We start from the raw sequence: 144,179 nt of genomic DNA, 5'->3' as shown, positions 1-144,179 counted from the left end.
TTGGACGACATTCCAGACTTACTATTAACAACGACTCTGTTTTTAGTTCATATTCTGTGACAGAAAATTCACAATATTAGCTTATATAATGTTAAATAAAAAATATTCAATGGTTCTTGTTAAAGCATGGTAAGGAAAGGTTTATTCAGGACCATAGCAATAGGTATAGGGACCACTGGAATGGGGTCTTGCGGTAGGGGAGAGAGATTGGGCTCAACTCTGAATATAGCATGGGTAAGTGAGAATTTATAGCCAAGGTGCAGGGAGGGGGTCAGTGAATGGAAAATTACTACAAGGAAGCATCAGAGGTAAGGGGGATTCTGGCTAAACCGACCTAACAGGACTTTTGCTGAAGACAGGCCAGGGAGATCAGACATCACCTAAGGGACAATGGAGGATGAGGAGTTGGATCAGTTATCAGGGTGATCAGAAATTGAAGGTGAGGGGTTCTTGCTAAGCTGGCTTAGAAGGGTTTTTTGCTAAAACTGGATTTTACAAGGAAGTACAGATGGGCCTAGGTAAAGGTTCAGAAGCCTGACTAAAATCTGACCAAGCAAAGAATTTTTGTCGGTAACCATCAAAATATGCCAGTGAGGTGTTATTATTGTTATTGTTGTTGTGATCTCCAATTTACAAATACTGCTACAGAAGTTCAGAGAGGCTACATGATTCACCCAACTTAGGCTAAAAGAAAGTACTAAATTTTTTCCTTAATGATGAAGTGTAAATCTGGGAAGTAGGTACAATGCAGGGTTATTTCACTGAAGGAACAGGGAGAGAGCTGAGAGAGCATTATTTTGAATTTTTCCACTGTTTAAGGGAAATAGGACAAAAGTGTCAGCCATCTTCCCAGGAAATGATTATCAGAAATGAAACAAAACCAGCAAAAATTCCTGGACTGGTCATTTGCCATATGAGCAAACATAGATAAGAAGGAAAAGCCCATCCTCGGATTGCTGATTATCACAAAATATTTTTAAAGAGTTGAAAATAGCAAAATTAATGCCTTTTCCAAAATAGATTGAGATGGTCAGAGATGGTTTGTTTACTAAAGGTGCAGAGCCACTAATTATCTCCAGTGGTTTTTAGCAGTTGCAGATATTTAGTTTGTGTCACCTAGATGTGGCTATTTGTCAATACACTCACAGAGAAATAAGACTTCTATATTGCTGTCCATGGTCACTACTTACAAAAGGCAATCAGTTGACATTCAAAGAGTGTTTTATGTATTCCATCTCATTTAATGGAAATGGCATTGTTTCCTTTGTGTTTCTTATTCAAAATTGCAAACATCAGCTTTGGATATGCATCTGCAGTACACAAGATAATTTGCACCAGATAATGTGGATGTTTGATTTTATTTAGTCAAATTGGATCTAGTAATTAGTACTGTTGTAAAATCCTGCTACGTATGGAAAACAATCTATGAGGAGGGGTTAAAATATGAAGCTGTTGCTTTACCCTTGGATCTCTTGCTAATATTTTGTTTGAAGAGTGATTTTTACTAATTTTGCAAAATTCCTTGTATGTTTGGTTTAATATAATAAGCACATTTTAAGTTGAAATTAAAAAATATTACAAAATCAAAATTGATCACATGTGGCTATCTCCTTACCTCTACATTTTAGATGAATTATGATGAGCTTATTTGTAGACTAGGATGCCACAGAACTCCTAGTTCGTACCCAAATAAGTCCATGAGATAAATGTGATCAAATGGAATGATCCAACTTGAATCATGCACTTATGCCCCAACTTATTTGGAAAATTGGTAAACGTGTTCATTATTGTATAGCATGTTCAAAGCTGAGAACTCTTAAGATGACCTAGTTACGGACGAGGAATTTGAAGCCTACAGAAATGATTTACCCATGATAACAGCTAGTTTGGGACAGAACTAGAACTAAAACCACCAATTATTTTCTGAATTCAGAATGTTTTCTACTATGTTGTATCTCTTTAACTTCATCTGAAGATATGGGAAGCAGAAAATTTTCTCTTTTCTTTGTACTACTTATACTTTTAAGAAATACGCTCATAAAAATATTTTCTGAAAAATATGATTTAGGAGATTACTTTCCTACAATTAAGTATACAAACTCATTGCTTGTGCTGAGGAAAATAATGTGTGATGACAATTTATTACTCAAATTTGATTATAAACATTATTTATTCAATTATAATACAATTCTGTGGTCTAGGGGACACTTTTAAATGTCTAATTCAATTTTGTTAATTCAACTTAAAATTCAGGTACTCAATTTATGATTTAGAAAGATTCACTGAGAGAAAAATACTTAGTGTTTTTTTAAATCTGTGGAACAAAACAATGATCATCAACAAAAAGCCTACATTATTTATAGAACAAAATATCCCTTTTTGGAAGGGAATGAGAACTATCATAGCAAGAGAAAAAAACTTCTGTTTTCTGATATTGAATGATAATATTAAATAATAACATTTGTTTTGTTTAATCTTGTGTCATTTTGTATATACATCACAGTATTACTATGCACTGTCTGTCAAATATAATATGCCACAGGATGCCATTCCCATTTGGATACTTCTTATATAAGTATAGACAAATTATAGTTGTATAAATATGGATGATTGCTGTAGAAAATAGGTAGCTTCGAATTTGTCTTTTGGTGTTTCATAGCATTCTAAGTATCCACATATAAGGCCTTTCTCTTATTAAAAGCTGTCTTGCTTAGCTGTACCAAAACTTTTCCTTGAAATACACTTTTCTATCTTCCCTGCTCTCTCTTTCACTTTCCTTTCTCTTTTGTCTTCACCAGTATATGTCAGTGTTTATGTGTTTCCCTCGTCAGCCCTATTCAACTCCCTTTACTTCCTTCCTTTGACATTTCCTGATTGAAGATCCTAGATGCTGCAGTGATTAAGAGCTTCTGAATTCACAGGATGGCTAAGATAGATAGGCTTATTACAGATTAGCAGTGAAGCCAGCTACACATTCTTAGTGTCTCTGAAGTAGAAATGGCTTCATAGTTTGGTAACCCAGTCTTCCCTTGAAACAGATGCCCTTAATTTTTCTTCACTAAGTGCAGTGTGGTTTTATTGATATGGCTTAAATTTCTTTGACTCAGGTTTCTGACAGGGAAATCCCGGGGGTTTCTGGATTCAAACAGGAAAGGGGAATAGGGAGATACAAATGATTGAGATCTTTAAAGAAGAATTGGCAGATACACAGAAGAGAACTTTCCTATCAACCAAAAAGAGTTTCTGAATTAGTTGATAGACTAGTAAATAGAGGCAAAAGAAATTTCAGGTAAGACATGTATCTTTGGTGGTAGGCTGAATAACATTACCACTTACTTCAGATCTCTTGGCCTTGTATATAAAGGAACCCCAAGCTAAAGGTTGATTGACTTGATCATTAAGAATAGGAAAGAGCTTAAATATCTTTCAGTAAACATCTTAATCTGTATCTTTAGCCAGAAAAGGAAGGCTGTAGCACTTTACCAACCCACCACTGAATAGTCTCAGATGGGGCTCTTCTTTCTTCAAGAAAGGTAGCTTTTGTACCTTTATTTCAACCTTCACATACAGATGAAATTTATTAACACAGAAAATATCCCAGAAAGGTTTGTGGGTAGCTTTACAAAGCATTCATTTCCTTGCTCCTTGTAAACAAAGGCCATATTAACAGAAGCCCTTTCTTTTAGACGTGTGTTCCTCAGAAAATTCTGCCCTGATTTATTAAAGTAAATTCATAGATAATCTTTGAGGGATAAAGATTGGCATTTAAAATACTCATAAACACTGTACTGCATTGTTACCTTAAGACTGAACCAATAATGGACTTGTGGAAAATAATGAAGTGCTATTAGATTTGTCACAAGTTAAGATTCGGATGCCAACGTACAGTGAACATAGAAGCTAAGATGTCCTTGTTCCTTTTTTAATATGTACTATTGATGTACTGTTTATTGACCCTGCTCTGTGTATCATTTTCTAAGCAATTATATTACTAATCATGTTGTGTTTTATATAGCAGAACCGACCTATTTGTAAACATTTTCAGGAAAATAAAGACAACTTCCATGATAGTTAAATCTATATAAGCATAATTAAAGTGCATTTAAATCTAATTTGTCCTTAAATTGCCATAAATTGTATACATCTTTCCACTGTATTGTTATTGACTGGAAATGTAACTCATAAATGGCATTCACACCCTTAAATTGCCATAATCAAATCTGCTCTTTAACTACTCATGATAGTTTGTAAATTTTTGGCCAGATGCAGAGGCTCACACTTGTAATCCTAGCACTTTGGGAGACCGAGAGGGGCGGATCACCTGAGGTCAGGAGTTCGAGACCAGCCTGGCCAACGTGGTGAAACCCTGTCTCTACTAAAAATACAAAATTCGCCTGGTGTGGTGGCACATGCCTGTAATCCCAGCTATTCGGGAGGCTGAGGCAGGAGAATCACTTGAACCCAGGAAGCAGAGGTTGCAGTGAGCCAAGACCATACCACTGCACTCCAGCCTGGGCAAGAAGAGCGAAACTCAATCTAAAAAACAAACAAACAAAAAAGAAACATACTTTTTGCTCTCCTTCAAATAAAGAGCTCTTCTGTGCCACCTTTTCTTCTCTCTTCATATTCTCTCCCCGGTAGAGATTATACTTTTCACACAGCATTATGAATTTTCACATGCCTACGTCTCCAAGTACATTATGGCATCTAGTTTGTTCTCATATCCTGTTTTGATTAGTTATTGCTACATAAAAAGTATTTCAAAACTTAATGGTTTACAATAACCTAAAACAATAACAACATAGTAGCTGAAGTAAGTATAGTATATTTTATGAATTTGTGGGTCAGAAACTTTCCAGGAGCTTAGCCGGGTAGTTCAACTCTGACCTACATGGCACAAGTCTGGATAACTGGTGTCGGAGGATCTACTTACAAGGTGGCTTCTTTATACAAATATCTAGTGTCTTGGTGCTTCTTGGCTTCTCTTTCTTCAAAATGTGTCTAATTTTTAGGACTTTTCCATGTAGTTTGGGCTTCTCATAGCATGACAGTAATCATATTTCTTATATGGAAGCTGGTTTTCCCAGAGCAAGGGTTCCCAGCGGCCCATACAGAAGTTGCAAGACTTTCTATAACCCAGCCTCAGAACTCTTAGAACATTATTTTCCCCCACTTTCAATTGTTAAAGCAAGTTAAAAAGCCAGTCTCTATGTAAGAGAAGGGGAGGAACAACAGAAGGGGAGGAATGAAGGCACGGTATACACATATATGGAGGAAAGAAATTAATTATGGCCAACTTGGAGACTAGCTGCCACACGTCTCCAAGCTGTTGAGGGTGAGATTTTGTGTCTCATTCATCTTTGTTTCTTCAGTGCTTTGCAGAGTGGATGGCATATAACTGGGCTTAGTAAATGAATAAGTTCTCACTTCTAAACAGAAGATACAATATCCCTCCTAAATAGAGCTACTGAATTTACAATTGCCTATCTGGCATGTCTTTGCTGGTATTTCAAATTCTACATGTCCAAAATGAAGCTCATAAAAATAGTCTTTCTCTAGACTTCCTTAACCTCACCAACCTCCCAGTCATGGTGGCTCAACAGCTAAGAATCCTTGAGTTCACCATCTTTAAAGCTTTCTACTTTCATCAGCTTCTTTTGTTGATTAGACTTTTCTCTCATCTATGTGCTCCTTTCCATTCCCATGGCTACTACAGTAGTTGAGGCCCTTGCAACTTTTCTTTTTAACTATTATGAAAACCCTCTAATTATTTTCTTTGTCCCCCATCCCTGACTCATCTAATTTATCTTATGAATACTACCCATTAAATTTTTCTAGTAAACAGCTCTGATCACATCACCCCTCAACTCCATGTTATTGTGAGTGAAATGCTATTTGGTAGTTGGTCACTCATGCCCATGATTTTTTTTCTCCTCACTCTTGTTAGATAACAAGTGACCCTTTGTTTTGAGAGCTCTCAGCTAAGTTGGGATTCCAGTACCAGAGTGGCTAGCAACCCTGCCCTAACGAAATGTAAAGGGAAGCTGGACGTGTGCCGCTTATAGAGTGCCTCTGACGGGATACTTCTTTTACTTGGCAGATAGCCTAATGCCTAGTTGTCCAACCTATGACCAGGAGGTCCCTTATACGGAAAACTTGTTTATACTAGCAGATACCCCTGTGGCTCTTGTTTGACCTGTGTCCTGTTTGTGCCTGTCTATCGCTCTGATGCTGGGAGCCTGATCTTGTATTCCCGTCAGAGTCCTGGGGAAAACCAGACCTATGGCAGCCCCTGGTTCTTCTGATGGAAGGTGCAAATTCAGTGTACCACTACAATAGGAAATAAGTTCAAAGGCTTTTACAAACAGATTCTCAGCAGGGAAGGCGTAATGAGTTGGGTGGGCAGTTCTCTGTCCCTGGGTCACACAAGGCAGGAATGAAGAGTCAGGCAGAGAGAGGGAGACAGCACATGGCCAAACAGTAGTATATATAAGGAAATAGGGTGTGGGTCACTTTAAGTTTATAGGCAAATGCCTGAATGATCTGTTTTAAAGGAAGCAGTGGTGGGAAAGCTGGGAGTCTAGTCTGCTAGGCGGGGGAGATGCCTCTAAGTTCTTATCTCTGGCCACCAGCTTGAGCCATTTGTATGTGATGTAGAACTGGAAACTGTCAAGGGTGACTAAGCCGTGCTTCTGGTATAATATGATAGTTAAACCTGTATTCAAAGTCGATGCCGAGGTAACATAAAATTATAAGAACTCACTAAACCCTTCAGCTAGTAATTAGTGAAGGTCACTAACTTGCTTATCTCTGACAACTAATGCTCATTATTATATTCATATCATAATATATAACCCTTATTATATAGGAAGGGCATAAACTAAATGGATATATCTTTATTGGTGATCATTTCTAGTATCTGGTAGCATGTTGTATATAGGTAGACTGGATTTAAATTCCAGCCCTATCATATGCTATTTATCACTTTTCACCTCTGAGTCTCAGTTTCCTCATCTAAAAAATGCCAATCTTAGAATATTCGTATGGAGACTAAATTAAATAATGCATATAAACCACTTAGTGGAGCTACAGAATAAGTACATTTCTAATAAATGTTAGTTCTCACTCAGACTAGTTGAAAATGTATTTGGGGGCCTGCTCCACAAATTATTGGCTGAGCCCTTAGGGAAGCTATTTATGTCCTATGTTTTAGGCTTCATCTGTAAAATGTGAGGACTGAATAAGAAAATAGATATAAAGACATTAGAGTAGTGCCTTATACATAGCAAACATTCCACAAATGTTATTGACATCAGTGTTTCAGGAGTTAAGATTGGACTGTGCACATTTTGTCTGCCTTCTGTTTTATATATGCAATCTTTGTAATTTACCATAAAGATCAAAATCCTATACACTTGCATCAGTGTTTTATAAAGATGTTATCACAGTGAGAAATGACTACAGATAATGAAAAATGCCACCTCTACAAGCATATGTTTTTACCTTTCAGCATACAGAGCAAATAGAATGTTTTATTTGCTTTTCTCTTTGGTACATAGATCTGAAGTCTTCTAAGCTCTTATTTAAGGTTGACTTCTACTTAGTCTTATCTTTGTGAGAATAGTCAATTAAGAATGACTGGGCCAAGCATGATGGCTCATGCCTGTAATCCCAGCACTTTGGGAGGCCGAGGCTGGAGGATCAATTGAGGTCAGGAGTTCAAGACCAGCCTGGCCAACATGGCGAAACCCCATCTCTACTAAAAGTACAAAAATTAGCTGGGCGTGGTGGCATACAATTGTAATCCCAGCTACTTGGGAGTCTGAGGCCTGAGAATTGCTTGAAATCGAGAGGCCCTTGAACCCTGGAGGTAGAGGTTGCAGTGATCGTGCCGTTGTACTCCAGCCTGGTTGACAAAGTGAGACTCCATCTCAAAAAAAAAAAAAGAAGGAGAAGAGGTAGAGAAAAAGTCAGCAAATGTTTAAGCCTTTACTTAATCCTAGGAAAATTCTCTGAACTTTTTGAGTTCATTGGTGTCACTTTAAAAATTAGCAACATTTGTTAGGCTGCTTTGCTAAATCTCAGAGAAAAACATTTTGCTTTCGTCTGCTTTGTTTGGAGGTTTTCATGATGATAGCAAGGTTTCATTGTGGCAGTTGTTACCACCCTTGCTATTATCCGTTTCCATGCCTCTGGGTGATTCGCAGAACAATGCTCACTGGGGCCCAGAAAATATACCTTGTAGCATACCATGCCACATTACCATGCTGCATTACCATGGAAATGATACAGAATTCCTTTTTGATTTTTTAAGAAGATGTACTGATATATTTTTGTATTTCATTATGAAAATATCAAAATAAATTTCCATCAAAAGTAATCAGAGTTATATTTTTCTTTCTGATTCCCCCTTTTCACCTGCAAGGTCTTATACTTCTGGCCCATGCCACTCTCTTCATTTACCTCCATACTTCTTTATTAGAGCCTCTCAGGCCATCCTCTGTACCTTCAGTGACCTGTGTCCCTTCGTCCTTAGGGCCTTTGTAAATGCTACTAACTCCACTGGCAATATTTTTTCCCTCTTTATCTAGCTAATATCTTCTCTTCCTTTTTGTTTCAACTTGAAAGTCACTTTCTTAGAGAGGCCTTCCTTGAGCCCTCAGAATGGAGAAAAATTCTCAGTTATTTACTTACCCAGATAGCTTTATTTTCCCTTATAAACCAAAATAGTAACTATTTTGCTCTTTGTGTGAATCATGGTCTGATGTCTTTCTCCCCAACTAAAGTCTCAATTTCAAGAAAGCAGAGACTCTCAACCGGCATAGTCATGACTTTATCCCGGGCAGCTACCACAGGGCTTGCCACTTGTGTAGGTTTTCAATAAGCATTTGTTAAATGAATGAATGAGGCATTGGAAAAACTGCAATTTACTCCACTGCCCTTAGGTTTATACTCAGGGTATCTGCTGTTTCCAAAAGTACAAATATAATTTGCATTAAGGGTACTGCCTTAATGTGAGATTTTCTGTCATCCTCTGTGCTTATGTGGTAAAGTCTTAATTTCACATTCATGTGATGTGGGCAAATGTAAGTAAGTAGAAGGGATAAATAATATATTTAATTTATAACAGAGCCAATTTTATGAAAGTGTTTAAAACATTTAAGACCTTTTGTTCCCATTCAGCTTAAGCCTAGTTCTCATCTAATGTAATTTATTTTCTTGGTATATTAATTAAATTTGCAGCAACAAGAAATAGGAGGACACCTGATATTAAAAAACAAAAAAACACAGAATGCATTTGCCTCATTAGCATGTGTTTTTCCAAATGGCTATGCAATGCTTATTAACACACTGAAAACTCTAACTGACCTGAGGTATTAGCGGGTAGTACGAAAAAAACTAACAAGTGGTAAGTACAAGAAATAAAAGCACAGAATTTGGAATCAGATCTGAGTTCAAACAAAGATCCCTCGCTCGCTTATTTGACTTGGGGAAAGTTACTTAACTTCTCTAAACCTTAGTTTCTACATTTATAAAATGGGTTTATTTTATTTTATTTTTTTTTGAGACGGAGTCTCTCTCTGCCACCTAGGCTGGAGTGCAGTGGTGTGATTTCGGCTCACTGCCACCTCTGCCTCCTGGGTTCAAGCGATTCTCCTGCCTCAGCCTCCCGAGTAGCTGGGATTACAGGCATGGGCCACCATGGCTGGCTAATTTTTATATTTTTAGTAAAGACGGGGTTTCACCATGTTTACCAGGCTGGTCTTGAACTCCTGCCCTCAGATGACCCACCACCTTAGCCTCCCAAAGTGCTGAGATTACAGGCTTGAGACACCACACCCAGCCTTAAAATGGGTTTATTAATATTTGCCTTGCCTGTTATGTGTGAAAAGTAAGAGAGATTATATGAAAAATAATCTGTCATTTTATATGATCGCCTGTAGCTGTTATTATTACAAATGAGAAGCAAGTGGAAAAGAAAAAAAAATAGGACAGATATTAAACAAAAGAAAAAGATGAAAGAAAGTGGTGTATTAGGAACAGGGCTGGCTGGATGAGTTGAGTAAGCACTTACTGAAGTAGGAGGAGGCACAACAAATTAAACTATAACAAGTTAAAACATGATAAATCAAGTTTAGCCTAAAGCTGCCTCCTAACATATTTTAAGTTTGGCCTAAAGGTTTCTCTGTCCATTGTGAACTATAACCTAAATGGAGTGGTAAAGTCTGCAGCCTATTCTTGTCCCAATCACTGAAGTTTTGGCTAATCAGAAGTGGCCAAATGTTCAAACTGTGTTCAAATAAGGCAAACACTGAGCTGTAACCAATCTGGCTGTTTCTGTACCTCACTTCCATTTTCTGTGCCTCACTTTCCTTTTTCTATCCATAAATCATCTTCCACCTCGTGCCTCTGCTGGAGTCTCTGAGCCTACTCTGGCTCAAGAGGCTGCCCAATTCATGAATCTTTCTTTGATCAATTAAACACTGTTGAATTTAATTCGGTTAAAATTTGTTTTTAACAATTATAACAGATTAAACGAGAGTAAGTTCATAAAAGCCAGTGTTATGGACTTACTTGTCCCCCCTCCAACTTCATATGCCGAAGCCCTAACCCCCAGTACCTAAAAATATGACTGTATTTGGAGAAAGGACTTTTAAAGAGGTTATAAAGTTAATGAAGGGTTGTTAGGCTGACTCTAATTCAATCTGATTGATTCCTTAGAGGAAGAAGAATTTATGACACAAAAAATATAGAGGGACAACCATGTGAGGATACAGAGAGAAGGTGGCTATCTGCAAGCCAAGGAGAGAGACCTCACAATGAATCCAACCCTGCTGACACCCTGATCTTGGACTTCCAGCCTCCAGAATTGTGAGGAAGTAAATTTCTGCTGTTTAAGCTACCTGGTTGTGATATTTATTATGGCAGCCCTAGCAAACTAATACAACTACAGAGGCAGCTTGATTTGTAAAAGGAACCCATGAGAGATAACATAGGTAAAAATATCTACTATAGTGCTTAGTTAATAGGAAGTGGTCCATACATACAAATTGAATCTTTTGACAAACAGTTCTAAAGGAAAGCTTTAGAGGTTGAGCATCAGGAGACCTGACTCTTATTTTCTGTTGTGTTGCTAACTAGCCTTAGGACCTTCATTACCCTGGGCTATAGCCATTTCAGCTATAGAAAGAAGAGTTTAGAGTAAATGAATTTTACTTTTCCATAGAGTTGAAGAATTTAATTATCGGAAAAGCCTGATGTTCTAAATGTGTTACCAGGAGAGATGGAACTTGAATTCTGATCTACAGATTCCCAGAACAGTGTTTTTCTTTTTTGCTGTAAATTTTCTGCAAACACTGAATGCAATTTTTGAGTCAGTGTCTTACCCTGTCACCCAGGCTGGAGTGCAGTGGTATGGTCATAGCTCACTGTAACCTTGAACAACTGGGCTCAAGCAATGAAATGTGTTTTTAAAACTTAGGAATCAGAGGAAGATATTCCTGCCCTTTTTTTACATTAAAAATGTTCAGTAGCAGAAATTTTCCATTGTGTTTGCCATAGAAGTTCTCTAATTTTAATAAATACGGTGTTGAAATATTTGTTGACTGTGCTGCATTAAAAATTGCTTTAAAGAAGGCTAATTTAAAAGAAATCAACATGTAAAAGAACAAGCCACAAGCAAGTCCACTTTCTGGTTAAGAAATTTATCTTCTGTAATCTCATGGCCAAAAGAAAGAAAAAAGGAAGTCACTGATTTGGCCTACTTCTAGTCCGGTCAGAAGCTGCTGTTTATATTTTGATTTAATGTTCTCTTGGTGATAAGGCCTAAAGGTCTAACCCATGTGCTGCTGCAAGATAAATTGGTAGCCATGTGAGTTTATGCAAGGAAAGGTAATATTTACTTTGATTCTTCAATTTCTTCATATAAAATAGCTTAGGTCTATATAGTAATGGAAAAGATTTTACTGAATACAATTTATGTAGAAATAGTAGTTAACCTCTGCTTTTGAAGCTAACAAAAGGTAAATACTACACATACAACACTGAAATTTACCAACTTGATTGTAAACTGGAAATATGGAATAATCTTGCATGCTTGATAACTTTTACTCTGTATTGTGTGAGCCTGATTAAATCTGACCTGGGTGTCTTCAGAATGGTGCAAGCCATTGTACATCTTGGATTATATTGCTTTTTTTTTTCTTTTATTGTTGTTATTATTATTATTATTATTATTATACTTTAGGTTTTATGGTACATGTGCCCAATGTGCAGGTAAGTTACATATGTATACATGTGCCGTGCTGGTGCGCTGCACCCACCAACTCGTCATCTAGCATTAGGTATATCTCCCAATGCTATCCCTCCCCCCTCCCCCCACCCCACAACAGTCCCCGAAGTGTGATGTTCCCCTTCCTGTGTCCATGTGTTCTCATTGTTCAATTCCCACCTATGAGTGAGAATATGCGGTGTTTGGTTTTTTGTTCTTGCGATAGTTTACTGAGAATGATGATTTCCAATTTCATCCATGTCCCTACAAAGGACATGAACTCATCCTTTTTTATGGCTGCATAGTATTCCATGGTGTATATGTGCCACATTTTCTTAATCCAGTCTATCATTGTTGGACATTTGGGTTGGTTCCAAGTCTTTGCTATTGTGAATAATGCGGCAATAAACATACGTGTACATGTGTCTTTATAGTAGCATGATTTATAGTCCTTTGGGTATATACCCAGTAATGGGATGGCTGGGTCAAATGGAATTTCTAGTTCTAGATCCCTGAGGAATCGCCACACTGACTTCCACAAGGGTTGAACTAGTTTACAGTCCCACCAACAGTGTAAAAGTGTTCCTATTTCTCCACATCCTCTCCAGCACCTGTTGTTTCCTGACTTTTTAATGATGGCCATTCTAACTGGTGTGAGATGGTATCTCATTGTGGTTTTGATTTGCATTTCTCTGATGGCCAGTGATGGTGAACATTTTTTCATGTGTCTTTTGGCTGCATAAATGTCTTCTTTTGAGAAGTGTCTGTTCATGTCCTTTGCCCACTTTTTGATGGGGTTGTTTGTTTTTTTCTTGTAAATTTGTTGGAGTTCATTGTAGATTCTGGATATTAGCCCTTTGTCAGATGAGTAGGTTGCGAAAATTTTCTCCCATTTTGTAGGTTGCCTGTTCACTCTGATGGTAGTTTCTTTTGCTGTGCAGAAGCTCTTTAGTTTAATTAGATCCCATTTGTCAATTTTGGCTTTTGTTGCCATTGCTTTTGGTGTTTTAGACATGAAGTCCTTGCCCATGCCTATGTCCTGAATGGTATTGCCTAGGTTTTCTTCTAGGGTTTTTATGGTTTTAGGTCTAACATTTAAGTCTTTAATCCATCTTGAATTGATTTTTGTATAAGGTGTAAGGAAGGGATCCAGTTTCAGCTTTCTACATATGGCTAGCCAGTTTTCCCAGCACCATTTATGAAATAGGGAATCCTTTCCCCATTTCTTGTTTTTCTCAGGTTTGTCAAAGATCAGATGGTTGTAGATATGTGGCATTATTTCTGACAGCTCTGTTCTGTTCCATTGATCTATATCTCTGTTTTGGTACCAGTACCATGCTGTTTTGGTTACTGTAGCCTTGTAGTATAGTTTGAAGTCAGGTAGCGTGATACCTCCAGCTTTGTTCTTTTGGCTTAGGATTGACTTGGCGATGCGGGCTCTTTTTTGGTTCCATATGAACTTTAAAGTAGTTTTTTCCAATTCTGTGAAGAAAGTCATTGGTAGCTTGATGGGGATGGCATTGAATCTGTAAATTACCTTGGGAAGGATGGCCATTTTCATGATATTGATTCTTCCTACCCATGAGCATGGAATGTTCTTCCATTTGTTTGTATCCTCTTTTATTTCCTTGAGCAGTGGTTTGTAGTTCTCCTTGAAGAGGTCTTTCACATCCCTTGTAAGTTGGATTCCTAGGTATTTTATTCTTTTTGAAGCAATTGTGAATGGGAGTTCACTCATGATTTGGCTCTCTGTTTCTCTGTTATTGATGTATAAGAATGCTTGTGATTTTTGTACATTAATCTCACTCAAAACCGCTCAACTACGTGGAAACTGAACAACCTGCTCCTGAATGACTACTGGGTACATAACGAAATGAAGGCAGAAATAAAGATGTTCTTTGAAACCAACGAGAACCAAGACACAACATACCAGAATCTCTGGGATGCATTCAAAGCAGTGTGTAGAGGGAAATTTATAGCACTAAATGCCCACAAGAGAAAGCAGGAAAGATCCAAAATTGACACCCTAACATCACAATTAAAAGAACTAGAAAAGCAAGAGCAAACACATTCAAAAGCTAGCAGAAGGCAAGAAATAACTAAAATCAGAGCAGAACTGAAGGAAATAGAGACACAAAAAACCCTTCAAAAAATCAATGAATCCAGGAGCTGGTTTTTTGAAAGGATCAACAAAATTGATAGACCGCTAGCAAGATTAATAAAGAAAAAAAGAGAGAAGAATCAAATAGATGCAATAAAAAATGATAAAGGGGATATCACCACCGATCCCACAGAAATACAAACTACCATCAGAGAATATTACAAACACCTCTACGCAAATAAACTAGAAAATCTAGAAGAAATGGATAAATTCCTCAACACATACACCCTCTCAAGACTAAACCAAGAAGAAGTTGAATCTCTGAATAGACCAATAACAGGAGCTGAAATTGTGGCAATAATCAATAGCTTACCAACCAAAAGAAGTCCAGGACCAGATGGGTTCACAGCCGAATTCTACCAGAGGTACAAGGAGGAGTTGGTACCATTCCTTCTGAAACTATTCCAATCAATAGAAAAAGAGGGAATCCTCCCTAACTCATTTTATGAGGCCAGCATCATCCTGATACCAAAGCCTGGCAGAGACACAACAAAAAAAGAGAATTTTAGACCAATATCCTTGATGAACATTGATGCAAAAATCCTCAATAAAATACTGGCAAACAGAATCCAGCAGCACATCAAAAAGCTTATCCACCATGATCAAGTGGGCTTCATCCCTGGGATGCAAGGCTGGTTCAATATACGCAAATCAATAAATGTAATCCAGCATATAAACAGAACCAAAGACAAAAACCACATGATTATCTCAATAGATGCAGAAAAGGCCTTTGACAAAATTCAACAACCCTTCATGCTAAAAACTCTCAATAAATTAGGAATTGATGGGACGTATCTCAAAATAATAAGAGCTATTTATGACAAACCCACAGCCAATATCATACTGAATGGGCAAAAACTGGAAGCATTCCCTTTGAAAACTGGCACAAGACAGGGATGCCCTCTCTCGCCACTTCTATTCAACATAGTATTGGAAGTTCTGGCCAGGGCAATTAGGCAGGAGAAGGAAATCAAGGGTATTCAATTAGGAAAAGAGGAAGTCAGATTGTCCCTGTTTGCAGATGACATGATAGTATATCTAGAAAACCCCATTGTCTCAGCCCAAAATCTCCTTCAGCTGATAAGCAACTTCAGCAAAGTCTCAAGATTATATTGCTTTTTCAACTTACGATAATAATTGCTAATGGTTACCTAGAACTGGTTATCATCTAGACACTACTCTAAATCATTTACTTGTATTAATTCACTAAATCTTCTCAACAAATCATTTAATCTTTGTGACAAACTTATGAAAAAGAGGTCATTATCATTCCTATTTTGCAGATGAGAAAACTGAAGTTTATAGAGGTATGTGACTAGCTCAAAGTCACAAAGCTTCCAGTGGCAGCATTGAGATTTAAATCCAGACAGTATGACTCTAGAATCCATGCCTCTAATTAGTTTGTGAACTGCCTCCTAAAGGAAACACCCTTAAGTTACCAGTATCCCACATGCAGTAGCTCAGCCTTTGATCTACCTCTTTGATTTTACTTCCTCCAGGCTTGATAATTCTCAGACAAGGAATATATTCAGATTTATCTTTCAATAATCATGTGTGAGATAGGAAAGAGCACTTTTTACTTACTAATAACTTGAAAATAGTCCTTCAAAACCGATATTTGGACATAGAAATATAAATTGCCAGTACTTCCAATTAGCCTCAGCTCCAGCTGGTCTCCTATAATGCACAAATTAGGATCTCAGCTCAGATTTTGTGTCAGAAAAGCATAAGATTTTAGATGATGTCCATTTTAACTGAGAGTGTGGCTATCTTGTTGCGTTTGGTTTTCCTGTTGGAAATAACCTTAACACACATCTTTGAACATTTCAAAGGTGGGGAAGTCACATGTATCAAAACGTAGATTGTTGGTTTCATTAGATATAAGTCCTTTACTTTCCAAAATCAACGTTTATTAAATGGCTTAATTTCTTTTCCCAAAAAGATTTATATCAGCAGAGTATTATGAAAACTTGCATTAAATATTTTAATAACGCATGTATGCTTTTATTAATTTTATTACATACCTGTCAGGATTTTCTTGCTTTAAATCATGTTTCAAAAATTAAAAAAATACACTGAATCTACAAAATATTTGAATATTTCAAGGAAGCTGTATGATTTTTTTAGATACACACATACACAAATATATAATCATAAAAACATTAAATAATATTTTACCCAAATTTCAGCATAAGGTATTTTGGTCAATTACTTTGTGCTTGCTGAGCCCTATCAGGGCAAACATCTGGATTTCTGGGGAAAATGAATGAATAGCACATTATTCAATATTATTTTCTTGATAGCCTCTATCGGCTGTGCCAGTGGCATATTCTTCTAACTGTTAGGTTTCTGGTTAAAAGCAGCATGCCCAGTTAATCTCTCAATCTCATCTTATTCCAATATTCTTGGGATCCCCAGTCAGTTCTATGCTGATAACAGGCCAGCTGTATATATTAATGTTAATCCAGAGGTCCCAGGGCAACTTCAGTCCTGGACCTAAACTTGACCAAGGCAGAAAATGTAGCAAGAGGCTTAGTTTGAGGCTTAAAATCTTGTTGCCCTAAATTCAATATCTGCTGTGATCTGGGTCGCAATGTAGCTTCCAATCCCCTGGATTTCCAACACTCAGTATCACCAATTACCAGTCTCTCAATTGGTCCACTCTACAGTCATGTGCTGCATAATGATGTTTTGGTCAACAACGGGCTGCATTTAGGACTGTGGTCTTATAAGCCTATAATGAAGCTTCCCTGAATAGGTGAACCATTTTTTATCTTTTATACCATATTTTTACTGTACCCTTTCTATGTTTAGATATGTTTAGTACTTACCATTGTGTTATAGTTGTCTATTGTTTTTGGTACAGTCACATGCTGTACAGGTTTGTAGCCTAGGAGAAATAGGCTATGCCACACAGCCTAGGTGAGTAGTAGGCTGTACCTTCTAGGTTTGTATAAGTACACTCTATAATGTTCACACAATCAGGAAATTGCCTAACAATGCATTTCTCAGAACATATTCCCATCGTTAAGTGACACATGACTGAATATAGTTGAGATTCAATCTCAGTTTTCCTGCCTAGCAGTCAAGTTGTCTGGTAGATTTAAGCTGATTCTAAATCATAATCCATCTGTTGCCTCCCAACATGGCTTATCAATTTGGAGAAGAGGCCTTGAGATGGTATACTGCAGCAGCTGAAACAGAGACTTTTACATGTCAAGGAGACCTACACCAATGAAATGTAAATTAAAACAACACTGCAATCTAGTACATACCCACCAGAATAACTAAAATAAAAACATAGAAATTATCAGGTGTTGGAAAGGACATGGGGTAGCCATAAGTCACATATACTGCTGGTGGAAGCACAAATTGTTGGAAGCATTTTTGCCATTATACATGAACATACATAAACATATACACAGTGATGACCAGCCATTCCACCCTTAGGCATATCACCAATGCAGATCCATACCCGTGTTTGCTGAAAGATTTATAATAGAATATTCAAGGCAGATTTATTTGTAACAGACAAACTGGAAAGTATCTTAATGCCCACTGAATGTAGACTAGATCAATAGATTGTAGTATAGCCATATAATGCAGTACTCTAGAGCAATAAGAATAAATTATTTAGACTATAATCAACAATATGGCTAAATCTCAGAAGGCAGACAATAAAGGATAGATACTATGTCATTTTATTTAAATTGAGTTCAAGGACAAGCGAAACTAACCTCCATTTTAGAATCAATATAGTTTAGGGGAGGAAGTGACTGAACAGAGCATAGGGAGGGTTTGGGTTACTGACAATGTTGTGTTTCTTGATTCAGTTTGTGAAAAAGTGTCAGTCTGTACAATTTTTATGTTTTCACTTTTTATAAGTGCATTATATTTCAATAAATAGGAATAAAGAATTAAAAAGAACAATTTGTAATGACTGAAATTTAAATCCCAGCTCTACCTCTTGCTAATACTATCACTCTGGTCAAATTTCATAACTCTTCTAAAAGCCACAACATTCTTACTTGTTTGATGATGTGCGTGGCAGTGGTAGTGATGATAAGAAGAAATGTTTACGTGACACTTATTGTGCCAGAACAATCTAATCATTTTCTATCAATTTCATTCTCACAATAATCTTATTAGGTGGATAATACATAATATTATCTTCATGTAACAGATTAGGAAAGCTAGGCACAGAAATGTTAAATAACTGGCCCAATGTTATCTAGGTCCAGAATTGACACCTAAAAAAAAGTATACTTAAAAAGGTTTAGAAAACTGTAACCTAATAAATGTACATTAGAGCTTCTTCATTTTCATGAATGATAAAACATTACATGTAGCTCTCCTTCCGATGCCCATTTCCCATAGGCACACTCTAACTGTATCCCACAGATAACCAGTTCAACATTCTTTTGTCCACAAGCTTGGAGTTCTCCATCTTTCTGGCATTGAATTGTTCTTAAATGAGCTTTCAAACTTTGAGGAAGCATAATAAAGAGGTTATGTGTTTCCTTCTTAAGCCAGTTACTTTCCACAATTACATACAGACATTTCTTATCTATTATTGGATAATCCTGCATATTTATAAGAAGAGGACTTTTAAAATCTCTATTTTCAGTGACAAGAAAAGGGCTTAACATATTAGGTGCTTAATAAATAAATGTTTGTTGAATTAAACATTCAAATTAAAGACCCTTCACTCCTTGGAGACATAACTTCTCATAGTTATTTTATATTTATTTTCTTGATTAAAGACCTTTTCTAATGCTATTGAAGCCTCTCTATAATGGTAGTTACTGGGAGGCAATGGGATAGGCTCTTTGGAGCAGGAAGAGTTTTTTGAGCTCCTCTAAATCATACTATTCTGGTAACAAATTACTTGGTCTATAAGCATGGCACTAACTCGGCTAGTCGCCAAAACTTTTCAATTCAGTCTATTGGAATATCTCTTTATGGAGACTCATCTCAAATTTTATCATGGAAACCAATAGAAAAGATTTAATAAGCTTTTACATTAATTAGTTTTACAGCCACATTTTTGGAAACAAATCTGTTTCATAAAGAGAAAAAGCCTTACTTATAATGATAGCTTGCCCTATGCAATGTTGATAACATAGTTTCTCTTTTGTTTGATGAACTTTCCCATTAGCTACTTGCCAGTTGGATGTCGACATCAGCAATTTAGAATCATAGCTCCAAATCTGGTCTCATTCCTACTAATGTGATATCCTTGGCTGCATCATGTTACACTGCAATCCATTGCACTCCTTGCCAGCAAGGATAACCACAGAGCCATTCCAATCTTTGCTATTGCTAAATTTCCTCTCTAAGTTTTGGTAGGCTAGTTGGGAGCCATCTGTAAGTGTGTTTCCCTGGCTACCATCAAGTTTTCCATCTGCCAGTATTTAACACTACCTGTGTCTGAACTCATAAGCAAAATAGCCCTCTTGAATCTATGACTATATTTATAGGAGCAAAAGATTAAATGATTCACATTTTAATTAAACCAAGGAAGAAAATAAATGGTGGAAATAGAAGAATCCCACTGTATGCAATAAGTAAGGTTGCTGTTAAAAATTATTTGGTGCGTCATCTGAGATTTAGCAGCACCTCAATAATAACTTGAGGTGTGAGGGAAAGTATCTTGAGAAATTACAGTGATGGGACAACAAAAGCAAAGCAGCTACCATAGTTTAACACTTGAAACTTAGCTGAAGTGATTGAGGACATTTGTCATCTCTAAGGATCAGTTACTGTGTGTGTTCTTTGTTTTTGTTTTTTACATAAGGTTGTAGTTCTTCCTGGGGAAGAGATAAGAAACCATGGATGTTGCAACTGGGTGGCAGTGGCAGCTAAGGCTTTTGGAAACTTAACAACCACTATGATCTGGATTAGTGCTTTTCAAACTGCAGTTGAAGACTATTAGTGGGTTATATAATCAATTTAGTACATCACAATTACCATATTTAAAGAGTAAAATAGGATAGAATAGAAAACATCAGTATGCATCACATATACTTAGGGAAAATATTAATTTATGAAACTTAGTTTTACGTGTGCGCACACACACACACGTTCTAGATCACAATGTGAAACATATTTCTTCCTGTATGTTGAGGTTAAAAAAAAAAGTTTGAAGTCCTCTGATTTAGGGATAGATTAAAGGCCATTGTCTACCCTTTCTAATTTTGTCGGAATAAATGGTGATGCAGTTTCTCCTAATTTGAAAGGGGCTGAAAACCACTGGTATTAACATGTTAAGATGAATTATGAATTTTCTTTTCAAGGTACTGAAAATATCAAAATGCTCTCATATTGAGTGCTCTAAATTTATTATCTTTTAATTAATTCATACGTAAGAGTTATATATCTGAGTATATTGATAAGTTTCAAATCATCTTTCTAGAAAAGCTGTTTATCTTGGAAACAAATAAACAACAAGAATCTAGTTAAATTTGAATCTCTAGGAGTACTTTAGGACATCTGGTACTTTCCAACTTTAGGAGCATACCTGAAGCAGAAATAGATCCCACCTTCCTCCCCCAACACACACATACACACACACACACACACACACAGACAAACTAGGTGGTTGTGGTTACTCTGAAGTTTCCAGTCCAAACCCACAGTTCCAGTAGAGTGTGTGACCCTCCTAAGGATCCTGTGGTATTTCTTTATTCCTTTGAGGCCTCTTCAACATGATGTTGGTGCAGATACACATAGCATACTTCAAGCTACTTTGGTCTTCAGTTACTTTCATTTTAATGAGAAAATTTAGTAGACTATTTGATGATTTATTCATTTTCAATATCCATGCCTCGAAATCATTCAGGTTTGTCTCATCTGCACCATGTGTGCTAGAGTCCATTTATCTATGAGCTGTCTTTTCTAACCCTCCATTCAAGTATGTATATTTCCTGGCTTCCAGATACAGACAACTCCTAAACCAACCACTGCTTTTGCCTGAATTAAGAAAAATGCTTTGGATTTTTCTACATGATGTCAGACTAGAATCAGGAGTAAAATTTTCATTTTTTTTCACAGCCAGGCTTGCTATTTTATAGATATAGTCAGATTTTTTAATATGGTTATACTAATGTGGCAACTGATCTGTCTGGCTTTGACAAAGTAAAATGGTGTTTTGAATGGCAAACCATTTGTTTGCTAGCCTTGCGTATCCAGAGGATCGGAGGGAGTATTATTCTGTCAATATGCACGAAATAAATGGTCTATGGAAATAACAATTCATTCATTTTATAATGCCTCAGTGATCAATGATGATCACTACTTGATTGATCCAGTTGTGATGATCAGAATTAATCAGGAAAATGGCTGAAATTAATGGATTGACAATGATATAATATGTTTGTTGCTACCTAGAGTTTGTCATAATCATTCAAACAACACCCTGTTTATTGTTTGTTTTGCTTCATTGTTATTTTTGGCCAATTTTGCTGTTAAAATGGGCACTTATTTGATAAACAACAAACCCATCAGTGTGGTGAATATAATAATGTAAGTGTCTCTGATTGTATTTATAATGACAATCAATTTTTCCCTCTAATTACATTAATTATAGCATTACATACCTTTGTAATTTGCACAGGATTGTACTCAATTAAGTTCATGTTGTATTTCAATAAAGCAGTTTTGCCACTGCCATAAATCTTTGCAACACTAAGTTGTAGAGATAGTGGCAACCGAAGATTGATCAAAAGTGTTGGAATTCAGTGGTAAATCATGTCTTGTTATTGATTACTAAAAGAGTCATTAATTTATGGAAGCTGGTTGGAGATTTTGGCAAGTTTAAAACTTATTTCAAAATCATTCTTAATCCTAGCCACAACTTTTCTTGGAAAGAGAGAGAAAGAGAGAGTGAGGATAAGAGGGAGGGAAAGAGCAAGGGAGATGGGGAAGGAGACAGTGAAAAAATAAATTAGAATTTTAAAATTTCGAAAATGATTTTATGTTGCATTTTGTTAAACAGAGTACGGTGAAGAGTATGTATTAATATGTGGTTATTTCAAGGTCAGCAGCAACCTGACTATTACCAGGCGACAGTCAGGTTGAGTAATTGGTTTCTGACAGTAATCTTTAGTCTCTCAAATCTAGCTGACAGAAAACACCTAGCTATTCAGTCTAAAAGCAGATGGTTTGCCATAAGAATTCAAGCAGCAAGTGAAAAACAGCCCAGAGAAAGCTCTTTTCTTGCTTTCAAGATGGAAATTTCTAAAGGTGTAGTCCCATTTTCTGACATTAATTAAAATCATAGAAAAAGGAATCTATAACTAGTTTGTAAAAGGCAGAAAGCCTTCATGCCTAGGAATCTTGTAATTTTTCATTTAATTTATGATACAGTATTTGATTTTTGTCATGTATACCATGTAATGGAGATTTTATTTGTCTCTAGGTTTCAAGTGTATGTTTGGTTTATCTTATCTTCATTTAGAGCTTTGAAGTACCTGTGACTAATTACGTAAGTTGACAGATTTGATATAAATAACCCCATATTCTGCTTTTTTCCTTCTCCCTTTTAAACTCTGAAAGTGTTTGGAACAGTACAGGTTATGTAATGACAGGGAGCTTCTGAGCTTTTACCCCTGGGTGGAAGATTTGAACACCAGCAATGCAGCATGGCTGATAAAGAAAGAAACCTAGTATTAGTGTTGCTAGATTTTTATTTCTATGGTAACCATGATGTCACTGGTACCGGCAATGCTGAAACCTGTCATTTGAAATAACATGAGCTGATCTGGTAGGACAGAAATGTAAAAAGAAAAAAGTCTGATTAATAAAATGTAATCACCAGATGCAATGATATAGATAATGTTTGGGAATGTAAAAGGCTGAATCTTGGTTGAGACTGAAAGAAAAATGCAGCATAAAGTTTATTTTTTTAAATGAAAGCATTTTAATATATAATGTGTAATAGACATTTAAAAATATAGTAGAAAAGGAGCTATCCATTTGCTATAGCCTTTATGACTTGTAGCTGGAAAAGAAAATAGACAGGGGAAAAATCATGCTTTGGGGATTAACATTTAATTCCTGTTAAGAAACACAGAGAATAATTGATATGTATATAATCTAATAGTTACATTGCTGAAAAGCATATTAATCTTTTATTATATTGCAGGTGGTTGTTTGCTATTTATACCCCTTTTCCTAAATTTAACCACCTCTTTCGCCATTCTCTTTCCAGTGCCACAGGAAGCTTTCTTTTTGTGATTACTATCTTTGGCAAAGAATAAGCGACCATTTGCTTGCTGAGCTCTAATCTATCCTCTCAGAGAGTAAACTTCTTACCCATGTAGGCTCAGAAAAAAAGAAAAGGTGTACCATGCTTATATTCTAGGAGAGAAGAAAGCTATTGGAAGCATGCATAACAACAAGAAAACTCCCAGAGCATTTACAGAAGGGTTTGTTGGATGACTAGGAGTGGGGCTTGAACTCTTCAAAGTTACGTTTATTATTCCTGAACCAAGGAGCTTTCTACAGTCAAGACAAGGGGTTGGAGTGAAAAATCAGAAGTCTGCTGTGCCTGCCCTTCCCACTGCGGTCTCTGCCCTGCCTTACCCTTGTGGCCAAGAAGCTTGTTTCTTCAGTGTAAAAGGACAAGGATGTCACAACTAAGGGATAGTTACCACCCTGCCTGACATCACCCTAGCTAGCCCTATATTGGCAGAGGTGCAGAGTGAGTTGTTCTAGGTAGGTCGAAGGTTTGAGACTCTGTTTTGTGGGTTGTTTTTGTGAAGCCACTCTGCTGCAGTGCTGGCTTGGTTTTCAAACTAACAAAACTCATTGTTTTGGGTTTAATGTTTTAAGTACTTCACAGAGGACAATTCTTTCTCATTAGATAGATATAACTTGCCTAGCTTGATCATATGCCTTCCAGCGCTATTACTTTTCTACTGTTATCTGACTACAACTATCAACTATATAGACACTAGAGTGATAAAAATGCATCCAGTTGACATATAAGCTTAAATCCAGCTGACAATGAGCTCTGGAAATCTCTGCCTTATAAGCACTCCTATGCTTGATAACATATTGAGAAAAAATACAAAATAAGAATAACTCTTTGTACTGCACTGACAACACAAAGTCATTTGGCTTTCAATGGGCAAAATGCAACATTTCCCTAAAGAAAATATTCCCAGGATTGATGTAGTATGACTTAAAATTACCTCCTGCTTATTATTTTCATATTCATGTATTCTAACAGTAGAGATATAAAGAAACTATTTTACACATAAATAGATTGCTAATTATACAACAAGATACCCTAGATTAGCAGTATTGATTATAGCTAACATCCATTTATCACTATGAAAGTGTACTTTTCAAATACCAGGTGCCTGAGATTATACGCTCAGCAAAGTACAGATAAAATGACATGGACATGGCTGGGCGCGGTGGCTCACGCCTGTAATACCAGCACTTTGGGAGGCCCGGGCGGGCGGATCACGAGGTCAGGAGATTGAGACCATCCTGGCTAACATGGTGAAACCCCACCTCTACTAGAAAAATACAAAAAAATTAGCCGGGCGTGGTGGTGGGCGCCTGCAGTCCCAGCTACTAGGGAGGCTGAGGCAGGAGAATGGCATGAACCCGGGAAGCGGAGCTTGCGGTGAGCCCAGATCACACCACTACATTCCAGCCTGGGCCAGAGAGCCAGACTCCGCTTCAAAAAAAAAAAAAAAAAAAAAAAGACATGGACATAATCCATGCTCACTCTGAGAAAGAATATAAAGAATTTCTGGCATGATTTCCATAAAATATCTAGAAGAATATTAAAAAATATTTCTTTCGTGATGTCCTCTAATGATATTAACACTAGACTAAATACTTTATATAATACAATATAAATTAGAGATTAAGAGGATGTCCTTTAGAGACTGACAGCCTGGGTTCCAATCCCATCTCCACCAAGTACCAAGGGCAGTTTGACCTTGGCAATGTTCTGAACCTTTGTGGCTAAGTTCCCTCATCTGTAAAATGAGGACACTAGCAATACCTCTATCAGAACACTGTTATTGGGGTTAAATAAAATAATGAATGTAAACTCCACTAGGGATGTGCCTGCTTAATACTTTGTTCTCCATAAAGGATAGCTACTTTTATTAACTCTCACTGTTTCATTGGGTCAAAACTGCATAAGGTCAAAAACCTGATGGGAGGAGGGAGAGGCAAAAAAGAAAGCAGTAGTTCATATTCAAAAAATATTATACTGCTATGCGTGTATTTAGTATATTAGTAGGATTTTAGATAAGTTTCTGGTCTTTGCCCGCTATGTCTTTTCCACTGCCTGTAGTTTCCTGAATTATTAATATTACTTTATTTACTACCCCCAATTATAAAATGTCTATTTATTCCCATGGATGGCCATTTGTTTCCCATTGTATAGGTGAAAATTGTCCATTCTATACTGTTCCCATTGCCCAGGGATAGAAGTAATGAAAGCTCTTTTTTTAGTATTTCATCCTTTGACCCGTGATCTGCTCCAAGCAACTCTCCTCATGCCTGACAAACACTTCTACAATGTAGCTGTACTATTATTGCCAGTTCTTTAGTGATTCTCCAAGAGTAATATTTGCTATTGGTTTGTGTTGTGTCATTGCCATTTTTTGCTAACTATGGCTTTCAATTAATCATGTTTCTAACCATCTTTATCATTAGATAATTAACTATTTGATGGAGTAGATCTTTTTCTGTATCCCAAACTCTCTGCAGAGTGTCAATAAATATTTTGGGAAGAAAAGTAAAGGAGTCCTATAGATGTGATCACCAAATATGATATTAACTTGTCTTAGGAAAGAAAATAAAATCTCAGGGGAATCCTATGTATTGTCACATAGGACAATTAAGTCCAAATTTCACTCCATCACTTATTAGTTGAGTGATGTGGTATAAAGTAGTTAGTGCCTCTGAATTTCAGTTGTCCAAATCTATTAAAGGAGTTACTGATCATATCTGTCTTTTAGAGTTGTTATAGGCATCAAGTGAGATATGATTAAGTCCCCATGTTGTTTACATGATGTTCCACTTGTTTTTTGCTATTTAACAAACAATTCTCAAATTTAGTGGCTTAACCTCAGCAACAACATTATTTTTCTCATGAATCTGCAATTTGGACGGACTTAGAACAACTCATTTCTGCTCTGCTTGGTGTCAGCTAAGGGAAGTTTAAACGCTGAATGAAGGCTAGAATCATATGATGTCTCATTCACATGTCTGGCAGTCAATGTTGGCTGTAGGTTGAAACCTTAGATGGGGCTGTCAGCTGGAACATATATATATATAAGGCAGTGTGTACATTCCAAGGACATGCAGTAAAACAGAGAGAGACAGAGAGAGAGAGATAAAGAAAGAGAGAGAGAGAGAGAGCAAAGTAGAAGCTGTATTTGCCTCTTATAACATCAGAAATCTCATAGCATCATTGCTACCATATACTATTTGACAAAAGCGAATCAGTAAGGCTCATGCATATTCAAGGAAAGAAAGATCAATTTCCACATTTTGGTGAGCGGAGTATCATAGTATATGTAGAGCACCACATATATTACCACCACTACTACTAGGTGGCATTTTTTGAGTGTTTAGTACATTCCAATTTAGTAGGTACTATATTGCATTGTATCATTTAATCCCCAACAAATATCTGTCCCAATTTAGACAGAAAAATTCCTAGAATAAAATCATTGAGGAGAAAAAAGCCAATGCATGCAAAATGAACTTAAGATGCTGTGGTATCTATTGTCCATCACTTTTTCCTCTTGATCAAACCTTTGTTTCTTGAAAGAGGAAAGTTTAAAGCTATTTAAACTGAAAGATTAAATTCATTGTTTGTAGGCCTGTATAACTTTCCGTCATTTTTTTTGACTGCTAAGCATGAAACACTTTGTATTGTTTATCAAGTGAAGGCTAAAATGGGCAGTAATCCACGAGAACAACACATGTTTTTACTTCACAGAGGCAGAGGCATTGTACCCATTTTAAAATGCAGAAAATGATGCTTGGAGATAGTAAATATCTTGCTCAAGGTTACATGTGGGAGGAGCTGGGAGTAAATTCAAAGTCATATTGTTAACAGCTATAATATGTACTCTTTCCCTTTGTGCCATTACACTTTTGTGATGATATGAATGCATTTTATGTGTCTGTGTTTGTGGTGAAACAGAGCATGACTGTTAAGTGATTAATCAGTGAGCAAAATTAATTTGGCTTTATTGTTGTGATAGAGTAGAATAAATTTGATACCTTTAAATAGGTGCTGCATTAAAATTATAAGAACCTGCCCATAGTTCTGTCTGAAGTGACTGCCTAACTCTGGTCAATGGAAAATAGCTTGAAACTCAGAATCAGTACCCTTTTAATAATCAGCTCTCAATAATGTATAAGATATTAGTGTCAGAGTAGATACTCTACAACTAATTGTCTAACTCTGTCACCAGTCAGGAACTTTTGGGAGCATGTGGTTCAAAGAAATAGAGAAAATTGAAGTTAGGGGCCCAGCTTCCTTGTCACTCATTTGATGGGTTTTCTGCTTCTGCACCTACGGCAAGTGAAATCTTTCACTAGATGATGGCCAGAGACATTAGATGCTGTTACTGTTATGGTTTATTTCTATGACGAGTGCTGAGGAATGCCTTGTGATTACAGTAATCATTGCCAGCACAATTCAACTTTTGAACTCTGCCCAGCCTTGTTTATAGAACAGTTGCACACTTTTTGTTGGTTTTGGAAAATCCCAACACTTTGCCCTTGCCTGAATTGTCTTGATTGATAGTGTGATGTCATTCATTTAACTCAATGAGTACACAGCCCTCTGCTTTTCTTGGCTCTGTCAGCGTAGCCTCATGGGGCGTGGTAATTATATGTGGGAGGGAAACAGCTGTATATCATTGTCCTTGAGTGTGGAATGAATTTAGAAAGAGAAAGAGGCCCACAAAGGAGATAAATGGACAATGTCTGCTATATATAGTGTCAAATGAAATGGGTAAAATGAGATTGATAGTATTATTAGTTAGCCATGCCTTTTGGGACATTCAAATTTAAAAATGCAAAAAATGCAAAAAAGATGGTTGTACATATAGAATGCATCTACTTTCATATTCTTGCTTTACTCAAATTCAACTATATTGTTGCTGAAAGGAATGTTACCTTTTTAAAAATTCATACATTAAAATAAGTAAAACATTTAAGGTACAGATTTCAATCTTCCTCATTTTGGTTTTCTTTTTATGTGTGTGAAGTTCAAGTAGAAGCAAATTGTAAAACTCTTTCGTACATGAGCTGAACATTTTTGGCCCATCAAGTCAACTAGTGTAGATAATTTCTATAAGAGCGTGGTTTGTCTTAACGGAATGTTTGTCCCAATTTGGGTAGAATAGAATCATTGAAGAGAAGAAAGTCTATGCACGCAAAATGAATTTCAGGTGCTGTGGTATCTGTCTATCCATCAGTTTTTCCTTGTGATCAAACCTTTGTTTTTTGAAAGAGGGAAGTGTAAGGCTATTTAAACTAAAAGGTTAAATCCATTGCTTGTAGGCCTATATAACTTTCTGTTCTTTTTTGTTTTGCGTGCTAAGCATGAAACACTTTGTTTGTGTTCTGTTGGCCAAGTGAGGGCTAAAATGGGCAGTTATCCATGAGAACGGCACATGTTTATACTCCTCCACAGAGGCAGATATTTAATGAGCGTATGAACATTTGGTGAACACATAATTATCTTATAAACATTTGTTTTGTGATGTTTCCAACAAAAATAATACTTTTAAAGAAAGCAAGAGAATTACATTTTGTACTTTATCACTTTAATTATATTATTTCATGCCAAGATTAAAGAGGCAAAAGTTGATGTTCTTCCTATCTGCCATGGCATAACTACTTATTTCAAAATGAATTCTTTTTTGATAGATCTTTCAAGAAGCTGTGTTCAATTTTTTACTGTATCCATATAACACCAGGTATCTAAGCACTTAGGTTTCAGATGTCAGGGCCGGAGAATCCAGATTACAGGTTTAATATCATGAAAAATTTTATATGTTATTAAATAGCAAGCAGATATTAAATGTTGTCAAGGTTTATGAGTATAATAAATGAAAAAATGGGCCACAGATGAGATGTTTACTAGTATATACTCTCAATACAAAATCAGCCAAGGTGTGTATGATCATTAAATGTTTCATTTCACAAAATGGCTATACTTGAAAACCTTTCTTATTATGATTGTTTCAGAACTGTCTGAAGAATTAATGACATCAAGATTGTACTTATCTCAGATCTGGATAAGATTTCTATACAAATATTTTATTAATGCCTATAGCTATCTGTACTGTATGTAGAAAAGAAAATCTGCTTTCATATGCCAGGTGAGTGAATTTGGATATAGGGCTGGAGGAGAGGGTGGATATATGGAATATTCTAAATTACATGTTTACTGTCCAAATCTATGCTTTCCATTGGGCGTCTGTACCTGCCTCCCCAAAAGTTTTAACGTAATTATTGTATAAAATTTGACTAAAACAGTCTACTCATAGTATTTCCAAGCCCAGAAAAATGGTAACAATTAGCATGGTTACCTGAATGACTGATCTTTAAATATATGCTTCTCCCTAATTTTTGAAAATAGAAGAACAATGCATTTAGCCCACAAATATTTTTTGTGTCTAACATGTACCACTGTTATGCAGCTAATCACATTGATTTGTAATTATTGTTTACCAATATTTTCCCCTGGCTACACTGTGTTCTCTGGAAGGAAAGAGATTATGTTTTAATCATCTCTATACTCTCATGACTCAGCAAAAGGAACGACAGATAATTTCCCAATAAATGAATAGTGAATATGTGAGTGGTTATATGAATAAATGCGTAAGTGTAGGAATGGAAAAAAGTCTAGTCAACCGTATAGCAGTGGATATAGGGAAGTAGAAGAAGAAAAGATTATTTCCAACTTGGAGAATAGAGTGGTAGGAATGCCAGGAAAGATACTGGGGCTGAGATGACACTTGAATTGGGTCTTAAAGTGTGGATAAGAGACTTAGATTTTGCTGCCAGTCCTTGGTTACTTTATACAACAGGTTCAATGAAATGCTGAGGGTGAACAGCAGATTGCAAGAGACTGAAGATTGGGATAGATATGAAGAAACAGACACAAAATTTCTCCTTTCAAATAATTTTATGATGAGTATCAGGTGTCTGGAGCCATCGGGTCCTGGGTTTCAACCCTGGTTTTGCTCCTTACAAGCTGTGTGAATATAAGCAACCTATTAATCTCTCTGTGCTCCAATCTATGTAATAAGGCTAATGAAAGTAACTCTAACTATTATGGTATTGAATGAGAAACTCTGTGTAGGCAAGTATCACAGCATTTGGTGTAAGTTCTGAAATCAACATGAAACAAAGGAGAGAGGACAGTAGCAGGAGGGAATAGCAAAGTAGAGTAAGGGAATTACTCTTTTGCCAAGAATTCTGACATCTCAAATGAGTGACAACAATTTTCTCATAGTAAAATCTTATGTAATATTCAATGACATTTCCTCAATCAAGAGCTTTAACAACCAAGCAAATGATTTGATTTGACAGTGAAGTCCTCTCCTATTCTTCTGTGCTGCTTTTTCCCAGTACTTTTATACTGCTGAGCAATCCTTCCTATGAATCTTTTCACTTCCGGAGTTATGAATATCTGCTCAACCTGCTTCTAAAATAAACTTTTGTCAAACTTAGGATCATGCTATGAGAATTAAAAGGTGAAAGAATTATACTACTATCACTTTTTTGAGTAGTATTTTTGAATTTTAGAATGTGCCTTCCAGAAGCACAATGACTGAAGTCATTTGCCTATTGATAATTTATATTCTGCCTACTTCTCCAGGAAATTTGTCATGGTACAATATGCCAAGACAGTGAGTCTAATTACTGGTGAGAATTTTAGGTTTAAATTTACTCATTAATTTTTTCTTGAAGCTCTTTGGATAGATTCTCCAGGAAACTGATGCAGGCCTGCGGGAGAGCTATTGTTGGAAAGCAGATATCTCAATGCCACTTAAAGCATATCCCACTCGGTTTTCCCATTAGATTGGCTTTAGCCCGCAAATGAAAGATCTATGTTCTGTGTGGAAAATTTGCTGTTTTTAGTTGGGTGCAGTGGCTCACACCTGCAATCCCAGCACTTTGAGAAGCCAAAGGGGGCGGATCATTTGAGGTCAGGAGTTCAAGACCAGCCTGGCCAACATGGTGAAACCCTGTCTCTACTGAAAATACAAAAAGTAGTTGGGGTGGTGGGACACTCCTGTAATCCCAGCTACCAGGGAGGCTGAGGCACAAGAATCGCTTGAACCCAGGAGATGGAGGTTGCAGTGAGCCAAGATCACGCCACTGCTCTCCAGCCTGGGCGACAGAGTGAGACTCCATCTCAAAAAAAAAAAAAAGAAAATAGAATACATGCTGCTTCCAAGTTTTGTTTGTATCAACATTATTGAGATGATTTATGTACAATAAAATTCATTTATTTAAAATGTGCAATTTGGTGGATTCACATATGTTTACATCTGTAAAGCCACCATGACAATCAAGATAGGAGACATTTCTAACACCCCCAAAGTTTCCTCATGCCATTTTGCATTGCGCTCCTCCTTCTGCCGCTGGCCCTAGGTGCCAGATCTGCTTTCTGTCATTATAGATTAGTTTGCATCTTCTAGAGTTTTATATTAATGGAATCATGCAGTACATATTCTTTTGTGTCTGGCTTCTGTCAATCAGCCTAGTTATTTTGAAATTTATGCATATTTTTGCATATTCCAATAATTCATTATTTTTACTGATGAGTAAGTACTAACATTGTTTATCTATTCACTTATTGATGGGTATTTGAGTTCTTTCCAGTTTTAAGCATTATGAGTAGAGCTGCTCTAAACACTCATGTACAAACGTTTTTGTGGACATATGTTTTTATTTCTCTTGGACAAATATCAAGTAATGGAATGACCAGATTATATAGTAGATCTGTGTTCAATTTTTTGAGTAATTGCCAAATATAAAATATACAAGGAGCTCACAAAACTCAATAACAAAAAAAACAAACAAACAAATAACCCAATTAAAAAATGGGCAAAGGACCTGAATGAATATTTTTCCAAAGAGGACATAAAAAAGGCCAACAGATATATGAAAAGGTGCTCAGCATCACAAATCTGTAGGGAAATGCAAATCAAAACCACAGCTACACACCACCTCATACCTGTCACAATGGCTGTTATCAAAAAGGAGATAAGAAGTGCTGGTGAGGGTATGGAGAAAAGAAGATTACATTTTTGGCAGGAATGTAAATTGGTGAAGTCATTATGGAGAACAGTGTGACATTTCCTCAAAAAATTTAGAATAGAACAACCCTATGGTCCACTAATCCGTCTTTTGGGCATATATCCAAAAAAAAAATGAAATCAGTTTCTTGAAGAGATATCTGCACCCCTACATTCATTGAAGCATTATTCACAATAGCCAAGATATAGAAATAACCTAAGTGTCTGTTAATGGATGTACAGATGAAGAAAATGTGCTGGTAGTGGTGGTGTGTGTGTATGTGTATGCATACATTTTACATATAATGTATATATAATGAAATATTATTCAGCCTCAAAAATGAAGGAAATTCTGCCATTTGTCACAACATGGATGAATCCGGAGGGCATTATGCTAAGTGAAATAAATCAGACACAGAAAGACACATATTGTATAATCTCACTTATATGTGGAATCTATAAAAGTTGAATTCCTCAAAGTAGAGAGTATAGCAATGGTTGCCAGCTTCTGGGGTGGGAGAAGTGGGGAGATGTTGGTCAACGTGTACAAACTTTCAGTTATAAGATGAATAAGGTCTGGGGATCTATCATATAGGATGGTGACTATAGTTAATATATTCTATTATTTACTTAAAATTCAATAAGAGGGCAGATTCTAAATGCCCTCATACACACACACATACACACATACACACACACACACACATACACACAGAGTAACTGTAGGTGGTAATGTGTTAATTTCATCATGGTAATCATTACACAATTTATATGTATATCAAAGCATCACATTGTACACCTTGCATATATACATTTTTTAATTTGTCAAATAAACTTAATTTGTTAATAAGAAAACATCAGTTGAAAAAAATCTTACTTCAGCTCTTAGGCTTAACTGAAAGCTGGTTTGAGTCTGCCCTACACTACACATGCATGGTTCAGAGTCAGTCAAAGACAGGAAGATGTTATACACAGAATTGGAACTCCTTTTCCTTTTCCTTTCTCCCTCCCAGGATTCACTATTCACTTTCCTGCAGTTGAGGTTGCCCCAAACTCTGTTATCCATTTGCTTAGGGCAGAAAAATGGCAGGTTTTCTATTGGAGGTTTAGTTGACCCAATCTACGTTACTATGTTATTTTGCCTTCACGCCAACACTGTCAAGAAACACAGAACAGTTACTTCAAACTTGTTTCTTTTCCACCTCTTACCATGCATTCAAAAACTCCATCCACATCTCATGTTGATTCTTACTTGATCAGTCAAAATATCTAGTCTTTACTCTTATGCTCAGGTCAAACATAATATCTTGCCCTATCCTTTACTTACACATTTTAAAATTTCATTGTTACACATAAATTGTGGTTATATTAGTTTTCTATTGCTTTGATAACAAACTACTATAAACCTGGCAACTTAAACAACACAAATTTATTATCTATAGTTTTGTAAATTTGACACAGGTCTCACAGGGTTAAAATCAAGGTGTCAACAAGGCCACATTCCTTTGTGGGAAACCCAGGGGAGAATCCGTTTCCTTATTTAGGTTGTTTGCAGACTCTAGCTGTAGAACTGAGGACTCTCTTTTTTTGCTGGTTGTCTGCTGAAGGGCGTTTCCAACTTCTAAAGGTTACCTGTGTACTGTATGGCTTGTGGACCCTTTTTGCATCTTCAAAGCCAGGAAAGATGAGACAACTCTCTCACGTGGTGAGAATAGGCTCTTTTTATTCTTTCATTGCTTATCTATGACTGAGCCTTTTACCTTCCAATTCCACTTTTATGAACCCATTTGATTACATAAAGCCTACCCAGATACTACAGGATAATCTCTCTGTATCAAAGTCCCCAACTTTAATCACATCTACAAAGTCGTTTTTGCCATGTATAGTGACATATTCACAGGTTTTAAAGATTAGGGCCCGGAAATTTTATAGGGCTCACCATTCTGCCTACTACAGTGGTCTTTAACATTTTATTGTATTTTGAAATATTTAAGATGTACCAAAAACTACAAAAAAATATTTCATAAGCAACCATGTTCTCATGGAAGAATTCCCTGTGCACTCCTGCCCCTTTACGTCCCCCTCCTATTTGCTCCATATGTAACTATTACCATGAATGCAGAGTTCAGATTCCCAAGTATTTCTTTGCCTGCCTAAGCAGTATATAACGTTTGAGTATTGGGCTTTACTTTTCTTCCAGTTAAAATTTCACTTAGTGCATTCGGTTCCTATTTTGGCCTAATCAGATTTATCATTCTTCCAATATTTGTATTTGTTTTGTCTCTGATAGACATGTAAAAAGCGTCCTTAATACAAGTCAACAAAAATGTTGGCACGGGCAGGACTTGAGTCAGAAGTGAAGAATACCATCAGGGTTTCCCTTTTACATTGACAATGATTCATTATTAGGCAGTAACTGGGTACCGTGATTCAACCAATGAGCAATAAATCTAATGTTATATGGTAGATGGTTGCTAAAGATGGCTTCTTTCCATTCCTGTTGCATGCCATTATTTAAAATTAACACAATTTTTTTATGTTTATACATTTAAGGGATACAAGTGCACTTTTGTTACATGGATAAATTGTGCAGTAGTTTTAGATTTACAGAAAATTGAGCAGACAGTACAGAGAATTTCCACACACTACCTCTCTCTACCACTTATAGTTCTCCTTGTTATTAATATCTTGCATTATTTACTATCATGGACTGAGTTGTATTTCCCCTAAATTCATATGTTGAAGTCCTAGCCCCTATTACATCAGAATATGATGATATTTGTAAATAGGATATTTGAAGAGGTAATTAAATTAAAATGAGGTTATTAGAGTGGTTCTTAATTTGTTATGATTTGTGTCCTTATAAGAAGGGGAACTTTGGACATAGACAGGTACAGGAAGACGATGTTATGAATACACAGGGAGAATATGGTCATCTATAAGTCAAGAAGAAAAGCTTCATAAGAAACCAATTGCTGGCCAGGCGCGGTGACTCAGGTCTTTAGTAATCCCAGCACTTTGGGAGCCCGAGGCGGAGGGATCACCTAAGGTCAGGAGTTTGAGACCAGCCTGGCCAACATGGTGAAACCCCGTCTCTCCTAAAAATACAAAAAATTAGCCGGGTGTGGTGGCGCATGCTTGTAATCCCAGCTACTTAGGAGGCTGAGGCAGGAGAATCGCTCGAACCTGGGAGGCAGAGGTTGCAGTGAGCTGAGATCACGTCATTGCGTGACAAGAGTGAAACTCCATCTGAAAAAAGAAAAAGAAAGAAAGAGAGAAAGAGGGAGAAAGAAAGAGAAAGAAAGAGAGAGAAAGAGAGAGAAAGAAGAAAGAAGAAAGAGAGAGAAAGAAAGAAAGAGAGAAAGAAAGAAAGGAAGGAAGGAAGAAAGAAAAAGAAAAGAAAGAAAGAATTGAAAAAAAAATTGCTTTGGCCTCAGCTGTGTCACTCTCCCGCCCCTACCCCAAAATTAATATGTTGAAACCCTAGCCCCCAGTGTGATGATATTTGAAGGTGTAACTTTTGGGAGGTGATTAGGTTTAGATGAGTTCATGAGGATAGAACCTTCATAATAGGATTAATGCTCGTATAAGAAGAGACTCTAGAACTCTCTCTCTTCTCTCTGTGAGGACACAGCAAGAAGATGGCAGTCTGCAAGCCAGGAAGAGAGCCCTTAACAGAACTCGATCATGCTGTCATCCTGATCTTGGACACCCCAGCCTCCAGAACTGTAAGAAATAAATGTCTGCTGTTTAAGTCACCCAGTTTTTGGTATTTTGTAATAGTAGCCAGAGCTTGTGGACATCTTGATCTCAGACTTCTAGCCTCCAGAAATGTGAGAAAATAAATTTCTGTTGTTTATGCCACCCAGCCCATAGTAGACTTTGTTTTGTCAGCCCTAGCAAACTAATACAATTATTAATTTGTTGTAATACTAATACAATTATTTACTATGACTGATTAATCAACATTGATATACCATTATTAACTAAAATTCATAGCTTACATTAGGATCTTCTCTGTGTGTTGTACATTGTATGGGTCTGACAAATGTATAACTTCATGTGCCTACTATTAGAGTATCATATAGAACATTTTCAGTAGCCTAAAATCCTCTGTGCTTCACGTATAAATTCTGCTCCTCACTCCCACCTACAAACTGCTGCCAACAACTGACCGTTTTTACTGTCTCTATAGTTTTGCCTATTCCAGGATGTTATATGAAAATAATATAGTAGGTAGCCTTTACACATTTTCTTCTTTCACCTAGCAATATGCATTTAGTAATATGCATGTCTTTTCATAGGCTGATGCTTCATTTCTTTTTATCACTAAATAATGTTTCATTACAGCACAGTTTATCCATTCACTTTTTGAAGGGCATCTTGGCTCTTTCCAGTTTTTGGCAATTATAAATAAAGCTGCTATAAATATTTGTTTGCAAGTTTTTGCACGGCCATACATTTTCAACTCAATTGGCTAATTACCTAGGAATGTGATTACTGGATCATTTGGTAAGACTATATTTAGGCTTGTAAGAAACTGCCAAACTATCTTCCAAAGTGTCTGTGTCATTTGTGCATTCTCACTGGGCTTCGTGGTGGGCACTTCCTTGCAAATCTACCTCAAAGTCCAAGGAAGCTGAGAGAATGAAGAAAGAGCCTGATAGACCTAGTTCCTTAGAAAGAAACATTTAATGAGAACTTACAAACAGAAGTCATGTCTGTGTCTTGGGTGGAGGCAAGACAAGATAGTGGATCACTGCAGTTACCCTCCAGACCCAGGGCTTATGTATCATCAGGAGGGATGGTTGAGAATGAATGTGTAGCACAATTGCGGTATGATAACATCAAGATTGTCTGACCTAAGGGCAGGATTTACGATAAGTACCTGCTCTTACACAAGGAACAATGAACTGGAAATCTTAGAGGCCTTCCTGGAACAGGAGTTAATCAGAAACCAACATGACAGATTAGCTGCTAAGATGAAGTTGGTTTAGCTTTCGCACACCAACCAGCAATGAATAAGAGTATCTGTTGATCCACATCTCCACTAGCATTTGGTATTGTCTGCTTTTTGGATTTTCACCATTCTAATAGATGTGTAGTGGTAATGTCATTGCTTTAATTTACAATTCTCTAATGTCATGTGATATTGAGCATGCATTCATTTGTTTATTCATATTGTCTTATTTAGGGAAGTATCTGCTTTTGTCCACTTTTTAATTGGGTTGTTTGTTTTCTTATTGCTGAGTTTTAAATGTTCTTTGTACATTTTGGATATAAGTTCTTTATCAATGTGTTTTGCAAATATTTTCTTCAGTCTGTTGATTGTCTTTTCATTCTCTCTCTCTCTTTCTCTCTCTCTCTCTCACTCTCTCAGGTTTTTTATTTTTATTTTTATTTTTTTTGAGACAAGGTCTCCTTCTATCGCCCAGGTTGGAGTGCAGTGGCTATCATGGGTCACTACAGCCTCAATCTCCCAGGCTCAATCGATTCTCCTGCCTCACCTCCCGACTAGCTGTGACCACAGGGGCATGCCACCACACCTGGCAAATTTTTTATATTTTGTGTAGAGATGGAGTTTTGGCATGTTGCCCAGGCTGATCTCAAACTCCTGCGCTCAAGTGATCAGCCTGGTTCAGCCTCCCAAAGTGCTGGGATTACAGGCATGAGTTCATTCTCTTAACAGTGTCTTTTGCAGAGCACATATCTTTAATTTTAATGAAGTCCATTCGTTAGTTTTTTTCTTTCATGATGTTTTAAGGTGTTTTATCTAAAAAATTATAGCCAAACCAAAGTCACCTAGATTTTCTTCTGTTATCTTCTAGGAGCTTTATAGTTTTACAATTTACATGTAGGCTTATTATTTATTTTGGTTTTTTTTGTGTGTGTGTGTGAAAGGTGTGACGTGTGTCTAGATTTTTTTTTTGCATGTAGATATACCATTGTTTCAGAATTATTTTTTTTAAGTGAAGAAATCTTTTTTAAAAAACTTTCAGTAGTTTTTGGGCACATGTAGTTTTTGGTTACGTGGATGAATTGTATAGTAGTAAATTCTGAGATTTTAGCACACCTGTCACCTGAGTAGTGGACATTGTACCTAATGTATGTTTTTTTATCCCTGGACCACCTCCCACCCTCTCCCTTCTGAGACTCTAAATTCCATTAGATCACTCTATATGCCTTTGCTTACTCATAGCTTAGCTCCCACTTGTAAATGAGAATATATGGTTTTTGGTTTTCCACTCCTGTGTTACTTCACTTAGAATAATGGCCTCCAGCTCCATCCAAATTGCTGCAGAAGACATTATTTTGTTCCTTTTAATGGCTGAGTAGTATTCCATGGTGTATATAACTACATTTTATTTACCCACTTATTAGTTGATGGGCACTTAGTTTGGTTCCATAGCCTCGCCATTGTAGATTGTGCTGCTATAAACATACGTGTGTGTGTGTCTTTTCCTTTAGGTAGATATGCAGTAGTGGGATTGCTGGATCTAACGGTAGATCCACTTTTAGCTCTTTTGGGAATCTCCGTACTGTTTTCCAAAGAGGTTATACTAATTTACATTCCTGCCAGCAGTGTATAAGCATTTCCTTTTCCCCACATTCAGGCAAACATCTATTTTTTTTTTATTTTTAATAATGGACATTCTTGCAGAAGTAAGGTGGTATCTCATTGTGGTTTTAATTTGCATTTCCCTGATGATTACTGATGTTGACCATTTTTTTCTTATGTTTGTTGGCCATTTGTTGATGTACTTTTAAGAAATGTCTATTCATGTCCTTTTGCCCATTTTTTAATGTGATTAATTGTTTTTTTTTTTTCTTGGTGATTTGTTTGAGTTCCTTATAGATTCTGGATACTAGTCCTTTGTTGGATATATAGTTTGCAAATATTTTCTCCCACTCTATGGGTTATCTTTTTACTCTGTCAATTACTTGTTTTGCTGTGCAGAAGCTTTTTAGTTTAATTAGGTCCCATTTATTTCTATTTTTCTTGCACTTGCTTTTGGAGTCTTAGTCATAAATCCTTTGCCTAGGCAAATGTCTAGAAGAGTTTTTCCAATGTTGTCTTCTATAATTTTTTTATTTCTTCTAAAAAAAAAAAACGTGATACATGTGCAGAATGTGCAGGTTTTTTACATAGGTATACGTGTGCCATGGTGGTTTGCTGCACCTGCCAACCCATCTTCTAAGTTCCCTTCCCTCAACCCACACCTCCCAGCAAGCCCCAGTGTGTGCTGTTCCCCTCTCTGTGTCCATGTGTGTTCTCATTGTTCTACTCCCACTTATGAGCGAGAACATGCAATATTTGCTTTTCTGTTCTTGTGTTAGTTTGCTGAGGATGATGGCTTCCAGTTTCTTCCATGTCCCTGCAAAGGACATGATCTTATTCCTTTTTATGGCTGCATAGTATTCCACAGTGTATATGTACCACATTTTGTTTATCCAGTCTATCATTGATGGGCATTTGGGTTGGTTCCATGCCTTTGCTATTGTAAATAGTGCTGCAGTAAACATATGTGTGCATGTGTCTTTACAGTAGAATGATTTATATTCCTTTGAGTATATACCCAGTAATGGGATTGCTGGGTCAAATGGTATTTCTGGCTCTAGATCCCTGAGGAATCACTGTACTGTCTTCCACAAGGTTGAATTAATTTACATTCCCATCAACAGTGTAAAAGTGTTCCTATTTCTCCATGGCCTTGCCAGCATCTATTGTTTTCTGACTTTTTAATAATCACCATTGTGACTGGCATGAGATGGTATCCCGTTGTGGTTTTGATTTGTATTTTTCTGACAAACAGTGATGTTGACTTTTTTTCATGTTTGTTGGCTGCATAAATGTCTTCTTTTGAGAAGTGTCTGTTCATATCCTTTGCCAACTTTTTGATGGGGTTGTTTTTTTCTTGTAAATTTGTTTATGTTCTTTGTAAATTCTAGACATTAGACCTTTGTCAGATGGGTCAATTGCAAAAATTTTCTCCCATTCTCTAGGTTGCCTGTTCACTCTGATGATAGTTCCTTTTGCTGTGCAGAAGCTCTTCAGTTTAATTAGATCGCATTTGTCAATTTTGGCTTTTGTTGCGATTGCTTTTGGCATTTTTGTCGTGAAATCTTTGCCCGTGCCTATGTCCAGATTGGTATTGACTAGGTTTTCTTCTTGGGTTTTTATGGTTTTGGGTTTTACATTAAGTCTTTAATCCATCTCGAGTTAATTTTCTCATAAGGTGTAAGGAAGGGGTCCAGTTTCAATTTCCTGCATCTGGCTAGCTAGTTTTCCCAACACCATTTAGTGAATAGGAGATCCTTTCCCCATTGCTTGTTTTTGGCAGGTTTGCCAAAGATCAGATGGTTGTAGATGTGTGGTGTTATTTCAGAGGTCTCTGTTCTCCTCCATTGGTGTATATGTCTGTTCTGGTACCATGCTGTTATGGTTATTGTAGCCTTGTAGTATAGTTTGAGGTCAGGTAGCATGATGCCTCCAGCTTTGTTCTTTTTGCTTAGGATTGTCTTGGCTATATGATGTCTTCTTTGATTCCGTATGAAATTTAAAATAGTTTTTTCTAATTCTGTGAAGAATGTCAATGGTAGTTTGATGGGAATAGCATTGAATCTATAAATTACTTTGGGCAGTATGGCCATTTTCATGATATTGATTCTTCCTATTCATGATGATGGAATGTTTTTCCATTTGTTTGCATCCTCTCTTTTTTCTTTGAGCAGTGATTTGTAGTTCTCCTTAAAGAGGTCCTTCACATTCCTTGTTAGCCATATTCCTAGGTATTTTATTATCTTTGTAGCGATTGTGAATGTGAGTTCATTCATGATTTGGCTTTCTGCTTGTCTATTGTTGGTGTAAAGGAACGCCTGTGATTTTTGCACATTGATTTTGTATCCTGAGACTTTGCTGAAGTTGCTTATCAGTTTTAGGAGTTTGGGGGATGAGATGATGGTTTTTTCTAAATATGAAATCATGTCATCTGCAAACAGAGACAGTTTGACTTCCTGTCTTCCTATTTGAATGCCCTTTATTTCCTTATCTTGTCTGATTGCTCTGGCCAGAACTTCCAATACTATGTTGTATAAGAGTGGTGAGAGAGGGCATCCTCATCTTGTATCAGTTTTCAAAGGGAATGCTTCCCGCTTTTGCCCATTCAGTATGATATTGGCTGTGGGTTTGTCATAAATAGCTCTTATTATTTTGAGATATGTTCCATCAATACCTAATTTATTGAGAGTTTTTAACATGAAGGGATGTTGAATTTTATCAAAGGCCTTTTCTGCATCTATTGAGATCATCGTGTAGTTTTTGTCTTTGGTTCTGTTTATGTGATGGATTATGTTTATTGATTCACATATGTTGAACCAGCCTTGCATCCCAGGGATGAAGCTGACTTAATCATGGTGGGTAAGTTTTTTGATGTGCTGCTGGATTTGGCTTGCCAGTATTTTATTGAGGATTTTCACATCCATATTCATCAGGAATATTGGCCTGAAAGTTTTGTGTGTGTGTGTCTTTCTGGTTTTGGTATCAGGATGATTCTGGCTTCATAAAATGAGTTAGGGAGGAGTCCCTCCTTTTCAATTGTTTGTAATAGTCTCAAAAGGGATGGTACCAATTCCTCATAGAATTCAGCTGTGAATTCTTCTGGTCCTGGGCTTTTCTTTGTTAGTAAGATATTAATTACTGCCTCAATTTCAAAACTTGTTATTGGTCTATTCAGGGATTTGACTTCTTCCTGGTTAGTCTTGGGAGAGTGTATGCATCCAGGAATTTATCCATTTCTTCTGGATTTTCTAGTCTATTTGCATAGAGGTGTTTATAGTATTCTCTGATGGTAGTTTGTATTTCTGTGGGGTCAGTGGTGATATCTCCTTTATCATTTTTTATTGTGTCTATTTGATTCTTCCCTCTATTCTTTATTAGTCTAGCTAGTGGTCTATCTATTTCGTTAATTTTTTCAAAAAACCAGCTCTCAAATTCATTGATGTTTTAGAGGGTTTTTTGTTTCTCTATCTCCTTCAATTCTTCTCTGATTTTAGTTATTTCTTGTCTTCTGCTAGCTTTTGGATTGATTTGGTTCTCGACTCTCTAGCTTTTTAAATTGTGTTAGTGTATCGATTTGAGATGTTTCAAGCTTTCTGATGTGTGCATTTAGTGATATAAATTTCCCTTTAACACTGCTTTGGCTATCTTCCAGAGATTCTTGTATGTTGTCTCTTTGTTCTCATTGGTTTCAAAGAACTTCTTTATTTCTGCCTTAAATTCATTATTTATCCAGGAGTTATTCAGGAGCACCTTGTTCAATTTCCATGTAATCGTGTGGTTTTGAGTGAGTTTCTCAATCCTGAGTTCTAAGTTGATTGCACTGTGGTCTGAGAGACCATTTGTTATGATGTAAGTTCTTTTGCATTTGCTGAGGAGTGTTTTACTTCCAATTATCTGGTCGATTTTAGAATAAGTGCCATGTGGCACTGAGAAGAATGTATATTCTGTTGATTTGGGGTAGAGAGTTCTATAGATGTCTACTAGGTCCACTTGATCCAGAGCTGAGTTCAAATCCTGAATATTCTTCTTAATTTTCTATCTTGTTGATCTGTCTAATAGTGACAGTGGGGTGATAAAGCCTCTCACTATTATTGTATGGGAGTCTAAGTCTCTTTGTAGGTCTCTAAGAACTTGTTTTATGAATCTGGGTGCTCCTGTATTGGGTACATATATATTTAGAATAGTTAGCTCTACTTGTTGAATTGATCCCTTTACCATTATGTAATGCTTTACCATTATGTAATGCTTCTATGTCTTTTTTTATCTTTGTTGGTTTAAAGTCTGCATCATTAGAGACTAGCATTGCAACCCCTCCTTTTTTTTTCTTTCCATTTGCTTGACACATTTTCCTCCATTCCTTTATTTTGAGCCTATGTGTATTTTTGCACATGAGATGGGTCTCCTGAATACAGCACACCGATGGGTCTTGACTCTTTATCCAAGTTGCCCATCTGTGTCTTTTAATTGGGGGATTTAGCCCATTTACATTTAAGGTTAGTATTGTTATGTGTGAATTTGATCCTGTCATCAAGCTGCTATTTGGTTATTTTGCACACTAGTTGATTCAGTTTCTTCGTAGTGTCATTGGTCTTTATATTTTGGTGTGTTTTTTCAATGGCTGGTACTGGCTTTTCTTTTCCATATTTAGTGTTTCTTTCAGGAGCTCTCACAGGGCAAGCCTGGTGGTAATGAAATCCCTCAGCATTTGCTTGTCTGGAAAGGATTTTATTTCCCCTTTGCTTATGAAACTTAGTTTGGCTGGATATGAAATTCTGGGTTGAAAATTTTTTCTTTAAGAGTGTTGTATATTGGCCCCAAATCTCTTCTGGCTTGTAGAGTTTCTGGTGAGAGGTCCACTGTTAGTCTGGTGGGCTTCTCTTTGTAGGTGACCTGGCCTTTCTCTCTGGCTGCCCTTAACAATTTTTCCTTCATTTTGACCTTGGATAATCTGATGATTATTTGTCTTTGGGTTGATCTTGTGGAGTATTTTAATGGTGTTCTCTGTATTTCCTGAATTTGCATGTTGGCTTGTCTTGCTAGGTTGGGGAAGTTCTTCTGGATAATATCCTGAAGTGTGTTTTTCAGCTTATTTCCATTCTCCCCATCTCCTCCTAGTACTCCAATCAATCATAGGTTTGGTCTTTTTATGAAGTCCCATATTTCTTGGAGGCTTTGTTCATTTATTTTCATTCTTTTTTCTCTAGTCTTGTCTGCATGCCTTATTTCAGCAAGGTGGTCTTCAAATGCTGATATCCTTTCTGCTTGGTTGATTCGGCTATTGGTACTTGTGTGTGCTTCACGAAGTCCTCGTGCTGTGTTTTTCAGCTCCATCAGGTTTTTTATGTTCCTCTCTAAACTGGTTTTTAGCAATTCCTCTAACCTTTTATCAAGGTTCTTAACTTCTTTGCATTGGGTTAGAACATGTCCTTTAGCTCAATGTAGTTTTTTGTTACCCATCTTTTGAAGCCTACTTCTGTCAATTCATCCATCTGATCCTACATGCAGTTCTGTGCCCTTGATGGAGAGACATTGTGATCATCTGGAGAAGAGGCACTCTGGCCTTTTGGGTTTTCAGCATTTTTCATTGATTCTTTCTCATCTTCATGAGTTAATCTAGTTTCAGTCTTTGAGGCTGCTGGCCCTTGCATGGAGTTTTTGTGGGGGTTTTGTTGTTGTTGTTGTTGATGATGATGCTGTTATTGTTGCTTTCTACTTGTTTGCTTTTCTTTCAATGGTCAGGTCCCCCTTCTATAGGGCTGCTGAAGTTTGCTGGGGGTTCACTTCAAGCCTTATTCATCTGATTTGCTCCTGTGCCTGGAGATGTCACTCTAGGTGGCTGGAGTACAGCAAAGATAGGTGCCTGCTCCTTCTTCTGGGACCTCTGACCTCGAGGAGCACCAACCTGATGCCAGTAGGATCACTCCCGTATAAGGTGTCTGACAACTCTTGTTGGAGGGTCTCACCCAGTTTGTTGGCACGGAAACAGGACCTGTTTAATGAAGCACTTTGTCTCTTAGTGGAGGGGGTGTGCCTCACTGGGGGAAAACCCACTTGTCTGGGCTACCCAGATTCCTCGGAACTACCAGGAGGAAAGGCTAAGTCTGCTGGTCTGTAGAGACTGTGGCCACCCCTCCCCCTAGGGGCTCAGGCCCAAGGGGATCCAGGTTCTGTCTCTGAGCCTCTGGCTCGAGTTATTGGAGTTCCTGCAGGGAAGCCCTCACCCAGTGAGGAAGGATGGGTCAGGGTTAGTCCTGAAGAGGCACTCTGGCTGCAGACTGCCACAGCTGGTGTGTTGGGCTGTGAAGGGCAAGTCTTGGGACCAATCCATCCAGCTTCCCTGGCTCCAGCAGGGGAAAAGCACAGCCTGGGGCTATAGAGATGGGTGCCACCCTTCCCCAACCCAGGCAGCTTATTGTGTTAGGCAGTTGTGAGTCCCAGTGCTGGCTGCTGCCACTCCCCCAAGGAGCTCTAACAGCTTAGACATCATTAGACATCAATAGAGTTGTCAGACACCCTATATGGCTGCACATGGCAGCCACAGCCAGCCATGGTGCTGGTAGCCCTTCCCGTCGGGAGTTTGGTGGGCTTAAGCAGATTCCAACTGAGAGACTGTTAAGAGTCTGCACATTCCAGGGTTGGAACGCTAGGCCCCATGGTGTGGGTTCGCAGGTAGGATCTTCCAATCTGTGGACTGCATTGTTCCATGGAAAAAGCACAGTTTCCCTGGCTGGGTGGCACACTCACTCACTGCCTCCTTTGGCTTGGGGGAGAGGGCTCCCCCGCACCGTGTGGCTCTGTTCAAGCTTTCTGTTTTTTTTCTGGATTTAATCTAAAAGGGTTTTATGTTTCCAGAAATTCATTCATTTTCTCCAGGTTTTCTGGTTTGTGGTAGTCTCGATAAAAGATATTCATTGTTCATAATAGTCTTGAATGATCTTTTGTTTTTCTGTGATGTTTGTTGTAATGTCTTCAGCTTCATTTCTAATTGAGCTTATTTGGGTCTTGTCTCTTCTTTTCTTGATTAGTCTAGCTAATGGTCTCTTCATTTTGTTTGTTTTTACAAAAAATCCCAGCTTTTTGTTATATTGATTTTTCATATTGTTTTTTGTTTGAATTTCATTTAGTTCTGCTCTTTGTTACTTCTTTTCTTCTTCTAGCTTTGGGTTTAGTTTGGTTTTATTTCTCCAGTGTCTCAAGGTGTGACATTACATTGTCACTTTTTGTTCTTTCAGACTTTTTGATGTAGGCATTTAGTGCTAAAAACTTTCCTCAGCACTGCTTTTGCTGTATCTCAGAGGTTCTGATAACTTGTCTCATCATTACTGTTTAATTAAAATAATAAATAAAATAATTATTAAATTTCTATTTGATTTCATGGTTAATCCAGATATCATTCCAGAGAATATTCTTTAATTTCCATGTATTTGCATAGTTTTGAGGCTTCCTTTTGAAGTTGATTTCCTGTTTTATTCTGGTATAGTATAACAAGATACTTGATATGATTTTAATTTTTAAAATTTACTGATACTTGTTGTGTGGCCTATCATATGGTCTCTCTTAGAGAATGTTACATGCGCTGATGAGAAGAATGTATATGCTGAAGATTTTGGTTAGAATAGTCTGTAAATATTCATTAAGTCTGTCTATTATCATGTGTCATTTAAGTCCATTGTTTCTCTTTTTATTTTCTATCTTGAAGATCTCTCTAGTACTGTCAGTGCTGTATTGAATTCTCCCACTATTATTTTTTTGCTGTCTATCTCATTTCTTAGGTCTAGCAATAATGGTTTTGAGAAGCTAGGAGCTCAAGTGTTTGGTGCATATAAATTATTTTCTTGTTGAATTGATCCTTTTATCATTATGTACTGGGATTTTTTTTTCTATTGCTGCTTTGAAGTCTGCTTTTCTGATATAAGAATAGCTACCCCTGCTCACTCTTGGTTTCCATTTGCATGGAATACCTTTTCTCACCCTTTTACCTTGAGTTTGTATGAGTCCTTCCGTGTTAGATGTGTCTCTTAAGACAGAAGGTATTTGGATTGTGATTTTTTTATATTTATACACTCTGCCATTAAGTGGGTGGTTTAGGCCATTTACGTTGAACATTAATATTGAGATGTGAGATACTGTTATCTTCATCATGTTAATTGTTAACTAAGTAGCTTTTTTGTTCTATTATTGTTTTATAGGCCTTGTCATTTTTAAGCTTTAGAGAAATTCAATTTTGGTGCATATCAGGCTTCTGTTTCAAAGTTTAGAACTCCTTTTAGCATTTCTTGTAGTGCTGGTTTAGTAGTGAAAAATTCCTTAAGCATTTGTTTGTCTGAAAATGTCTTTATTTCTCCTTCATTTATGGAACTTTATTTTGCAGGACACAAAATTTTTGGCTGACAGTTGTTCTGTTTAAGGAGGCTGAAGATAGAACCCCAATCCCTTCTGGCTTGTAAGGGTTGTGCTGAGAAGTCTGCTGTTAGTCTATTAGGTTTTCCTTTATTTATTTATTTTTTCTTACTGCTCTTAGAATTTTTTTCTTCATCCCAACTTTAGATAGTCTGATGACTATGTGCTGTGCCTTGGTGAAGATCTTTTGGCAATTTATTTCCCAGGAGTTCTTTGAGTTTCTTGGATTTGGATATCTAGATTTATAGCCAGGCCACGGAATTTTTTTCTCAATTATTCTTTCAAATAAGTTTTCCAGACTTATTATTTTCTCTTCTCTCTCAGGAACACAATTATTCTTGGGTTTGTCTGTTTTACATAATCCCATATTTCTTGGAGACTGTTTATTTCTTTTGATTTTTTTTTAAATTTTCGTCTAATTGGGTTAATTCAAAAGCCTTGTCTTCAAGCTATGAAATTGTTTATTCTACTTGTTTCATTCTATTGTTAAAACTCTCCACAACATTTTGTAATTTCCTCAATGTGTCTTTTATTTCCAGATGTTCTGATTGTTTTTTCTTGATGATATCTATCTCTCAAGAAAATGTTCCATTCATATACTGAACTGCTTTTTAAATTTCTTTATGATGGTTTTCACCTTTCTCTGATGTCTCCTCAAGAAGATTAATAATCAACCTTCTGACTTCCTTACCTGCTATGTCAAAGATTTTATCTTGCTTTGAGTCCATCATTGGAGAGCTAGTGTGATCTTCTGGGGGTGTTATAGCGCCCTGTTTTGTGATATTACCCGTGACTCCTGCACTCACCGCCCACTTTTTACCCTCTCCTGCCCCAACCCTGGCCAAGGGAATTCGTTCCCATCCGAGGTTATATTGTGAAAACTCACTGGGAGCTTCTTTCAACCTGCAATCACCATGTGAACTTTTTGACTTCTCTCTGTGTTCCCTGTGAGGAACAGTGAGGAATGGCTGCCCTCCATCCGCACTGGGATTTGGGAATTCGGGAGTGCATATAATGGTCTTCCAACTTCTTCTCCTATTTTTACCTTCCGTGACCCTCAAGTTGGTTCCTGTACTGGGTTGGGTTCGAGCCTTCCCCCTTGGTCTGGACTTTCAGGGTCTGGTTGGGGTGTGTATCCCAGAGGCAAATTCTCCTCTCACACTCTGGAGACTAGCAGCCCTTTGCCTGACTTACAGTGTAGACTGCAGCCTCCTGCTTCTTTCAAAGGATCTGTAGATTTTTTTCAGTTTTCCTGTTCAGTTACTGCATTGCTTCTTGGAAAAAAAGTTCACAGTGTGAATCTCTAGAGGCTATTTTGTCCTTCCAATTGGGAGAGGTATGCTAGCAATGCTTCTAATCTGCCATCTTGGAAAGACAAACAACAACAACACAACTAAGCAGCATCATTTCTTGAAAAGACTATTATTTCTGACTGGGCACAGTGGCTTATGCCTGTAATTCGAGCACTTTGAGATGCTGATGTGGGAGGATCACTTGAGGTCAGGAGTTTAAGACCAGCCTGGGCAACATAGTGAGACCCTGTCTCTAATTTAAAAAAAAAAAAAAAAAGGTTGGGAAAAGACATTTGTTTTCTCCATTGAATTGCCTTTTCTTCTTTGTTAAAGATCAGTTGTCTGTATTTGTGGAAACCTATTTCTGGGTTTTCTGTTTTCTTCTGTTTATTTGTCTGTTACTTCACCAATACCACATTCTCTTGATTATTGTAGCTTTATAGTAAATCTTGAAGTTGGATAGTGTCAATTCTTTAATTTTGTTCTTCTTCAGTATTGTGTTGGCTATCTGGGTTTTGTGGCTTCTATATAAATTTTAGAATCAGTTTGTTGATATTGACAAAATAAATGACTGAGATTTTGTTCAGGATCACTTTGAATCAATAGATCATATAGGGAATAATTAATATTTTAATAGTATTGAGTCTTTTCATCCATGAACACAAAAATCTCTCCATGCATTTAAATCTTCTTTGATTTCTTTTAACAGAATTTGTAGTTTTCCTTAGAAATTTTGGGTGTATTTTGTTAGATTTATTCCTAAGTACTTCAATTTTGGATGCTAATGTAAATGGTAATGTGTTTTTAATATGAAATTCCAATTGTTCATTGCTAGTATATAAGAAAGCAATTGACTTAATTTATATATTAGCCATGTATCCTGAAACTTTACTATAATCCTTTATTAATTCTGTGCATTTTAAAATAGCTTCTTTGGGATTTTCTACACAGACAATCAAGCCATCTGTGAACAGTTTTATTTCTTTCTTCTCACTCTGTATGTCTCCCATTTACTTTTCTCATCTTATTACATTAGCTAGGACTTCCAAAACAATGTTCCTGCTTTGTTCCTGATCTTAATGAGAAAGCATGTAGTTTTTCACCATTATGTATAATGTTAGTTGTATGTTTCTTGTAGACTTTTTAATTAAGTTGAGGAAACCCACCTCTATTTCTAGTGTGCCGAGAGTTTTTAATCATAAATGGGTGTTAGTTTTTGTCACATGCTTTTTAAAATCTACTGATAGAATTGTATTATTTTTCTTTCATATCATGTTGATGTGATGGATTACATTATTTGAAATTCAAGTGAGGAACCAGCCTTGTACACATGGAATAAATCTCATTTTGCCATAGTGTATAATTCTTTTTGTATGTTTGTGGATTTAATTTGCTAAAATTTATTGAGAATTTTTGCATCTATGTGTTCATGAGAGATATTGGTCTGTAGTTTTCCTTACTTGTGATATTTTTTATCAGTATTAACCAGAGTAGTAATGGCTTCATAGAATGATTTAGGAAATATTCACTGTTCTTCTGTTTTCTGGAGGAGATTGTACAGAATTGGTTTCATTGTTTTCCTTAGGGGTTTGATAGAAATCCCTAGTGGAACTGTCTGTCTGTGTTTGGTGCTTTCTCTTTGGAAAATTACTCATTATTGATTCAATTTCTTTAATAGATATGGGTAGGACCTGATTATCCATGAGTTTCTCCTCTCACCATAGTTCTCCCTGAGACTTTTGTGTTAATAATCTTTTTATTTATTTAAAGATGGTATGGTCTATATTTTTTTCAAAATATTTTCATTTTTAATTTTTGTGGCTACATAGTAGGTGTATATATTTATGGAGTACAGACGTGCAATGTGAAATAATCACATCATGGAGAATGGGTATCCATCTCCTCAAGTATTTAGGGGATGGTCTTTTTGATGATGAGAGACCATATGGAAAAAGTGGTCCACTTTTCCACATTGTATCAATTACCATATTGAATGATTCATCCCCAGTTGAACCAACAGACAATTTCAGCCATATGCATGGCTGTGGTAGAGACTAGCACAATTGCTTAACTGAGTCCATCCTACAGCATCATAAATATATAAAATAATTATTTTAAGCTATTAAGTTTTGGGATGTTTTGTTAGGCAGTAGTGAAAACTGATACTCCCCTTTTTACGAGCAAAAAAAATTCCTCTTATCTTGAAACATTTCTTTCACTTCCTTGTTTTAACTGAAACCTAGATCTTCTCTTCAGTATTCTTAAATGGACAGAAACTGTTATTATGCAGTATAAAACACAGGGACAGGACACAGTAAGTGTATTCTTTGATGCCTGTTCCCATTTCTAGACCATTACTTATCCTTCCTCCTGCTTAATACCCTCTGTATTCTTTTTATTTTCATGCCATTGGACTGTCACCTACTCATTCTTTTTGTCATTATCATCTGTTGACATCCTTATCAAACTCCCTAATTAATGGATACTTGCAGAAACCTGCCCACTTTCTTCCTTTTTATCCCTAGTGCTTCTACGATTCCTTGTGATTTAACCATATTTGTGAATAATTAAATAATGTAATGCCTTGGCAACTCTGTTCGTTGATCTCTACTCACACTCAGTGAACTTTTCCTACTTTCAATTGCAGTTGCCTTTTGTCATGATCATATTCTAAATCTTATATTCAGTCTTTTTGCTGTATTATACTCCTCTACCCAACCTCTAAGTGTCAGAATAACTTAGGGAATTGCCCTGGGTCCTTTCTCTATCCATATTCTCCCATAAGTTGATCTTACTAATTCTTACTTATTATTTAAATATTGTGCTGGATGCATATACTCTACTCAGATCTAGTGTCTGAGTTCCAGCCATATATTCAGCTGCCTATTGACATTTCCACTTGCACATCTTGCAAATATCTCAAATTTGCTTCGTCCAAAATAGAATTCTTCTTTTTCTCTTTAAGCTTATCTCTCCAACCAGTAAATCTGTGTCTACCCAGTTGCACAAGGCAGACACTAGACTGTTTTTAATTGCTCCATTCCCTTTACACATATACAATCTTTCCCTAAGTACAATATAGTCTTCTTTCAGAATATACTTTCAGTCCATTTATACCCAATTATTTACATTTACATATCACCATACAAGTTCAGAGCAATAACATCTCCTACCTGTACTATTCTGACAGCCATCTAATGGTCCCTCTGCTTCAACTTTTATACACCTGTAGTTTATTCTATGCAGAGAAGCCAGAGAATTCTTCTTGAAATTTTTAATGAAATCGCACCATGCCTCTGCTTTAAAACTCTCCAATGGCTTCACATTGAACTTATAATAGATGTTGTAGTCTTTAATGTGGCTTAAAAGAACCTCCACAGTCTGGCCTCTGACTGTCTCTCTGACCTATCCACCATGATCCCACTTACTGACTATATTCTGGTCACAGTAGCCTTCTTTTTGTTCACGAAAAATGCCAAGTTTTTGCCTGTTTTAGAACATTTGTACTAACAACCCTCACTGCATGTATGCAATCATCAGCCAAAATCCTCTATCCCAAATCTTAGCATGCCTTCTTAAACCACCCAATTTCAAGTATTTTTCCCTCTTATTCCCCAATTTAGCCCTCTTTTTCATATCCCTCACAACTTTACAACAATTTTAGTTAAACACTCTAACAATGCTTTCTTGTTTCTGTGTGTTCCATTCACTATAACGTCAACTCCATAAGGGCAAGCACTATGCATCTCTTGTTTAATGCTTTATCTTTCATACTTAGCAGAGGGCTTCACGTATTATAGGTGCTCAGTTAGTATTTATTGAATGAATGGAGTGACTGTATTATTGACTGCATCAGGTGCTTCAACATTACTTCCTAGATAGATCTCAGGATTATGGGGTCGTAACAATTTAATCAACGTGATCATCAATCGTTACCAAATAGTAGCTGTAGGAGAAGTGGAATGATTTAGTTTATCTAAAAATATTGAATAAATGTTACATGGTATATACTTTGTAACAGGGACTTTGCTAAATGTTGTACATTCAGTGGTAAATACAAAGAGTGAGATTTCTGACCTTTTGGAAAAATCTAGGAAGCTTTGCCATGAGCATTTGGTGATTTTTTTTTTTTTTTTTTTTTTGTGCAGAGTGGTGTTTCAGTACAGGGTTATGAGAAGGAAAGTTGATTTGTGGGCTACAGGAAATGGGAGTTGTTATATAATTGAGAATCTGAGAAAAAGGAACTAGAGAGAAGGGCAAAGTTTCATTATTCCATTTCTTGAATCTCCCTACCCTTGGTCTTCCAATACAGACATACACACAGACATAAACCAAGAGTTTACTCTTTCTCTTTACATTCTAGGGTGTACAGTGTGAGGAGAGGTAGATTTTTATACCTACAATAGTTGAGTGAATACCCTACAGATTTCTAAAGCCCAGGTACTGAGATATTGGAATTATAATTGGAAAGGTAACTGAAACTTATGCTGAGAATATACAATTATAGGACCATGAAAAGGCTGGGAAAAGATAAATGGTGTCTGATGGTAAAGCTTTATTTTGAAGAAAAGACAGAACTAAGTCTCTGGGTGGGGAAATTAAAGGGTTGGGGGAAGTATGTGCTCATGGAACTAAAAATGGTTTTTGTGATGAGTGTCTTTCATTTGCTTAAAAAAAGAATCATATCAAGGATAAGAAATATAACTGGCAGAAAGGAGAAAACATAGCATTATTTGTAGGAAATGTAATTATACACCTACTAATCCATGAAATTGAGAATAAGATATTTCAGTAAATTGGTCCATTATAAAATATATAAACAGAAATCAATATCTTTCCTGTATGCCGAAAATAGATAGTAATTCTGGTGGGAATAATCCCATATTCACAAAAATGTCAAAAGCATAGCATGCCTACGAATAGACCAAACACAACAAATAAACGAAAAAATATGACAATACTTAACTAAGATACATTTAGAGAAAAAAATGATTTGAGAAAAAGAAATTTGCCATGTTCTTTGGCAGGAAGATTTAGTATAATAAACAAATTGATTTATAAGATTTATAGAATTAACACAATCTCTAAAATTGTTCTAAGGATAATCTTGAAGAAGAAACAGGGAAGGATACCTAAAGGAATTTTGAAAAATAAGTGTATAGAGAGTCATCTATCTTACCACGTAATATAACCCTTTATTAAATCACAATAATTAAAATGGTGGCATGATAATGCCACAGTCTACAGTTAAATAGACTATAATAAATGACCCAATGACCCTGTAATAGAGAGTCATTGTCATGATAGACCAGATTCTTGTCATAATAGACAAGAATTTAACATAGGATAGAAGAAATATCATAAACTACTAGTAAGGTTAGTCAAGAGTGAAAATTTGGCCACGTATTTGGCCAAAAAGATAAATCTAGTGAGATCTTCACCTTTACCACATATTGCATTCAAACAGATTCCAAAAGAATCTAACATTTTAAAAATTAATTAAACATAGGTTAGTTTAGAATGGATAAGAACTTTTAGCATAAAACCCAAGAAAAAATTCTAAACAGAATGATTGATAGAGTGCACTATGTAAAATATTACAAATATCTGAACATCAAAACAGCGCAAATTAACTCAAAAGGCAAAAGACAAATTAGGAATACAACAGAGACAGATGAAGGGTTAATATCTATAACATAGACAAAGCTCATACAATTTAAGGAAAAAAACCTGTAACACCCATAGAAAAGTAGGTAATAAATACAAATAGATAATTCACAGAAATAAAAAAATGACCAGTTAACATGAGAAATTACATTCCACCTTACTAGAAGTGTTGAAAAGATATAAATTGAAATAGTTAGGTGTCATTTTTTGACCTATCAAATTAGATTTTTTTGTCTCATATTAGTGCTCAGTGGTACTGAGGATAGTAGTGAGAGTGTAAACTGAAAATATGTATGTATCAAGATTTTCAAAAGGGTTTATATCACTTAACCTAGTGGTTATATATTCCACTTCTAAGAATATAGCCTAAGGAAATAATAAGAACTGGAGACAATGATTTATATACAGAGTCGTTCATAACAGCATTATTCAAACTACAAAAAATTACACTATTTAAATATTTGACAACAAGGGTTTGGTGAAATAAATTATGGTAGATCTATATTTTCTAGTTATGAAAATCACATTTTTCAAATTTTTAATGGTGGGAAAAATGCCCTCCAGAGTATTTATTATCTAAAAAATTTTAAAAGGTCAGCAAGCTATCATGTAAAAGTGTAAATAAAACACTGGAAGGAAGTATACCAAAATATTAACAACAGTTGTTTTTTGGAGTGGGGATTTGCATCATTTTATTGATCAATTGATTGTTTGTTTGAAAACTAATCAGAAAGCAAAGCATTAATTAACTTTCACATAAATTGCCTCATATGATACTTCCAATAGTACAGTGAGATGGGTATTATTAAAATTATTATATGTGTTCTAGATACAATGAAACAAGGATTGAGAGATTAAGTGACTCGTGCAAGATCTGTACCTGGGTACATAGTAAGCACTCACTGTGTATCTATTGAGTGAATGACTGAGTGTGACTTTACTCCAAGTTGTCTGACTCTTAGGTCAAAACTATTTCTACAAGCATATCTGTAAGGCTATTTCTATTGTAGCTTAAACTTCTGAAGCAACTAATTGCGGTTTGGGCCTTCAACACTTGGCCACTTCTGGCCATGCTTTATGAGATATGACAATACTTGCATTCCACTAGAGCCAGAAATATTGAGTGCCATTATGCATCATCAATTTGATTTGGTGTTATGACAATGATGTTTTAGTGATTTAGAAAGTAATTGCCTCAAGATCAGAGGCTTTGCCTTCTCTACGTCCAAGTCTGTACAAAGTTACTCAATTGGCCATGACACTGTCAATTTGGTAGTTTGGACTATCTTAGTGATTGCGTGGCAATCCATCAGATTGAATGTGCTTTGATCCAGTTTGATTGTTAAAATGGGCAAAACACTGAATTGACTGTGCCATGGTACATTATTTTGGGGTCATAGGCAATGTCCTGTAAAGCATCTGACAGTGCTTTGAACATTAGAACACTTAATAAATGTGACAATGATGGTAAAAGCAAACTCAACCACAATGATAACATTTGTTTCTAAATGATCAATATTTCTTCTTTGAAAATAGGAGAGCCTATATGGCATTTTTCAAAGCTCTTTAATATGCATCTTCAGAAACCCCAACTTGTAGTGTAATTAAGTTCAACACTTAGTATTTTATTGTTTGGGGTTTTGATTTTTGGTTATTCTCTTCATTATCATGGAGACATACTATATTGGAATAATTTAATATTGTAACCTGGTCCCTATGGGGTTTTATTAAAATTCTCCTTATAATCTCTTATCATGATAGCATTTATAACACAATAACTACATATTTTTATTTAAATTATCATAAGTCTTGTATGCATTACTCATGTCAAAGTCTCTACTGTCAAAATGCTTGTGCTTTTGAGAAAATGAATTACATTATTTTAATTTTTAATTTTTGTGGTTACAAAGTAGGTGTATATATTTATGGAATACATGACATGTTTTGATAGAAGCATACAATGTGAAATAAGCACATCATGAAGAGTGGGGTATCCATTCCCTCAAAAATTTATCCATTGAGTTGCAAACTGATTTACACTTTTTAAATTTTAAAATGTACAATTAAGATATTATTGATTACGGTCACCCTGTTGTGTTATCAAATAGTAAGTCTTATTCATTTGTTCTATTTTTTGTACCCATTAACCATCCCCACCTCCCCCGCTGCCCCCACTACTCTTGCCAGCTTTGGTAACCATGCTTCTCTTCTCTATGTCCATGAGTTTCATTGTTTTGATTTTTAGATCCCACAAGTAAGTGGGAACATGTGATGTTTGTCTTTCTGTGCCTGGCTTGTTTCACTTAACATAATGATCTCCAGTTCTATCTATGTTGTTGTTGCAAATAACTGGATCACATTCGTTTTTATAGCTGAATAGTACTCCATTGTCTACATGTGCATTTCTTTATCCATTCATTTGTTGATGGACACTTAGTTTCCTTTCAGTCTTAGCTATTGTAAACAGTGCTGCAACAAACATAGGAGTGCAGGTGTCTCTTTGATATACTGATTTTCTTTCATTTGGAAACATACACAGCAGGGGGATTGTTTGTTTTTAGTTTTTTGAGGAACCTCCAAACTGTTCTTCATAGTGGCTGTACTAATTTACATGCCCACAAGCAGCGTACTAGGGTTCCCTTTTCTCCACATCCTTGCCAGCGTTTGTTATTGCCGGTCATTTGGATACAAGCCCTTTTAACTGGGGCAAGATGATATTTCATTGTAGTTTTGATTTGCATTTCTCTGATAATCAATGATATTGAGCACTTTTTTTATATGCCTGTTTCCCATTTGTATTGTCTTCTTTTGAGAAATGTCTATTCAAGTTACTTGCCTATTTTTATTAGATGGGATTATTAGATTTTTTTCCTATAGAGTTGTTTGAAATTATTTTATACTGTGGTTATTAATCCCTTCTAAGATGGGTAGTTTTAAATATCTTCTCCCATTCTGTGGGTTGTCTCTTGAGTTTGTTGATTGTCTCCTTTGCTGTGTAGAAGCTTTTGAACTTAATGTGATCCTATTTGTCCATTTTTGTTTTGGTTGCCTGTGCTAGTGGAGTATTGCTGAATAAATCTTTGTCCAAACCAATGTCCTGGAGAGTTTCCCTAATGTTTTCTTGTAGTCATTTCATAGTTTGAGGTCTTACATTTAAGTCTTTAATCCATTTTGATTTGATTTTTTATATGGCAAGAGATAGGGGTCTAGTTTCATTCTTCTGCATGTGGATATCCAGTTTCCCAGCACCGTTCATTGAGGAAACTGTATCTTACCCAGTGTATGTTCTCGGCATCTTTGTCAAAAATGGGTTCACTTTAGGTGTATGGATTTGTTTCCAGGTTCTCTGTTCTGTTCCACTGGTGCAAGTTTCTGTTTCTATGCCAGTACCATGCTGTTTTCTTTACTATAGCTCTGTAGTATAATTTAAAGTCAGGTAATGTGATTCTTCCAGTTTTGTTCTTTTGGCTTAGGGTAGCTTTGGCAATGTTGGGTCTTTTGTGGTTCCACATAAATTATAGGACTGTTTTATTTTATTTCTGTGAAGAATTTCATTGGCATTTTGATAGGGATTGCATTGAATCTGTAGATTGCTTTGGGAAGTATGGACATTTGAACAATATTGATTCTTCCAATTCATGAGCATAAAATATTTTCCCATTTTTTGGTGTCCCGTTCAATTGATTTCATTAGTGTTTTGTAGTTTTCATTTTAGAGATCTTTCACTTATTCGGTTGATTTATTCTTTTTTTTTATTATACTTTAAGTTTTAGGGTACATGTGCCCAATGTGCAGGTTAGTTACATATATATACATGTGCCATGTTGGTGTGCTGCATCCATTAACTCGTCATTTAACATTAGGTATATCTCCTAATGCTATCCCTCCTTCCTCCCCCCACCCCACGACAGGCCCCAGTGTGTGATGTTCTCCTTCCTGTGTCCATGTGTTCTCATTGTTCAATTCCCACCTATGAGTGAGAACATGCGGTGTTTGGTTTTTTGTCCTTGCGATAGTTTGCTGAGAATGATGGTTTCCAGCTTCATCCATGTCCCTACAAAGGACATGAACTCATCATTTTTTATGCTGCATAGTATTCCATGGTGTATATGTGCCACATTTTCTTAATCCAGTTTATCATTGTTGGACATTTGGGTTGGTTCCAAGTCTTTGTTATTGTGAATAGTGCCACAATAAACGTATGTGTGCATGTGCCTTTATAGCAGCATGATTTATAATCCTTTGGGTATATACCCAGTAATGGGATGGCTGGGTCAAATGGTATTTCTAGTTCTAGATCCCTGAGGAATCATCACACTGACTTCCACAATGGTTGAACTAGTTTGCAGTCCCATGAACAGTGTAAAAGTGCGAAGGATATGAACAGACACTTCTCAAAAGAAGACATTTATGCAGCCAAAAGACACATGAAAAAATGCTCATCATCACTGGCCATCAGATAAATGCAAATCAAAACCACAATGAGATACCATCTCACACCAGTTAGAATGGCGATCATTAAAAAGTCAGGAAACAACAGGTGCTGGAGAGGATGTGGAGAAATAGGTTGATTTATTCTTAGATATTTAATTTTATGTGTGACTATTGTAAATGAGATTACTTTTTAATTTCTTTTTGAGATTGTTCACTCTTTGGCATATAGAAATGCTACTAAATTGTGTATATTGATTTTGCATCCTGCAACTTCTCTGAATTTGTTTATCAGTTCTTGTGGAGCCTTTAGCTTTTTCCAAATACAAAATCATATCATCTGCAGACATGGGTAATTTGACTTCTTCCTTTCTAATGTGGATGCACGTTCTCTTGTCTGGTTACTCTAGCTAGAACTTCCAGTACTGTGTTGTATTACAGTGACAGCAGTGGGCATCCTGGTCATCTTCCAGATATTAGAGGAAAGGATTTCAGTTTTTCCCCATTTAGTATGATATTAGCTGTGTGTCTGTCATATATGGCTTTTATTATGTTCAAGTATGTTCCTTCTATCCTCAGTTTTTTGAGGGATTTTGTCATGGAAGAATGTTGAATTTTGTCAAATTGTTTTAAGCATCAGTTGAAATGATCATGTGGTTTTTATCCTTCATTCTTTGGTATAATGTATTACATTGATTGATTTGTATATGTTGAATCATCCTTTCATCCCAGGGATAAATCCCACTTGGTCATGATGAATGAACTTTCTAATGTATTGTTGAATTCAGTTTGCCAGTATTTTGTTGAGGACTTTTCCATCAGTATTCATCGTAAACACTGGCCTGTAGTTTGTTTTTTTTTTAATTTGTCTTTGTCTGGTTTTGGTAGTATGGTAATACTGGCCATGTATAATGAGTTTGTAAGTATTCCCTCCTCCTTTATTTTTCTGAATACTTTGAGTAGGAGTGGTATTAGTTCTTCTTTAAATGTTTTGTAGAATTCAGCAGTGAAGCCATTAGGTCCTAAACTTTTCCTTACTAAAAGGCTTTTTATTATGGCTTTGATGTCATTACCTGTTATTTGTCTGTTCAGGTTTGGATTTCTTCCTGGTTCAGTCCTGGTAGGTTGTGTGTATCTAGGAATTTATCCATTTCTCCTCTATTTTTCCAATTAATCAGCATATAGTTACTCATGGTAGCCACTAATGAACCTTGAATTTCTACAGTTTCATTTGTAATGTCTCCCTTCTCATTTCTGATTTTATTTATTTGGATCTTTTGTTTTTTTTTCTTAAATAATCTGTCTAAAGCTTTGTCAATATTAACTTTTCAAAAAACTGACTTTTTGCTTTATTGATCTTTTGTATTTTTTTATTTCAATTTCCTTTCTGCTCTGATCTTTATTATTTCTTTTCTTCTACTAATTTTGGATTTGGCATGCTCTTTCTTTTCTAGTTCTTTAAGATGCATCGTTAGATTGTATATTTGAAATTTTTTCCTGTTTTTTTGATGTCCCTTATACCTATAAACTCCCCTCTTAGTGGTGCTTTTTCTGTTTCCCATAGGTTTTGGTATGTTATGTTTCCATTATCATTTGTCTCTAGAAATTTTTCAATTTTCTTCATAATTTCTTCATTGATCCACTGGTCGTTAAGGAGCATATTGTTTAATTTCCATGTATTTGTATCGTTTCTAAAATTCCTCTTGTTGCTGATCTCTAGTTTTATTCCATTGTAAGCAGAGAATATGCTTGATATTATTTCAATGCTTTGAATGTTTTAAGATTTGTTTTGTGACCTAACATATGCTCTGTCCTTGAGAATGATCCATGTGCTGAGGAAAAGAATGTGTATTCTGCACCCGCTGGATGAAATGTTTTGTAAACATGTATTAGTCCCATTTGGTTTGTAGTGCAGACCAAATCTGATGTTTCTGTATTGATTCTCTGTCTGGAAGATCTGTCCAATGCTGAAAGTAGAGTGTCAAGGTCTCCAGCTATTAATGTATTGGGGCCTAACTCTCTGTTTAGCTCTAATATTTCCTTTTTATATCTGGGTGCTTCAGTGTTGAGTGGATATATATTAAAATTTTTATGTCCTCTTACTGAACTGACCCCTTTATCATTGTATAGTGACCTTGTTTGTCTCCTGTTATAGTTTTTGTCTTGAAATTTATTTTGTCTGATATAAATACAGTGACTCCTGCCCGTTTTTGCTTTCCATTGGCATGGACTATCTTTTTCTATTTCTTTATTTTCAGTCTATGTGGGTCTTCATAGGTGAAGTGTGTTTCTTGTAGGCAATAGATCAATGGGTCTTGTTTTTTCATTTATTCAGCCAGTGTATGTCTTTTGATTAGGGAATTTAGTTTTTTACATTGAATACTATTATTGTTAATAAGAACTTACTCATGCCACTTTGTTATTTGTTTTCTGGTTGCTTTGTGGCCTTCTCTTCCTTTTTTCTTTCCTTCCTTCCATTGTTTTAATGAAAATTATTTTCTCTGGTAATATTATTTAGTTGCTTTCTTTTTATTTTTGTGTATCTGTTGTATATTATTTGGTTTGAAGTTACCGCGAGTCCTGAAAATAATATCTTATAACCCATTATTTTAACTTGATAAAAACTTAACACTGCATAAACAAACAAGTAAGTAAGCAAGCAAAAAGAAAAAAATAAAAACTCTTCTTAACCTCATCTCCCTTCTTTTTACCTTTCTGTTGTTCCTACTTGTATCTGATTGTTCTGACTGTGTCTTGAAAAGTTGTTGTATTCATTATTTTTTACTGGTTTTTCCTTTAGTCTTTCTACTTAGGATAAGAGTAATTTATATACCACAATTACAGTGTTATAATATTCTTTATTTTTCTCTGTACTTACTATTACCAGTAAGTTTTATACTTTCAGGTGATTATTTATTACTCATCAATGTACTTTTCTTTCTGACTGATGTACTTTCTTTAGCACTTCTTGTAGGACTGCTCTGGTATTGATGAGATCCCTTAGCTTTTGTTTGTCTGGGAAAGTCTATATTTCTCCTTCGTGTCTGAAGGACATTTTTGCCAGATATACAATTCTAGGGTAAAAGTTTATTTTTTTCCTTTTGGCAGTTTAAACATGTCATGCCTTTTTCTCCTGGCCTGTAATGTTTGCACAGAAAAGCCTGCTGCCAGGTGTATTGAAGCTCCATTGTGTGTCATTTGTTTCTTTTCTCTTGCTGCTTTTAGAATCCTTTCTTTATTCTTGACCTTTGGGAGTTTGATTATTAAATGCTTTGAGATATCTTCTTGGTGTTCTATAACTTTCTTGTACTTGGATATTGATATCTTTTTCTGGGTTTGGAAAGATCTCTGTTACTATGCTTTTGAATAAACTTTCTAACCCTATATCTTTCTCTACCTCTTCTTATAGGCCAATATCTTTTAGATTTGCCCTTTCGAGTTTATTTTATAGATTCTGTAAGTGTGCTTCATTGATTCTCATTACTTTTTCTTTTGTCTTCTCTGTGTATTTTCAAATAGCCTTTCTCCAAGCTTACTAATTATTTCTTCTGCTTGGTGCATTCTGCTACTAAAGGACTATGATGCATTCTTCAGTATGCCAATTGCATTTTCCAGCTCAAAAATTTCTACTTGATTCTTTTTAATTTTAATTATAAATTCTGAATTCCTTCTCTGTGTTGCCTTTGAAATTTTTTGTTTCCTTAACACATCTATTTTGAATTCTCTGTCTGAAAGCTCACATATCTGTTTCTCCAGGATTCATCTCTGGTGGCTTATTTAGTTCATTTGATGAGGTAATGTTTTCCTGGATGGTGTTGATGCTAGTAGATGTTCTTTGGTATCTGTGCATTGAAGAGTTAGGTATTTATTCTAGTCTTCACTCTCTGATCTTATTTGTAGCCATCTTTCTTGGGAAGGCTTTCCAGATATTTGAAAGAACTTGATAGTGTGATTTAATCTATTTCTGCTTTAGCGGGCACCCGAAGCCCAGTGCTGTGGTTCTTGTGGCTCACAGAGGTACCACCTTCATGGTCTTGGACAAGATCCAGGAGAATTATCTAGATTACCAGGCAGAAACCTTTGTTCTCTTTTCTTACTTTCTTCAAAACATACAGAGTCTCTCTCTCTGTTCTAAGCCACCTAAAGCTGGGGGTGGAATGGCACAACCACCCTTGAGTTCACCACCACTATGACTCTGCTGGGTCAGACCTTAAGCTATCACAGCACTGGGTCTTGCCCAAGGCCTGCAGTAATCACTTCCTGCTACCGCCTATGTTTGCTCGAGGCCCTGGGGCTGTACATTCAGCAGGTGGCAAAGCCATCCAGGCCTATGTCCTTCCCTTCAGGATGACAAGGTCCCCCAGGCCCTGGGTGGGTCCAGAAGTGCTGTCTGGGAGTCAGGGTCCAGAGTCAAAACCTTAGAAGTCTACCTGGTGTTCCATTTTGTTGCGGCTGAGCTGGCACTCAAACCACAAGATATAGTCCTTTCTACTCATCCCTCCTGTTTCCAAAAGCAGAGATGCCTCATTTTGTAGCCACTGCCACCTCTGACCATGAGGTGTGCTGCCAGACTATCAGTGACATTTTCTTAAGGCTCAAGGTCTCTTAAGTCAGCTTGTGCTAAATGTTGCCTGGCTTGGGACTCACTCTTCAGGGTAGTGGGCTCCTCTCTGGCCCAGTGCAGGTCTGGAAATACCATCCAAGAGTCAAGTCCTGGAATCAGGCACTCCACTTGGTGCTCTGTCTTCCTGTGGTGGTGTTGGTATCTAAGGTGCATGATAAAGTCCCCTTTACTTTTCTCTCTGCTTTTCTGATACAGAAGGAATTTTTCTCTATAGCCCCGACAGCTGGTAGGGTGCTGAGTCTCACCTGAATCCTGCATGTCTCAGAGGCTTACCAAGGCCCTCTGTGTAGTACCTGGGTATTGCTGCTGGTTATTCAGAGCCCAAAGGCTCTCCAGTTAGCAGGTGATGAATGCTGGCAGAATGCTGGGTTCTTCCCTTTAAGGCAATGGGTTCCTTTCTGGCCCAGGGTGTGTCTAGAAATGTTGTCTGGGAGCTAGGGTTTGGAATCAGGAACTTGTGAGTCTGACAGGTGCCCTATCCTGCTGTGGCTGAGCTGGTATCCAAGATACCAGACAAATTCCTCCCCACTCTCTCCTCTCCTTAAGTGGAAGGAAGGGGCCTTTTTTGGAGCTGTGAGCTGTGAAGCGTTGGATTAGGGGATGAGTGATGCCAGAACTACATTGGCTGCCCCATCTGGTATTTCAGTATGTCACTTGCCTCCCTAGTCCACTGTCCCTGGTCCTAGTTTAGCCCTGGGACTCACCTAAAAGTTACAGTACTTATGGCCTACATTGCCTGTCAAATTTACTTAGGGACTGAGAGCACTTTGGCCCTCAGTGGCAAGATTTGCATGCACTCAAGTTCTGCTGACTGGAATCAGGGATTTCCTGGCTAGGGCTGGCTTAAATGCTCCTTCTGTGGATGGGCATCAGCTGAGTTTGGTCTGGTTTTCCTTTCTGCTCTAACAGAACAGCAGGGAGTTTGATACCTCACAATTGCTGTGTTCTTTCTTCTCCAGCACCCAAAGATACTCTCCACACTATGTCTCCCCTACCTGTGGTAGGGGAGGGGTAGCGTCGGTGATTCAGGACTGTTTTTTCTGTCTCTTCAGTGCCTTTCAGTGATATGAAGTTAACACCAGATACAGTGAGTGCTCACCTAATATTTAGTTCTTATGGAGGTGTTTTTTCTCTGTAGATAGTTGATAACTTGGTTTCCTTCTGGAGGGGAAGGTGGGTGCAGATTTCTGTTTTCTAGAAAAGTTTTTACTTTGGTTAAAAAAGGAATGTTGCAGTGAGGAAAGCAGTGTGTCAATATTTTAGCATAATGCCAGGAAGCACCTATCACAACAGTCATGATGCTCCCATCCAGAATGTTATAGGCTGCAATGTGTCCTTCCTACCCCAAATTCATGTTTAAGTCTTAACCCCCAATGTGACTGTATTTGGAGATAGGACCATTAAGGAGGTAACTGAGCTTAAATGAGATTATAAGAGTGAAGTCTTGATCCAATAGGTCTGGTATTCTTATAAGAAGGGGAAGAAACACCAGAGATCAAGGATCTGTCTCTCTCTCTCTCTCTCTGTACACACAAATGAAAACAATGTGAAAACAGCCATCTGAAAGCCAGAAAGAGCAAGGTCTTACTGGAAAGTAACACTAGGGAATTTCGATCTTGGACTTCCAGCCTCCAGAACTGAGAGAAAATAAAGTTTGTTGTATAAACCACCTAGTCTGTGGTATCTTGTTATGGTGGCCTGAGCTGACTAATATATAGGATTTGTTGTGGACAAAGTCACTGTCCCCAGCTGCCTGCTAACTTCAAAGTTTTAACCAGTTCAAACTAAGAATCACATTCTTTAAAGATGGGTGGAAGTGTGCCAGAACAGGTGTCCAGAAATTCTCTTCAAGACAGCCATAAAATACAACACTTTTGCTATTGATCCTAGTAAAGAAGAAAAGAAGGAAGTTATGTGCCTATGCAGAAAAACTTACAATGAGCTTCTATTTTAAAAAATATTTTTTCTAAATTGGAGGAAATGCTCATATATAAGGACAAATACAAAAGAGTGGCACCAAAGGTTTAAAAAATATTAAACGTAGAAAATACTATTTTTTGTTTGTTTTGGTTATACTTGGAGCCAAGCACAGGTACAGCCATTCTGGCTTACAGAAACGATTCTAGGGACTATTCCGATGATTCAGTATCAGTGCCATACTTGTTAATTTTCAAAACTAGAATCCATGCTTAAAGTAAGAGCAAAAGATGAGGATTCACTGAATTGCCATGTAGGTAATTTGACATAGAAAACTGACTGGGTCCATTCCTTTTTTGGCTTTGACTTGTCTGTCAAAATAAGTTATTACAGATTTGTAAAAAGTAGAAGGAAACTTGCTATGAGAGAAATGATGCTCAGGAAAGAGGAAAGAGTCTTTCACTTTTTTAAGAGCCTTGGCCTTTAAAAGCTCTGTTACTCTGCTAATCTAGCCTTCAAGTTCAAAGTTGTGCTGCTGTTGAGAATATCCATGATAATACTCCAACAGATTGAGAGAGCAGGTCCACAATAGGAGATTCAAAATGGTCATAAACAGCAGAAGTATTGTTCGTTGTAGTAAATGTAGAGCTTACTATGATGATTCTTTTAAAAGATGGCAAAATTTGTTAAAATAATTAAGTTGTTCCACAATGTTTGTCGATAAAGAAATCATACTCCATGGCTGAGCTAAAGTGTTTTAAGTCATTCACTCAACATTAATTGCATGGTACTATGTGTAAGGCATTGGGTCAAGCACTTCTGATGAAAATTAAGACCCAATACCTATCCTGAAGGAGTTTAGATTTAGTATAGTGATGATTAAAGAATGTCGATGATTTGCTAGCTACTGAACAAAGTAGCTAGTGAATGCTGAAAAGGCATGCCCAAATGCTGTTTTCTTTCTGGATTAAAATTAGGGATACAAATCTAAACTGCTGTTGGTTTTAGAGGTCAGGAAAAGAAACTAATCTAGCATTATTCAAGAAATATAACATAAGCCATAAATGCAATTACATATGTGTAATTTTAAATATTCTAGTAGTCACATTAAATAAAGTAAAAACAAACTAGATACACTCATTTAAATAATATTTTTGTTTCTCATAATACCGGAATATTATAATTTCAACATATAATTGATATCAATTATTAATGAAATATTTTGTGTTCTTTTTTCTTGTACTATCTTTGAAACCCTATGTGTATTTTACACTTACCAAACACCTGTATTTCCACTAGCCACGTTTCAAGTGCATACCAGCCATATATATTAATAGCTAGTGGCTACTATATTGGATAGCACAGGTCTAGTTCATGCTCATCCTGAACTGCTTTGTGAGTTTGAATCTATTGTATTCTTTCTGAAGCTTGTCTTTTAGATGACTCCAAAGATGAACTTTTTCTCAGATGTCAGTTTGAGCTTGTTAGTTCAATTGGATGAGGTCTACTGATTTAATCCTAATAAGGCTTCCTACAAAAAAAAATTCTGTTCCAGTCCCTTACTATCTGTCTAACTCCCCAAGAGTCATTTTTTAAATGCCCTCTTATGCCCCACTGGACATACTTCTATTATACCATTCATAAAGCTTTAGGGAATTTATTGAGAAAATATATGTCCCTCTAAAATACGGCATAACAATGCACAAAGTTTTCAGTCAAACTGACCTGGGTTGTGATTCCAGATCTGTCAGTTGACAAATTTCTTAACGTCTCTTAACTCTCTTCATATTTAAAATGAAGACAGTTGGCTGGGCACGGTAGCTCATGCCTGTAATCCCAACACTTTGGGAGGTGGAGCCAGGCGGATCACCTGAGGTCAGTAATTCGAGAATTAGTGAGGCGTGGTGGTATGTGCCTGTAATCCCAGCTACTAGGGAGGCTGAGGCAGGAGAATCACTTGAACTAGAAAGGCAGAGTTTGCAGTGAGCCGATCGTGCCACTGCACTCCTGCCTGGGCAACAGAGCGAGACTCTCTCAATAAAAAAGAAGATAGTAATAATCTCTACCTTACAGTGTTTCTGTAAGAGATATATATATGTGTGTGTATATATATACGTATATATAAATTTATATAAAACACTTAGTACACTAACTCTCACTAGTTAGCATTCCATAAATAGTATTTTCCATTATTATTAATTTTATTAATAAAATATTATTATTATTTTTGTATTCTTTATGCCTAGCATAGCAGGCTTTCAATATATTTTATTGAATTAATTAGTCTAAGGCTCACTAGATAAGATATGTATAAATTTTTTCAAGCTTTTAAATTTTCACAAAATGGAAACCTTAGAATTACTGCTGTTAAGCAATTAAATTGAACGATCTTGGCTCAAAATCTAGAAAATTAGTCATAGATTCCATTATTTCTCTAACACATTAAGAAACAATTTTAGAACTTACTTCTCCAGAGAAAATGACTAAAACTTCCAAAATTCTGCGGTCCTGTCATGGCCTTGGTGTGTATTCAGGAGCTTTTGCAGTTCTTGATCTTTTCCTATTGTCTAATGGAAATAAAGAAGGTTCTTTGATAACCTGCTATGAAACACCTGGTCAAAGCAAAAAGACTGAGAATGGAAAATGAAAAATCAATTGTTCAACTTTACAAAGAGTGTTCTTATTTCTTAGAAATAAAGTCTTGTTGGAGAATAGAGTTTAGAATCAAAGGAGGCCAAGATCTTGTTAAAAACAGACACACGTACTCAATACCTGCTTACACATTTATTCAAAGATGTGTGCACAAACACACTCACACACACACTCACATTCACACACAGACTGACAACTCCTGCTGGAGTTACTTAATGTTTTCGACAGTCATCAAGCAATCTGGCAGAGACTCAGAATATTCCAATGCTTTAGTAGTTTGAACTTCCAGGTTGAGTCACTGAAGTAAACTATTTTATTTCGCTCTCATTACTTTGGCCTCCTCCTCAACGATCTCTACAGTAGCAAAAGTGAAACTGTTACTAGCATAGGAAATGGCATGGTACTAGGTAGATAGAAGCCCCTCTCTAAGAATTGCTTATTCAAATAAGCTTACTCTGAGAATAGGCAATTACAAATTGAAAAAGGATTGCAATCATACTGGTTCTTCCCAAACAGAAAAATGTGAATGTTTCAATTTTGCAGATTAAAAAGGATAACCTTAAGGACAAATATTGGAATTTTCTTCAACCAGAGCTACATTATTTTCAATTAAACTTTATATTTTGAGATAATTGTCAGAGCTGCGTCCTGGCTTCTGACTAATGTTCCCTTATTACATTGTATAGCCCTAAAGAATATGGGTGGAATTCCCAAGTGAAAGGCTAACCCACTGGGGATTAGATAGACTGAGGAAAATGAGTCTCCTTGCCATATTTGATAAGAGGCAGTATTCAATAATGTTTGTAAGCCCTAGCTTTAGGGTCAGATAGATCTGAATTTGAATGCTGGCTATGCCACTTCCTAGCTCTGTGACCACAGATTAGTCACTGATAACCTGAACATGATAATACATACCTTATAAAGTTCTTGTGATTACTTAATATGCAAATTACTAATATTATTATTGCCATTATTGTCATTACTATTATCATTCTATATAGATCAGCTCTGTCCCTCATAATTAAGTAATATGTTATAATAAATTATAACTTTAGGCACTTAATAAAGCCATGGATGCTGTTCAACAGGAGCCCAACATGATAAAACAAATATAGTGAATGTTGACAATTAGTGGCTCTGGAAGAAGGGAAGTTCTTTATACTAGTCTTGCAACTTTTCTATTAGTTTGTAATTTAATCAAAGTAAAAAAGTTACAAAGGTACCTAAACATACAATGTCTTTGAATTCCTGCAGAGTGCTTTTCACTAGGCAGTAACCCAGAAACCATGGAGACCCAGAGAGTTTATAATTCATTTTGTTATAAATAGTCTGAGTATAGCACCTCTATTGGGTTTTATGCTTGTTGATATATTTGTCTTATTGTGATGATTTCCCCAATACTGAGAGAGGGGGAATTATCCAAACATTTAAGATGTATTAATTTTGAACAAGTTTGCATCAGCACTCAGGATGGGAATGATGATATCAGCTGGAAGACTTCTCTGCAGTAAGTCGTCTCTCTGAAGTCTGGGAATCTTTTGTTCCCTGGGAACTCTCTAGATTTTTCTGTTTGTTTGTTTGTTTTAAAATCCCCCCTATAGTGTAATACAAAGTTCCCAATAAAAAGATTGATCATTGTAGTGCCTTTTCCCAGCCTCACTCCCAGCTAGAAAAACATTGAAACTTTTCAAATAAATTCTCTTCCAGCCTGGAATGCTTTACCTGGGAAAGTTTTATAATCTATTATAGAGTTTCAAGAGTAAATCTAAAACAACCATGAAAGTGCCTTTATATTGCAAAGAAAGCCTTGGGTAAACTTTCATGTGCTTCCAAATTCCCTTTCCTCAATAAATCAGGTAAGGTCTGTGAAAGTTTGCAAACATGTAAAGGCAAACTATATTACTTTGATTTCACTTTTGAATTTAAAATGGGATCATCCTTGGACATGAAGGCCAAATTCCAGACATAAGACCCTTTGGAATATCTCCAAAACGCAATGTTGAGAACTTAGTTCCAAGAAAAAGAATTGGCTGTTACTTCTGTCTGTGTCAGTTTCTATGAACAAGTCCCTTAGTTGGTTGAATCATTTCCTGTCCTTCACCTGTTTGGAAAGAATTTGTAAGGACAAAAGCTATAAAAAATGTTTAATTATTTGGTTTCAGAAACATATAATGCAATTTAAAAATCACCAGAGATTTTTGATGTCTCTGTGGGAAGCCCATGCAAGGGAAGTTGATATAAAATGTATACAAAGTATTCACCACATGGGTATGCCATCTTGATAAAAAATAATTCTTCTATATAGAAACCCTGATAGAACAGGAGCTTCACAATTCTGATTATTATATTATTATGTTTTTGTTGTTTGTTGGAAGTAGAAATTCCTTGTTATTACCTATTTGGGAAAATGAACTAGTATATTTGATGAATCCTTGAATTCCCCTGGCCACACATACTGACACCTAACATATGGTAAGTCTTGCTAAATAAACTGATCTTTTATGAAATGCCCATATGAACTCACATCGTAGTGGCATAAGGTGGGGGGGGGGGCTTTCTTTCCAAGGTTTGTGGTCATCATCTGATATTGATGACAGGGAGCATGAATTAAAGTTTGGTTTTGAGTTTCTGGGTTCTGAACACTTTACACCTTATTTTGTGAGGAAAAAAATGGCACCTCAATCCTATAGTGTTCTCAGTGAACATAATGTACATTCTATTTTAATAGCTTTTATAGTCTCCATTTTTTACTAATGCATGCTGAATATGCTGTGCTTTTTATTGTGAACAACCAATAAAGGATGGCTGTAAAAACAGTCATAACACTATACTATTTTCTTCCATACTTTTATCTCCTACTGTAAACTTAGATGCTGCTCAGAAATGCAATTAAAGAAAAATGAACTCACAAAGAAAACATTTAAGGCTATGACAACAGCCCATTCAGCTTTCCATGGCATCTTTCACTGGACATATTCATAACAGTGTAATGTTTGTTTGGCTTATTTCTCTACATTATCTTTCTTATTTATAATTATCTAATATCAATTATTTTAAAATTGCATGTAGAATTTGAAGGTAGGCATTTCCTGGGCATCTTAACACCAAACAGTTTGGTTAATATTAATTACTTGTAGTAAGACTAAAAGATTACCCTGAGATAAAAATGTTGCCAAAGTATGACTCAATCCCTTGGGATGTAAGAGGACCTCGCACTTTAAATCTTTACTGCCCGGTAAGCTACACTATCACGTAAGCATGCTATCAGCAAGAACTAATTAATTAGCTATTATGTGCAAGGCACAAAGAGGAACAAAGAGGCATAAAACATAGCCCCTGACCTCAGGCAAGGTATAACATATTTTGGAGAAGACAGAATATAATTTAGTAAATAATGAATTAATATGCATAGGCAATAATTGTTTAAGATTCACAGAAGAGAAAGAATCTTGGTAGGCTTAATTTGCAAGGAAAGTTTCCCTATAAAAGTAGGATTTGGACTCAATCTGGAAGAATTCCTAGTGGTAAGCAAGATAGAAGGGATTAAAACGACCATGCAAGCTCCAAAAGTAGGAAGGTAGGACTGCGTTTAGGAGGACAAAAAGTAAAATCTTTTTATATCTTTATTTTTTAATTTTATTTTTTTCAGGCATATAGGCATACATATCCATTATACAACAGAAAAGGGGGCTGGAAAAGAAAGGTCAAGTGAGATTTCAGATATTCTTAAATGCAAGGCTGACAAATTTGGGCTTGATTCTGTAGCTGATAGAAATCCACGGAAGGCTTTTGAGCAGGAGAGTAACATGATTTAAGAAAATCACATAGTGATGTGTGGGATCATGGGGAAGGGAGAAACTGAAAGCAAGGAGGCTTCCACGGTTCTACCCTCATCCTCAGACCATGAAGGAGGGCATGCAGCCCTGAGCCTAGCGCTTTAGAGAACAACTGCATATTAGAAACCCAAAGGATAAGTATATTAAGGAACACAGGGTTAACTGTAGCACTTGGGGTCTAGTACTCAGTGCTGAACATCTCCTTCCATGCCCAACATATTTCAATTCCAGGGAAATGATTTGCTACATTTCTTGCCCTATTCCTTAAAAAAAAAGTGATGCCATATGCAAAGGATTTTTGACTGTGCTGCAACCTACAATGGAGATCTGAGCCACAGAACTGGTTAGGTAACAGAAAAGACTATTCAAATCCTTTCTCTAGGTGGCATGAATGACTGATTTCTTCCCCAAATGAGGTATTATTCCCCAGTAGTGCCTTGAAGACGCTTACTCAATTCTTTTCATGTTCCTATTCATGATTCCAAAGGAACTCATGCATTTGTATGGTATTCATAAGAGTTGCACATTGTAGTTGAAGAACGTCTTGCACTATCTAACAATTTATACTCTTCAAAGTATATATTGGTAGACCTAGACATATAATGCATGAATCATTGATACCAGTTGTATACATTGGCAATTAGACAGACATTAGTTTTGTTTGTGCATACTAATATATTTAGTTCAATTTTTGATAATAAGAATTATAGCTTTATTTAAATAGCTTTGAATTATTTTTAAATTCATGAATTTTAAATAATATCTAGCAAATTAATAGAAAAATAACTTTGAAAATATATATTATAATTACTTAAAATATTTTATCTATATATTTATTGGTGAAAATAATTCAAATACTATGCACATTTAATGTGATCACGTATATAGTATATATATAACATATATATTCTTTTAAAATAATTTCACCTTTTAGTTTAGATTCAGGAGGTACATGTGCATGTTTGTTACATGGATATATTGTATGATGCTGATTTTGGGGGTACAATTGATCTTATTACCCCACTACTGAGCATATTACCTAATAGTTTTTCAATCCTTGCACCCATCTCTCCCTTCTCCCTGTAATCCCCACTAGTCCCCAGTGTCTATTGTTACAATCTTTATGTCCATGAGTACCCAATGTTTAACTCCCACTTATAAGTGAGAACATGTGGTATTTGGTCTTCTGTTCCTGCATTAATTTGCCTAGGATGATGGCCTCCAGCTCCATCCATGTTGTTGAAAATAACATGAGTTCATTCATTTTTATGGCTGTAATGTATTCCATGGTGTATATATACCACATTTTCTTTATCCATTCTACCACTGATGGGCACCTAGGTTGATTCCATGTCTTTACTATTGTGAATAGTGCTATGATGAACATATGAGTGCATGTGCCTTTTTGGTAGAACAATTTATTTTCTTTTGGATATATATCCAAAAATGGGATTTCTGGGTCCAATAGTACTTCTATTTTAAATACTTCGAGAAATCTCCAAACTGCTTTCCACAGTGGCTGAACTAATTTACATTCCCACCAAGAGTGTATAAGCATTCCCTTTTCTCCAAAGCCTCATTATTTACATTTCTGTGATGATTAGTTATGTTGAGCATTTTTCCATATGTTTGTTGGCTGTTTGTATGTCGTAAAAGGAAAATAAATCTTGGAGCCACCAAATCACTAAGCTAAAGGGAAAAATCAAGCTGTGAACTGCTTAGGGCCAACTTGCCTCCCATTCTACTCAAAGTCACCCCTCTGCTCATTGAGATAAATCCATATCTGATTGCCTCCTTTGGAGAGACTAATCAGAAACTCAAAAGAATGCAACCATTTGTCTCTTATCTATCTGTGACCTGGAAGTCTCCTCCCCACTTTGAGTCTTCCTGCCTTTGCTTCGAGTTGTCATGCCTTTCCAGACTGAGGCAATGTTCATCTTGGATATGTTGATTGATGTCTCCCATCTCCATAGAATGTGTAAAACCAAACTATGCTGACTACCTTGAGAACATGACATCAGGACATCCTGAGGCTCTGTCAAAGGCGTGTGTCCTCAACTTTGGCAAAATAAACTTTCTAAATTAACTGAGACCTGACTCAGCCTTTCAGAGTTCACAATGTCTTCTTTTGAAAAGTGTCTTTGTGTCTTTTGCCCATATTAATGGGGTTATTTGTTTTCTGCTTGTTCAATTGTTTAATTTTCTTATAAATTTTAGATACTAGACCTTTGTCAGATGCATAGTTTATACACATTTTCTCCTATTTGGTAGGTTGTCTGTTTACTCTGTTGATAGTTTCTTTTGCTGTGCAGAAACTCTTTAAACAGGTGACCAAAATGGCCAACTAGGAACAGGTACTGTGCATGGCTTTCACAAAGAGGAACAAAAGGGGTGAGTATATATAGCACCTTCAATGGAAGCATCCAAGTACTCGCATTGGGACTAATCAAGGAAACAGCTCGACCCATGGAGAATGGAAAAATGCAAGGAAGAACGATGGCCCAGTGGGGAGCAGCACAGAGCCAGTAGAATCTCCCCCACCCAGAAAAGTGGCAAGTGAATGTGAGACCCAAGGAACCCATGTTTCTAACATGGATCTTTCTTACCCTTGGGTCAGGAGATCCCCTTGTGAACCCACTCCACCAGTACCTGTGACACACGGAACTACACAGAATCTCAATAGAGAAGCTGCTCAAGCACATGTGGAGACCCTGGAGTCTTAGATACTAGGCTCTCAGGGCTTCTCAGCAAAAGTAACTGCAACTCCTGTAAAGTGGGAGGTTAGATCCCTAAGAAAGAGGCTAAATTCAGAGGGCTGGGCAGTGACAGTCTGCATGTCCCACTTCCAGGGCACCTCACAAGATAAGACCCACTGGCTTGGAATTCCAGCCAGCTACCAGTAGCAGTATTGCACCTCCTCGGCTGGAGCTCCCAGGATGAGGGTCAGGCCTTCATCTTTGTTGTTTAGGTGACTTAGCCATTCCAGCCTTTGGGCTTTGGCAAGTCCAAGCTGACTGGGGGTTGAAGCAGCACTCCAGCACAGCAGAGCTGCTCTATGAAAACTTGGCCAGACTGTTACATGTCCTCCAAATGATGGCACCTGTTTTAAGTGGGTCCACAAACCTGTTCCTCTTCACTGGGTGTGACCTTCCAGCCAGGACCTTCAGCCACCCCTGCTGGTGTTCTCCAGTTGACAGGGTCTTGAAACTTGTCTGGTACAGAGCTCTCAGAGGGAGGGGCAGGCTGCCATATTTGCTGTTTGGGTGACTAGCCATTCCAGCTGTCAGGCTTTGGAGACTCCAAGCTGATTGAGAGGCAGAGGCAGTCCCCAAGCACAGCACAGCTGCTCTGCATAAATGTCACCAGACTGCTTTTTAAAGCTGGTCCTGGATCCAGCACCTCCTCACTGGGCAACTGGAGTCTTCAGCCACCCCCGCCAGTGCTCTCCAGCCCACAGGGATTTGAAGCCTCCTGGAACAGAGCTCTCAGAGGGAGGGGTGGGCTACCATCTTTGTTGTTTGTGTGGATTTGCTATTTTGGCCTTTAGGCTTTGGAGAGTCCAGAGTGACCAGGGGCTGAAGTGAACTGCAAGCACAGCACAGCTGCTCTTATGAAAATGTGACCAGACTGCTTTTTTAAAGTGGGGCCTCCCAACTGGGGTCTCCAGCTACCTGCACCAGTGTTCTCCAGCTGGGAGAAGTTTCAAATTTTCTTGGGATGAAGCTCCCAGAGGGAGGGGTGAGCTGCCATCTTTGCTGTTTGGGTGACTTAGCTGTTTTAGTCGTTGGCCTTTGAAGTGTCTAAGGCAACAGGGGGCTGAAGCAGACCTCCAGGACAGTACAGCTGCTTTGCAAACACACGGCCAGACTGCTTTTTTAAGTGGATCCCCAATCCTGTTCCTCCTCACTGGGTGAGCCTTTTCAACTAGGATCTCCAGCCACCTCCTACAGGTGTGTTAGGGCTGGCCACAGGTCTGTATCTCCCTGGGATGGAGCTTCCAGAAGGAGGAGCAGTCTGCCATCTTTGGTATATCACAGCCTTCAATGGTGATACCTCCAGGTACTGGAAAATCCAAGGTGACTACAGATCGAAACGGGCCCCCAGCATATCACAGCAGCCCTATGGAAAAGTGGTCAGACTGTTATGTGGGTGCCTGTTTCCATATCTTCTCACTGTGCAGATCCTCTAGGTCTGAGCCTCCAGCCATCCCCCGCCAGAGCTATCAAGCCAGTAGCAACTCAGCAATTCCCTGGACAGAGCCTCCAGGGACAATTGAAAGCTCCTTTGTCACTGCTTCTGCAGTGGAACTGCCCTTGCTACCAATGGACTAATGAAGGAGCAAAGACACTAAGTGCTTTATCCACACCTCCAACAAGCTGCAGTCAACTCAAGAAGAGGAGTCCACTCCATTTCCTATCAGGCCCACAAAAACCCCACTGTTTGTCACCAGACAGAGAACCCCGGCTTGGGCCCACAGCACAAACCCTCCATCCTGGGCTGATTCCATTGAACGATTGCTGACCTGCATCTCTCTGGGGTGGAGCCCCCAGGAGACAAGCAAAAGACCCCTGGCCACAACCACTACTAAGGTCCCCTTCCTCTGCTGCCTCCAAGTCGGGGAAGGAGCATTAACACTGAGATTGCCCCAGAGCTGCAGCGGGCAGCCCAGGAGTGCTGAGCCGTGATCTAAAGCCAACATTCAAGAGGGAGAGGAACCCACACTTTCAGAGCATTGAGAGGGAACATGGCTGCAACTGTGAGGAAACATAGGAGAGCCACACAACCAAGCAAGTCTACCAACTGACCAATAAGCTTAAGTGCCACCTACTGGATCATACCCCAAAGCTTCAACACCCAAAAATTCCTTCCTAACATATGTCCATCTGAAACCAGAGATAAGAAGTCAGCATCGCTGGGCACGGTGGCTCACACCTGTAATCCCCACACTTTTGAAGGCTGAGGTGGGGGGATCACCTGAGGTCAGGTGTTTGAGGCCAGCCTGACCAACATGGTGAAACCCTGTCTCTACTAAAAATACAAAAAGGAAATTAGCTGGGCATGGTGGCACATGTCTGTAATCCCAGCTACTCAGGAGGCTGAGGCATGAGAATTGCTTGAACCCTGGAAGCGGAGGTTGCGGTGAGCCGAGATTGCACCACTGCACTCCTGTCTGGTTGACAGAATGAGACTGTCTCAAAAACCAAAACGAAACAAAGCAAAACAAATAAAAAACAAAACAAACATAAAAGAATTCAGTGTCAAATAAAAGCCCTGCACAAAGCCTCAGTCTGATGAAAACATCCAGAAAAGAAGTCTATTGACTGTACTCAAACTAAACTGCAGTTTAAGAACACCTACATGCAGAGATGAGAAAGAAACAGTGCAAGAACTCTGGTAACTCAAATGGCCAGATTGTCACATGTCCTCCAAATAATGGCACCAGTTCTCCAACAAGAGTTCTTAACCAGGCTGAACTGGCTGAAAAGACAAATTCAGACTATGGATATGAGCAAAGATTATTGAGATTCAGGAGGATGGCAAAACCCAATCCAAGGAAACTAAGAATCACAATAAAGCAATACAGGTGCTGAAAGATGAAATAGCCAATATAAAAAGGAACCTAACTGGTCTGACACAGCTGAATAACACAACACAAGAATTACACAATGCAATCACAAGTATTAACAGTAGACTAAACCAAGCTGAGGAAAGAATCTCATAATTTGAAGGCTGGTTCTCTGAAGTAAGACAGTCAGACAAAAATAAAGAAAAAAAGAATAAAAAGGAATGAACAAAATATCTGAGAAGTATGAGATTATGTAAAGAGGTAAAATCTACAAATCACTGGTATCCCTGAAAGGGAAGGGGAGAAAGCAAGCAACTTGGAAAACATATTTCAAGGTATCATCCATGAAAACCTCCCCAACCTTGCTAGAGAGGCCAACAGTCAAACTCGGGAAACACAGAGAACTACACAAGAAGATCATCCCCAAGACACATAGTTGTCAGATTTTCCAAGGTTCAAAATGAAAGAAAAATTTTTAAAGGCAGCTAGAGAAAAAGGGCAGGTCACCCGCAAATGGAACCCCACTAGGCTAACAGCAGACCGCTCAGCCGAAACCCTACAAGACAGAAGAGACTGGAGGCCAATAGTCAACATACTCAAAAAAAAAAAAAAAAAAAATTCAGCCTAGAATTTCATGTCCTGCCAAAACTAAGCTTCCTAAGTGAAGGCACAGAGTGGCAAGCTGGATAAAAAAGCAAGAGCCAATGGTATGTGTCTTCAAGAGATGCATCTCACATGTAATTACATACATAGGCTCAAAATAAAGGGATGGAAGAACGTCTACCAAGCAATTGGAAAACAGAAAAAATCAGGGGTTACAATCCTAACTGCAGCCAAAACAGACTTCAAATCAGCAAAGATAAAAAAAAAGACAAAGAAGGACATTACGTAATGAAAAATGATTCAGTTCAACAAGAATATATAACTATTCTACATATAAATGCATCCAAAACAGGAGCACTCAGATTTGTAAAGCAAGTTCTTAGAGACCTGCAAAGAGACATAGACTCCTACACAAAAACAGTGGGAGACTTCAACACTCCACTGACAGAATTAGACAGATCAACGAGGCAGAAAGTTAACAAAGATATTCAGGACCTAAACTCAGTATTGGACCAAATGGATCTGATAGACCTCTACAGAACTCTCCACCCCCCACAAATCCAGATTATATATTCTTCTCATCAACACATAGCACATACTCTAAAATTGACCAGATAACTGACATAAAAAAATTCTCAGCAAACACAAAAAAGCTAAAATAATAACAAACACGCTCTCACACCACAGCTTAATAAAAATAGAAGTCAAGACTAAGAAAATTGCTCAAAATGATGCAATTACATGGAAATTAAACAACATGCTCCAGAATGACTTTTAGGTAAATGATGAAATTAATGAAGATATCAAGAAGTTCCTTGAAACTAATGAGAACAAAGACACAACATACCAGAATCCCTGGGACACAGCTAAGACAGTGCTAACTGGAAAATCTGTAGCACTAAATGCTTACATCAAAAGTTTGAAAGATCTCAAATTAACAATGTAACATCAAAAATGAAAGAATTTGAGAAGCAAGAACAAATCAACCCCAAAGCTGGCAGAAGACAATAAATAACCAAAACCAGAGCTGAACTGAAGGAAATCAAAATACACAAAAAAATTCAAAAGACTAATGAATCCAGGAATTGGTTTTTTGAAAAAAATATTAAGATAGGCTATGAGCTAGACTAATAAAGAAGAAAAGAGAGAAGATCCAAATAAACGCAATTAGAAATGACAAGGGGAATGTTACCACTAACCCCACAGAAATAAAAATAACCATTAGAAACTACTACAAACACCTCTATGCTCACAAACTAGAAAACCTAGAAGAGATGGATACATTCCTGGACACATGCACCCTCCCAAGACTGAACCAGAAATAAATTGATTTGCTGAACAGACCAATAATGAGCTCCGAAATTGAATCAGTAACAAATAGCCTGCCACCACCGCCATCAACAACAACAAAAAGCCCAGGACCTGATGGATTCGTAGCTGAATTCTACCAGATGTACAAAGAAGAGCTAGTACTATTCTTACAGAAACTATTCCAAAAAATTGAGGAGAAGGGCGTCCTCCCCAACTCATTCTGTGAGGCCAGCATCATCCTGATACCAAACGTGGTGGAGACACAACAAAAAAAGAAAACTCTAGACCAATATATTTGATGAACATTGATGCAAAAATACTCACCAAAATACTTACAAACTAAATCCAGCAGCACATCAAAAAGCTAGTTCACCACGATCAAGTAGGCTTTATCCCTGGGATGCAAAGTTGGTTCAACATACGCAAATCAGTAAATGTGACTTATTACATAAACATAACTAAAGACAAAAACAACACGATTATCTCAATAGATGCATAAAATGCTTTCAATAAAATTCAACACAGCTTCATGTTAAGAACTCTCAATAAACTAGGTATTGGAGGAACAAACCTCAAAATAATAAGAGCCATCTATGATAAACCTACAGCCAACATTATACTGAATGGGCAAAAGCTGGAAGCATTCTGCTTGAAAACTGTCATGAGACAAGGATGTCCTCTCTCACCAATCCTATTCAACATAATATTGGAAGTCCTAGCCAGAACAATCAAGGAAGATAAAGAAATAAACAGCATCCAAATAGGAAGAGAGGAAGTCAAAATATCTCTGTTTACAGATGACATAATTCTATTTCTGGAAAACCTTGATAAATGTCTTCAGCAAAGTTTCAGGATGCAAAATTAATGCACAAAAATCAGTAGCACTCCTATACATCAACAACAGGCAAGCCAAGAGCCAAATTACCAATGAACTCCCATTCGCAATTGCCATGAAAAGAATAAAATACCTATGAATACAGCTAAACAGGGAGGTGAAAAATCTCTCTACAATAAGAATTACAAAACAGTGCTCAACAAAATGAAACATGGCACAAAAACAAAATGAAAAAAACATCTCATGTTCATGGATAGGAAGACTCAATATCATTAAAATGGCCATGCTACCCAAAGTAATTTCCTATCAAACTACCAATGACATTCTTCTCAGAACTAGAAAAAAACTATTTTAAAATTCATATGGAACCAAAAAAGAGCCCAAATAGCCAAAGAAATTCTAAGCAAAAAAGAACAAAGCTGGAGGCATCACTTTACATCAACTTCAAACTATACTACAGGGCCCCAGTAATCAAAACAGCATGGTACTGGTACATAAACAGGCACGTAGACCAATGGAACAGAATAGAGTGCCCAGAAATAAGGCTGCACACCTTCAACCATCTGATCTTCAACAAAGCTGACAAAAACTAGCAATGAGGAAAAGACTCCCTATTCAGTTAACTGGTGCTGTCATAACTGGCTAAGCCATAGGCAGAAGACTGAAGCTGGACCCCTTTCTTACACCATATACAAAAATCAACTCAAGATGGATTAGAGAATTAAATGTAAAGCACATAACTATAAAAATCCTGGAAAACAACCTAGGCAATAGCATGATGGACATAGGAACAGGCAAAGATTTCATGGCAAAGAAGCCAAAATCAGTCATGACAACAGCAAAAATTGACATCTAATTAACCTTAAGAGCTTCTGCACAGCAAAAGAAACTATCAACACATTAAACAGATAACCTACAGAATGGGAGAAAATTTTTGCAATCTATCCATCTGACACAGGTCTAATATCCAACATCTGTGAGAAACTTAAACAAATTTACAAGAGAAAGACAAACCCATTAAAAAGTGGGCAGAGGACCTGAACAGACACTTTGCAAAAGAGGACATGTATACAGCCAACAATCATATGAAAAAAGCTCAACATCACTGATCATGAAAGAAATGCAAATCAAAACTACGATGAGATACCATCTCACACCAGTCAGCATGGCTATTATTAAAAACTCAAAAAATAACAGATGCTGGTGAGGTTGTCAAGAAAAGGGAAAACTTATACACTGTTGGTGGGAGTGTAAATTAGTTAAACCATTGTGGAAAGCAGTATGCTAAAAGCGGAAATACCATTTGACCCAGCAATGCCATCACTGGGCATATATCCAGAGGAATAGAAAGCATTCTACCATAAAGACACATGCATGCAAATGTTCATTGCAATACCATTCACAATAGCAAAAACATGGAATCAACCTAAATGTCCATTGATGACAGATTGAATAAAGAAAATGTGGTACATATATACCACTACACAGCCATAAAAAAATGGTACCATGTCTTTTGTGGGAAACATGGATGGAGCTGGAGGCTATTATCTTTAGCCAACAAATGCAGGAAAAGAAAACCAAATACTGTATGTTATCGCTTATAAGTGGGAGCTAAATGATGAGAGCTTATAAAACAAAGCAGGAAACAGCAGACGCTGGGGTCTGCTTGAGGTTGGAGGGTGGGAGGAGGGAGAGGAGCAGAAAAGATAACTCTTGGGTACCAGGCTTGATTCCTGGGTTTTGAAATAATCTGTACAACAAATATCTGTGACATGAGTTTATCTATGTAGCAAACCTTCACATGTACCCCTGACCCTAAAATAAAAGTTTTTAAAGAAACAAAAACTCATTAGTTTAGTTAGGTCCCACTTGCCAATTTTGTTTTTGTTGCAATTGTTTTTGAGGACTTAGTAATGAATTATTTCTCAAGGCTGATGTCCAGAATGGTGTTTCCTAGGTTTTCTTGTAGGATTCTTATAGTTAGAGGCCTTATATTTAAATATTTAATCTATCTTTTGTTAATTTTTGTATATGGTGAAAGGTAGGAGTCCAGTTTCATTATTCTCCATATGGCTAGCCAGCTCTCCCAGCATCATTTATTGAGTAGGGAATCACTTCCCCATTGCTTATTTTTGTCACTTCCCCATTGCTTATATTTCTCGAATATAAGATGGTTGTAGGTGTGCAGCTTTATTTCTGGATTCTTTAACCTGTTCCATGGATCTGTGTGTCTGTTTTTGTACCAGTGCTATGCTGTTTTGATTACCATATCTTTATAGTGTAGTTTGAAGTTGGGTAATGTGATACCTTGGGCTTTGTTCTTTTTTGCTTAGGATTACTTTGGCCATTCAGGTACCTTTTGGGTTTCATATAAATTTTAGAATAATTTTTTCTAGTTCCATGAAAAATGATGATGGTTGCTTGATAGGCATGGTGTTGAATCTGGAGATTGCTTTGAGCAGTATGGTCATTTTAATATTGATTCTTCCAATCTATGAGCATGGAATGTTTTTCCATTTGTTTGTCTCATTTGTGATTTCTTTCAGCAGTGTTTTATAGTTCTCCTTGTAGAGATCTTTTACCTTCTTGGTTAGATGTATTTCCAGGTATTTTATTTTTGTGTGTGGATATTGTAAATGAGATTTCATTCTTCATTTGGCTCTGAGCTTGAACATTATTGATGTATAGAAATGCTACTGAATTTTTCACATTGAGTTTGTAACCTGAAATTTTACCTAAGTCATTTATCAGTTCCAGGAGCTTTTTGGCAGAGTTTTTAGGGTTTTCTAGGTATAGAATCATATCATTGAAGAGAGATGTTTGATTTGTTCTTTTCCTATTTAGATACCTTTTATTTCTTTCTCTTGTCTGATTGCTTTGGTTAGGACTTTCTATATTTATTTTTAAGCCTTTGATTCAATACAGTCAATAGGACCCAACTTGTGTAAGAAACTTGATTATAAAATCATAATTAATGATTTTGCTGACGTGAAAGTAGAAAAAATAATTTATGAAATAAATAATATATAGATGTATCATTTTTATACAAGTTCATCTTATGACTCAACCAACGTTCCTGGACCATGAAGGGATCATGCAGACATGTGCAATAACAACTAAATTTAGTCATCTTTGTGATTTTGTCAACATTCAGTCATATGGAAATCACAGCTTTACACATATTTTAGATTTATTATTAGAAAGGTATACTTGTCAGTGTAGGAGGATAGAACATATTTTATTCAGCAGTTTTGTAAGCTTGATTGTAAATATTTGGGCATATGATATATGAGTCTCCATTTGTACTCTTGCCCTATGTTCCTATTAGGAGTCTGCCTGAGTGAGAGCTCTTTTGCAAGAAATTTTTCTTTATACTTTGTGTCTGTGTGTTTGTTTTAGTTATGCATTGTGAGGTGTTTCAAGGTATAATTTACATAAAATACCAAACATGATTTTAAATATACAGTTTGATGAGTTTTGACAAATATATAAACACTCTTGTAACCACCAACAAAATCAATATATAAAACATTTTTATCTCCTCAGAAAGTTCGCTTGGGTCTCTTTCCTGCCAATTAATCTCCCACTTCTCAAATGGTAGCAGAAGCAACTGCTGTTTTTATTTCTACCACAATAGATTAGTTTTGCTTCTGAAACTTCATATAAATGGAATTATAAATAATTACATTTTGTGCCTGACTTCTATCAATCAATGTAGTGATTCTGAGTTTTATATATGCTGCTGCTTACATCATTAAAGTTCCTTTTTATTATTGAATAGTATTCCACTGTATGAATATATTATAGTTTGTTTTCCATTCAGTTGTTGATACAATTTGAGTTGGTCCAGTTTGGGGTTTACACGAATAAAGCTGCTATGAACAATTTTGCATTCACCACATTTTGTGTGTTTGTTTGTGTGAAGTTTTCATTTCTGTTCAGTAAATCCTTAGGAGTGGATTGTAGAACAGATATATATTCAACACTCTAAGAAATTGTCAAATAAGTTTTCTAAGGTAATTATAGGATTTTACAATTTCATTAGGAATGTACGAAAGTTTCAATTGCTCTACCTCCATGCTGATGTTGAGTATTTTAAGTATTTTTAATTTTCGCCATTCTAGTGACTGTGAAATGGTATCTCACTGTGATTTTAATCTACATTTCTCTTACGTATAATGATACTGAGCTCTTTTTCATGTGCTTATTGGCCATTTGTATGTCTTTTTAAAAAATGCATTTCAAGACGCCTTTCACCATTTTTATTGGGTTGTTTGTACATTATGGTGTTTAGGAGTTCTTTACATATTATGCATACATGTTATTTATCAAATATATGTATTGCAAATATTTTCCCCTCATATATGGCTTGCCTCTTTCATTTTACTAACGGTGTTTTTCAATAAATAAAGGTTTTTATTTCAGTTTTAGTTTGATGAAATCAAATTTACTTTTGTTTTAGCTAGTGCTTCTGTGTTCTAAAAACTTTGCCTGGCCGGGTGCGGTAGCTCATGCCTGTAATCCCAGCACTTTAGGAGGCTGAGGTGGGCACATCACCTGAGGTCGGGAGTTCGAGACCAGCCTGACCAACATGGAGAAACCTTGTCTCTACTAAAAATGCAAAATTAGCTGGGCATGGTGGCACATGCCTGTAATCTCAGCTACTCGGGAGGCTGAGGCAGGAGAATCGCTTGAACCTGGGAGGCGCAGGTTGCGGTGAGCCAAGACCGTGCCACTGCACTGCAGCCTGGGCAACAGGAGCAAAACTCCGTCTCAAAAAAAAAAAAAAAATTGCCTATCCCAACATCGCAAAAATATTCTCCTTTGTTTACTTGTTTTTTAAATAGATTTTTTTTTTAAAGTAGTTTCAGGTGCACAGTAAAATTAAGAGGAAAGTATAGAGATTTCCTATATTTCCCCTTTCACCCTGCAACATGCATAGTCTCCAGGACTATCAACATCCCACACCACAATGGTACATTTATTACAATTGATGCACCTAAACTGACATACGACTGTCACCTAAAGTTCATATTTTACATTAGGATTCACTCTTGGTGTTGTATATTCTATGGATTTGGGCAAATGTATAATGCCATGTATCTATCATTATAGTATGCAAAGCAGTTTCACTGCCCTAAAAATCCTCTGTGTCTGTACCTTCTTCTCAGTTTTGCTGTGAACCTAACGCTTAAAAATTGAGGCTTTGAAATTAAAGTATATTATAAAACAAACAGTGCTTTAGGGAGGAGGGTATGGAGAATCAGAAAGGCTAAGTAATTTTTGTCACAGTCAACAACTAACAGGAGATGGCGCCAGGATGCAAACTCAGGCAGGTACTTCCAAATGTAGACTTTTTTCATGTCCTCCGGTGGCCTGTATTCTGGATTTCACATTCCTTTTATGCCAGGACTAATGTTCTCTGACCTGGTCTCCAAGGCAAACTTTGAGGGATATTATCTCCACTCATGTATGCAGATGTGGAAATACAACGTGAGTCTGAGATTTTGCCACAGTTTCATAAAAGGTGAAATAGTCCTTTGGGTATATACCCAGTAATGGGATGGCTGGGTCAAATGGAATTTCTAGTTCTAGATCCCTGAGGAATCGCCACACTGACTTCCACAATGGTTGAACTAGTTTACAGTCCCACCAACAGTGTAAAAGTGTTCCTATTTCTCCACATCCTCTCCAGCACCTGTTGTTTCCTGGCTTTTTAATGATTGCCATTCTAACTGGTGTGAGATGGTATCTCATTGTGGTTTTGATTTGCATTTCTCTGATGGATACCCAAAGGACTATAAATCATGCTGCTATAAAGACACATGCACACGTATGTTTATTGAGGCACTATTCACAATAGCAAAGACTTGGAACCAACCCAAATGTCCAACAATGATAGACTGGATTAAGAAAATGTGGCACATATACACCTCTGGAATACTGTGCAGCCATAAAAAATGATGAGTTCATGTCCTTTGTACGGACATGGATGAAATTGGAAATCATCATTCTCAGTAAACTATCGCAAGGACAGAAAACCAAACACCGCATGTTCTCACTCACAGATGGGAATTGAACAATGAGAACACATGGACACAGGAAGGGGAACATCACACTCTGGGGACTGTTGTGGGGTGGGGGGAGGGGGGAGGGATAGCTTTAGGAGATATACCTAATGCTAAATGACAAGTTAATGGGTGCAGCACACCAGCATGGCACATGTATACATATGTAACTAACCTGCACATTGTGCACATGTACTCTAAAACTTAAAGTATAATAATAATAAATAAAAAAGAAAAAAAAGGTGAAGTAGTGAAAATATTTCTCCAAGAAAGCTTTTGTGAGTAATAGCTGCTGGGTGTACTTGTCTTTTCCTCTTTATCTTCTCTTTCTTCTCCTTTTCCTCCTCTAAATCTCTCTTTTCAGCTTCTTTTAGCTTAATTCCATGATCCATTAAAAAAAATTTTGTGCTCCAACCTATTGATTCCTCCCTCACCCCTAAACCCTGGCAACCACAAACCTTTTAATTATTTCCACAGTTTTGCCTTCACCAGAACGTCATATAGTTGGAATCACACAATATATAATCTTCTCAGATTAGCTTCTTTCACTTAGTAATATGCATTTAAGATTTCTCCATGTCTTTTCATTCCTTGGTAGCTCATTTCTTTTTAGCACTGAATAATATTTCATTGTCTGGATATACCACAATTCACTCATCCAGTCACCTGGTGATGAATATCTTGATTGTTGCCAAGTTTTGCACATTATTAATTAATGCTATAAGCATTTGTTTGCAGGCTGTTGTGTGGACATAAATTTTCACCTCCTTTGGGTAAATACTAAGGAGTGTGACTGCTGGATCATATGGTAAATGTATGTTAAGTTTTCTAAGAAACTGCTAATGTATCTTCCAAAGTGGCTGCACCATTTTGTATTTCCACCAGCAACGAATGATAGTTCCTGTATATCCATATCTTTGCCACCATGTCAGTGTTCTGGATTTTGGCCATTCTAAGAGGTGTGTAGTGGTATCTTATTGTTGTTTTAATTTATATTTCCCTGATAGCATATGATATGGAGCATCATTTCATATGCTTATTTGCCATCTGTCTTTCTTCTTTGGTGAGGTGTCTGTTAAGGTCTTTGGCCCATTTGTTTACTTTTTCTAGAAGATTTATAATATAGTTTTATATATAATAAATATAATATGCTATAATAATGTACATTCTATATAGTAATATAATAACAATATAATATATGTTATAATAAACTAGTTTTGCATTTAGTTATATGTATTGTCAATAATTTTGGTGTGTGTTGGGACATAAGAGTCTAGTGTCATATTTACTGAATTGCTTTGCTTTGCTTTTACTTTTGGGGTTTATGTGTATGTGTGCAGTTTTGTATTTGCTTTTCTGCTATTTAGGAAATGTTTTATTGTTTTCTGATGTTTGCATTTATAATAATAACTTTATGTGCAATGCTTAGCTTTCTATTTATTTAGACTATATCTAAATGAAAACAACATAAGTAATTTATTTCTCCTTTCTTTCCTTCTTTTCACTCAATACTCAAAACTATTCTCTTTATTAGCATTTACTTTTTTACTGTTACATGCTTTAATCAATTACTGCACAATGGTAACTTCTAATTATTTTAGATAAGTCAGTCAGTGAGACACTCTGAGACACTCTGTTTCCCATCTTCTTTCCAACTTTGACTGCTCATTGTTTTTCATTATCATTTTGAGACATAATTCATTATCATAAAACTTACCCAATTAAAATTTACAGTTGAATGCTTTTATTATATTAGAGTTCTAGAAATATTATTAAAGTCTAATTTTAGAACATCTTCATCATCCCAAAAAGAAACATTGTACCTGTTAGCAATCCTTCTCCCTCTTCCTCCATCCCAACCTCTAGAAACCTCTAATCTAGCTTCTGTTTCTACGAATTTGCTTATTCTGGACATTTATATAAATGAGATTATATAATATATGACCTTTTGTACCTAGTTTCTTTCACTTAGCATAATGTTTTTGAGTTCCATTGATGCTGTAGCTTGTATCAGTACTTCCTAACTTTTTAATTATGAAATCATACTCCATTTTATGTATATAGAACATGTTATTTATCTAGTCATAGGATAAACAATAAATTTATACTTTTTACATAAATAAATAAATGGATGGATATATATGGGTTGTTTCCACTTTGGGGCTATTATGAATTATCTTTCTCTGATTATTCGTGTACAAGTTTTTGTATGAACATACGTTCTCAATATTTTCAGTTAGATACATAAGGAGTGAAACTACCGAGTCAGATGGTAACTCTGCTTAACCATGTTGAGGAATTGTCAATCTGTTTTCCAAAGTGGATGCACCATTTTATATCCTTACCAGCAGTGTATGAATTCAATAATTTCTGCACATCTCCAACACTTGCTATTTCCTATTTGGTTTTTGTGTTTTAATTATGGCCACCCTAGTGGGTATGAAGTGATATTACACTGTGGTTTTGATTTGTATTTTTCTAATGCCTAATGATGAACGTCTTTTCATGTACTTGTTGGCTATTTGAGTATCTTATTTGGAGATATGCAATGTCTATTCAAATCCTTTGCATATTTTGTATTGGTTTAGTCGTCTTTTATTATTGGTTTATTAGTCTTTAATATAATCTGGATACTAGTCCCTTCTTAAATATATGACTTTCAAATAATTTCTCCCATTGTGTGGGTTGGTTGTACTTTGACTTTGTTGATAGTATAATTTGTAGCCCATCTTAAAAACTTTTTGATTTAGTTCGTTTAGCTATTTGTTTCTTTTGTTGTTTGTACTTTTAGTGTTATATCCAATAAATCACTGCCTAACCCAAGTTACTAAAAAATTACCCCTGTGTTTTCTTCTAAGAGCTTTCTAGTTTTAGACCTCACAGATTTAGACTTCATTTTATGTATTTCCAAAGTTTTACAGTGGTACCATTTTTATATTATCACATACATATATCATACATCATATGTATATGTCATATACATTATATGTTCTGTATGACATATATGACATGTATATTTAATGAAGGAGAATATTTGGTGTTCCACGGCAATATTTGCTGGTGAATGTTCTGGTTCCACAAGGTGCTACTGCTTTTTTCCACCTTTTTCCTTAATTTATACTAATGCTATCACTTACTTTCATTTTAGAATGTGTTAGAATTAATCAAGCCCACCTAATTGGAGGAAGTGCATTCAGAAATGTACTTTTATTTGACATTTTCTGATACTGACCACCCCTGGGTGCTTTTACTCTACTTTCTGTGTCTTATTGATACCTCACTCCATGTGGCTTCTGTACCATAGCTGACCTCTTGGCACTCCCTCTCATCTCAAACCGACAGCAATTTTTGTAAGCAAGAGTGATAGAGTTATGACCTTTGATTAGCATCTGAGCATGTATATCTTGCCAATGTTTTCAAAGATATGCTGCTGTTGGACTTCTATTCACTGAGCCCTGGCAACTTATTGTAGTACTTTACATGCAGGAACTCTGCACCAATCTAAGTTGTGTTATGCAGACATCATGTTTTGATATGTAGTTTATAGCTATGGCTTAGTTTCAATGAAACAAGATTTGTGTGATTTTATACATTCATCTTTTTGAATTTTTACTATATTCAAAAGCAAAAAGGAAAACTTTCTGTATTACCCTGCCATAAACATACTAAAAATTATCCTCTTCTCTCTTGCTTCTTTCCCATCACAACACCAATTCTCTATCACCCACAATTTATTCTTCATTTATAATACAGAGTTGTACTTTTTTTTAGTAGAAAACAGATAACAGGTTCTTACAAACCTTGTAACAGACTTATCAAATGTTTTCCTACAATTTATCTATTGTTGTAAGCAGTAGCTTATATTCTAAGTTGCAATGTCCAGAAGACAATTAGAAATAATGACTTAGGACCTGGCAAAAAGCCAAAATTAGGGATATACACATATCTACTATTAACAAGTGCAAGAAGAATCAGTCCCGGGGCTCTGGTGGAGTAGTACTCATGCTAACAATAATTAGCATGTCTAACCTTATGTGTAAGTAAAATAATTGGCCAACTATCTACATGGAGTGGTTTTCTACCAAAACGATTTCTGCTTATGATATGTAATAATAAACTATACTATTAGGATTTATTCAATTTTATTAGGCATTGTCCTTTGTTAAAATACAAAACTCTGTGTTATCAGGTGCTGTGGTTTGAATGTGTCCTCTCCAAAATTCATGTTGGCAATAGCAAAGATGTGGAATGAACCTAGGTGACCATAAGTGGTGGATTGGATAAAGAAAATATGGTACATATACATCACGAAATACTACACAGCCATAAAAAGAATGAAATCCTACCTTTTGCAGCAATCTGGATGCAGCTGGAGGGCATTATCCTAAGCAAATTAACACAGGAATGGAAAACCAAATATCACATGCTCTCACTTAGAACGTGGGAGCTAAATATTGGGTACACACAGACACGAAGATGTGAGCAGTAAACAGTGGAGACTACTGGAGAAAGTAGAGAGGGAGGGGCTCAAGGGCTTAAGACCTACTTGATAGTACTATGGTCACTACCTGAGTGATGTGATCATTTGGACCTCAAACCTCAGCATCATGCAATATCCATATAACAAACCTGCACATGCAACCTCTGAATTTCAAATAAAAGTTGAAATTGTTTTAAATAAACAAAATGTATATGTTGGAAACTTAATCCCTAGTGCAACAGATGTGGCCTTCGGGGTGGTGTTTATGTCATGAGGGCTCTGCCCTCATGAAGAGATTAATGCTACTATAAAAAGGACTTGCACGAGTTGTTTTTTTTTTCTCTTTTGCTCTTCTGCCATGTGAGGACACAACGTTTGTCCTCTCTTGCCCTTCTTCCTTCTGTCATGTGAGAACATATTAAGAGGGCTCTCACCAGATGCCAGCACTTTGATCTTGGACTTTCCAGCTTCCAGAATTGTGAGGAAAAAATTTCTGTTGTTTATTAATTACCCAGTAGCAGATATTCTTCTGTAGCTGCACAAAAGGGACTAAGACGGCAGGCAACATAACAAGCCTGTATTTCTCAAAGTGTCATTTAGAACACTATATTCACAAGCTGTAAACAGTTATTCTATGACAAATTACAAATAAGCTTGGGAAACAATAGTTCAAATAAAATGTAACAAGTTAGGGACTTCTCAGACCCTGTAGTAATCTAAGTGTAAGGTAAAATATGTAGTATTTCCAAAACTTATTTGACCATGAGCCCTTTCTAAAATAGATCGTCTGTTATAATTCATTTTTTTCATTATAGTTTTGGAAATTCCTTACAATGTAAGATTATTTCTCACTGACGTAATGCTGGTAAAGGCTACTAAAAGGAGCTCAAAACATTTAAGTTTCAATAAATGAGTGAAAAGATAAGAAAGAGAGAGTTTGGGATCTTTACAATCAGATAATGCAGCACTGTCTGGTCTGGCTTAAGTCTCTAAAATTGTCCTGGATTGATTAGCCAACAGAGAATATGGGCACTGGAAAGCATGTGGGAATATGTCAGTTATACCCTTTGGAACTATTATTTTTAAGCTATTAGACCAGGAGCATAGATGAGAGCATAGTAGGCTTTGGATTTATGCAAACCTTCTGTAGTTTCTTAACTCGGAAGTCACTTAGAAATATTCCTGTTGCAGTGACATTCACCAAGTGTATTCTTTCTAAGTGGTAAAACTGGTATGGAAATAATTTATATTAGGGAACAAAATTTCCATTTTTATCAATGAAACTATCATTATTCCAGTAACTCAGATTTATAAGTTTGAAATCATCTGTGGCATTTATATCTCCCATGCCCCCATATTAAATCTAGTCCTGCTTCATTAACTTTTTTGGATTTTTTTCCAGAGTTCTAGCTCAGAACTCTCATCCCTCTATTTAAAACCATTCCTCATGTTATAGTCAGCTTCATCTTCATGAAAAGCTTTTTTTGTTTGTTTGTTTTTCATTTATATCTGTCTCTTGCTCAGGCACCTTCATGGATACAATATCAAAAGCTTTTTCAGACGGCATTCAAGGACTTGTTTCTTAGTCCACACATACTTTTTGGATACTGTGCTCCACAGTCCCCTAATAGGATCCTTTTGCTCCAGTCAGAGAAATCTTTTGTCAACTGGCTATATACATTCTCTTTCCAATCATTCTGTCCCCTCCCTATACCTCTTAACCTATGTAAAACCAACCAATTCTTGAACACTCAGAACAAGCGCTATTGCTAGGAAGTCTTCCACAATATCAACACATAGTAACATCCAGTCATTCCAGATTAATTTAGTATTAATGAATCTGTGCTACTGATTCGGGACTAAGTCTCATTATATCTTGTGTTGTGGTACCTTATTTCCTTAAGTAGATGGTAAGGTGCTTGAAGATAACAATTATGCTGTGTAATTTGTTGTATCATCTAAAACACAAACCAAGTTTTTAAAGAATTCTAGTAAAACAAATACAAATTTTCTTAAATAAAAATGCTTCAAGTGACCATATCTTGATCTCTAAACACAAACTTGAGCATAATAAAAAGAACTTCATTGATTTTTCTTCAAAAACTAAACTTTTTTTCTGTATTCTTATTTTACAGTGGCACATGAAATTGCATCTATTTTCCCCCTAAAATAGTATCTATCCGTATGATGTCGTGTCCATGCAAAAGTCTCTGATTTATACTTAATAAAATTTTCATTTTTATCACTGATTTCTTGTTGACTACAAAAGAATAGTGAAAGATAATTATTTCTGTTGAATTTTGAAAGGGATTCTGTGATGCTTTCATATGAAACTATCTCCCAAACTTAGCACTACTCCATCTCAGAGAACTTCATATTCATCTAACTACCAAATGAATAATTCATATTTATAATAAGCAGAGATGGCATTTCCTTTTCAGAGAGAGTGGAATCATTTTTGATGAACCTAAACTGTTTATCAAAACCACCTTGAAAGTGTTACCTTGATTTCCTTATTGACTAATTATAATTTGAACGTTTTGGCACAGGCTTATGGTATAGATCTGATTGCAGATCTCTAGTCCAGAAAACTTTTCCTTTATCATTTTCTTTAAAATGAAACCTTTTGAAAAATCCCAGCATTTGAAGTGCTTATGTGAAATACATTTCTCTCAGCTTTCAAGGAAAACTAGTAGGCAACTTGTGTGTGTGTGTGTGTGTGTGTGTGTGTGTGTTTGTGTGTGTGTGTATGTGTAAATGGGGGATAGATGGGAGGAGAGAAGTATATAGAGCAATATAGAAGACTACAGTGCAATATAGCTTCCTTTAAAAGGCACGGGAACAGCTCCTCATTGATATGCATATGAGACAACATCATAATAGTTGCCTGGAAACAAAGAAAAGGGCATTGAATAATGAAAAGGATGCTGATGCCCCAGTGCACCAAATGAACTTTAAAACTAGTAGAAAATGGGATGTTGACCAAATTAGCTGATACAGTTCTGTGCCTGAAAATGTATTTTTTAAAACCCCATGCATTTAATTTTTTTCTTACTGCATCATATTTTTATCAATGTTTCACTTAGAGGTAGTATTAATTGGCCATTCTGAAGATTTTGGGGAAATAGAATTGTAAAGGCCCAAATAAATGTGTTTCAGGTCCATTTCAAATCATATTAATAATAGGGTATCTCTTAGGGCAATCTCTGTCGTTAAACATTTATAATCCCACTTTGAAATAGTCTATTCTGTTGAAGAAGGTGCCTGTAAACTTGACAGTTTAAGGCAATGCTTAAAAATTCCCTGTAATGGCAATATGAAACAGAATTGACTTCAAAAAGTATGGAGTGAGTGATGCAATTCTACTTTGGGTTTTTAAATGAAGGATACAGGAATGCCATACAGTGAGATGAGAGGGTCCCTCTGGCTAAATGTTCTTCCTGGTAAGTGCAAAGAATACTGTATGTATCAAACATGACATGGGTAAGAAAGACAAATGCATATGCTTTTATAAAAACACTAGATCATTTAAGTGTGATTAAAAAAACATGATAGAAGAAACTTGCCCAGGAGTTCTAACTATTTACTGTTCAAAAATGAAATTTATGTATGGTATTATTGTTTCTTTAATTCTAGTAAGTAGCTCTTTTTTAAGTACTAAAATATTCTGTTAAGACTAATGCATGTTTGCTTAGTAGCATGTGATTTGATAGAGTCTCATTTCATTTATTCAGTGAGCATTTATCGGTTATGTACTGAGAATCTATTGTGTCAAGGGTCCTTGGTAGTGAGAGATATGAAGATGATGAAACTCCAATGCTTAAAAGTTGGAGCTCATAACCCAGTGGAGGAGAAAGTAAGTGAGTAAATAACTATAACCGTACAATTAGATGCTGTAATGGAATGTTCCCCAACATTTCCCAGAAACATATAGGAAATAAGTTATTTTCTCTAGGAGAATTAGGAAAAGTTTCACTAAAAAAGTATTTGAGTTGGGTATTAAATGAGGAACAAGATATTTTTGCCAGATAAGAAAAGGAGGAACAGTCTGCCGGCAAAATAATTTTATGTAAAAAGGCAGAGAAGCCTGAAAAAAGTGAGATAAAAAAGGTAGGGTGAAAAAGTGTAACTAAACTGTTGGAAATCTACAGTTGCATCTATTGAATAGGGAGTTTTGTAAAAATACAGATTACCTGATCCTTCTCCTGGAAATTTGTATTCAATACACCTTGAATAGAAGGAATCTTTTTAAAAAAATGGTCCCAAGGTTATCATAGTGACTAGCCAGGTTTAGAAAACTGTGGTCTAGAGTGCTGCTTAAATTTTAATCTGCATAAAAATTACCTGGTGACCTTGTGAACATTTCAGATTCTGATTCAGTTGGTATGTGTTGGGGTCTGATATTCTGCATTTCTAACAATCTTCCAGGTGATGCCATTGCTGCCAGTTCATGGACTAAGAAGTCACACCAAGTAGATAATGGAAATACCGAATGATAGAAATTCTTAAGCATAGAAGTAACAAGGCCAAATTTGTATTTTAGAAATCTCACTCTGGGGCAGGTGCAGTGGCTCACGCCTATAATCCCAGCACTTTGGGAGGCTGACGGGCAGATCACCTGAGGTCAGGAGTTCAAGACTAGCCTGGCCAATGTGGTGAAACCTCGTCTCTACTAAAAATAGAAAAAGTAGCAGGGCGTGGAGGTGGGCACCTGTAATCGCAGCTACTCAGGAGGCTGAGGCAGGAGAATCTCTTGAACCTGGGAGGCAGAGGTTGCAGTGAGCTGAGATCATGCTATTGCACTCCAGCCTGGGCGACAGAGTAAGACTCCATCTCAAAAAAATAAAATAAAATAAAATAAAATAAAATAAAAATAAAAAAGAAATCTCACTTTGGCACTATTGTAAAGAATGGATTTGTATGGTGGACAAAAGTAGAGACAGAAAAAAAAATGAGTAGAATGCTACTTGCCATAGTTTGGGTGACAAGCGATGATTGAATAAAGTATAGAACTATCAGTGATAGTGGAAAAGGTCATATTTCAGAAATAGTTCTGATGGAAAATCACAGGAAGTTGTGACTGATTGGATGGTGTGTGGGGGCAGTATGGCGAGGAAAAGGGAGAAATATCTCAGGGAAATATACCCATTTACTTAGATGAGGATACAAGAAAAATACGTTTTTCAGAAAGATAATTATTCAGGGAATCTTACATTTGTATTAGTCAGTGTTCTCCAGAGAAACATAACCAACAGGATGTGAGTATATATAGAAAGAGAGATTTATTTCAAGGAATTGGGTCACAGGAATGTGGAGAGTCAGCAAGTCCAAAATCTGATGGGGTAGGTCATCAAGGTGGAGACTTATTAAGGAGTTGCAGCCAAGTTCAAGGGCAATCTGCGGGAAGAATTTCTTCTTGCTCAGAAGTCAGTCTTTGTTCTACTAAGGCCTTCATCTGATTGGATGAGTCCCACACCCACTCACATTGTAGAAGGTAATCTGTTTTACTCAAAGTTCACTAATTTAAATATTAATCTCATCCAAAAAATACCTTCACAGAAACATCTAAAATAATGTTTGGCCAAATATCTGGACACTGTGGCTCAACCGAATTGACACATAGAATTAATCATCACATTTGGCTAAAATAGTCACTTGGAGATTTCTAGACAGCAATTCTAACTGTGAGACTATGAGTCTACAGCTCAGGTTAGAGGTCTATACCATGCGTACAGTTTGAGAGTCAAAAACATGTAGGAATAATGTGAAGCCATAGAAGTGATGAGGTCAGCGTGGTAGAACGTGCACAGAAAGAAAAGGACTAAGGAACCCAGAGAATGCCAACATTTAAGAGGCAAGAGGAGGAAGAGCAACGAATAGAAGATACTAAAAAGAAAATGATTACAGTGGAGTAGCAGAAAATAAGGGAGGAAAGAAACTTTTGAGTCATCCTTAACACCTGTCTTTGATTCACCACTACTACCACCCATATCTGAATCTATAATTTAGTCCAGGGATCTCCAACCCCCGAGTGCAGACCAGTACCGGTCCATAGCCTGTTAGGAACTGGGCTGCACAGCAGGAGGTAAGCAGCAGGTTAGGGAGCATTACTGCCTGAGCTCCACTTCCTGTCAGATCAGGGGCAGTATTAGAGTCTCACGGGAGCGCGAACGGTATTATGAACTGCGCATGTGAGGGATCTAGGAGCGTGAACCGTATTGTGAACTGCACGTGTGAGGGATCTAGGCTGCTCACTCCTTACGAGAATCTAACTAATGCCTGATCTGAGGTGGAAGAGTTTCATCCCAAAACCATCCACCACCACCGTTCGTGGAAATATTGTCTTCCAGGAAACCAGTCCCTAGTGTCAAAAAGGTTGGGGACCGCTGATTTAGTCCTTTCAATTCAACTTTTTAAGTATTTCTCACACCTTTCAACCAGTCTCCATCCTATAGCCACCTCTCTGCTTCAAGTTCACCTATACCTGATTTAGGTGATTAGAAGACAATATTTGTAACTTATTGAGTTGATTATATTTAGATGAAATTTTGAACTGAGAGTTGATGCTGGCGTGGGTTAAGAATTTTGAAAATTTTGGGACGAAGTGAATGGATTTTGCACATGGGACAGACATGAATTTTGGAAGACTAGAGCACAGACTATTGTGAGTTGAATTGTGTTCTTCAAAAGATATCGAAGTCCTAAACCCCTAGTACATGTGAATATGGCCTCTTTTGGGATTAGATTATTTGCAGATGTAGTAGAGTTAAGATAAAGTTATACCGGATTAGAGTGGCCCCTAATTCAATGATTGGTGTACTTAAAAGAAGAGGGGAATTTGGATACAAAGGGGCACAGAAGGAAAATGGAATGTGGAGACAAGGGTAGAGATTGAAGTTATGCTGCCACAAAGCAAGGTATGTCAAACTTTAGCAGCAGCCATAAGAAGCTAGGAAGAGGCGAAAAAAGGATTTTGGATTTCTAACATTCATAGTGGTAAGATAATAAATTTTTGTCTTTTGAAGACACCAAGTTTGTGGTACATTGTTAAAATAGCATTAGGAAATGAATACAGTTTGAATCCTTCCACCCTCCTGAAAAGATTGCAGTGAGTTCCCATTATTCTCAAGGTAAAGGCAGAAACCTTTAACAATTTCTGTCAGAATCCACCGTCTGAGCTTTGCCTACCTCTACAGCCTCATCTAACACAACTCTCCACTTTACACCCTCCAGGTACCTGAACTTTTTTGCATATAGTCGGAAGAATCATGACTTCGTCAATGACTATGTCAGAGCTTCCTGTTATCTGTTCTCATGGCACTTTGCACAGATATGAATTAGCATTTATTTGTAAGATCTTGTGATTAGTATTTATCTTTTATCTTTTTCACTAGACAGTAAGCTCTATAAGGCAAGGGACCATGTCTGTTTTTATCTCATGATAGATGCCCCAGTGCCTAGCATAGTGCCTGGCTTACAATAGTCTTTCAACATGTATTTATCAAAGAAATAATTTAATGGATGAAGGAATGTTACATGAGTATAATATTCAAGCAAGTAATCCTTCACAGTATATTAGTTTTAGAGAGGGAAAAAGAGGTCACTGCATCTGTTGATTATGATATCATTGATGACCATAGCAATAGCAATTTAAATAGCATTCATTGCATTGAATTCACGAAAGCATGAAGATTCAACATGTGTATGTAATTCTTTGATGTTTTTAGAGCAAAGTGGAGAGAGACTCATAATTTGGAGGGCGGTAGCATCTGGGTAAGAATGGAGGATTTAAGTTCTAGGATAAACAGAAGGATCCAACAAAGAGGAAAATATGAATGATGTAAGAAAGAAAGAATCCAGAACTAGCTGGAAAAAATGGATAAAGAGCACCAATAAAAGAGACACACCGGGGAGGAAGGGAATCTCTTTCTCTAGCAGGCAAGCAGGCAATAAGGACCGATGAATAAACAAATAAATTTGGAGGTAGAAGAGAGACCTACTGAGAAAGTTAATTACTGATAGTCTCTCTTCCCTCTGCAAAATAGGGTTTTAGGTTACAGAGTGGAGGGTAGTTATGCAGTTTTACTTAAAAGCTCTTTGACAGTCCTGTAACAAGGAATAGGCACTGTAGAGTTGGTTATGACATTTTTAGCCAATCTGACAAAATCTGACTTTTTAAAGAGCTTTATTTTTATTTTTATTGTTTTATTTTGTTTCAGTAGATTTTAGGGAACAGGTGGATTTTGGTTACATGGATAAGTTCTTTAGTGGTGATTTCTGAGATTTCATTGTATCTGTTACCCAAGCAGTTTACACTATACCCAATTTGTAGTCTTTTATTCTTTTAATTCAAGTTTTTGACCTTTATAGTTAATGTGATTATTGGTGTGATTAGATTTAAGTCTAACGTCTTGATATATGATTTCTCTTTTTCACGTTTGTTCCTTTTATCCTTTTTACTTTTTTCTGCTTCTTTTTAGATTTAGTGGGTTCTTTTTTTTTTGGATGACTCCCTTTTATTATGCTTGTTGGCTTGTTAGAAACAGCTCTGTTTTGCTACCTTAGTGGTTGTTTTAGAGTTTAGAGTATGCATCTTTAGCTTTTTATAACCCACCTTCAAGTTATACTGTGATTTTACACATATAGTATAAGAACTTTACAATACTGTATTTTGATTTCACTCCTCCTGCCTTTATGTGATTCTTGTTGTATATTTTAAACTCCATAATCAATTCTTCTTTTTGTTTAAACAGTCAATTATCTTTAAAGGAAATTTAAATAATTTAAAAATATTTTACATTTACCCATATAGTCACTATTTCTGGTGCTCTTTATTCATTTGCATAGATCTGTAGTTCTATCTGGTGCCATTTTACTTTTGTATTAAAGATTTATTTTAGCATTTCTTATAGTAGAAATGTGTTGTTTAATTGTTATAGCTATTATATGTGTGATGATATTTTCTTTCACTTTTATTTTTTAAATTATTTTCACTGCATATACAAGTCTAGATTGGAAGCTGTTTTCTTTCATTACTTTAAACATGTTGCTCCACTGTCTTCTCACTTGCATTATTGCTAGCAAAAATCTGCTGTAATATTTATCTTTCTTTTCCCCTCTGTACATAATGTTTCTTTTTTTCTCTGGCTGCTTTAAAACTTTTTTTTTGTCATTAATTTAGAGCCATTTGATTATGGTACGCCCTGCTGTAATTTTCTTTATACTTCTTGTGCCTGGGGTTCACTGAGATTCTTGATGCTATAGGTTTATGCTTTTCAACAAGTTTGGGAAAATTTGGTCACTATTTCTTGACATATTTTTTGTCCCCACCCTTAGTTCAATGAGTTGAATTATATGTATAATAGGATGTCTGAAGTTGTCCTGTAGATCACTGATGCCCTTCATTTAAAAAACTATTTCTTTTCCCTGTGTTTTATTTGGATAGTTTTTATTTGTTAGGTCTTCAAATTGACAAATCCTTTCCTCTGGATTTTCTAATTTGATCTTAATTTCACATATTATACTTTTCATCTCTAAAAGGCTTGAATCTTTGTAAAAAATGTTTTCATGTGTTTAAATTTTTGAACTTATGGAATGAATTTAACTCCTTCGGTGACCTCCTAAAGTTAATTCTAACATCTGTGTAAGTTTTAGTTCAAGTTCAATTGATTATTTTTTCTCCTCATTATGGGTTGTATTTTCCCTCCACTTCACCTGGTTTTGTAATTTTTGATTGGATGCCAGACATTGTGAATTTTTATCTTGTTGAGTACTGGATATTTTTGTATTACTGTAAGTATTTTGAACTTAGTTTTTGGGTGCAATTAAGTTAATTGAAGACAATTTGATTCTTTTAGATTGTAGTGTGTTGAATAGTTTTTCTACCCAATTTGTGTTCACCCGTACCTCAGAATGTGACTTTATTTAGAAATAAGGCCTTTGTAGATGTAACTAGTTAAGATGAGGTCATACAAGATTAGGGTGGGCCCTAAATCCAATCACTACTGTCCTTATAAGAAGGCCATATGAAGCCATACAGGAAAGAAGGCAATGAGACTACAGAGACAGAGATTGCAGTGATAAAAGTATAAACCAAGGAATAACAAGGACTGTTAGCAAGCAAGAAGCTAAGAATAAGACATGGGACAGATTTCTCCTCAGAACCTTCAGAAGGAACCAGTCATGTTAACCTTGATTTCAGACTCTGGACTCCTGAACTATGAGAAAATAAATTTCTATAGTTTTACACCATGCTATTTGTGGTAATTGTTAGGAATTCAAAAATATCCAGTACTCAACAAGATTTTTGCCTCATAAAGGTTTCCAATCCCTGTTATTACATCTTATTTGGAGATAAAAATATTCCTTAGCCAAAATTAGAACAAGGCTATGAAAACAATTTTAAGTATTTCCCAGTACTTGAAAGGAAGGATAACAAATTAGTAGTGGCCAAGCCATTAGAGACATACGTCAGATATATTGCTGATGGGGTTCCAGACCACTGCAATACAGTGAATATTGCAATAAAGTGAGTCACACGGTTTTTTTGGTTCCCCAATGCATATAAAAGCTATGTTTGCACTATACTGTAGTCTATGAAGTTTGCAATAGCATTATGTCTTAAAAAGCAATGTGCACACCCTAATTAAAAAAAAACTTTATTGCTAAAAAGTGCTGAGGATTATCTGAGCCTTCAATGAGTTATAACCTTTTTGCTGGTAGAGGGTTTTGCCTTAATATTGATGGATGCTGACTGATCAGGATGGTGGTTGCTGAAGGCTGGGGTGGCCATGGCAGTTTCTTGAAATAAGGCACCAATGAGGTCGTCGGAGAATTTATTTGCTGTGGAAGAATCACAACCTCTCTAAAAGCAAATTAATTACTTTCAGGGTTTTCTAAAACAGAATGATAGAAGACTAAGATGTTTTCAATTTGTCTTAAACTGTTTTAGTGATTAGCAAGCAGCTCCTGATGTTGAATGTGCTATACCTAATTGATTTTAGGGTACACACACAGACCCAAAATTGCACAACTGGCCTGTGTTAGGTTGGTGGAACAGAGAAGAGACTCTGCTGACATCAACATTGTTCTAAACTGGTGTTCTGGCAACTACTGTATTGTGGGGAACAAGCTGTTTCATGTTTCTCTAACCTTAGGAAGCACTAGGTTAAACACCTTTACACAAGATTCCTTAAGGTAGGAATTCTGTAAGACTTTGACATATTGGCTGGCAAATACTATCTTATAACCCATTATTTTAGCCTCATAACAACTTGACACTGCATAAACAAACAATCAAAAACAAAACTCATTAAAATGCTATGCCTTAACGTCATTACCCCACTTTTTTAAATTATATAATACTTTTATTATGACATTACTTATAGTCCATTTCTTTTAATTTCAATTACAAGAACAGGATAGTCCATTTATTTTTTTTAATTTATTTTATTTTATTATTATTATACTTTAAGTTTTAGGGTACATGTGCACAATGTGCAAGTTAGTTATATATGTATACATGTGCCATGCTGGTGTGCTGCACCCATTAACTTTTTAATTTTTTGTTTTTTCTTTTATATCTTATTTTACTATGTCTTGAAAGGTTGTTATAGTTATTATTTTTTATTTGTTCATCATTTAGTCTTTCTACTTAGGGTAAGAGTAGTTTACACATCAAATTAAAATGTTAAAATATTCTGTGTTTTCCTGTATACTCACTATTACCAGTGATTTTTATACCTTCGAATAATTTCTAATTGCTCATTAAAGTCCTTTTCTTTCTGGTTGAAGTACTCCCTTAAGCATTTCTTTTAGGACATATCTGGTTTTTATCAATAAAATCCCTCAGATTTTGTCTGGGAAAGTCTTTATTTCTTCTTCATGTTTGACCATTGTGTTTGCCAGATATACTATTCTAGGGTGTAAGTTTTTCCTTCAACACTTTAAATATGCCATGCCACTCTCTCCTGGTCTGTAAGGTTTCCTTGGAAAAGTCTGCTGCCAGACATATTGCGGTTCCAATGTATGTTATTTTTTCTTTTCTTTTGTTGTTTTTAGGATCCTTTCTTCGTCTTTGATCTTTGGGAGTTTGATTATTAAATACTTTGAGGTAGTCTTCTTTGGGTTAGACATGCTTGATATTCTATAACCTTCTTGTACTTGGATATTGATATCTTTCTCTACATTTGGGAAGTTCTCTGTTATTATGCCTTTGTATAAACTTTCTACCCCTATCTCCTCTATGTCCTCTTTAAAGTCAATAGCTCTTAGATCTGCTCTCTTGAGGATATAGATCCTATAGACATGCTTAACTGTTTTTTATTATGTTTTCTTTTGTCTGCTCTTACCGTGTATTTTCAAATAGCTGGCCTTCAAGTTTACTAATTCTTTCTTCTGCTTGATCAATTCTGCTATTAAAAGACTCCGGTGCATTCTTCTGTATGTCATTTTCTAGCTGTAGAATTGCTGCTTGATACTTTTTAATTATTTCAATCTCTTTGTAATTTTTTTTTTTTTTTGAGACAGAGTTTTACTCTTGTTGTCCCCACTGGAGTGCAATGGTGCAATCTCAGCTCACCACAACCTCAGCCTCCCAGGTTCAAGTGATTCTCCTGCCTCAGCCTCCAGAGTAGCTGGGATTACAGGCATGTGCCACCATGCCCGGCTAATTTTTATATTTGTAGTAGAGATGGGGTTTCTCCATATTGGCCAGGCTGGTCTCAAACTCCCAACCTCAGGTGATCCACCCGTTTCAGTCTCCCAAAGTGCTGGGATTACAGGCATCTTTGTTAAATTGGTCTGATAGAATTCTGAATTCCTTCTTTGTGTTATTTTGAATTTCTTTGCGTTCCCTCAACCAGTTGTTTTGAATTCTCTGTCTGAAAGGTCATATATCTCTGTTTCTCCAAGATTGGTCCCTAGTGCCTTATTTATTTCATTTGTTGAGGTCATGTTTTCCTGGATGGTGTTGATTCTAGTAGATGTTCTTTGGTGTCTGGCATTGCATAGTTAGGTATTTATCGTAGTCTTCATTGACTGGGCTTGTTTGTACATGTCCTTCTTGGGAAGCCTTCCCAGATATTTGAAGGAACTTGGGTGTCATGATCTAAGTTGTATCTGCTTTAGGGAGCAACCAAACCCAAGTAATGCTGTGATTCTTGCAGACCTGTAGGGGTATTGCCTTGATGGTCTTGGACACGATCTGGGAGAATTCTCTTGATTACCAGGCACAGATTTTGTTCTTTTTTCTTACTTTTCCACAAACAAATGGAGTCTCTCTGTTTGGAGCCACCTAAAGCTGAGGGTGGAGTGACACAAGCACCTCTGTGGCCACCACCACTGTGACTGCACTGCATCATATCTGAAGTCAGCACGACACTGATTTTCTCTGAAGGCCTGCTGTAGCCATTCCTAGTCACTGCCTATATTTGCTCAAGGCCATAGGGCTTTACATTCAGCAGGTGGCAAGGCCAGCCAGGCCTGTGTCCTTCCCTTTAGGGCAGTGAGATCCCCCAGGCCCCAGGTGGGTCCAGAGGTACCATCTGGGAATCAGTGACTAGAGTCAAATACCTTAGAAGTCTACCTGGTGTTCTATTTTATTGTGGCTAAGCTGACACTCAAACCACAAGATGGAGTCCTTCTTACTTTTCCCTCTCCTTTTCAAAGGCAGAGGGGTCTCACTCTTGGCCACCACCACTGCAGACCATGGGAAGTACAGCCAGACTACCACCGATGTTCCCTTAAGGCCCAAGCGCTCTTAAGTCTGCTTGTGGTAAATGCTGTCTAGCCTAGGAGTCACTCTTCAGGGCCTTGAGTTCTTCTCTGACCCAGGACAGGTTCAGTGGTACTGTCCATGAGTCAAGTCCTAGAATTGGAGACTACAAGAGTCACCTGATATGCAAGACAAAGTCCTTTTTACTTTTCCCTCTACTTTTCTCATGCAGAAGTTTTTCTTTGTAGTCACCGGATCTGGTAATGTACTGAGTATCATGTGAAGCCAGGGAGTTTTAGAGGCTCACCCAAAGCTCTCAGTGTAGTACCTATGTATCACTGCTGGTTATTTAGGGACCAAGGTGCTGTTCAGTTAGCAGGTAATGAAGCTGCCAGAACTGTCTTCTTCCCTTCAAGGCATTGAGTTCCCTTCTGGCACAGAGGGTATCTAGAAATGTCTGGGAGCTACTTCCTGGAACAGGGGCCTCATGGCTCTGGCTGGTGCCCTATTCTGCTGTGGCTGGGCTGGTATCCAAGATGTAACACAAAATACTCTCCACTCTTCCCTCTCCTCTCTTCCAGTGGAAATAAGGGGTCTCTTTTGGAGCCATGAGCTGTGCAGCCTGGGGTTAGAGGAGGAATGATGCCAGCAGTCCCTTAGCCACACCAGCTAGTGTCTCATTAGATTGCTTGCCTCTCCACTCTACTGTTTCTGGGCCCAGTTCAGCACTAGGACTACCCTAAGAGTTGCACTCCTTATGGCCTAGACTGCCCATCAAATTTGCTTACAGGCCCAGAGCACTGTAGCCCTCAGTGGTGAGGTTTGTAGGAAGTCTGGACCACTGGGATTAGCTATTCCCCTCTGGCTAGGGCTGGTTTAAATGCTGTTTCTGTGGGCAGGCTTCAGCTAAGATTGATCTGACTTTCCTTTCTGCTCTAACAGGATAGCACTAAGTTTAATGCCTCACAATTGCTGTGCTCTCCCTCCGGAGGCCCCAGCACCCAGAGATGCTCTCCACACCATGCCACCACTGCTGTAGGACAGGGGTCAGGTAGCATTGGCGATTCAAGGCTGTTTTTTTTTTTTTTAACCTTTTCAGTGCCTCTTTCAGCAATACAAAAATAAAATCAGGTAATCAGGTACTATGAGGGCTCACTGGATTTTTGGCCATAATGAAAGTGGTTTTCCTGTGTGGACAGTTGTTAAATTGATGTCTTTGCAAGGGGGAGGATTGGGGGAGCATTGTATTCTGCCATCTTGCTGCATCTCTCAGCTGGTAATTTTTAAAAATAAAACAATAATGACGTTTGCCACATTGATTTTTTTTTTACAAAAGGTTTCTCTATAGCATGTGATATTGTTGGATAGCATTTTTCCCACACTAGAACTTCTTTCAAAGTTAGAGACAATCCTCTTAAATCCTGCTGCCAATTTATTAACTAAGTTTATGTAATATTCTAAATCCTTTATTGTCATTTCAAAAATGTTCATAGTATCTTCATTAGGAGTATATTCCCTCGCAAGAAAACACTTTCTTTGCTCATTTATAAAAAGCACATTCTCATACATTTAAGTTTGATTATGAGATTGCAGCAATTCAGTCACATCTTCTAGCTTCGTTTCTAATTCTTGTTCTCCTGCTATTGCCACCATATCTTCAGTTACCTCCTCCACCGAGGTGTTGAACCCCTCAAAGTCATCCACGAAGATTGGAATCAACTTTTTCCAAGTTCCTGTTACTGCTGATACTTTGCCCTCCTCTCATGGATCATGAATGTTCTTAATGGTTCTTAATCTGGAATGGTGAATCTTTTCCAAATTATTTTCAATTTAATTTGCCCAGGTGCATCACGGGAATCACTATCTATGGAAGCCATAGCTTTACTGAATGTGTATCTTAATAAGACCTGAAACCTGAAGTTAATCTATAGGCTGCAGAATGGGTGTGTGTTAGCATGCATTTAAACAGCATTAATATCCTTGTACATCACCATCAGAGCCTTTGAGTGACTAGGTGCAGTGTCAAAGAGCAGTAATATTTTGAAAGAAATATTGGCCGGGTGTGGTGGCTCACACCTGTAATCCCAGCACTTTGGGAAGCCAAAGCGGGCAGATCACAAGGTCAGGAGATTGTAGCCATCCTGGCTAACATGGTGAAACCCCGTCTCTACTAAAAATACAAAAAGAAATTAGCCGGGCGTGGTGGCAGGCGCCTGCAGTCCCAGCTACTCGGGAGGCTGAGGCAGGAGAATGGCATTAACCCGGGAGGTGGAGCTTGCAGTGAGTCGAGATCACGCCACTGCACTCCAGCCTGGGTGACAGAGTGAGACTCTGTCTCAAAAAAAAAAAAAAAAAAAAGAAAGAAAAGAAAAGAAAAAAAGGAAGAAAATGAGCAGTAGATCTCAACAGCAGGCTTACAGTATTCAGTAAACGATGCCATAAACAAATGTGCTAACATCCAGACTTTCTTATTTCTTTTATAGAACACAGTCAGAATGGCTTTAGCATTATTGTAATGGGCCCTGGGATTTTTGAAATGGTAAATGAGCAATGGTTTTAGCTTAAAGTCACCAGCTGCATTAGTCCCTAACAAGAGAGTCAGCTTGCTTTCTGAAGATTTGAAGCTAGTCATTGGCTTCTTCTCTTTAGCTAGGAAAGTCTTAGATGGCATCTTCTAATAGAAGGCTGTTTCATCTACATTGAAAATCTCTCATTTAGTGTAGCCACATCATCAATTATCTTGGCTAGACCTTCTAGATAACTTGCTGCAGCTTCTCAATCACCACTTGTTTCTTCACCTTGCACATTTATGTTATGGAGATGGCTTCTTTACTTAAACATCATGAATCTACCTCTGCTAATTTCCAACTTATTTTCTGAAGTTTCTTCACTTCTCTCAGCTTTCATAAAATTGAAGAGAATTGGGGCATTGCTCTGGATTGTGCTTCAGCTTAATGAAGTTTTGTGGTTGGTTTGATATTTTATCCAGACCAATGAAACCTTCTCCATATCAGCAATGAGGGTGGTTTGCTTTCTTATCATTTGCGTGTTCACTGCTGTAGGATTTTGATCTCTATCAACAACTTTTCCTTTGCATTTACAACTTGCCTAACTATTTGGCACAAGAGGCCCAGCTTTCAGCCTATTTTGGCTTTCAGTATGCCTTCTTCACTAAACTTAATCGTTTCTAGCTTTTGATTTCAAGTGAGAGACATGTGACTCTTCTTTTACTTGAACACTTAGAAGTCATTGTAGGGTTATTAATTGGCCTAATTTCAATATTTAAGAGTCTCTGGGAATTAAGAGAACTAAGGAGAGGGAGAGAGATGGGGGAAAAACAATTGGCAGAGCAGTCAGAACAGATCCAGCATTTACTGATTAAGTTTGCCCTCTTGAATGGGCATGGTTTGTGTTGTTACTAAACAATTACAATAGTAACATCAAGTATCACTGCTCAGAGATCACCAAAACAGATATAATAATAATCATGTTTGAAATGTTGTGAGAAGTACCAATATGTGACACAGAGACACAAAGTGAGTACATACTATTGGAAGAATGGCATCTATGGGCTTGCTCAACACAGGGTTGCCACAAATCTTCCAGCTGTAAAAAAACACAATATCTACAAAGTGCAATAAAGTAAAGCACAATAAAAATTGGTATGCCTATAGGTCGTGGTGGTTTCTCTGGCATCCAGAAGTTAGTGAGGGTGAGGTACTGCTTCTTGGAGGGTGAAAAGAAGGCTTGGAGACAGGCAGCATTGCTACCAGACCAGAAGCCTATCCTTCCTCCTGATGACCCTTGACCCTTGGGTGTTGACCCAGTGCTAACATTTTGCCAGGTGTTCAGTGGCTTGTTTTGAGAATTAATCTGATCAATACATGTTAAGTGCTTAAAAGATCCTCTGTTTTGATAAATCAAAATTTATTTTCTATGTGCAACAGATATTGTCTTGAGTGACAGCTTAATCATTTCCCCTCAACAGCATGCAGAAAAAAGACCTCCCACATTTTTCTGTCACATGACTTCTGTCAAATTAGTCGTATTCCTTCTCAGATATTTAGGCAAAGATCACACCAGGCAGGGCAACACTAAGTGCAAACACCCTGAAGCAAGAGAATGCTTGGTGTGTTCTAGCAATACTGAAGAGGCAAGTATGGATAGTATGCAGTAAGTTTAAAGCACTGTGGAAGAACATTAGCCCACAGAAGTAGCTTTTTGGGGATACAGACATGATTGCTCATTCATAAAACAAGGTAAAGCCATGTGAACAATTTTGGTTTTTACTCTGAGATAGGGAATCTTTTGACGTTTTAAACAGTGATGTGACATTATTTGATGTGATATTTAATAGAATTACTCTGACTACTGTGTGAGGAAAAAATGTATGAGTAGCAAGAATGAAAGCAGGAAACCTGTTAGGAGGCTATTGAAGAAATCCAGGTGTTACTTTTTAACACTCTGGTCTGTGATGTTAATAATGTGAGTAATGACAAGTGGTCACATTCTGAATATATTTTGAAGGTAGAATCAATGGGATTTGCTGATAGGATAAATAGATGTGTGATAAAAAGAGGAATCAGGAATTACTACATGCTTTCTTATCTCAGCAAGTGGACAAATGAAATATAACTTACTGTGATAGGGAAGAGGGAGACAGCTTTGAAATGAGGTGTTATATTAAGATTCATATGTGATATCCAAGTGAAAATATCTAATAAGCATTTGATTACACCAGTCTGAACATCAGGAGAGCGAAGAAGGAAATTTGGCAAAGTAGGGTAGCCAAGAGAGAGGAGAGTCTTCAAAACCAAGTGAAAAAAAAATGTTCAAGAAGGAGGGAATGTCTATACTGCCAGGCTGAAGGTTCAAGTTTGATGAGTAGCAGAAAGTAATCATTTTATTTATCAAGATACAGCTCATTGGTGACCCTAAAAGACTGAATAGAATGGCAAAAGCCTGACTGGAATAAGGTCAAGAGAAATGAGACTTCATAGTTGGCTGCTGTATTAATCAGAGTTCTCCAGTGGATATATGCGCATATGATAGAAAGTTTATTGGGGAGAATCGGCTCACACAATTACAAGGTGAAGTCTCATGATAGGCTGCCTGCAAGCTGAGGAAGAGAGAAGCTGGTAGTGGCTCAGTCTGAGTCCAAAAGCCTCAAAACCAGGGAAGCTGAAACTGCAGATTTCAGTCTGTGGCCAAAGGCCTGAGAGCCCCCAGCAAGCTGCTGGTGCAAGTCTCAGAGCCCAAAGGCCAAAAAACCTTGAGTCTGATGTCCAAGGGCAGAAGGAATGGAAGCGATTGTCCAGTATGGGAAGAGGAAGGAAGCCGGAAGACACAGAAGAAAGGTTATCCCACCTTCATCTGCCTGCTTTTGTTCCAGCTGCACTGGCAGCTGATTAGATGGTACCCACCCACATTGAGGGTGGGTCTTCCTCTCCCAGTCCGCTGACTCAAATGTCAATCTCTTCTGACAATACCCTTACAGACACACCCAGAAACAACACTTTACCAGCCATCAAGGCATCTTTCAATCCAATCAAGTTGACACCTAATATTAACCATTACAGCTGCATAAATTCAAATGTACCCATATACCTCAAAAATCCTGTATGAATCAACAGAAGAGCAAATTACAACACACACAACCCGTTTTTTTTTTTTTTGCCATCAATGAGAAGACAGAGAATACTATAAATATCAAATTACAAAGGGAAAGGAAGCAGCATTACATGGATCAAAAATGTGTCAGACACCACTTTAACCAAGAGTCATACTCCTACCAAAAATGCACAACCTGGAAATATTCATGAGGAATCATCAGGAAACCCCAAACAAAGCAAATTCTACAAAATAGCTGGCCTGTAACTTTTCAAATATGTAAAGACAAATAAAGATTAAGTAAGGGTGAAGGACTGTTCCAGATAAAAAAAGACTAAAAGACATGACAACTAAATACAACATAAGATCCAGGATTGGATCTTGGGATGGAGAGAAGAATCACCTATAAAAGATTTTTGTGAGCCAATTGATGAAATTTTAATATGGACTGTGCATTAGAAAATGGTATTTTATAATGTTAAATGTTCTTGTTCTGATAATTGTATTGTGGTCATATATGAGAATGTCTCTGTTCTTAGAAAATGCATATTGAAGTAGTTTGGGATAAAAGGACAGAATGTTGGCAACTTAATCAACAATGGTGGTTTGAAAAAAATTGTGTGTGTTTGTGTGTACACTATATGAAGAATGATAAAACAAATGTGGCAACAATGTTATGTTAATAATTGGTGAATCTGGGTAAAGGATAGAAAAGACAAGGTACTTCTTTGTATTATTCTTGTATTTTTAGTAGGTCTCACATTATATTAACATGAAAAGATAAAATGGGAGGAGAGGAAGTAAAGATAACAAGTGAAGGAAAATCATTTGAGAAGTTTACTGTGAAACGGAGCAGACAAAAGAGGCAGCTAATGAAAGAGAATGTGAGATCAAAGGCGATTTTTTAAAATAATAATAGTGATAATACTGACATAATAATAATATTAATAACTGTACTAATATAGCACTTACTAAGCTCCAGACATATTTCTAAGTAGTTTATGTATGCTAACTCATTTTATGCACAAATACACACACACAGGCACACACACACTCACAGTGATGCAGATATTAATGTTGTCTTCATTAACAAATGAGAAAATTGAGGCAAAGAGCAGGGAAGTAATAGTAGATGGCAAAAAAGGAGATATTGCAGAATGTTTGTATGCTCATGTAAATAATTCAAAGAGAAATGTATTAGTCTCTTCTTGCATGGCTACAAAGAAATTCATGAGACTGAGTAATTTATAAAGAAAAGAGGTTTAATTGGCTCATGGTTCCACAGGCTGTACAGGAAGCATGATTTTGGTGTCTGCTTCTGGGGAGACCTCTGGATACTTAGAATCATGGTGGAAGGCAAAGGGGAAGCAGGCATATCGTACATGACTGGAGCAGGAGGGAGAGACAAGGGGGAGGTGCCATACAGTTTTAAACAACCAGGTCTCATGAGAACTCACTATTGTGATGATAGCACCAAGGAAGATGGTGTTATACCATTAGAAACAGCCCCCATGATGCAATCACCTCCCACCTTAACCCTGAGGATTATAATTTGACATGAGATTTGATGGGAACACAGATCCAAATCATATCATTTCCCCCCAACCCCTCCAAATCTCATGTTCTTCTCACATTGCAAAATACAATCATCCCTTCTCAACAGTCCCCCAAACTCTTAACTCATTCCAGCATTAAGTCCAAAGTCTGAAGTGTCATCTGAGACAAGGCAAGTCCCTTCCACCTATGAGTCTATAAAATCAGAAACAAGTTAGTTACTTCCAAAATATATTGGGGGTATAGAAATTGGGTACATACTCCTGTTATGAAAGAAAGAAACTGGCCGAAAGAAAGGGGCTGCAAGCCCCATGCAAATCCAAAACCCAGGGCAGTCATTAAATTTTAAAGTGCCAAAGTAATCTCCTTTGTCTCCATTTCCTATATCTGGGGCACAGTGATACAAGGGGTGGGCTCCCAACACCTTGAGCAGTTCTGCCCCTGTGGCTGCAGCTGCTCTCACTGGCTGGCATTGAGTGCCTGTGGCTTTTCCAGGGGAAGGGTGCAAGCTGCTGGTGTATCTACCATTCTGGGGTCTGGAGGACAGTGACTTTCTTCTCACAGCTCCACTAGGCAGTGCCCCACTGGGGGCTCTGTGTGCAGGCTCCAACCCCACATTTCCTCTCCACATTGCCCTAGTAAAGGTTCTCAATGAGGGCTTTGCCCCTGCAGCAGGCTTCTGCCCGGACATCCAGGCTTTTCCATGCGTCCTCTGAAATCTATGCAGAGGTTCCCAAGCCTGAACTTTTGTGGTCTGTGTACCTGCAGACTAAACACCACCTATAAGCCACCCTCTGAAGCAGTGGCTCAAGCTGTACCTAGTCCCCTTTAAGCCACAGCTGGAGCTGGCGTGTCTGGGATGCAGGGAACATTGTCCTGAGGCTCTGAAGGCAGTGGGGTCCTGGGCTGGCCCATGAAATGATTCTTCCCTCCTACTCTTCTGGGCCTGTGATGGGAGAGGTTGCCAGGAAGATCTGTGAAATGCCTTTAGGGCCTTTTTCCCATTGTCTTGGCTACCAGCACTTACCTTCTCTTTTCTTATGCAAATTTTTGCAGTCTGCTTGATTTCCTCCCCTGAAAATGGGCTTTTCTTTTCTATCACATGGCCAGGTTGCAAATTTTCCAAACTTTTTCACTCTGGTGCCCTTTTAAATATAAGTTCCAGTTTTAGATCATTTCTTTGCTCACACTTATAAGCATAGGTTGTTAGAAGCAGCCAGATCATTTCTTGAACACTTTGTTACTTAGAAATTTCTTCCAACAGATACCCCAAATCATCACTCTCAAGTTCAAAGTTCCACAGATCCCTAGGGCAGGGACACAATGCATCTAGGCTGTTTGCTAAAACATAACAAAAGTGACTGCTCCAGTTCCCAATGTGTTACTCATTTTTATTTAAGAACTCCTCAGCCTGGACTTCATTGTCCTTATCACTATCAGCATTTTGGTCACAACAATTTAACAAGTCTCTGGAGAGTTACAAATGTCTCCTCATCTTGTCTTCTTCTGAGCCCTCCACACTCTTCCAACCTCTGCCTGTTACCCAGTTTCAAAGCTGCTTCCACATTTTTAGGTATCTTTATAGCAATGCCCACTCCTCAACACCAATTTTCTGTATTAGTCTGTTCCTGCATTGCTATAAAGAAATATCTGAGACTGGGTAATTTATAAAGAAAAGGGGTTTAATTCACTCATGATTCTGCAGGCTCTACAGGAAACATGATGCTTGACATCTGCTTGGCTTCTGGGGAGGCCTCAGGAAACTTACAATCATGGTGGAAGGCAAATGGGGAGCCAGTGCTTCATATGGCCAGAGGAGGAGGAAGACAGAGAGAGAGGCGAAGTGGCACACACTTTTAAACAACTAGTTCTCATGAGGACTGTATCATGAGAGCAGCACTGGGAGGATGGTGCTAAACCATTAGAAACCACCCCCATAATCCAATCACCTCCCACCAGGCCCCACCTCCAGTATTGGGGATCGCATTTCAACATGAGATTTTGATGAGGACACATATCTAAACCATATCAAGAGGGAAATAAGAGACAAGGCTATTGGCTGAAAGTAAGAATGGGAAAATAGGTATTTGAGGTTTAAAAAAGAAAGCAGATGGTGTGAGTTAACCTTCAGGGAGAGTGGAATAGTGAATTGGCCTGGGAAATGTAGTAAGATTGTGGAGCAGAAGTAATGGACCACTTCAGGCTTTACATCATAAATTGAAAGTGAGATGAGTTCTCATGGTTTTGTTTTATTCCAGGCATGTTCAGTTGCCCAGTGTAGCACAGAATAGGTGCAGAGTTATAGTTTTTCCATTGTTATAGCAGAAAGAGAAAAAAAACACACAGAGTTTGACAGTGCATGCAATAGAGTTGGAATGAAATCGAGCATGGAATTTAAACTGTGTAAGGAGGAAAATTAGAACATGATGGTGAAAGACTGGGAAAAAGGAGTTGGATAGATAGACTGTAGGCCCCAGTAAGGTAAGAGGACTTCTTTAGTTGAGGTACTAGTGAGCATAAGCTGGAAAGATAGAAGGTGGTGGTGAGAGATGTAAATATGTGAAATTGAGATTATAGAGTCATTTTAGTTAGTGATAATGACAATATCTAGGGTTATATCTATGGGACTGGGTGGCTGATGTAGGTTGCAGGCAAGATCATTGGAGAAAAGAATATTAAGGAACAGTGAAGTCATGATATTAAAAGGATTATTCGAGTGTATACTGAAATTACTGAGAATTGTGAGTCAAGGCTAGTACCCATGTTCTTTGGTCATTAATTCATACACTCATTTAGTCAGTAAGTGGTCACTGAATACTTATTAATGTGTTAGGCACATTTTTAATGTGCTAGTTTATCAGGTGCTAGTGATATAGCGAAGAAAAGACAAAGTCCAGTGCTTCAGGAGCTTATATTTTAGTTGGATGGGTAGATAACAAATAAATATATAATATAATGTGAGGTAATGCTAATGCTGTAAAAATAACACAGAGTAAGTGGATATTTTAATAGGTGTAAATAAACATGTATTTATACATTATTTAAGATAGGATTTATATCAAAGAGAAAGCCAGGCAAAGATCAGGAATACGTGCCTTCACACAGAGGAACAAGGGCAATGATTCTGAGGTGAGCTTGACCTGTTCAAGGCCCATGTAGCTAGGGAGAAGTGAGTAAGGGGGAGAATGGTAAGTAATGATGTTAGAAAATATGTAGGGTGCAGCTATTGGGCATTTTTGAGCAGAGCAATCACAGTCTGGCTAATTCTTTTACAAGTATTTATTCTGGTTGCTATATGAAGTATAGACTAATGGAAGACACAAAAATATAAACAGGGAGATGGTTTACTTAGGAGGTTTTATTTTATTATCTGGGAAAGATAAGATGATGAGGCATTGCCTGAATCCTTCATTTCACTCTTTATCACAGTTGTTTTATGTTAGTTTAAAAACATTTAGTGGTCTCTAGGGTGGAAAAATAAAAGGCCAACCCATTTTAGTAGACAGTTGCCTTAGCTTCTGAAAAGTTGTCAGAAGTGCTAGGGTTACCAGTTTCGGTGTTGAAATCCAAATCCATATAGGTTAAATCATTCATGTAAAAAGTGTGAGATGGTGAAAAATTTTAAGAGGGAGAAGTATAAAATAAATAATAAAACTGGCTAAGATAGTAACATGATTACCTAATTGTTGTCATATTAAAAGGAGAATAGCAGGGGAGATGAATGGCTATTTATTTATTGTTAGAGACAGGGTCTTACTCTGTCACCCAGGATGGAGTGCAGTGATATGATCATAGCTTATTGTAACCTTGATCTCCTGGGCTCAAGTGAACCTCCTGCCTTGGCCTCCCAAACCCCTGGGATTACAGATGTGAGATATCCTACCTGTTCTTAAATGGTTCTTATTCTCCCTATCTTGAGGGAGGCATTTTATTATACTTTCTAGATTTTGAAGTACTATTTAAATTTGAATATTTTTGTCATCCTTATTTTTTAAAATTTCTGAATCTGGAAGAAGGGAAGGTCATTTCTTTTTTTTTATTATACTTTAAGTTTTAGGGTACATGTGCACAATGTGCAGGTTAGTTACATATGTATACATGTTCCATGCTGGTGTGCTGCACCCACTAACTCGCCATTTAGCATTAGGTATATCTCCTAATGCTATCCCTCCCCCCTCCCTCCACCCCACAACAGTCCCCAGAGTGTGATGTTCCCCTTCCTGTGTCCATGTGTTCTCATTGTTCAATTCCCATCTATGAGTGAGAACATGCGGTGTTTGGTTTTTTGTCCTTGCGATTAGGACATACTATAATATAATTTTTCCCTTTGCCTTTGCTGGTATTGGAGAAGGACAATGTTGAGTAAAAAGTCTAGTTGTTTCAGAGAGGAAGGGCTAAAATGAAAAGGAGAAAACTGAAACTAAAGATACTGCTCTTAATATGAGGGTGGGTGGATGATGAGGGTTGAAAAATTACATACGGGATACAATGTTCAATATTTGGGTGATGGGTACAGTAGAAGCCCAATCTCCACCATTAGGCAATACACCAATGTAGCAAACATGAGCATGTACCCTTGAACTTAAATTTAAAAAAATAGAAAAAAAGATACTACTCAGTCTCCAGGAGGAAAAAATGGCTATTATAAGCTATTATTGGCAGCAAAAACTGTTATAATACCGGAGCCATAAAAGTAGCAAATAAGAGTTTATGATGCTGAAAGAAAGGGGTTTTCAACTGAAATGTTGTAGCAACAGGAAAGTGTCAATTTATTTTAAAGCTTTATACTTCTTTATTCTTGCTTTCAATTATCCTTAGTTTTTGCTTCTCTTTAATCACATATATGTTTAATATAATGGTGATATTTTAATAGTCAATTTAGTCCATAAAAAGCAATATTGAGTATAGTACATACTGAAGTGGGAAAGGATTTTTAAATTATAGAAGTTAAAATAATGTCCCTGTCTTCTAGGAAACTTACAATTTAGAATACAATGGTTGTCCTTAGAAATATCAATGAACTTGAAACCTTTGCTTATTAAGACCAAGATACCTGGTAATGTCATCTAGAGATAATTACCCTAAATTATTCACTCAAAACCCCAGAGCACTTAAGGCCATGCCTGGCTGATTTAGTAATTATAGTGTCTCAGGCTTTAACACATCAGAATGTTTGTATGTATTTGCTTGAAAAAAAAAGCAAACACTAATATTTATATTATATGTATGCTTTTACTTCTTTTGAGTGCCTCAGAAAATTAACTTCTTAAAAGAGGAACCCATTTTATTTATGGCTGCCAGCTGATTCAATAAACAGGTGTATACTAGACAACAATCTGTAGAGCAAATAAAAAATAAATTCTATGGAACACCTATGGATAATGATCCCTAGATTGCAGCTTTTATATTTATTTACATCATATTTCAAGGTTTATTTGCATATATCATGCCATCACTTTTAAAAAGTCAATTAAAAAAGAGGAAAAGAACTTTTTAATTACTGGCATATTTCCCACCTAACAGTTAAAAAATCAGACTGTCTGGTTCAGAAGTGGTCTTTGAGAAAGATGATCTAACCATGTCATTTATACTTTGTTCCCAATTTTTTGTCACAAGTTGTTGAAGAAAAGATCCTTAACTATAAAGATGCTATGTATAGTAAAAAGATGGGTTGACTTGAAGATAGGAGACCTAGAACCAGCTGTTGCAATAATATGCTAGATGACGGTAAGAAAGTCACCTCTTATATTAAACCTAGTGTTTCTCATGAGTAAAATGAAAGGATGTAACTAGATGATCTCTAAGAAAGTTTGCAATATTTTCTGCTTCCTGAGTTATCTGCAAAACTATTTATTGTAACTCTGAATAGCTATACGATTTGACAAGGCATGACCACACTAGTTATCCATTTTACAGGAAGAAGAAATGGAAGCTTGGGTAAAAAAAAAAAAAAAAAAAAAAAAAAAAAAAAAAAAAAAAAAAAAAAAAAAAGATTTGAGGGCAACCAATATAGCCATAAATGAAATGGAAATTAAAAATTAATACATTAGTAAATGAAAATGTAAAGCAAGATTTACTGATTTGAAAATATTCAATATGGGGCTTCTTTCCTTTTTATTTTCATTCATGGGGTAAATTGCTAATCCTGACACACTGAATTACAGAAATTATAGATTTACTGTCATTTCCCCCTTAAATAAATTTAATTACATTACTTTTTTTTTTTTTTTTTTTTTGGACAGAGTCTTGCTCTGTCGCCCAGGCTGGAGTGCAGCAGCACAATCTCGGCTCGCTGCAGTTCCCCGATTCAAGTGATTCTTGCTCCTCAGCCTCCTGAGTAACTGGAATTACAGGTGCACACCACCCCGCCTGGCTAATTTTTGTATTTTTAGTAGTCCATGTTGGCCAGGCTGGTCCGGAACTCCTGACCTCAAGTGAGCCACCTGAGTTGGCCTCCCAAAGTGCTGGGATTACAGGTGTGAGCCACAGTGCCCGGCCCTCATTAAATTACTTTTGACAAGCACACAGTAATGAAGAAAAACATGGGGAACGACAATCTTTCCTATCTTTTTGAAAAAAAGAAACTGATTTAACCCACGCATTGCTGCTTAATTACTTAATTGCCAGGCGTCACCCAGGCTGAAAAAAGAATAAACAGAGCAAATCCCTATTGACTTGTCATTGGGTGTGAACAAATCCCATCTCTCTCTCCAGCCTGGGTTTCTGAGTTACTGTACTGAAAATGAATTTGGCAAATACATTGAAAGTTGCTATGGAATGTAAAACAAAACAAAAGAAAACAGAATGTAGTCCATCTTCTTGATATGAAAAGAAAATGTCTAGGGCGCTGAAACAGTCTGTCTTGCAACATTGTTTAATGCCTTCCCATATGCTGTTTTATCTATTTTTTTTCCTGCTCCTACTTGTTTTTCATGTCTCGTCTTAATTTTCAGAATAAAGGTAAAGTATTTTCTGGGTTTTAGAAATCTGACAGAGGAGGGAATATGTTACATTCTAATGATTAATTTTAGTGATTTTGGTGTTTATTTTTATAATCTGGCACAAAGACTACCTGTATTGACTCAAGCTTGAAGTTGCCTTTAAATTCCCCTTCTCCAAAAGCCTTATTTAAGGCTTTCCTGGTTGTAGAGAACATCTAATCACTCTTCCTATAAGGGCATATTTTCACCAACTAATCTAAAAATAAATATCATGCATTGTTTTTGCCTGCTTGCTTGCCTGCCCGCCTGCCTGCCTGCTTTCTTTCTTTTCTTTCTTTCTTTCATTCTTTTCTCTTTCTTTTTCTTTCTTTCTTTCTTTCTTTTTCTTTCTTTCTTTTCTTTTCTTTCTTTCTTTACTTTTCTTTTCTTTTCTTTCTTAGTGCCTTGAGTTGACAGACATTTAAAGTCCCATGTTTCTTTCTTCATTTTCTTTATTTCCTGCATTCTCTTCCCAAACCTGTATAGCTCAGTTAGTTTCAATCAGTAAATCGGGTGACAAGAAAAGTACTTTTCTATCTCATTTCCTTTTCTATCTTTAGTCAAGACACTCCTGTGTATGTCCCATATGCTTCTAAAGCTATTTATTTTAATTTGAAATTTGTTTGAGTTATAGTGACTGTGTGGTGGAGGGGATCTGGGGTGGGGGTGGGGCATCAACATGCATATCAGGGACAGAGTTAGTAGTAAGCTCTCTGAAGATAGTAATTTAGTCTTAGGTGTATTCTTGTCAGGGCTTAAAACACAAACATCCATTGAACACCAAGTTCCATTGTATTAGAATACTCCAGAGTAACAAAATCAATAGGATATATGTGTGCATGTATATAGATATATACACACATACATCTATATATATATAGAAAGAGATTTGTAAGAAATTGGCTCATGCAATAATGGAGGCTGAGAAGTTCCGATGGAGGCAAGTTAAGTCAGGAATCTGGAGAACAAGATGTGCCAATAGTTTAGTTACAGTCTGCGTCCAGAAGCCAAAGAACCCAGAAAGCTGATGGTATAGTTCCAGTCCAAAGATCAAAAGGCTTGAGAACCAGGAAGAGCCAGTACGTCAGTTTGAAGCCAAAGGCAGGAAAAAAGCTGATGTCCCACTCTGAAGACAGGCAGAAAGAATTCTCTTTTGCTCAGAGAAGATTCAGCCTTTTTGTTCAGTTCAGGCCTTTAACTGGTTGGATAAGGCTCACTTATATTAGGGAGGACAGTGTGCTTTACTTAGTCTACTGATTTAAATGTTAATCTCATCCCAAAACACTCTCATAATAACACCCAAAATAATGTTTTACCAAATGGAACACCTCCATGGCCCAGTCAAGTAGACACATTAAATTAACCTTTATTGCCATCTTGTAAGTTATTCAATTTCTTTCTTACAGGAACACTGGATGGTAGTCATTATTATACTACTTTACAGATGATAATAGCTGAGAACATTGCCAGTCGCTGTTTTAAGCATTTTCTACAAAGTAACTTATTTAATCCTTATTACGCTAATATGAGGTATATACCTTAAATTATCCCATTTATAGATAAGCAAAAACAGGTTCAATGATTCTCTCAAGATCACATAGCTAGCAAGTGTCAGAGTTAAGATTCAAACCAAAGCAGGATGATTTTAACATTTAGGCTACTAACCAGTGACTGATGAGGCAGATAAGTCATTACATGTTGAATAATTTGTCCAAGGTCAGGTTTGGTGTTGAATCCAGTTGAATTCTACTTCAAATATCATGTTATTGTTATTACACTGTCATTGTCTCCCCTTATCCCATGCCATTCATAGTTTTTCTTATATATAATCGATATTTAATAATATATCTTATTGATTTTTCTCAAGACTTAACATAAAAATAAAGGGCTGGGCGCGGTGGCTCACACCTGTAATCCCAGCACTTTGAGAGGCCGAGGTGGGCGGAGCACGAGGTCAGGAGATTGAGACCATCCTGGCTAACACAGTGAAACCCCGTCTCTACTAAAAATACAAAAAAAAAAAAAAAAATTAGCCTGGCGTGGTGGCGGGTGCCTGTAGTCCCAGCTACTTGGGAGGCTGAGGCAGGAGAATGGTGTGAACCCGGGAGGTGGAGCTTGCAGTGAGCCGAGATTGCACCACTGCACTCCAGCCTGGGCGACAGAGCGAGACTCCATCTCAAAAAAAAATAAAAAAATAAAAAATAAAAATAAAAATAAAGAAGGTGATATACATGTGTAAAACTCTATAAACAACGGTTTATTAATGCAGCGTATGGACTCTATATGTAGACTTTTCTTCATTGTATACTCATGTTATCAGGGTCATAAAAAAGACAATTAAAAGAAAAAACTACTGTTGGGATATCAGCAAAAGGGTCAATTAGGAAGTTCCAAGCCTTCATTTCTCTACTGAAACATTAAAAGCAACAGTAACAAAAACTATGAGAAACTGGCTACAATAACTTTATAGTAGCTTTGGTTAACAGTCAAAGATTAAGAACAATGAAATGAATGCCCAGTCAAGAAAAGCCACATTGGAAATAATAGGGCATTTTAGGACATTTTAACTCCCATTTGCTCTACCTCCTCTCTGACATGGCATGGTCTTGGTCCAGAGGAAGCAACATTCCAGTTCCCAATTCTTTTCCTCAAACTGGAAGTAGCAGAGCAGACCATATAGTGATGTTCTAACTGGAGACTACCTGAAGGACTGATCTCTTTTTTACTTAACTCAGAGTTCAGTTATGGAAAAGTGACATCAGACTTCAAGCATGGAAAAACAGTGGAAAGTACCAGGCAATACTCATAAAAACAACAGAGGAACAACAGATCTGCAGACACCTGGGACAAGAGATTAAGCAGGGAGACATATAGTAGAACATTTAAGGCACCAAGAAAAGTTGATATGAGAGTCTTTGGGAAATTAATAATTTAAAAGCAGCCATGTATACAGAATTTAGAAAGCCACACATAGGCCAAAGTAAGATGCATAGTCTTGAAAGTTTTGAGAAGACCTTATGTTTTCACGTTGAGCTAATCAGGCTAAAAATATACTCAACTAATTAGTGATGGACTGTGCCAGCACAGAGCCTGTCTATAAAGAGTGAGAAAGGTAGCTGTTTTTCAAATGCTCAATTTCCAACAACAAAAGTAATAGGGCATACAAAGAAATATAAAAACTTGGCTTGTTCAATGTAACACAATAAATAATCAGAAGCCCTTCCAGAAGTAATACAGACATCAGATTTACTAGACAAAGACATTAAAACAACTGTCTTAAACATGCTCAAATGCTAAAGGAAAACAGAAAAAAGTAACCAGAGGAAATGAGAAAAATGAAACATGAAATAAATGAGAATTGCAACAAAGAGATAAAAATTCTCAAAAGGGACAGAAAAGAAACTTGGGTGATGCAAAATACAATAAAAGAATTGAAAAATTTACTACAGCAGTTCAACAGAAGATTTATCCAGGTAGAAGAACCAGTGAACTCAAAGAAAGAAGATTGAAATTAAGAAGTCTAAGAAGCAAAAGTTTAAAAACAAATGAGGAAAAAGGATCAGATTCATTATGGGTGTCTCAGAAGGAGAAGATAGAGAGAAAGGAATAGAAAGATTATTTGAAGACTAATGGCAGAAAACTTTCCAAATTTGATGAAACACATGAATCTACAAGTCCAAAAAGCTCAACAAATTCTAAGCAGAATAAACTCAAGATGTTCACACAAAGAAATATTATAATTATATTGTCAAAAGCCAGTGACAAAGAGAAAATCTTGAAAGAAGCAAAAGAAAAGTGACTTGTCATGTACAAGGGAACCTCAGTAAGATTACCAGTGGATTTTGCAACCAAAACATTGACAGACAGTAACCGGTGGTATGCTACATTTAAAGTGGTATAAGAAAAATTGTCAACTGAGAATTCCGTATCCAGCAAAACTGTCCTTAAAATTTATGGAGAAATTAAGACATTCACAGAATAAAAAAAAAAAAAAACTGAGGGAGTTTATTATCACTAAATCTGCCTTATTGGAAACACTAAAGAAAGTACTTCAAGGAAAAATGAAGGAATGCTAGACATTAACTCATGGCCATATGCATATGTAAAGATCTCCAATGAAGGAGAACACATGGACAAATATAAAAACCAGTATTAATGTGATTTTGATTTGGAAGTTCATTTTAAATTTTCTACAGGATTTAAAAGACAAATGCCTAAAATAATTACAAACCTATGTTAATGAATATACAATGTGTAAAGATATAATTGTGACATTAATAACATAAAGCAGGAAGAGGGAAAGAGGTAAATAGCAGTAAAGATTTTGTAAGAAATTAAAGTTAAGTTGATATCAACATAAAATAGGTTGTTACAACTTTAGTTATTATATACAATATCCAAGGAAACTACAAAGGAAATATACACAAAAGGAAATGAGAAGGGCACCCTATCTCAAAAAAAATTAGTTGCATTTCCATATACTAACAATAAATAATCCAAAGAGGAAATCAAAAAAATTCATTTATAATAGCATCAAAAACAATAAAAGAGGAATAATCTTTAAATAAAAAGTTGAAAGTTTTGTACACTGAAAACCACAATGCTGAAAGAAATTAAAGAAAACATAAATGGAATGATACTTCATGTTTACTGAAAGATGTAATATTGTTAAGATGTCAATGCCATACAAGGCAAGGCAATCTAAAATTTTAATCCCTATCAAAGTCTTAGTGACCTTTTTTGCAGAAGTGGAAAACCCCATGTTCATATTTATATGAAATTTCAAGGGATCATGAATATACAAAACACTCTTGAGAAAGAACGAAGTTGGAGGATTCACACTTCTGGATTTCAAAACTTGCTACAAATCTACAATAACCAAAACAGTGTGATACTGGCATAAAGACAAACTAATAGAACAATGGAGTAGAATGGCGATCCTAGAAATGAATTCTTTTGCATATGGTCAAATGATTTCCAACAAGGTCAACAAGATAATTCAATTGGGAAAGGGCAGTGTTTTCAACAAACAGTGCTAGGAGAAACGGATATTCACATCCAAGAGTGATGTTGAATCCTTATACTACATCATATACAAATATTAACTCAAAAGGGTTGAAAAACGTAAAAGTAAGAGTTAATGCTATAAAATTATTAGGAAAAACATAGGGGAAAGCTTCATGCCATTGATTTGGCAATGATTTCTTAGATAAAACAATAAAAGTGTAGTCAATAAAAGAAAAATATAAATTGTACTTCAATATTAAAAATTTGTTGGCATCAAAGAACATTATCAATGGAATGAAAGGCAACCCACAGAATGGGAGAAAATATTTGCATATCATATATCTGATGAGATATTAATATACAGAATATATAAAGAGCCAATAGGATGTATATATGCTCTTTAAGATAGATATAGATAGATGGGTAGTGTGATGGTTTCACAGCAATGTGAATGTTCTTAATGCCAGTAAACCATACACTTATATATGGTTAAAATTGTAAATTTTATATTATGTTCATTTTACCACAATAAGAAAATGTAGTTAGAGATATTCATTTTATTATTTCTTAGATGTGAAAAATTGTATTATATGATACTGGATTCTTCTATGGATTAATGCATACTGTATTGGGAAATTTTCTAAATTATTTTAAGATCTTAGAATTGTGTTGTATCAAACATAGTTAAGAGTAAGTGGGACTGAATGAACTTTGATTATTCTTTTCGTATATTGATCTCTTCTTAGTCTTTTTATGTTAAAGTTATCTTAAAGTGTTCCATCCTCTAGAAAATAAACTGCCATACAGTTCAAATTCAGGATGTCAGGCAGTGCTTCAATAGGAAACACAGTTTTGTCCAATGATGGTGGATGTGATTCATCATGACACAATGGCAGAGGGATGAAATGAGAGTGCAGGAACTCAGATTCCTCTGTTGCTGTCCTGGAATTTGGGTCACAACTCGTTTAGTCACATTTTCTGTGCACACTTAACTAGACTGAGTAATTATTTAAGACTATTTAAAACAATCATAGCCTAGTAATAACTCAAAATTCAAACTGTTTTCTTAGTGTATCAGGCAATAGAATGTGAGGTTAAAACACTAAATAAGTGAAGAATAAACATTGTTAGGGGCCAGGCGCAGTGGCTCACGCCTGTAATCCCAGCACTTTGGGAGGCTGAGGCAGGTGGATCACTTGAGATCAGGAGTTTGAGACCAGCCTGGCCAACATGGTGAAACCCTGTCTCTACTAAAAATACAAAAATTAGCTGGGTGTGGTGGTGTGTGCCTCTAGTCCCAGCTACTTTGGAGGCTAAGGTTAGAGAATTGCTTGAACCTGGGAGGCAGAGATTGCAGTGAGCTGAGATCACGCCACTGTACTCCAGCCTGGGTGACAAAGTAAGACATTGTCTCAAAAAAATAAAAAAATAAAAAAAAACATTGTTTGGTATAATGGCCACACCCAGAAGGATAGTTTTGGTTTTGAGAAATAGAGCAAATTGATGACTTAAAAGATTTAAGGAACAACTAAAGCAGTTAAGATGCAGCACCTCAGATATGTTGGGAAGATCCAAGACAAATAATGCCTACAATGAATTACCCAGAAAATACATTAAGTGAATTAAAAAACAAATACAAATTTAATATTTTGCTGCTATGAAAGCACCCAATCAGACAACATGTGAGCATGAAATGTACTAGCAATATATCACCAAATAGCCTAATATAACATCTATATTAAATGGAGAGTTTGTCACAGTTCAGAGGCAGGCTATTGTGAACAACCACAGCAACAACAAAAAATAGTTAACTGCATCTGAAATTTATGCCATACGGTATGAGATTAAATAAAATATTGGATTTAATTACACGAATTTCTCTAACAATGGGAAAAACATCAGACAATTTCCAATTGAGGGGCATTCTACAAATTATACCAGTACTCCACAAAACTATCAAGTTCATCCAAAAATAAGAAATGTCTGAGAACTGTCACAGCCAAGAGGAGCCCAAGGAGACCTATAAGTACATGTAATGTGGTATCTTGAATGTGGTCATGGAACAGAAAAAAATGTATTGGGTAAAAACTAAGAAAATATGGATACGTTATGGACTTCAGTTAATAATGATGTATCAATATTGATTCATTAATTGTAACCAATGTACTATACTAAGATATTAATAATAGGGGAAACTGGCTGCGGAGAACATGGTAACTCTCTCGCATCTTCACAATTTTTCTGTAAATCTAAAACTCTCCTAAAATAATAGGCTGATTAAAAAATAAATTGGCTATAAAAAGGTATTAGAAAATGTGACTAGGATCACTCATAGTAGCTCAATTATGTGCCACAATTTTATTTCGAATGAAAAGGATAATTTGTGTACTGGTCTGTTTTCACACTGCTATGAAGAAATACCTGTGACTGGGTAATTTATAAAGGAAAGAGTTTTAATTGACTTACAGTTCTGCATTGCTGGGGAGGCCTTAGGAAACTTACAATGGTGGAAGGCAAAGGAGAAGCAGGCACCTTCTTCACAGGGCAGCAGGATGGAGTGAGTGCCAGCAGAGGAAGTGCCAAATGCTTATAAAACCATCAGATCTTGTAAGAACTCACTATTATGAGAACAGCATGGGGGAAACTGCCCCCATGATCCAGTCACCTCCACCTGGCCCTGCCCTTGACACGTGGGAATTATGGGGATGATAATTTGAGGTGAGATGTGGGTGGGGACACAGAGCCAAACCATATCAGTTTGCCTAGGACTTTAGTATGCATCTCCTAGTATGAGCTTCCATCAAGAAATTAAAGAAACACAGTCCTGCGCTTTCTAACATCTGGTAACTCTAATTCAAGTAAAAAAAAAATTCTGACAATAATTATACAATCTGCCTCTCCTTTCAACTTTTCATTTATCTTCATTGTGAGCAATCCCAAGCACATGTAAAATCCAGACCATATAAGTTACCAGTAATTTTTTCCATTAGATGCATACCATTGAATGCAGTCTCTGAGTACGCTACATCCAGTGACTTTGTGTATGTTATAGCTATCTCTGGCCAGCCTATAGGAGAGAATTTCTGTTAGAAAAAAAGTCTACTTAATTTTTTCTGTAATATAATTCTTCAAAAGCTTCTAGGCAAACATCATCTCTTTGATACTTCATTGTGCAGGACTCTTGGATTTGGAGCAGATCAAGTGTTGCGTTTTGTGAAAAGTCTTATCCCTGCTTTCATACATTCTTACAGCTCGCTTCTTAGATGAGAAGATGTACTCTTAAAAATAGGCCAGAAAGCAGTCAGGTTCTTCTCTTTTCAGAACAAAGCATTAATTGATCTACAAACTGCCCCTATTTATTTATTTATATTCACATTTTAATTTTTTTATTTTTATTTTTATGGGTACATGGTAGGTGTATATATTTATGGGACACGTGAGATATTTTGATACAGACATACAGTATGTAATAATCGCATCAGGGTAAATGGGGTATCCATCACCTCAAGCATTTAGTATTTCTTTGTGTTATAAGCATTCCAATTATACTTATTTAGTTATTTTAAAGTGTACAATAAATTATTGTTGATTGTAGTCACCCTGTTGTGCTATCAAATACTAGATCTTATTCATTCTATCTAATTCCATTTTTGTACCCATTAACCAGCTCCACTTTCCCTGCACTCCCACTACCTTTCCCAGCCCCTGGTAACCATAATATTACTCTCTATCTTCATGAGTTCAATTGTTTTACGTTTTAGCTCCCACAAATGAGTGATAACATGCGAAGTTACAAACTACCTCTATTTAAACGGCACTTCTTTTAACAAAATTGTTTATCAGCAGAAGCTGTAGTAAATTCCAGCCAACCACACCCAGCTTTCCAGAGATTGGGTGTACCTCTGTTTATTGCTATGGGGCATTAAATGAATTAAGGTAGGTTAAGTTCTTATAATAGTATCTGACATATTGTAAATGCAATAAGAGTGTTTACTGTTAGTCTTGTTGTTGCTATGAAAGTAACATACATGTCAAATTGCACATACACAAAAAAAGAAGACAAATTACTGTTATTGGGTACTTATATTTGCTCACAATGGGAAAGTGCTGATGGTGAGCCTTGTTCTCAGTGATCTTGAAAGCTCAGAGGGAGCTAATTAATGGCAGGAACCTTAAAAGGTAATTCCATAAAATCAATGCCAGGTGATCTATTCACATAATTAAGAATCTCTGATTAGTATTTTAAATATAATTAGCCCAAAATTGAAGAAATGTTAATTTTCTTTTGAGCATGTCTTAACATTCAGCCTACTTCGCAAGACACTTTACAGTTTACAAAATAGTGTCTTATATATTTTCTCATTTGATCATCACAAAAAATTTAGATGTAGTAGGAAACAAAAATAGAGCAAAATGCTGGTGCTGCTGTGAGGAACATATTACCTGTGTTGTAATTTCTGCCTTCACAGTTTTGTAAAAATTTAAGGCCACAATTGGATTTTCCCTTACATTTTATGTTAGCATTTTGTGACAATTTATTAAACAAAAATAATTTGCTGGCTCTGAATTTAATACAATTGAAGCCCTGAAATTTTTGAAAATATTTCTGAATCATTAGTAATATTGGTTTACTGTTTATAAGAGTGTTCTCCACAACTGTGGAGAAAAAATGGCCATCCTATACTAATGTGATACTTTGACATCCTAGATAAAAATAATACCCAAAACCCATGTATTTAAAGCTATATTGAAGTGGACCATTTATCAGATAATACAGAATCCTTCATTCTTTTCACCCTCATACTCTTCTGCTAGAATGGTATGGGTAACAGTTTTAATTTTCTACTATACTTCATCTGAGAGTTAGGTTCCCATACCTTTCTGTGCCTCAAACGAGTAGTACCTAGCAGATTATCTGGCTAAATCTAAGTGATCAATATTTATTGAGTGTGTTTGAATGTATCAGCCCATGAGGACTTTAACAACAAATTGTAAAGAAGATATTTTTCATCATTAAGGAACATGTTCGTGGTTCTCCCTGAAATTGCTGAATCTTAAACGTCGCAGTGTTTGGAAAAAGTCTGTAGCTTTCATCAGGTATTTCAAAGAGTCCTTCTATTTTAAATGATTGTTAAGAAGAACAAATTAAAGGGAAATAGATCTATCTAATTCAAGTCATCCCCATTTTGCATTGATGTACACCAGATAGAAAGAAAACAGTGCTATTTTGGTAACATCTTTCATAGTTACATAAATTGATGTTTAATTTTTTAAATTAATGTCTATGCTCAAATATTATTTTATCAAAGAAATTGCTCCTGAAAATCCTCTATAAAACAAAACAATAACTGTCTTCACTCTCTTACAATTATCCCACCTATTTTTATTAAAAAAGATCACCAACAGTAAATATATGTTTTTTATTTGTCTCTCCAAACTCCCCCCTTTTAAAGTGTATGAGTCATGAGAATAGGAACTTTGAATTGTTCACCTTTTTTTTAATCCTTAGAGCCTAAAATTGTGCCTGGTTAAATAGCAAATGATCAATAAATATTTGTTGAATAAATAAATTAATTAATGCTAAAAATAAACACTTAACTCTCGAGCATCCAAATGTGTATGAAGTTTGGTAAAAATCAAAGTAACCAGTAAAGTACAATAATCCACCAAAAACAATATCACAAAGAACTATTACATGTTTCAAAATGGGCATGAAAATGTTTAATAGCAACACGTGGTTCTCCTGTGGCTATAGAGTTTGATGTTGTGGCTGGCTGGAGAAGCATTTTTCAATTTTTTCCAAGGGAAATTTTTTCACACCAGTTAGAATGGCAATCATTAAAAAGTCAGGAAACAACAGGTGCTGGAGAGGATGTGGAGAAATAGGAACACTTTTACACTGTTGGTGGGACTGGAAACTAGTTCAACCATTGTGGAAGTCAGTGTGGCGATTCCTCAGGGATCTAGAACTAGAAATACCATTCGACCCAGCCATCCCATTACTGGGTTTATACCCAAAGGACTATAAATCATGCTGCTATAAAGACACATGCACACGTATGTTTATTGTGGCACTATTCACAGTAGCAAAGACTTGGAACCAACCCAAATGTCCAACAATGATAGACTGGATTAAGAAAATGTGGCACATATACACCATGGAATACTATGCAGCCATAAAAAAGGATGAGTTCATGTCCTTTGTAGGGACATGGATGAAATTGGAAATCATCATTCTCAGTAAACTATCGCAAGAACAAAAAACCAAACACCGCATATTCTCACTCACAGATGGGAATTGAACAATGAGAGCACATGGACACAGGAAGGGGATCATCACACTCTGGGGACTGTTGTGGGGTGGGGGGAGGGGGGAGGGATAACATTAGGAGATATACCTAATGCTAAATGACGAGTTAATGGGTGCAGCGCACCAGCATGGCACATGTATACATATGTAACTAACCTGCACATTGTGCACATGTACCCTAAAACTTAAAGTATAATAATAATAAAAAAAAGATTAAAAAATAACTTTCATAGAAGTTATTTTACTGACTTAGTGGGGCCAGAAAAAACATGCAGGATTAAACAGAGAAACATGTGGAGAATGTATAACTGAAAGAGCACTCTGACTTGAAGGGTTATATTACTGCCTGAATAATTATTTGATTCCTGGTATGAAAAGTACCTACAGCAAGAATTTTTTTTTACTACATTAAAGAAGAGTACAAATTCAGAATGTATTATATCCAATAACTATAGCTAGAAACACACTAAAAGAAGAATGTAATAAAAATCTAAATTATGAACTATTGAAGATCAAGAGATTACCAAAAAATGTGAAATACACAGGCATAACTTAACAGGAAATGCGTAAAGTATATATGATGAGAACTACAAAACTTTATTGAGAAGAACATCATAGCAAAAGCTAATAAAAGGGGAACCATACTTTGGTTGCAGTTTTATTTATTTTTCCTTTATGTATTTTGAAGCTCTGTTAGTAGGTGCATAAACATTTAAGATTGTTTTTTCCCTCTTGTTAAATAAAACCCCTTTGTCATTATAAAATATACTTCATCCTTGGTAATAGTATTTGCTCTGAAATTGACTTAGTCTGATAATAATATAGTTACTCCAACGTTCTTCTGACTAATATGAGCATGGCATATCATCTCCCATTCTTTTATGCTTATTTGTATTTGTATGTTTATAGTGTGCTTTTTTTTTCTGAAGGGAGAATATACTTGGGTCTTCCTTTTTTGTCCAATCTGAAATCGCCTTTAAGTTAAGGTATTTAGATAACTTACATTTAATATAATTACATACATAATTAGGTTTAGAATTCCCATCTTAATTTTTTTTTCTATTTTTTAATCGATTTCTGCTTTATTTTGGGTTAATTGGCTATCTTTTGTGATTTATTTTATCTCCTTGTTGGCTTATTAACTAAAAATTTATGTTTTACTATTTTTGTGATTGCCTTGGATTTATAGTATTTACCTCTTTAAATTTTATGCTCAAGCCTCAAGTGATATACCACTTAATGTACAGTAGCCCCACCCTTTCTCTTCTGTGGGGATGTGTCCCAAGACTACCAGTGGATATCTGAAACCTTGGGTAGTACCTAACTCTATTTATACTATGTTTTTTTCCTATCCTATGATAAAGTTTAATTTATAAATTAGGCACAATGAGAGATTAACAACAATAACTAATAATAAAATAGAACAATTATAACAATATGCCAGCATCACTACTCTTCTGATTTTGAGCCATCATTAAGTAAACTAAAGATTACTTGAACACAAGCAATGCAATACCATGTTAGTGGATCTCATAATGGAGCCAGCTACTAAGTAACTAACAGGTAGGTAGTGTATACAGCATGGATAATTGGGCAAAGGGATGATTCACATCGTGGGTGGGAAAAAGTGGGATGGTGCAAGATATTATCGCCTTACTTAGAGTGGCACACAATTTAAAACTTATGAATTGTTTATTTCTGGAATTTTTATGTAATATTTTCAGACTGTGGTTTACTGTGGGCAACTCAAACCAAGGAAATGAAACAGTGTATAAGGAATAACTACTGAATATTATAAGAACCTTATTTTACAAATGCCAAAATACATTGTTATTATTTTTATTTACAGTCAATTATCATTGAAAGATATTTCAATAATATGGGTAAAAGCACTCTTATTGTGTATCCAAGTAGTTACCATTCCTAGTATTCTTTCCTTGTGTAGGCCCAGATTGCCATCTGGTGTATCTTTTCCTTCTGCCTGAAGGACTTTAACATTTCTTGTAGTGTGAATCTGCTGCTGCTAAACTCTTTCAGCTTATATATGTCTGAATAGTTTTTATTTTGCCTTCATTTTTTCAAGATAGACTCATAGATTCATGGGATATGGATTCTAAGCTATTTTAAACATGCTGCTGCACTGTCTTCTCACTTACGTTGTTTCTGACAAGAAATTGGCTGTCACCCTATCTTTGTTCTTCTGTATGCAGCAGGTTTTTTTCTCTCTCACTGCTTTTAAGAGTTTCTCTTTATCACTAGTTTTCAGCAATATAATTACTGTATGCCTTATTAGAGTTTTCCTCATATTTTTGTGCTTGTGATATATTGAACTTTTTGCATTTTTGGGATCATAGTTTTCATCAATAATACACTGGAATTTTTGCATCTATGGGATTGTAGTTTTCATCAAATATGGAAAACTGTTGGCCATAATTTCTTCAAATATTTTTTTCTGCCTCCTCTCTAACAATTGCAACTACATATATATTTGGCTGCTTTAACTTGTCCCACAGCTTACTGATTGTTGTTTATTATTATTTAAGTTATCTTTTCTCCCTGTGATTCACTGGACAGTTTATGGTATGTCTTCAAGTTTACTAATCTTCTTTTTGTAATATCTAATCAGCTGTGAATTGATGCAGCGTATCTTCCATCTCAAATATTATACTTTTATCTTTCGAAATTTAGTTTCGGTCTTTTGATATATCTTCTATATTTCTACTAAACTTTTTGATTCTATGGAATTCAGTTATGATAACTATTTTAATGTCATTACTAATTCTATCGTCTATTTCAGCTCTTGTTTCTTTTCCATAAACTGATTTTTCTTTTCATTATTGGTTGTATTTTGTTGGTTCTCTTCATACCTGCTAATATTTAATTGGATGTCAGATATTATGAATTTTACCTGTCTGGATGCTGAGTATTTTTGCATTTCTATAAATATTTTCCAGTTTTGCTCTAGATTGCAGTTAAATTATTTGAAAATAGTTTGATCTTTTGGGGACTTGCTTTTAAGATTTATTTGTCAAGATAAAAGCGGTGTTCAGTATGGGGCTAATTATTCCAGACTACTGTGGGAAGACTCTTCTGATTACACTCCCAATACCCTATGAATCATGAGGTTTTCCTCTCTGGCTGGTGGGTGCAGGTGCCATTCCCAGCTCTTTGTGAGCACCATACACCATTACTTCTAATGACAGTTTGGTAGGGGCAAAGACTCTGATTATGTTAAATATACCTTCAATTCATTAGAGTGACCCTGAATTATTGGAAACAGTAAAATTATGTTTAATATCTTTTAAACATTGTATATATTTAGTATGTTAATCCGAAATACATATTTAGTAATAACATTGAAAACCCAATTGTTAAAGTTGAAAACCAATGAGGGTTCTGAATAATCAATATTTTACTGATTATGAATTTTGAAAAATATTAGCTTTTATCTCAGGCTATTTAGAGGGTAAGAATAAAATAAAGAACTCCTTGATCACATGACCATGACTAGGCAAATTTCTTGAATAATTTTTGTAACACTGCTCTTCTGTCTATATGCTTATAACATTGCCCTTATTTCATTTTCCCTTTAGATTTGCAGGGGATATCATAGGCTTCCTTTATTTAGTGAAAAGAAAAAAACAAAAACAAAAAATAGTACTGATTAAACAATTTCCCAAAGGAAAAAGGCGTATATTTTGCCTTTAAAAATACTTAACAAAGGAAGTGCTTTAGAGTCAAATTTGAAAGACACTTCTTAAAGTGGTGCTGTGATAGGAGGTTTTGTGTTTTTGTTTTTATTTTTATTTTATTATTTTATTTTTGAGTCAATCCCTCTTAGAACATTGTAGCAGCAAAATATGGTATTGAATATTCATTACTTCAGAAGTAGTCTGGCTTTTGTTGAATCCTAGGAGAAAATTATCTAGGATAAAAGGAAACTATTTCTATTTTTCTTTTGTCCTCCCAGTTGCCCTATGTTTGCTTCTTCCATGAAAAAGCTTATATTCTTTCTCAAAGAGCTGACCTCAGTTCTTGAGAACTGTCTCTAAGAAAAGAGATGCTGTATATCAGTCATAATTTCAAGTGTAGTGCAGGTACTTGCATTTCTAACATAAAAGGATGTGAGGAGTAACGGTAGAGAAACATTTCAAATCCGACTTACAGAAAACGTGTACATATTTTGAAAAAGTGAAATGGAAATAAGCATTTCAGTGATAAAACTGTATTAGAATGCCCATCAAATGTTTTAAGCAAAGGACAAATAGTCAAATTGGGTTTCTATTGAATCTCTGAAGGACACAATTGATCATGCTGTCTGATTCCAGTATTTGTTCAAAACTATTCTAATCTGTTTAAAGGAATGTCCATTTTTAATTTTAACAATAACCTATAAAAGGAATCTTGTTTCTGACAGTGTTCATATTTTTGCAAGATTTTAGTGGAGGTCTTAGGTCACTTCAAGTATGTTCCCTGTCTCCAAATTGGTAAAACATTAGCTTACTAGAACCTTATGAACAAGGGCTATTTTGAAATTGCTCATCTTTTTTCTATGAAACAGAAACTTATCACAGAAAAAAAACTCATCACGTGTTCAAACAGATTTATTCTCTTTTCCTTTTATTGCCGTTTTTGGTACTAGGGAACCACTACAATCTGTTATAAGGATGTCATTGTTAACAAATTGATAACTATTCTCTATCCAATTCTGTTTACAATAGAATTCTATTTATAATTCTATTACAATTCTATTTACAATAGAATTCCATTCTAACTACTATCTCCTCTTGTTTCTTTGATGATGGTAGTGGCAAAAGTAACTTTATTCATAATTTTACCTCTACTTTATAAAACTATTGATATTTAAAAGTTGTTCGAGAATCATCGCATTTTGAATTATAGGTTGTCCAAGACATCATGCCAGTTAACATGGCCAGAGACAAAATTAATTAACAACCAGTAGATTTGAACAATCTCAGGCTGTTTATAGTTTGTAGCTAGATAGGGAAATAATGAAATTGTTTTCTGGTTACAATGAATAAGTAAATAAAATTCTCATTATTAAAAGATATAGATGGTATTCCAAAATATTTTCCCTTTGCTTTTCATTAACCAAAAGTTAGTAGCCTTCAAAATGGGTCAGAAATACTTTCACATAAGGCTGATAAATGAGATTTGAAGGAAAAAAATCAATAGTAATGTTGTAGGTTACCAAGTGCATGCAATTGCATTCAGGAGCCATGACACCAAATTGTCCCAAACATGTAAAAGCTTTACATTTTAACAGCTTTAGGAAAAAAAATCTTCACTAATTCAGTTTAATACTTAGGAGCCCTAAAAATGCAAGTATAGTGCAGATACCTGTTGTGATCAATTAGCTCTGATGGTATTTTACTAGAAAGTACCTGTTTTATGGATAGTCAACAAATCCAGCAACACTTTTCTTTGAAGCTGTTAAGCCATGGCTCATTCTTAATGCTAGTATTTCAGAAGATTATGGTACAGGTATTCGGAAGTTGCAAATCTAATATCATGATTGTTAGACAGACTTTATCAGACATCCTGAATCAATAATGACCTTTAGTATAATTTTATAATCTAAGTAAGGAAACAATTTTTACTTGATGAGTGGTTGGAGAGAAGGTGCTTGATAATACTGGCATACTTTGTCTTTTAGTGTATTCATTAGTGACATAGAGATAACACAGATGCCTTTATTATAGCATGATGCATGATACAGTAAAATTTCATGTAATATGATTTCATCTTAGGTCCTGATTTTAAAAACTCAACCTAAGTTACAGTCTCATCTTTAACATCTCAATTTACATGTAGCTTAATTTCATGCCTGCTGCTCAAACAAACAAGGTTATAGTGAGGATTCAGTATCCAGGGTATTAATGACTGTGTGATTAATCCAGATCTGAAAGCGGCAGTAGAATAATTGAACTACTTTTAGGAAATTGTAAAACTGTTCTCAGAAAAAGAAAAATAAAGTCATCAACACAAGAGTTTGCAAAGGTGGTATGTCTGATTCGTGTACCTCTCTACAACCTTGCCCTATGCCACCCTATGAAGATGAATGCATCAAATATATCTGTTTTTTATCATAGAGAAATTTGTTCAAGCTTTTAGAATGTACATGCACACAAAATATTCTGCAAAACAAGGGGAAAAGTAATTAATTTTCAATTCATTTGCAAAGCCTGTGTATACATTATAAAGGAAAAATATTATTGCAAGTTATGAATCTGATTTGTTATAATTAGAAAGAGGACCTAAATTATTTGTTGAACTGGAAATGCATTCAGGATCACAAAGCTAGGATACAATGTGTTTTTCTATGTTATGATAACAAATATTCTGATAAGCTAGCTTCTATATTTAATATAAATGGAGACAAAATAAAATAACTCCTATTTCATAAATGCTCCAGAGATTTTCAAGGAGACATGAAGGTAGGTTTGTTCATTTTCAGGTATGCTGTTCTATAGTATCGGGAGGAATCCAAATGAGTTTGCCTCATTCTTTGATATGGGTTATGTTAACTGTTGTGCTGATTGCATTTTTGATCTTGGCGGTAAAGAATATATATTTTACACAGTAAATCGTAAAACTGTTCTGAATTGATTCATAGAACAGTAGCAATTCATGAAATTCTTATTGTACTAATGGTTCACTCTACTATCCAATGAACTGGGCTTTTCTTGCCTGTTCCCACAAAGGAGGCATTGTCCACCATTTGATGTCACCTGGAAGAACAATTCAACATTCAAGGTCACTAAGCTTAAATTCACTCAAATTTTGTGAACTGAAATGACATCATTCTGATATCTGTGCTCTGTATAGGAGAATTGAAATACAGTGAAATTATAAAGTGGGTGAGGTTAATCTTCAGTTGCCTGCTATCTCCTCATTTGGTACCCCTTTCTCCTTTTCTGGTGGCATTCTAAGACTCGAAGGTCAGTATATCTAATGGGGGAAGAGACGCTATTGGGCTTCAGAGACTGCCATGTGACACTTCTACTTCACTGAAAAAAACTCACTGCTTCTAGTGTGAAAATTCTCTGGCCGGGTGCGGTGGCTCACACCTATAATCCCAGCTACTCGGGAGGCTGAGGCAGGAGAATCACTTGAACCTGGGAGGCGGAGGTTGCAGTGAGCTGCGATTGTGCCACCACTACACTCCAGCCTGGGCAACAGAGTGAGACTCTGTCTCCGAAAAAAAGAAAAAAAAGAAAATTCTCTGAGAAAACTTATTAAAGGTAGTTTTACTTTGAATTAATATGCATTATTATTTGTATAATTGACTCTAACACAATGAATAATTTACAAAATATAGAATTCACATTTCTTTTAGCATGTAGTTGATAAAGTAAATAAGACAAAACTACCACTCAAATATGCACACCCATTGTGTTATTTGTGTGGGAAAAGTGAGCACATACATAAAATCATCTCTTAATGGTGTGCACTTCGAATACAAAAACTTCTATATAGTTAGGCAACGACCTGCATTATTTATCATTAGCAATAAAGCTTATATAGGCTTACAGAATAGCAATATGGGTTAAAACATGGTTGCAAACTGAAAAATCAGAGTGAGAGTTTAAAAATTCCTGCGGTAAGATAAGTAACACAGGCATCTATATCACACTAAGTCTCCATTTATTGAAATCATAGAAAACCATTATTTTACACAATGTTTAACAGCTCATCAGAGCCAGGGTAACTTGAACTTCATTTGGTAATGCTTTTGCTCTAGCCTGATCAGTTAAAACATTTTGGCATATCTCCTATTCATTTTTGGTCTGTACAGGCATCTCTCATTCAGAGGGATTTTTTCCATGTGAATATTCATGCTTTTAATTGGTTTTTCCCTGTTCTTTCAACTGATGTCTTATTAGTTGACATAATGAAAAGAACAAATTGCCTAATCAAGCTTTTTATGGTACTAAAAACTGGAGAAAGATCTTTTAAAATTATATGCATATAATGCATGTCATCAAAATCAGTGGCATTGTTAATGAGAATGAGCTCACAACACAGTCATTTGAAGGGAGGAACTATTTCTGCCCCTCTCCATGATCATCACACAGGATAGAGAAACAAACAAAGATATGCAGACTGTCAACAACAGAAAAGTGAAATTTCCAAATTTATAATGGAATTAATGCTTTCAAATCTATAAATAACAAAATGTGCCTCTGCATCTGCTAACTCATGCTTTTTGACAACAAGCTGTGCTGAAAGGCAGTCAGTTGATATTGCAGACAAGCACTGTGGGCTGAGCAGTTGCAATTTGTTTATTGTTTTCTGATGCACATCTATGGGCCATATGGTCAGGGTCTTCATGGAAACAAATTGTCCATAATTTTCTTCCAACATGAGGATACCGTAGTAAAATAATTTTGGAGCTATAGAGTAACCTCAACAAAATCTATCATACAGATTGTACGAAGGCTGATAAAATCTATCACCCGTCTCATCTACTGTCTATGCATATCTCAAAGTCAGGTATGTATTCTACTGCAGTTCATATATCAGAGCTATATTATTCTATCTTCTCTGGGACTGAGCTATTTCCCCCTCCGTCAAGACAAAGGACTGAGTACTACATCTTTTTTTTTTTTTTTTTTTTTTTTAAATTCCAGAGCCAAAGAAACCCATCTTAGATTAATCAAACTTCCCAAAGTTGTTTCTCAAAAATATCAGGACTCAGTCAGGCACAGTGGCTCATGCCTGTAATCCCAACACTTTGGAAGGCCAAGGCAGGAGGATCGCTTGAGGCCAGGAATTCGAGGCCAGCCTGGGTAACATAGTGAGACCTCTAAAAAAATCTTTTCTAATACAATAGCTAAGTTCACATAATTATAAGAAAAGTCAATAAGAAAAGTTAGCACAGACAAAGTAAATATTAAAACAATAGGTGCTTTGCACATGGTTAGAAAGGTATAAAGATATACCTCAGAGATATTGCAGGTATGGTTCCAGACCACTTCAATAAAGTGAGTCACACAAATATTTTGGTTTCTAAGCACGTAATAAAGTTATGCTTTCATGCTTATGCTGTACTATAGTCTATTAAGTGTGCAATAGCATTGTCTAACAAAACAATGTACATATCTTAATTTGAAAAATCCTTTATTGCCACAAAATGCTAACAATTATCTGAGCTTTCAGTGAGTCATAACCTTTTTTCTACTGTAAGGTCTTGCCTCAATGTTGATGGTCGCTGACTGATTAGGGTGGTGATTACTGAAGGTTTGGGTGACTGTGACAATTTCTATTTTTTTGTTTTCTTTCTTTTTTTTTTTTTTTTGAGACAGAGTCTCGCTCTGTTGCCCAGGCTGGAGTGCAGTGGCGTGATCTTGGCTCACTGCAAGCTCCGCCTGCCGGGTTCATGCCATTCTCCTGCCTCAGCCTCCCGCGTAGCTGGGACTACAGGTGCCCACCACCACGCCCAGCTAATTTTTTGTATTTTTTTTTTAGTAGAGACGGGGTTTCACCATGTTGGCCAGGATGGTCTTGATCTCCTGACCTCTTGATCTGCCTGCCTTGGCCTCCCAAAGTGCTGGGATTACAGGCGTGAGCCACCACGCCTGGCTGACAATTTCTTAAGATAAGAAGACAACAGGTCGGGCGCAATGGCTCATGCCTGTAATTCCCAGCACTTTGGGAGGCCAAGGCAGGTGGATCACTCGAGGTCAGGAGTTCGAGATCAGCCCAGCCAAGATGGTGAAACCACGTCTCCACTAAAAACACAAAAATTAGCTGGTTGTGGTGGCAGGTACCTGTAATCCCAGCTACTCAGGAGGCTGAGGCAGGAGAATCACTTGAACCCAGGAGTTGGAGGTTGCAGTGAGCCAAGATCGTGCCACTGCACTCCAGCCTGGGTGACAGAGCGAGACTCTGTCTCAAAAAAATAAAAGAAATAGAAAAGACAGCAATGAAATTTGCCACGTTGACTGACTTTTCCTTTCACAAATGATTCGTTTGTAGCACATGATACTGTTTGATAGCATTTTACCCATAGTAGAACTTTTTTTCAAAATTGGAGTCAATAATCTCAAACCTTATTGCTGCTTTATCAACTGTCTATAGAATATTATAATCTTTTCTTATTGTTTCAACAATGTTCATAGCATCTTCATCAAGAGTAGTTTCCATCTGAAGAAACCAGTTTCTTTGCCCATCCATAAGAAGCAGCTCTTCATTTATTCAAGTTTGATCATAAGATTGCAGCAGTTCAGTCACATCTTAAGACTTCAGTTTGAATTCTCATTCTCTTGCTATTTCTACCATATCTGCAGTTACTTCCTCCATGGAAGTCTTCAACTCCTCAAAATCATCTATGGGGTTGGAATCAACTTCTTCCAAATTCCTCTTACTGTGGCTAATTTTGATCTCCAATGAATCACAGATGTTCTTAATGGTATGTAGAATAGTGAATCCTTTCTAAAAGATTTTCAATGTACTTGGCCCAGATCTAGCAGAGACAGCTATAGCTTTACTGAAAGTATTTTATTATTATTATTATTATTATTATACTTTAAGTTCTAGGGTACATGTGCACAACATGCAGGTTTGATACATAGGTATACATGTGCCATGATGGTTTGCTTCACCTATCGACTCATCATTTACATTAGGTATTTCTCCTAATGCTATCCCTCCCCTAACCCCTCACCTGCCAACAGGCCCCGGTGTGTGATGTTCCCCGCCCTGTGTCCAAGTGATCTCATTGTTCAATTCCCACCTATGAGTGAGAACATGTGGTGTTTGGTTTTCTGTCCTTGCGATAGTTTGCTGAGAATGATGGTTTCCAGCTTCATCCATGTCCCTGCAAAGGACATGAACTCATCCTTTTTCATGGCTGCATAGTATTCCATGGTGTATATGTGCCACATTTTCTTAATCCAGTCTATTACTGATGGACATTTGAGTTGGTTCCAAGTCTTTGCTATTGTGAATAGTGCCACAATAAACACATATGTGCATGTGTCTTTATAGTAGCATGATTTATAGTCCTTTGGATATATACCCAGTAATGGGATGGCTGGGTCAAATGGTAATTCTAGTTCTAGATCCTTGAGGAATCGACACACTGTCTTCCACAATGGTTGAACTAATTTACACTCCCACCAACAGTGTAAAAGCGTTCCTATTTCTCCACATCCTCTCCAGCATCTGTTGTTTCCTGACTTTTTAATAATCGCCATTCTAACTGGCGTGAGATGGTATCTCATTGTGGTTTTGGTTTGCATTTCTCTGATGGCCAGTGATAATGAGCATTTTTTTCATGTGTCTTTTGGCTGCATAAATGTCTTCTTTTGAGAAGTGTCTGTTCATATACTTTGCCCACTTTTTGATGGAGTTGTTTGTTTTTTTTCTTGTAAATTTGTTTGAGTTCATTGTAGATTCTGGATATTAGCCCTTTGTCAGATGAGTAGATTGCAAAAATTTTCTCCTATTCTGTAGGTTGCCTGTTCACTCTGATGGTAGTTTCTTTTGCTGTGCAAAAGCTCTTTAGTTTAATTAGATCCCATTTGTCTATTTTGGCTTTTGTTGCCATTGCTTTTGGGTTTTTTTTGGTCACGAGGTCCTTGCCCATGCCTATGTCTTGAATGGTATTGCCTAGGTTTTCTTCTAGGGTTTTTATGGTTTTAGGTCTAACATTTAAGTCTTTAATCCATCTCGAGTTAATTTTTGTATAAGGTGTAAGGAAGGGATCCAGTTTCAGCTTTCTACATATGGCTAGCTATTTTTCCCAGCACCATTTATTAAATGGGGAATCCTTTACCCGTTTCTTGTTTTAGTCAGGTTTGTCAAAGATCAGATGGTTGTAGATGTGTGGCATTATTTCTGAGGCCTCTGCTCTGTTCCATTGGTCTGTATATCTGTTCTTTTACATTTGCTGAGGAGTGCTTTACTTCCAATTATGTGGTAAATTTTAGAATAAGTGTGATGTGGTGCTGAGAAGAATGTATATTCTGTTGATTTGGGGTGGAGAGCTCTGTAGATGTCTATTAGGTCTGCTTGTTGCAGAGCTGAGTTCAGGTCCTGGATATCCTTGTTAACCTTCTGTATTGTTGATCTGTCTAATATTGACAGTGGGGTGTTAAAGTCTCCGATTATTATTGTGTGGGAGTCTAAGTCTCTTTGTAGGTCTCTAAGGACTTGCTTTATGAAACTGGGTGCTCCTGTATTGGGTGCATATATATTTAGGATAGTTAGCTCTTCTTGTTGAATTGATCCCTTTACCATTATGTAATGGCCTTCTTTGTCTCTTGATCTTTGTTGGTTGAAAGTCTGTATTATCAGCGACTAGGATTGGAACCCCTGCTTTTTTTTTTTTTTTTTCTATTTGCTTGGTAGATCTTCCTCCATCCCTTTATTTTGAGCCTATGTGTGTCTGTTCTTTCCTTGAATCTTATGAACCAATTTCTCTTAGCTTCCAACTTTTCATGTGAAGCTTCTTCACCTCTCTCAGCCTTCACAGAATTGAAGAGAGATAGGGCCTTGCTCTGGATTAGGCTTTGGCTTAAGGGAGTGTTGTGGCTGGTTTGATCTTCTAGCCAGACCAATACAACTTTCTCCATAATAGCAACCAGAGTGTTTCATCTTTTTGTCATTCATGTGTTCACTACAGGAGTACCTTTAATTCCTTCAAGAACTTTTCCTTTGCATTGACAAGTTAGCTAAGGGTTTGGGGTAGGATGCCTAACTTTCCACCTATCTCAGCTTCCAACATGCCTTCTTCACTAAGCTTAATCATTTCTAGCTTTTTGTTTGTTTGTTTGTTTTGAGATGGAGTCTTGCTCTGTCGCCCATGCTGGAGTGCAGTGGCGCGATCTAGGCTCACTGCAACCTCCGCCTCCCGGGTTCACGCCATTCTCCTGCCTCAGCCTTCCGAGTAGCGGGGACTACAGGTGCCTGCCACCACGCCCGGCTAATTTTTTGTATTTTTAGTAGAGCCGGGGTTTCACCGTGTTAGCCAGGATGGTCTCGATCTCCTGACCTCATGATCCACCTCGGCCTCCGAAAATGCTGGGATTACAGGCGTGAGCCACCGAGCCTGGCGCGATCATTTCTAGCTTTTGATTTCAAGTGACAGACATGCTACTTTTCCTTTCACGTGAACGCTAGGAGGCCATTGTAGGGTTATTAATTGGTTTAATTTCAATATTGTTAAGTCTTAAGAACTAGGAAAGCCCAAGGAGAGGGAGAGAGATGGGGGAAGGGCTAATCAGTGGAGCAGTCAGTATACACACAACATTTATTAAGTTCATTGTCTTATATGGGTGCGATTTGTGGCATTTCAAAACAGCTGCAAGAGTAACATCAAATATCACTGATCATAGGTCATCATAAGAGATATAATAATAATGCAAATGCCTGAAATATTGGGATAATTACAAAAATGTAACACAGAGACATGAAGTGAGCACATGCTGTTGGAAGTATAGATTTGCTTGATGCGGGGTTGTCACAAACTTTCAACTGTTTTTAAAAAGGCAGTATCTGTGAAGCATAATAAAGCAAAGCGCAATAAAATTAAGTAAGCCTGTGTATTATGGCGGTCAAGTGCTTTAATAAGAAATGTTATGTTCTTAATATTGTGAGATCACAGTAATCTATAGTGTATAGGTACTCAGCTTTGAGTTGTTTTGTCAGAAGCAGGATGACGCTGTATGCAAAATCATTTTTGTTGCTTGTGTCTTATGACCTGTGGCACATAGTTACAAGCCAACTAATTAGGGCTACATTCTGTAATTAGAATATGAAATGAAACTGACTGACCCATATAAGAATTTGCCCCATGATGTAAATCTTCTTATTACCATACTCTAACCAGTGGGACAAATAATTTCTAACTTGAAGTAGAAATAGAGTATGTGTTGTCTAAATTGCCCACAATTACTAACTATTGCTGTGATTGCAATTCTGCAATTCTGGTTCTAATGAGTGAAAAAATAAAAGAATTAAATATTATAGGAAGGGCAAAAAAGTTCTT

The sequence above is a fragment of the Pongo pygmaeus genome, chromosome X (genome assembly GCF_028885625.2).
Source record: "Pongo pygmaeus isolate AG05252 chromosome X, NHGRI_mPonPyg2-v2.0_pri, whole genome shotgun sequence".
NCBI classification, from domain to species: Eukaryota; Metazoa; Chordata; class Mammalia; order Primates; family Hominidae; genus Pongo; species Pongo pygmaeus.
The sequence above is the reverse complement of the archived record's forward strand: the minus strand, read 5'-3'. Positions refer to the sequence as shown.